Source organism: Rhinolophus sinicus, chromosome 12 (genome assembly GCF_057876585.1).
Source record: "Rhinolophus sinicus isolate RSI-liver-muscle chromosome 12, RSI-T2T, whole genome shotgun sequence".
Taxonomy (NCBI): domain Eukaryota; kingdom Metazoa; phylum Chordata; class Mammalia; order Chiroptera; family Rhinolophidae; genus Rhinolophus; species Rhinolophus sinicus.
Genome location: NC_142512.1, coordinates 3,285,639 through 3,426,002, shown reverse-complemented (window position 1 = coordinate 3,426,002; position 140,364 = coordinate 3,285,639). Strand labels below are relative to the sequence as shown.

The window sequence follows — 140,364 nt, the reverse complement described above, 5'->3', positions numbered from 1 at the left end:
GTTGTGGCTAATTACAATTTTTTGAGAGTAGGGATATTGGACCTTATTTATCTTTACGCTTACATTATTATAACATTTTTGCCTATAAGTTCTTAATTGTTGCTGGTTGAGTGAATGAATATATTATTTCCTATAAAGATACTTATGTTTAGAGTGGTTCAGTACTTACTGCTTATAAGAAGTGAGAAGGGTAGGTTTACTGGTTTCAAGTCTGAAATGTAATTCCATCTTAAAGATATCATGTAACTAACCGTGTTTAAAAGTGTGATTAATGGCAGTATGCTTGTTACCCTTTTGTAGCATCTAAAACTGTAATAGTTCTAGTTTCTGTATTTTATAACATGGGGAATGATGCACATTTTTTTGTGTGGTTTTAAAAATATAAATCATATGCCTTCTTTACCCCACCCCTCTTATTTCCTTTTCCTGCCAGAAACAAGAGTACAAATTCAAGAGTCTGTGAGGGGAAAAGATGTTTTCATCATCCAAACTGTTTCAAAGTAGGTACTTATCTAGCAGAAGTGTTACTGCTTTCTGGGTTTCAGTTGGGCGTGAGTGTTTAGAATAATAAGAGCTGGCTAGGGGGCGGACGGGTGTCCCAGTTGGTTAGAGCGTGAGCTCTGGACAACAGGGTTGCTGGTTCGATTCCCACATGGGCCAGCGGGCTGCACCCTCTGCAGCTAGAATGAAAACACAAGCTGCCGCTGAGCTGCCACTGAGGTCCAGGGGGGCCGGATGGCTCAGTTGGTTGGAGCGCGTGCTCTCGACCACAGGGTTGCTGGTTCAACTCCCGCAAGGGATGCGCCCCCTGCAACTAAGATTGAACAACGGCAACTGGACCTGGAGCTGAACTGCACCCTCCACAACTAAGATTGAAAGGACAACAACTTGACTTAGAGCTGATGGGTCCTGGGAAAAACACACTGTTCCCCAATAAAGTCCTGTTCCCCTACACCACTAAAATCTTTAAAAAAAAAAAAAGAGCTACATAAGAAGAATTAAGATCGTTTTAAAATTGGTATCTATTACTCTGCTAATTTTTCTGACTTAACTGCTTGCTGACTTTTATGTGGTCTTTCAGTAATCTTGAAGGGTGGACGTAACCAGTTGTAGTAGGCCCCCCCCATCCATGGGGGATACTTTCCAAGACTCAGTGGATGCCTAAAACTGGAGAGTAGTGAACCCTATATATACTATGTTTTTCCGTATATACACATACCTATGATAAAGTTTACTTTACAAATTAGGCACAATAAGGGAGAATGATAACCAATAATAAAATAGAAAAATTATAATGATACACTGTCATAAAAGTTATGTAAATATGGTCTTTCTCTCTCTCTCTGACAACTGATGATAACTAAGATGGCTTACTAAGTGACTAACGGACAGGTGTCATATATGGGATGATTCATGTCCCAGATGGGACACAGCAGGATGGTGAGAGATTTCATCACGCTACTCAGAATGGCGTGCAATTTAAAACTTAGGAATTGTTTATTTCTGGAGTTTTCCACTTAATATTTTCCAACCGTGGTTGACTGTGGGTAACAAACCACAGAAAGAGAAACAGAGAATGTGGGGGGGCGGGTGTTACTGTGTTGGAGTAGAGGTTCTTGGTGGTAATAGAACCCCCATTCACCCTTCCAACATCAGGGTGGGGAAATTGCAGAGCACAGAACAACTTATGCTGATTCTGGCTCTTCCGTGTTTCAGTCCTTTTATCTCCCCAGAAACAAGTGTGAGTCCATTTGGATAAATCAGAGAGGCTGTGTGTGTTACCCGAGGGGACAAGTAGGCAGAGAAGGCCAAATTGGACTTAGAATTCAGGACAGATGTGTGGCCCTGTAATCCTTCCCGTTTTCAAGTTCTTCTATTTCCTTTTGCTTATTTTTGTTTATTTCAACGCATTATTCCACCCCTGCCTTTTGTCAGTTTCTTATTCCTTGAGCCAAAACCATCTCCTTAATTCTCCTTCGTTTTGGAGTAGGAGTGGACAGCCAAGAAGTGGGGGTGAGAGGCAGGTCATGAAGGGGTTCTGGGAGCCACTATAGGGCCGTGGGCAAAATGGCAGACCGTTGCTAGATCTTGAGCAGTGGGCTGCATGATCTGACTTTCATTTTAATCTCTAGATGGATGCTGTGTGGACAGGGGACTTGGGGTGGGGGGTGGGCAGAGAGACCTGTGGTAGCAGTCTGTCACCGTCACCTGGTTGAGGGGCGAGAGTGGCAAGGCTCTAGTGCAGTGGTAGTGGAGTGAGACACAGCTTCCAGATAGGAGAGCAGCGAAGATGCCTCTGAGGTTTTTGTCGTGAATAAACGGAACAGTATTGCCATCAACACATGGCAAAGGTTTTATAATGAAGCAGGCTTTTGGGGGCAAAGAGCAGTTCAGCTGGAATATGTTAAGTTTTGAGATGTCTTAACAGACATTCAAGTGGAATGGTCAAGTAGCAGTTGAATTTGTCAGACTGGAGTTGAAAAGCTTGGACTGGAGCTATAAATTTGAGAGTCTCCAGCATTTATAAAATTAGATGAGAAGCCCAAGAGATGAGGGGAGATAGAAGAGGACAAGTGAATGAGTGTTAGGACAAGAAGTTGGGGAGAAGAGGAACCAGCAAAAGAAACCCCCTAGGGCAGGAGAACAGTTAGGGAGTCCTGGAACCAAGTGAGCCTGTGTAGCGGGTCAGCGGTGAGCAGCCATGTGTGGTGCTGCCGATGGGTCAGGAGAGAGAAGGACGGAGAATTGACGGTGTGATTCAGCCACGTGAAGGTCACTGATGACCTGGTTTGGAACATGTTGGGGAGAGAATGAGAGTCGATGAATTGGAGATAGCGCGTGTAGGCAACTCTCTTGAGGTGTATTACACAGGGGAGCAAAGAATGGGGCAGTGGGGAAAGTGGTCACCGGTTGTTGATTTTAATGGGAGAAATAACCGTGTTCATAGGCTGCTCGGTATGAGCCGTGGGAGTGTAGTGACAAGTTGATGATGGAGACAAGGGGGGAGAATTGCTAGGTCGGCAAGGGGGGGTGGGACTTAGTGTGTAATTGGAGGGCTGATTTTAGAGTAACTGTGGCGTGGGAAATCCACCTTTCACTGATGGCTGAGGGCAGGCAGGCTTGCAGGATGCAGATCGTGGGCTGGTGGGAGTCTGTGGAAACTCTGTTCCGAGTTCTCTCCATGACAAAGGAAGTAGGATCGTGGGCTGAGAGGGAATGTGGGTGAGCTGAGGGAGGCCTGAGAACAGAGGAATTGTTTCTTTTTTGCGCCTTGAGCCATAAGTCTTGTAGAGGCATGAGGAGCTCATTGCTGCCACTTTGTTGGAGCAGGGAGATTTTATCCGGTGTCTAACTTCCTCGCTGGGATTCCTGTCTCTTGGGTCGCAGGGACGTGAACACCACCATCATGGAGCTCCTGATTATGGTGTATGCGTGTAAGACCTCCTGTGCCAAAAGCATCATCGGCGTGATTCCCTATTTCCCGTACAGCAAACAGTGCAAGATGAGAAAAAGAGGCTCCATTGTTTCTAAATTGCTGGCTTCAATGATGTGCAAAGCTGGTAAGGATGGCAGACATTTGATAATTAATTGGGGCCTGGCAGTTTTATTTTCACCTTAGAAATTGTAAAGCATTGTTTTAACTAAATTAGAGCGCTGAACAGTTAAAAATAGCAATACAGCTTTTAAAGATAATGAGAAAGCAGTGCAGAGAATTCTCTCCTGTTCCCAACTCCTGAAAACACAAAGGTAACAAGAAACAACTTAGTTTTTCCTAAATCCTTTGTTTAAAAAATTATATTGAATTGACAAGTTATAATCATAGTAAGTCATTTTTAAAAGGGGAGAAGGCATCAGAACCAACTATTCTAACACAGCAACTATGTTTATTTTAGCCTCTTCCCTTTCCCAGGACAGATTGGGATATTTTGCAAACCGTATGTGTTATTTTGTGTTGTGCATTCTCACAAGTGTCTCCCACTTGTTTCTAAATTACCTTCAGAGGTGTTGTGGATATATATGAGAGCATGTGATGTGATTGTAGAAGGCATGTGTCAAGCATTGGCACAGACAAAAGGATCACAAAAGGAACACAGACACTTCCTATAGGATAAATTTTCTATTGTAGCATTTCAAAGAAGGCAAAAATAAAACAAAACTTGGTAAAACCCAACCCCAGCAACTTCACAAGCATACCCTATTGAAAACTCCATCGAACCTTCCAGAAAGGTTCTGTCTCTCTTCTAGCCTTGATCCTGGGCGGGTCATTAGGCTTACTTCCTGCTGTTTTAGGAAAGTTTTGCTTTTTAAAATTTTTCCAATTGCGTTTTCCTCATACTTTTATAGTGATCATTTCAAATATCCTTGAATGAGCCATGGATGACGGTTCTTCATTTTCTCCAATTGCAGGCCTGTGCAGTTTGTCTTAATAATTTAAGACAATGTTTGTCTTAATATGGTTTTGCTATGCCTATTCAGGAAAGTTCAAGGAGCTGTAACGTGCTGTAATATAATTATCAGAGATATTCCTTTGTTCCTATTATCTTTGCTGTTTTAAGACTTTAATTTGTCGTGAAAATCATGCATTTCTGTGTAAGAAAAACCATCCAGTCTTTCCCATCCGAGTAAGGAAAATTGCAGTTCCCTACCTCCTGCGTGTCTCATTTGCCACTCATACAGGACACTTCACTTCTGACGCTCCTGGTCACCAAATGTGTAGGAGTTTTCCCCTAAACCTAGCAATTCTCCATGACATCAGCTGGGTGTCCTATAAGGTAACTTTTTGACACTATCTACCTGGAGATAGTGTTGGATCCCACAGGTTAAGGGCTCAGCCCCACAAAACAGCGCTCTCTTTCAGATGCCAATCACAAGTTCAACTTGTCACCTGTCCTTTCTGACTCATTAGCTAGAAATTTGAGGTTCCCACCATCCCCTCCTTGGGTTAGATTAAGTTACTAGGGCAGCTCACAGAACTTAGGAAAACGGTTTACTTACCGTTTACCAGTTTATTACAAAAAGATAATAATGAAAGATACAGATGAACATCCAGATGGAAGAGATGTGTAGGGACAACATATGTGGGAAGAAGGGGCATGGAGCTCCCATGCCCTCTCGGGGAGCGCCACTCTCCCAGCACCTCCACCTGTTCACCCACCTGGAAGCTCTCTGAACCCCCCGTGCTATTGGGCTTTCACGGAGGCTTCCTCACATAGGCACGATCGACTCCATTTCCAGCCCCGCCTCACCTCTCTGGAGAAGTGGGGGGGATCATGGCTTGGTCTCCTGGTGACCAGCCCCACCCAGGAGCCACCCAGAGTCGCCTCATTAGAACAACAGATGCTCCTAGTGCTCTTATCACTTAGGAACTTAAACAAGGGTTTCAGGAGCCCTGTGCCAGGAAGTGGGGACAGATATATGTATCTATCTATATCAATATAGATATACATATTTTTTCTATTGTCTCACAATCTTGTACTAAAGTATCTGAGAAAGATGCTGAGTTTTTTTGATGAGACCAATTTTTTAATATCCTAGTTTATATTATACTTCATACAGTGCAACTGCTTGTTAAACTATTTATATGTTTGTGTCTGCTCTATTTTGAAAGGTCTAACTCATCTTATTACTATGGATTTACACCAGAAGGAAATTCAGGGCTTCTTCAATATTCCTGTTGATAATTTAAGAGCATCTCCCTTCTTACTACAGTATATTCAAGAAGAGGTGAGCTAGCTCAGACTTTCTTATTTCAACATTCTGTTTAAGGTTGAAAGACGTTTCTATTTCCTTGGGCTGTCCATAAAGGATTAAAACTTGATATACTCTGCTTAAAGTATTACTGACTTTATAAATGTAACTCAAGTGTATTTTAAAATTCTTCACTTGATCTTAGCCAAAAGGCCGAGAAGCGATTATTTTATTTTAAAATTCTTAATCTGCAATTTATTTCTTTTGCGAAGCTCTTAAGATTGCTTTTTGTTCTTTTGGACTCAGGTACCTAGAACTGGACTAGTCGTGATCATGACAACTCACTGCCATTGGTCCATGTATGGTCCTGGCCCGCTTTTATGTACCCACCTGTCCACCTTACCTCTCTGTCCATCCATCCATAGCAGTCACCATCCATGATCCTACTGCCCAGCAAGTCATCTAAGATCGTCATAGTAACTTCCATCCACTCTTGTGGTCCTTCGTTGCCCCATCCCCCTGCCTCCTCCCACCCGAGGGAACCATCATCCTGACTCTTGTTTCATCTTTCTCCCAATTTCCTTTTTATATCGTTTTATATCATTCAGATATATATGTTATTCAAAGACAAAAATAATATATGTATATATTAAAACTTTATAAAAAGGAATCAAACTGTAGTCTTTTGGGAATTTTTCACTTGACATTACATTGGTTAAGATTTGTCCATGTTGTGTGTCACAGTTCATCCATTTTGACTCCTGAGGATACTCACGGTGCAGCTGTCCTCACACACAGTTCATTCGTAAGGTTTTTGCTGTTGTCATGGTGCTCCTGTGAACATTCCTGTGTGTCTCCTGTGCTATGTAAGCAAAAGTGCATCTTGGTTGTACAAAGGTAGAATTGCCAGGTTGTATGGTGTGTGAGTGTTTAATTTGTTTCAAAGCAGTTATGCCAACTTAGGTCCCCACCAGCAATGAATTAGATATCCTGTGGATCCATCTTTGCTTCAATACTTACATTATCAAAATTAAAAATTTTTGCCAGTTGAATGGCCATGATATGAAATCTTGTCACTTGGATGGGTATCTCTCTCCGATGACTTAAGAAGTTGAACATCTCTTAAATGTTTCCTCTTTTGTGAAAAGGTGCTTAATGCTTTTTGTCTTCAGTGATTTTGTTTCTTTGTGAACTATAGGCATTCTTTTTTAAATTCTTGATTCTAGCCATATGTTAGTATTCGTTTCACATGTATCTCTCATTTTGTAACTTGTCTTTTAATGTTTTTTTTAGGGAGTCTGAATAAGCAGACATTAAAATTTTTCTCATTGAGGTGAAATTCACATACCATTTTAACACAAACAATGTAGTGGTTTTTAGTACTTTCACAATGTTGTGCACCCCTCCCCTCTATCTAGTTCTGAAACTTTTTCGTCACTCCAGAGGAATACTCATTAAGTAATCACTCCCCATTCCTCCTTTTCTCCAGCTCCTGGCAACCGCTAATCTGTGTTCTGTGTCTGTGGATTTGCCTATTCTGGATATTTCATATACACGGAATCCTACAATATGTGACCTTTTTTGTTTGGCTTCTTTCACTTAATGTAATGCTTTTGAGGTTCATCAACATTGTAGCATATATCAGGACTTCATCGGTCTGTACCAGGATTTTTAAAGGAAATTATGAAGAGGACTACATTTTCGTTGTGTATGGAGAAAGCCCATCTTATTTCATCAATGTTTAAAATAGGAACTTCTAGAGTTACCCTGTTTCTGATTAAGTTGCTTCCTCCTTCCCACCCCCCGTGTTCTTCTTAGTGTTTTTATATCAACCCACTCTCATTATCACAGAAAAGAGATATGGCAGGAAATAGAAAACCAGGGCCGAGGGTAGGGGATATAGCAAAGGCGTGTGGGGTGTAGAGCAATTTCTATGTGATTCCACAAGTGGCCCTACTGATGTCCCTTCATGGTTCAGGGGAAAGTTACCGCAGAGTGTGGAAGTCAACTTCCTTGACACATTGTGTGTTTTTCCCCTCCACTTGATAATGAGTAATCTTTTTCTAAAAAAATGAAATTCATGTTTGCAATGGTAGTGTAGGGAAATGCCTGTTTGTGTATAGTAGTTCTGACACCTGCTTTTCCTACACGAAACAGGATCAAGTAAGCCAACAGGTATGCCTTCAGATATAGACGTAATCCTCTGCAGAGGTAGCCCTTGTTACCAGCTCGCTTCGTGTCCTGTAGCCTTTCAGATCTTTCTCTTTGTATTTGCCTCCTTGTCTATATACACATAGCTGTAGATACTGATTTGTGGGTATTTTCTTTTTTGTTTTTAAATCAACATATCGTTTGCATTGTTCTGCAGCTTGTTCTTTCCTTTCCCATGCTGGTATCTGGAGTTCTTTCCATGCTAAGATACATAGGTTTACTTCTTTCGTTATAATTGCTACATAGTACGTGTTCCTGTTCCTTACTTTGGAACAGCGATGTCCAATAGACCTTTCTGTGATCTGAAAATGTTCTACCAGCCGTCCTGGCTGGTGACTGTTGAGTCTTTGAAATGTGCCTAGTGTGAGTGGAGAACTGAATCTTTCGTTTTATTTAAGTTGAATCAATTTAAATAGCTACATGTTTAGATGTTTAAAGCACAAGTTTAAAACAGCCAGTTTTTTCAACCATTTCCCTCTTGATTGGCTATTAGGTGGTTTTATTTTTTTCATTCTTTAATTTGAAATATTTTATTATATTTATTTTAAGTGATGCTGCATTGAAAATTCTTGTACTTACCTTTCTGAGTACTTCTGTGAGTATTTTTCTGAGATATATTAAGAAATAGAATTGCTTGATTGGAAAGTATACATTTTTAAGTTTTTAAATAGATACTGCAAAAATTGCAATTTTCTGAAAATTGAATATTAATAGATATCACAAAAATTGCAATTGTCTGAAGGGGCTGTATTAATTTACATTCCCAGTAGCAGTACCTATGATAGTACCTGCTTCCCCGTGCCCTTAATTTTGCCAATTTAATGAGTAAAACAATACTGCATTTATTTGAATTTTTTACTTCCCTGATTTCTAGTGTGATTGTCTTTTCATGTGGGTTTTTTGGGGGGGAGAAGGGACAGAATTTTCCCCATCTAAAATAATGTTTTACCTTTTTGCCATGGTTTTAGAATTTCAGCATGATGTGTGTGAGGTGGATCTTTTTCCCATTCATCTCAGTAGATGCTCAGTGAATCTCTTATTCTCTAGGAAGTTTTTTCCTTTAATTTGAGTATTTTATCTCTTCTATTTTTATTTTTTTCCCATTTTTTCCTTTTGGAACATATTATATGTTGAAAATTTTGAATATAGTTCCTATATTGTCTTAACTTTTTTTTCCCCCCAAATTTTGTGTTCTTATAAAGTGCATTGTGGTAAAATTTCTTGGCCTCATCTCCCATGTTCGTTCTTCAGCTGTGCGTATGACAGGTCAGCTACTGAGTATTTGGACAATAATCCCTTTCACCTCCTAGATTTCTCTTTGATTCTTTTTCATAACAACTTGTTCTTTCTATGCTTTTCTGTTTTAACTTTTGAGGAGAAAATTAGACTTGTTTTTGTTAAAAGAGTCCTTTCTTTTAAAGTCTCCTTTCATTTGCTTGATTAATTGTTTCCTGCTTTATTTCTTCTGTTGGCTGGGTTTGGTGCTGTTTGATGTTTGATGAGGCAAGAAAGTACATAAAACAGTTTAGAAAGACTTCTAGCGAAAATGCCTAAATGAAAGTATTTCTTGCTATTTTACTCACTGACAGTGTTGAATATATTAGGCTTTCATGTAAGGATATCTGATTCATGTGGTTAGCTGGATACATCTATAATAGAGCCTTGTTCAAATTAATCAGTTTTTTGTTTGTTTACTAAGTGTTCAGTGCTTCCTATGCATTAGGCATTGTACAAGGTCTAGCTGTTAAGTGCTGATATTAAAATTCTTTGATGTAGCATAATTATGAAAAAAGCATGGGGGATGTATTTGAATGAAATAATATAATTTAATGAATTGAAGTGATTGAATTTCTTTTTCTTCTTTTTTTTAAATTAAAGTTTATTGGGGTGACAATTTAGTCAAGTTACATAGATTTTAGATGTACATTTCTATAATACATCATCTGTATCTCACATTATGTGTTCACCACCCAGACAGAGTCAGTTCTCCTTCCATCGCCATATATTTGAACCCGTTTTTGATTAAATTTCAAGAACATAAAATGTTGAAAATATTGACAAGGTGAAGTCAGAAACAACAAACTATTGCTCAGCTTAAAAACAATTCTGTCTTCTAAACTTTCAGACGTTGATAATGGATATATCTTCAGTTATAATTGTCACTAGCACAGATCACTTCAAATGTTCAATTTTATTGACTCCAGAACAGACTGATATTTTAGTTATTTTTTAAGGGCTCTTAATATCTTTATAAAACAGGATTGGGTTGATTGTCCTTTAACAAATTGTTTTCCTCAGTATATAACTGAGATGTGTTAAGTCATTTGTTTGTTCTGCACTAATTTGGAATTTGACAATTGCCTTGGATTCAGATTGCATGGGTATCATTCCTGATCTATGAAATGACAACTTCCCGTTCTTTATACCACTTTGTCAGTATTTGCTGGGACGTAGATATGAGCCAATCACTGATTAGCCCTGCTTTTTCTATAAGAAGCGTGTGAGGCTCATAGCTTGATAATATTGTTTCCTAGGTAGGCATTTCTTCATTTTCCAAAGGAGAAATTTACTTTGAACGGTTCTCTTTTTGGGAAACTTTCAGTGGACCCGATGGCATTTTTTAGTCTGTTGCGATGTTCCTTTTTATGGATTGTTGAGTGTTGGTGTGAATAGCCTGTGGAGACATGGCAGTAATCCCTGATCTCTTGTCTGTCACAGATCCCGGATTACAGGAATGCTGTGATTGTGGCCAAATCTCCAGCCTCGGCCAAGAGGTAGGTGGGAGCTCACGATTGAGCTTCTTGGATTTACATCCAGCGATCACATCCCTAGTCAGAGTCCGCGTTCTGGTTCTACCTCAGCGGTTTCCACTGGTGTCTCTTACTTTTATTCTATGGGCTGATAGTTTAAAAGGTTGTCTGCCAACTCCATCTGCCAACTCCATTTATTAAGTGATGATTAATTTTCCTCTTTTTTTAAATTTGAACTCCGATCTGTGACCACCAGTCGTATTGCTTGACTAAAGCCCTGCGTGTCTTGGGAACCCCAACCTAGTGCTTTTCTCACTCCCACATTGGCGGCCGCTGATTGTCGATCTTCAAATCTGGCATTGAAAATACTAGCAAATATATTTCTTAATTGTTTACCATCTTTTATTCAAAGAACTCAGTAATTTATTAGCAGAATTGAATCCGTCTCAGAGGCCACTTATCGGTATGTGTTACAAGGTGACATTGTAGAAGCTAAAACACCCCAAGACATACAAATGCGGCAGTGCTGAGAGGCACAGGTGACCTGCAGTACCTGGTGTGTCAGTAGCACAGGACTTACAGTGGCATTTGGGTCGAGAGGGTTCCATATGCCAGTGTTTTCTGGAGAAGCCACTGCACCGAAGAGGGAAAGAACAAAATCAAATGTAGGAGTAAAGTCTTTTTCCCGGAAAAGCTCCTTTAAAATTATTTCCCACAATTGAATACCTTTGCTCACTGGATCACTTCTGAAAACAGTTTGGTTGATTTTTTAGAGCTAAATATATGCCTACCGTATGATCCAACCATTCTACTCTTAGCTATTTACCCAAGAGAAAGAAAGCATGAGTCCATATAGACATTTGTGCATGAATGTCCACAGCAGTTTTGTAATACGAGGCTGACAATTAAGTTCATGAACTTTGTTGGAACAATGTTACTAACCGTTTTTGATATCAGAGGGATTATTCATTATAAATTTGTACCAACTGGACAAACAGTTAACCAAGTTTACCATTTGGAAGTGCTGAAAAGGCTGCATGAAAATGTTAGACGACCTGAACTTTTCGCCAACAATTCATGGCTCTTGCATCACGACAATGCACCAGCTCACACGGCACTGTCTGTGCGGGAGTTTTTAGCCAGTAAACAAATAACTGTATTGGAACACCCTCCCTACTCACCTGATCTGGCCCCCAGTGACTTCTTTCTTTACCTGAAGATAAAGGAAATATTGAAAGGAAGACATTTTGATGACATTCAGGACATCAAGGGTAATACGACGACAGCTCTGATGGCCACTCCAGAAATAGTTCCAAAATTGCTTTGAAGGGTGGACTAGGTGCTGGCGTCCGTGCATAGCCTCCCAAGGGGAGTACTTTGAAGGTGACCATATTCAGCAATGACGTATGTAGCAATGTTTCTAGGATGAGTTGGTGAACTCAACTGTCTGACCTCGTATCTCAAAGCTGGAACCGCAAAAGTTCATGAACAAGCAGTGTAAAGGGACGGCCTGTCCTGTACAATACCCCGTGGGTGGCTCTCCAAAGCGTTATGCTGAGTGAGCGGAATAAGACAAAAGAGGACTGTACGCACTCTAACCCACTGATGAAACTCTAGCAAAGGCAGGACTAGGGTGACGCCAGCAGACCCCTGGCTGCCTGGTGCTAGAAGGAGCCATCACATGGGGTGCGAGGGGACGTCTGCAGTGACAAAGGCTTTCAGTGCTTTGCTTGTGCTGATGTTAGTACACATATATACATGACATCAGAGCTTATGAAATTGTATACTTTAAATATGTACATTTTACTCTATCTCAGTTATACCTTAATAAAACTTAAAAGATCGAGGCTTAACACTTAGTATTTAATGCACTTTGTCTCATGTGGTTGGTTCTCACTGTTAACACGTTGCGTACGGCCGGGTTTAAATCCCTCCTACCCCTCTGTTCCGGCAGGTTTTAAAAAGAAACTACTTTAAAATGCACTCTTCTCTTTAAAGCGTAAATGCTTCTATGTCATTTATTATTTTTCTATGGAATTTTTTAGGATTTACTCACCTATGATATTAGTAATCCCTCCTGGTGTGATACTGCAGAAAGCAGCTTCCTTTGTGCAGTGGGACACGGCAAAAATTGCATATGTACCGAGTTTCACTTCTCACTTTTTTTTTTTTTATACTGCTTTTCTTTTTTTTTTAAGATTTTATTGGGGAAGGGGAACAGGACTTTATTGGGGAACAATGGTCAAATTGTTGTCCTTTCAATCTTAGTTGTGGAGGGTTCTGTTCGGCTTCAAGTTGTTGTTCTTTCAGTCTTAGTTGTGGAGGGCGCAGCTCAGCTCCAGGTCCAGTTGCCGTTGCTAGTTGCAGGGGGCACAGCCCACCATCCCTTGAGGAAGTTGAACCGGCAACCTTGTGGTTGAGAGGACGCTCTCAAACCAACTGAGCCATCCGGGAGCTCAGCGGCAGCTCAGCTCAAGGTGCCGTGTTCAATCTTAGTTGCAGGGGGCGCTGCCCACCATCCCTTGCGGGACTCGAGGAATTGAACTGGCAACCTTGTGGTTGAGAGCCCACTGGCCCATGTGGGAATCAAACCGGCAGCCTTCGGAGTTAGGAGCACGGAGCTCTAACCGCCTGAGCCACAGGGCCGGCCCCTCACTTTTTTTGATGCACACACTTTACACACCCGTGTGTGATATTTTTTCTTTCCTCTTCCCACTATGGGCTCCAGATGATGCGTGGCCAAATCTCCTGAGAGCCTGGCTGGATTGTCTTCTTGGGGGCCCGCTGCGTAGGCACTTTCACAGCTGGTTCCCTGTCGCCACTCGTCTCACCTCCCTGTCTTGGCCTCTCATTGCTCTCTGCCCAATCTTTTGAAATTCTCGTTATCCGTCCTTAACGCATGGCTCAGATAAAACGAAGATTCTCGTGATCCGTACGCAACGTGTTAAGTAGAGAATTAGCAATTACGAAGGAGGAAACTGAGGCTTAGAGGAGGTGACCTGACTTACGCAGGCTCCCCCAGCTGGCTGAGTGCAGACCCTGCAGGGCCAGCTCTCCACCTATGGTGCCCACTGCCCGAGGGACATGTTTATCACATGGTGTCTCCACACTCTGTCCTGGAGTCTAAGACTCTGAGATTATTTTATTCTTTTTTTTGTTAATCTTCCACGAAACGACGTTTTATTTATGTTCTTTCAATGTTTCTCCCAGAGACATGAACAGAAAACAGGTGATGCGTCATTTTTGAACTGTCTTGTGTTCTCCCCAGGGCACAGTCTTTTGCTGAGCGCCTGCGACTGGGAATTGCCGTGATTCATGGAGAAGCTCAGGACGCCGAGTCTGACCTGGTAGATGGGCGGCATTCCCCTCCCATGGTCAGGAATGTGGCCGCCATCCACCCCAGCCTGGAGATCCCCAGTAAGTGTGCTGCCCCTCTTGTTGCTTTCCTCTTTGATTTTATTTTTCCCCCTTCTTTTGCCTCTCCCTCCTTCCACTCTGGTTCAAGCTGTTGTTTCTCAGTCTAGTTGAGTAGTGTTGCGGAAAAAGGGGCAAGGACCGAGAAACACAAGACGCGCTCCCAGAGGGCAAGGAGAACTCAGCTTTATTACACTACTGGGCCCAGTGGGATATTTCCCAAAGGACTGAGTACTGACGGGTCAGGGGCTTTATTTTATAGGGTCAGGCCTCCGGGTTGGGGGCGGGAATCTGGCCGGGGTGCCAGGGAGATCTGTCCCTAGCAGCTGTGATCCCTCAACTTTGTTTTGACAGGGAGGCCTCTAACTATGGTGCCTGCAGGAGACATCTCTGATAAGGTATGGGAGGAGGAGGGGGGACAGAGCTCTTAGGGGGAGCTTGCCGGAGATAGCTCCAATAAGGGGGAGCTTGAGGTCTTAGGCGGGGCCTGCAGGAAACACCGTCCCAACAGTAAGACACAGCTCCCTGGCCCCTGCTGGTATTATGAGCTTTGTGATCCCCTGCTGAGGCAGTCGGTCGCCAGTCGTTGGTCGGCCACTCACAGCAGCCCCGCGGCAGCCCACGCCAACCTCTGGCTGCTCACCGCAGCCCAGCTCCAGGGAGAGCTGTTGTTCACAGTCTTAGCTGTAGAGGGCGCAGCTCACTGACCCATGTGGGAATAAAACCCGCGACCTCTGCATTAGGAGCCTGGTGCTTCAACCACCTGAGCCACTGGGCCGGCCCACCTCTTTGATTTTAAAACTGACTTTTTTTCCCCCAAATATGAATTACCTCTTCTCTTTTTTTGTTTTTTAAGTTGGCAAAAACTGATTAATACCTTTCCTGGCGTTGTTGTAACAAGTGCACGTCTGTTGCTCTGGGGAGTGTAGAGCCTTTTCCAAGCAGTTTGTCTGATCACAGCAGAAACTATGAAAGTGCCCTGACTACTAGATTCAGTTGTGGCACATCAGGGAATTTCATTCATTAATTCAGTAATATATCCTGTAGTTTAACATAAAGAATGTTATTCACTGTAGTATTATTTTTATTGCAAAACACTAAAAAGTCTAAATGGTTTATCAGAAGGCAGGACTTAGTAAACTGTGTTGTCAGTACAACTAATTATACAGCCCTTTGAAACAAGATAATCTCTGGAATGCATGTGCAAAAGGCAGAACTGGAGAGTGTGTACCTATCTCTGTGCAAGGACCAGGAAGGGCTATGCAGGGTGAACAGCTGCTGTGCTGTGTGGTAGGAGTTATGTGGGAATTTGGTTTTGTTTTTAAGAAACTGCCCTCATGCTTTAATAACATCTTTTCAATTAAAAAAAAAAGCTGCCTTTGTTTGAGTCTGTTGGGGAGGAAACACTTTTCTTCTACCCTCTTTAATATTCAGTGCTCAGGGCCTGCAAGTGAAACCCGGCAAAAGGCAGATTAGCAAGAGAAAAGACAAATTTTAGGAGAAGGTTAGAATTTGCGGCTTATAAACCATTTTAATAGGGGAAGAAGAGAACAAATGACCTTTGGAAAGATAAGATGAGCCCTTAGGAGACTACGGAGAGTTGTTTGGGTGTGGTGCTGATTTCTGGAGTAGGTGATAAGAGTCAGTCTTCACTGGTTGTTCCTTCCTGGGAGGGGATATATGACAATTGAGTTCTGTGTGTGTGTGTGTGTGGGGGGGGGGTTCTGCTTTTAGGCAAATAAGGGGTTTCACAAACTCAAATGCCTTCAGCTCAAAATAATTTTTATGCCGCTGTGGGGTGTTTTGGACCCCTTCACATTCTTGTTTTGTCTCGGAGTTTGCTCATTTGTAAGTAGAGAAAATTTCAGAGAAAGAAATAGTGTGCTGGGTAGCCCTGAAGGAGCTGAGACTGCGGCTGGGCATGGCTGCGCATGGTGGACCTCGGTTAGCTGACGCGGAGACAGGAGGCATTGAGGCGTGGGTTAAAGCGGGTGCCAGGATGCTCTGGATGCTCTGGAGGCAGGGGCTGGGGTTTGTGCCTGGCGGTGCTGTGGTCCGGAAGGGCACCACCCGTAATACCAGGTGCTTAGAGCGAAGAGAGACGGATAAGGGAGCAATACTGTGCCGGAGCAGATGGGGGAGGACTTTGAGTGCCACTGAATATACTCACCTGGTAAAACGCTGCAGAAGCTCTGGAGCTGGGGGCAGTCAGTGAGGGGTGGGTGCGTTCAGACGTCCAGGCCCGCACCATGTTGGGATAGATTGCAGGGAACAGAGTCAAGAAATAGGGAGGCCAGATTTGGGAGGCTGACAAAGTTAAGCAAGTTCATGGTGGCAGGGCTTTGATGTCACAGGCTGGGCTGTGTTACCTGTGGCTCCTCCCCACTGGAATGGGGTGAGTGGGAAGGATGTGAAAACTATCGCGTGAAAGATCTCATTAATCTTTGTATTGATTACATGTTAAAATGGTATCCGATACATTGGATTAAGTAAAATACCTTATTAAAAATAATCTCACCAGTTTCTTTGTGCTTTTGCAGTGTGGCTATTACAATTTAAAATTACATGTGGCCTACATTTGCGGTTTAGCTACATCGCTGCTGTGGGTGGGGGTGGCGTGTCCGAGTCCAAAGCTCTTCTCTTCTAGTTCTTCCACTTGCAATGGGGTCTAAAGAGGAGGGAGAGCTGGGGATGGAGCCAGGTTCAGGATTGTTAGTCACGCTTTCCGCTCATTGGTGGGTGTGTGCTTGTGCTACCAGGCTGCTGGCACTCAGGCCTATGGCTGGCCTCCCCTTCAGGAAGCCCTATGAGGGCCCATTGGCCCCTGGGTGGCACGAGCCATTTCCCTGAGCACAGCGGCAAGGACGTTCCTGTTTGGGGGTTTTGCAGGCTGTGTTCAAAACCTGCCAGCAAGCTTTAGATGCACCAGCTCCTTTGTAACTTTCAGGCATTAGCTTTAAGTGTGGTCCTAGCTAGTCATTCCTGGACTGCAGAAACAGAACTCTTGTTTTCCCATCTGAAAACGAGGGGACAGACTGGGTGATACTAAGTTCTAACATTCCTTTATCTACTTATGCGCCCTTTATGTTTCAGCTTGCTTCATTCACGATTTTCATTTTAATTATAATGTTTTCATGTTTACATTTGACTCAAGTAGTGATAAATAGAGGACTTTTGGGAGAATATACCAGAATTTTAATTTCACAGATCGTACATATTGAACTCTTCTGCACATTTTATGGCTTGACACCCTGTATATAATGCTTGTTTAAGTTAATAGCAAATATTAAGGGAAAAGAAGGCATTAGTCGTATGGCATCTCAGATATATATTTTGAGATTTTGATTATGTCAAAGCATTTTCACATTTATCATTAGATTTTAAAAATTATTTTGTATCCTCTGGTTTCTTAAGTTGAAAAATGCCAAATAAAAAAGAAAACTAAAAATACTTTTTCAGAATATAAACACATAATTATTCAAGACATTATAATACATAAAAGTTAGCAGAAAATAATAATCTGTGCTTAATCCACTGAATCAGTACTTAGGGAGCCTCTTCAGTTTTTTCCTTTCTGTTTTCCCGGAGCTGCGATCCATACTGATGCCATAACTGCGCATGTCGCCGTCTTCTCCCAGCTTTACAACGTCTTTCAAAGTCGTTAACACTTTTGTAAACAGCATTCATAATGGCTGTCTAGTATCCCATCTTCTGGGTGTGGCTTAGTTTGCCCAACCGGTGCGTAGCTGCAGATCTGTGTTTTCTCCTAGTCTTTGCCAGTATAATGCTGCGGTGAACATACGTGGATAAAAAACTTTTTTCATACTTCGGCTTATTTCATATAAGTTTCTAAAAGTGAGATGAATGAGTCAAAGGTATGACTGTTTATATGGCTCTTTGTCACACTGATTTCCTACAGGGCTATCCCATTGTACTCTTTCACCAGCATAGAGGTCAAGAGCTTGGGAAAAGGAGTGTTGAAAATGTAAAAAATTACTTCAATGTTGGGATTTATCTTGCTTTGTTTGGCTGTACATTTCGGTCCCCTCCCCCACACACCAACCTAGGTTCACATATGGCATTTAGTTGTGTTTAGTCTCTTTAAATCTAGAGCGGTGGTTCTCAGCTAGCCAGGGGTAGTATGGCTTTTGTCCCCTAGAAGACATTTCCGACTGTCACAACTGAGGTGGTTGCTCCTGGCATCTAGTGAGTAGAGGCCAAGAATGCTGCTAAACGTCCTGCCACACAAGGGACAGCTCTCACAACAAAGACTTATGTGGCCCAGAGTGTCCGTGGTGCCAAGGTGGAGACCCAGAGCAGTCCTTGTAATTTGTTTCCCTTAGTGACATTGACTTTTTTAAAAAGTTGAAGTGAGAGACACATGGCACAGAATTAACAATTTCCGAGTGTACGGCTCACTGGCACAGTGTGCATTCACAGTGTTGCACTGTCTGCCGTTCGTTTCTAGTCTTTTTTTTCCTTTCTGACTTTTCATCACCCCAGAGCACCCCTACCCATTCAGTAATTACCCCCACACCCCCTGGCAACCACTGATCTTTCTGTCCCTATAAATTTGTCTTATTTCATATAAGTGGAATCATACAGTATGACACTGTTTGTGTCCAATTTTTTTCGCTTAACGTAATGCCTTTAAAGTTCATCGAAGTTGTTGCGTGTCCCACTACTTCATTCCTTTTGATGGTCGAATAATAGTCCATTTGTTGGACACTTGAGTTGTTTCTACCTTTTGGCTATAATGCTGCAATGTGCATTCATGTACAAGTTTCTTGCAGACATATGATTTTATTTCATCAGGGTCTATACCTAGGATTAGAATTGCTGGATCATATAGTAATTTTATGTTGAACTTTTTGAGGAACCACCAAACTGTTTTTCATAGCAGCTATGCCATTTTACATTCCTACCAGCAATGTACAAAGGTTCCAGTTTCTCCACATCCTTACCAACACTTATTTTCTGATTTGTTGGTTATAGTCATTGTCGACTGAAAAATAATATCAACTAGGTGTTCTGTCACCAAAGAGGATTCATTCAGGAACAGAAAGGATTGCAGCCCAGTGCGTGCAGACGAGGCAGCCATGTGCATACTCTCTGGCCTGTGTGCCAAGGCGGAGGGGCACTTATATGTGGGGAAACGGAACTTACGGGAAAGGGAAGTTAGAACCGTAGAGCTTTATGATAAACATGGAGTTCCTCCTGTAGGGTTCTGGTGACTGCTTAGGCGTGAGAACTCCCATAAGCCCTAGCTCCTCTTGTAGACCCACCCAACTGATTATGTTTGCTTTAAGTTCCAGTTAGTCTTTATCATCATCCTAGTGGGTGTGAAGTGGCACTTTATAGTAGCTTTGATTTCATTTCCCTAATGGCTAATGACATTGCTATGCAAATCCTTTGCCCATTTTTTAATTGGGTTGTTTGTCTTTTTATTGTTAAGTTGTAAGAGTTCTTTATATATTCTGGACACTAGACTCTTATCAGGCATATGATATGCAAATACATTTTTCCGTTCTGTAGGTTGTCCTTTCACTTTCTTGATAGTGGCCTTTGATGCACAAAAGGTTTTGATTTTGAAGTTCAGTTACTTATTTTTATATTTGTCACTTGCTTTTTGGTGTCATATCTAAGAATCCATTGCCAAATTCAAGGTCATGAAGATTTACGCCCAGGTTTTCTACTTAGAGTTTTATAGTTTTAGCTCTTATTTTTAGGTCTTTGATCCATTTTGAATTAATTTTTGTATCTGGTATAAAGTAGGATTCGAGCTTCATGCTTTTGCATGTGAATATCCAGTTTTCCCAGCACCATTTGTTGAAAAGACTATTCTTTCCCCACTGAATGGTCTTAACACCTTTGTCAAAAATCAATTCTAAGTGTCCATCGACAGATGAATGGAAAAAGAAAATATGTATATACACAGTGGAATATTACTCAGCCATAAGAAAGAAGGAAATCCTGCCATTTGTGACAACATGGGTGGACCTTGAGTGTATTCTGCTAAATGAAATAAGTCAGAGAAAGACAAATACTGTATGATCTCACTTATATGTGGAATCTTTAAAAAAAAAAAGCCAAACTCATGGAAACAGAGAGTAGAATGCTGGCTGCCAGGGGCTGGGGAAGGAGAAAATGGGGAGATGTTGGTCAGAGACTCCAAGCTTCCAGTTAGAAGATGAAGTTCCTGGGATCTAATGACCATCACGGTGATTATAATGAACAGTACTGTGTTTTCCCCCCGTCTTCTGCCGACCCCCACTCTGGTTCAAGCCGTTGTCTCTCAATCTAGTTGTGTAGGACACAGCTCCCTGGCCCACGCTGGTATTATGAGCCTTGTGGGCCCCCCCCCCCAGGCAGTCAGTCGCCAGTCATTGGTTGGCCGCTCACAGCCACTCATGGCAGCTCTCCCCGGATGCCGGCCGCTCATGGCAGCTCATAGCCGCTCATGGCAGCACACAGCAGCCCGCGGCAGCCCACGCCAACCCACACCAACCTCCGGCTGTTCACGGCAGCCTATCACCAGGGAGAGCTGCTGTTCACAATCTTAGCTGTAGAGGGCGCAGCTCACTGGCTCACTGTGGGAATCGAACCTGCGACCTCAGCGTTAGGAGCACAGCGCTCCAACCACCTGAGCCACCGGGCTGGCCTAACAATACTGTATTAATACTTGAAAATTGCTAGATATTCAGTGTTCTTACTGCACACACACAGGCAATCATGGGAGGTGACGGATGTGTTAACTAACCTTATTGTGGTGATCATTTTGCAGCATTTGTGTCTCAAAACACCAGGTTGTACACCTGAGACGCACACAGTATTATAAGTCAGTCATATCTCATAAAGCTGGGGGAAATTAGTTAACTGTAGGTGTTTGGTTTATTTCTGGGCTCTCAATTCTATTGCATGGATCTCTATCTTTATGCCAGCACCACAGTATTGTGATTAATCAAGCTTAATGTGAACTGTAATTAACAAAATAAGTAAAATAAAAGTTTGTAGTAAGTTTAAAAATAGCAAAGTGTGAGTCCCTCCACCTTTATACTTCCTTTTTTTTTTTGAGATTATTTTGGGTATTTTAGGTCCCTTGCATTTCCATATGAATTTTACTCTCAGTTCATTTCTGCAACAGATGACGTTGGGATTCTGATAGGGAATGCATTAAATCTCTCGATCCCTTTGGGGAGGGAGCATTGCCATCTTAACAATATTAAGTCTTCTGATCCAGAAACATGGGATGTCTTTCCATTTATTTGTTTTCTTTAATTTCTTTAGCAGTGTTTTGTAGTTTTCAGTGTACAAGTCTTTCACCTCATTGGTTACATTTATTTTTAGGTATTTTATTCTTTTTGATGCTTTTGTAAATGGAGTTGTTTTCTTAATTTCCTTTTCAGATTGTTCATTGCTAGTGTGTAGAAACACAACTGATTTTTGCGTGTTGATTTTGTACCTTCCATCTTTGGTGAACTCGTATATTCACTTTGGTAGTTTTCTGTAGATTTTCTATATGTACCATCATGTGATTTACTAATAGAGATAGTTTTCCTTCTTCCTATCCCTCTAGATGCTTTTGATTCCCTTCCTTGCGTAATCGCCCCGGCTAGCATAGCCAGTACAGGGTCGGCGGGTGGAGGTAGGCCTGCTTGTCTTGTTCCTGGGCTTAGGGGCAAGCGCTCAGTCTTTTACTAAGTATATGATGTTAGTTCTGAGGTTTTCCTAGTTGCCCTTTATCAGGTTGAGGAAGTTCCCTTCTATTTCTAGTTTTTTGGGTCTTTTTATCATGAGACACTGACTTTTTAAAGGCTTTGACTTACTTTTTAATATAGAAACTTGTGTGTGTGTGTGTGTGTGTGTGTGTTTTATTCTGACCAGTGCTGATTCCTAAAGAAAAGCCCCCAATCACAGTTGTTGGCGATGTGGGAGGAAGGATCGCCATCATTGTGGTACGTAAGCCTCTCTTACTATTACTTGTCATTCTGTCGACTTATTTGTTACTTGTATGGGAGCAGTAGGACGGCAAGGTAAGTCTCATTTCAGTTGGTGCCTTGTGCTAACTGGTTACTTTGGTCCAAAAATTGAAAATTGATATCATTAACTTATTAAGAAATTGCTAGCTACTTAGTTCGTTAAATATTGTGCGACTGTTTGTTATAACATGATAAATTGTTGTGTGATGAAAATAGGGTACAAAATTGATTATAAATGTTTAAAGCACACATCCTCTCACACTTCACAAAACCATTGCACAAAAGGAATACATTTAATGCCTGTGTAGCTTAGATTAGAGTAAAATGAACACGTGGGTGCTCAGCACTCATCATGGAGGACTCTCACTGCACCTGTCTTCTCTCTTCCCCCCCGAGCTGGTCACTAGCCCGGAAGTTGGCATTTGTGCCTCTACTTACCCTTACAGTCCGTCAGGAGTGCATGTGTCCCTAAACACTGTGTTGTCTTGTTTTGCATGTTTTTGATGTTTATATAATGAAGGCTTTGTGTACTTTGTGACTCTTTTGTTCTCACTCTTTTGAGATTTCTCTGTGTAGTAACATTTAATTGTACATTATTCTTTTTCACTGTGTGGTGTTCCATGGCATAACTATTACACAACTTATTTATCTGTTCTCTGGGCATTGCACACATAATTTTTCGTATTTCCAAATAATACTGCTTTGAACATTCTTACACCTATTTTCTGTGCATCCATGCAAGATTTTCTAGTGTCTGCGAGTGGAGTTGTTGAGTCTGAAGCACACACATTTCCAGCTTTACTAGGTGGTGCCGAATTGTTCCCAAAGCAGTTGTTTACCAAGCCTCCATAGGGGGCCCCACATTCTCTCCAGTGCTTGTAATTTTGTTAGCAAATCTCTGACGTCACCGTACAGGGTGATCGCTCTCCATTACTCCTTAATTAGTAAAGTCTGTAGAAACAAGATGCTATGAATTAAGTAGCACTTTTTTCCCTTTCTGCTTCAACTGCATTTAAAAAATACAAAACTTTTATTTTGAAGTAATTATAGAGTCATAGGAAGTAGCCAAAAAAACACAAAAAACTACAGGGAGGTTTTGCACATTCTTTACTCAGTTTCCTCCTTCTTGCTTAACTGTATATAGTAACACAGTCTGGAAATTCATATCACCCCATCCATAGAGCTGCTTCAGAGAGCACCAGTGTTGTGTGTGTGTAAATGTCTGCAGTCTTATCACATGTGTAGCTTTGTGTAACCGCCACTGCAATCAAGATAACAGAACTATTCCATCAAAAAGCTCCCTTTATCGCCACACCCAGCTCCTGCCCTCCTGACCCCTAACTGTGGCAGTACAAAATCTGTCCTGTCTCTATAGTCGTGGTTTCGGGAAAGTCTTATAAATAGACTATACAGTATGTAACCTTTTGAGATTGATTTTTTTTCACTTAACATGATTCCCTGGAGATCCATTCAAGTTGTTTTGTGTATTAATAGTTCATTCTTTTATTGCTATAGTATTCCATGTATGTAGGTACTGTAGTTTGTTTAACCACTTGCCTGTTAAAGTAAATTTGGGTTGTTTCCAGTTTTCTGCTGTTAGAAATAAGACTGCTATGCACATTTATATATGGGTTTTTGTCTGAATAGAGTTTTAATTTTTCTAGGATAAATGACCAGAAGTCCAGTTGTTGTGTTACATGATAATTGCAAATATAATTTCATAAGAACCTGTCAAACTATTTTTCAGAGTGGCTGTACCATTTTACCAGTAGTGGTTTTAAAGTAATATATGTATTTTTTTCTTTGATCATAGTAATATCAGTATATATTTGAAAAGAATAAAATATATGTGCATACTATATACAGAGGGTGCCAAAAAATGTATACACAGTTTAAGAAAGTAAAAAACTGTAAAAATTGTAATAATATGTACCGATAACAAAAGATGAATACAAGTCATGTCTGACTTCTGCAATGACAAGAGGTGCTCAGCGTTCAGACACTTCTGATTACAGCGAACTACTGCTTGAGCAGCATTGACCAAAGTGTCCACTTGTAGACATTTTTTTTGGCACCCCTGGTGTGTATGCGTATATATGCATGTAATAAATACATGAATATTTATTCAACCCAAGACAGTGCTTGATGCCCCAATGGGCTGAAAGTAGCTTGGGAGCCCGATTGTGATAGGAAAGACTCGGTTTCCACCTCCTGTGTTTCCCTCCTGCGTGTCTCCTTCACTGCTCAATATAAAACACTTCACTTTGGGTCACCAAATGTGTGGAGATTTTTCCCCACACCAAGCAATTCTCTGTGACACCAACTGGGTGTCCTACAATTTAACTCACAGGGTAAGGGCTTAGTCCCACTTGACTGCTGCCACCACACTTCAGATGCTGTTTGCAAGTAGTAGGTCCCCAGGTTACCCACAACTCTGTCCGACTTGGCTACAGATCACAGGTTCCCATCACCCCCTCCTAGGGTTCCCTTAATTTGCTAGAGCAGCTCCGGGAACTCAGGGAAATACTTACTATTACCAGATGGTTATAAAGGTTGTGATAAAGGACACAGATGAACAGACAGATGAAGAGATACACGGGGTGACGTCTGGGGGGAGGTCCCGAGCTCAGGGGCTTCTGCCCCGTGGAGTTGGGGTGTGTCACCCTCCTGGTTCGTGGTTGTGTTCACCAACCTGGAAGCTCTCCGAACCCCGTGCTGTTGGGATTTTACGGAGCTTCCTCACGTAGGTACAATCGATCATTAACTCCATTTCCAGGCCCTCCCCCGTCTGTGGAGAAGTGGGGGCTGGGGCTGACAATTCCAGCTTCCAGTCATGGCTTGGTTTCCTGGTGACCAGCCCCCACCCAGGAGCCACCCTGGGGCTCACCCAGAGTCACCTCATTAGAACAAAAGACACTGCTGTCACTCAGGAAATTCCAGGGGTTTCAGGAGCCCTGTGCCAGGAACTAAGGGCAGAGACCAACATATATATTTTCTATTATCGCACACTGGGAATCTGTGGTCCATAGATTGGAAACCACTGGACTGGCTTTATTGTTAAAAATAATAATTATTGTTTTTCCCATTATAAAAACATCTAAAAAGCATATTTCCCATATGCCCAATGGAGAAAATTTGGAAAATAAGGAAAAGCAGCAAGAAAATAGGAAAGAACCATCCAGAGTCAAAGCATCTTCTAACAGCTTTACTGTGTATTAAAAAAAAAGAAAAGAAAAGAAAAAGAAAACAGCATGCATTTCTGGAGCACCTGCATGGTGAGGGCACAGTTCTGGACATCGGGCCGTAGAGGGGGACCCCAGGAGCACTGAGTGTGGTGGAGAGAGTAGATGCCTGTAAATGACAGAACTGCAAGGCTTGCAGGGGATCAGTGGGGCCGTGACGGAGCCACATGACCACGCTCTCTGGACGTGGTAAAACGGAACGGCAAATGTGTCATAGAATTAGACCCTTTCTCTTCCCTGGTTGTCTAAACCCACCTTTGCAAAAGTGTTCATGTACATTTTGCTCAATCTGTAATTTGACAGGATGACATAATCGATGATGTTGACAGCTTTCTTGCTGCAGCAGAGACCTTGAAGGAAAGAGGTGCATATAAAATCTTTGTGATGGCGACGCATGGCTTGTTATCTTCAGATGCTCCCCGACTGATTGAAGAATCTGCCATTGACGAGGTAACAGCCAGGCCACGTGCGGGCGAGCCTGCCCTGCCGCCCTGAGCTCCGTGCAGGGGCTGTGTCAGAGGCCCCCAACCCCACCCCTTTTAGCAAGATGAGAAACTGCGCTTCAGAAAAGTTAGGTGACTTAAGGTCCGACAGGTACAAGGCCGTGCGTTGGGGTTTAGACCTCAGCGTGCCTGATGCCAAAGCCCGTCGCTCTCCCTGCTGCAGCCGCTGTGGGCTGAAAGTCGGAGGAAGGCCAACGGGGCAGTTTTCCTAAGCTGCCCCGGCTCCCAGTGCGGCTGAAGGAAGGCTGTCCAGCTTTATCGCCCTGCTTTGTCCTCGCTCAGTCCGCAGCCAGCCAGGTAGCCCGGGGGCTTGAGTGTGTAAATCACATTTTTATTACCTCTCGAAGAGAAGTGCTGGGTATTGAGCTTAAATGAGTCAAACTTATCCGAATCCCAATTTTCTACTCCTCACATGAGATCTCCTTGAGCCTGGCCCTATGTTTATCATCTTTGATGGGTTCAAGATGCCTTAACAGACCAAAGGCCAGACTTGCGTGCTCTGATCAATAACCCAGCCTCCTCGCTCGGCTGGCAACACGGACTGAGAACTGCAGTGACATTACAGGCGGTCCAGGAGGCAGAGTCAGTGATACAGAATTCACATGTCAAGTGGAGGGAGACACCCTCAGGCCCGGGCAGCTCTCTCTGGTCTGTCCGTGTGGCACCAGCTGGCGTTCTCCCAGCTGCTGTGTGTGGGCACCTCAGAAAGAGCAGACCAGAGGAAGGGGGACACGGGCCTGGTGGAGCCAGTTCCTTTGAGCAGAGTGGACGTTGGAGAGGAGGCGTGAAGAACAGCAGAGGCAGGTGTGAGTCTAGTAGCCAGAGCTCTTCTGTGGGGAGCCTGCGCTTGGAGGTGCTCTTGCATCCCTGAGAGGGCGCTCTCACTGACGGCCTGCCGGGGTCCCTGAGAGGGCGCTCTCACTGATGGCCTGCCGGGGTCCCTGAGAGGGCGCTCTCACTGATGGCCTGCCGGGGTCCCTGAGAGGGCGCTCTCACTGACAGGCCTGCCGGGGTCCCTGAGAGGGCGCTCTCACTGACAGGCCTGCCGGGGTCCCTGAGAGGGCGCTCTCACCAGTGGATGGGCCTGTGGGGGTGCTGAGGCAGTGACTGGCGGCTGAGCCAGGTTCCTGTTCACAAGAAGTGAGTGGTTTTCATACAGACTTACACACAAATCACAGTTGCACAGTAGATGAAAAGCTTTGAACAATGTAATAGTGATGGCAGAATTAACAAGTTAGGAGGTGTGGGGTGGGAGAACTGGAGAGAGGCGAATTTCCCCTCCTTTCAGAGTAGTAACCCGTAGATAGCGCTTAGGGTTGATAAATCAAGATTTGAAGTGTTTTTCTTTCTTTTTAAAATTAAAAGTAGTTACATGAAACGCCTCGAGTAGGCATCTGTACAGACAGTAGATTAGTGGTTGCCAGGGGTTTGGGGAAGGGTGAAACTGGGAGTGACAGCTCAGGGGGATAGGGCTTCTTTTTGGGGAGACAGTAAACACAGCTCCGAATGTTCTGAAAACCATTGAATTCTATCCTTGGGCTGTTCACAGAATAGACCATCATGGTTTTCAGTGTTTTAGAGAAAATTGATGGAAAAAGTTCTCAGTACTTGACATGTATTTGAATGCAGAACATAAAATTATTTGTCCACCTTAAAAACAAGGGTGAATTTTATGGTATGTGAATTATATCTCAATAAAGCTATTATTTTTAAAAGTAGTTAGAATAACTTTTGGAAATTTTATTTCCCAATGAGGGTGGTTCTTTATAGAGGAAAAGAGCCACAAGGTGACCACATGGTGCCTCCAGGGGTCGCCGTGCAGGCCTTGCGGGTCCAGCCCTGCCCCCAGCGCTCGGCACATTGATTCTATGTGAATGGTGCAAAGAATTCTGTGATACCCGTGGAGAGGTATTTTTTTCCTTTGGGAGCTGTTCTCCCTTTTACAGGTCATGAGATTTATATAACCCTTTATGTTTCCATTTCTGCCTTAGTCTTCAGGAAGATCAAATACCAAATGACGAGTCGCAATAATTAGTTAGAGTACGTATTTGTCCCTAGTGCTGGTTCTAAATGATTCCTGGTGGGCCACGTCTGCTTCAGCAATCTCACTGTGATGTGCTGTTTCAATAAGCTGTCTTGGGGCCGGCCCAGTGTCTCAGGCGGTTGGAGCTCCGTGCTCCTAACTCCGAGGGCTGCCGGTTTGGTTCCCACATGGGCCAGCGGGCTCTCAACCACAAGGCTGCCAGTTCAGTTCCTCGACTCCCGCAAGGGATGGTGGGCTGCGCCCCCTGCAACTAAGATTGAACACGGCACCTTGAGCTGAGCTGCCGCTGAGCTCCCGGATGGCTCAGTTGGTTGTAGTATGTTCTCTCAACCACAAGGTTGGCGGTTCAACTCCCACAAGGGATGGTGGGCTCTGCCCCCTGCAACTAAGATTGAACACGGCACCTTGAGCTGAGCTGCCTCCAGGATGGCTCAGTTGGTTGGAGCGCATCCTCTCAACCACAAGATTGCCAGTTCGATTCCTCGACTCCCGCAAGGGATGGTGGGCTCTGCCCCTTGCAACTAAAATTGAACACAGCACCTTGAGCTGAGCTGCCGCTGAGCTCCCAGATGGCTCAGTTGGTTGGAGCGTGTCCTCTCAACCACAAGGTTGCCAGTTCGACTCCTGCAAGGGGTGGTGGGCTGCGCCCCCTGCAACTAACAACGGCAACTGGACCTGGAGCCGAGCTGCGCCCTCCACAACTAAGATTGAAAGGACAACAACTTGAAGCTGAACAGAACCCCCCACAACTAAGATTGAAAGGACAACAACTTGAAGCTGAACGGCACCCTCCACAACTAAGATTGAAAGGACAGTAACTTGACTTGGAAAAAAGGCCTGGAAGTGCACACTGTTCCCCAATAAAGTCCTGTTAAAAAAATAATAAGCTGTCTTGAGGCCTATGTTGGAAGTAGGGAGTATGTATTATAAATAATAATATTATTCCCATTCTTTGTTTTTTAAGAAGGGTGAGTATTTTTTTTCCATTTGTAGCTGTTGAAAAGTGCTTATTTTCTCTCTTTTTAAAAAGATTTTATTGGGGAAGGGGAACAGGACTTTATTGGGGAACAGTGTTTACTTCCAGGACTTTTTTCCAAGTCAAGTTACTGTCCTTTCAATCTTAGTTGTGGAGGGCGCAGCTCGGCTCCAGGTCCAGTTGCCATTGCTAGTTGCAGGGGGCGCAGCCCACCATCCCTTGCGGGAGTCGAACCGCACTCCAACCAACTGAGCCATCTGGGAGCTCAGCGGGAGCTCAGCGGAAGCTCAGCTCAAGGTGCCGTGTTCAATTTTAGTTGCAGGGGGCGCTGCCCACCATCCCTTGCGGGACTCGAGGAATTGAACTGGCAGCCTTGTGGTTGAGAGCCCACTGGCCCATGTGGGAATCGAACTGGCAGTCTTCGGAATTAGGAGCATGGAGTTCTAACCGCCTGAGCCAGCAGGCTGGCCCCTCTCCTTTTTCTTTTTTTGGTTTTATGAAATCTTAACTTTTAAAAATAACAGCTGTATTGAGATATAATTCACATACTATACAGTTCACCCATTTGAAGTACATAAATACAGTGGTTTCTAGTATAGTCACAGACTTGTGCCTCCATCACCACAATTTTAGAACATTTTCATCCCCCCAGAAAGAAACCTCATCCCCATTAGCAGTCACTCCCCGTTTCTTCTCAATCCACTCAGCCCTAGGCACCACTAATCTACTTTCTGTCTCGTAAGATTTTCCTAATCTGGTATTTCATATGAACAGAACCATACAATATCCGTCTTTAATGTCTCTCATCTCTCACTCAGCATGATGTCTTCAAGGTTCATCCATGTGGTAGCTTGTGTCAGAACTTCATTTCTTTTTATTGCTGAATATTTCATTGAACGGCTAGAACACATTTTTGTTTCTTTGTAAGTTGATGGAAATTTGTGTAGTTACTACCTTCTGACTATTGTGAATAATACTGTTGGGAACATTCATGTCCAAGCTTCTATATGCCCATGTTTTCATTTCTCTTGGCTGCACACCTAGCAGTGGAATTCCTGGGTCACATGGGACCTCTGTGTTTAAACTCTTAAGGAACTGCCAGACTGTTGTCCAAAGCAGCTGAACCATTTTACATTCCCACCAGCAGTGTATGAGGATTCCGGTTAATCTACATCCTTGCCAGCGCTTGTTGCCAACACTTGGCAACACAGTCTTTTTGCCCATAGCTGCCCTCGTGGGTATAGGGTTATCAGCTCTTAATCTCTAAGAAACGCAGACAGCATTCACACCGATTGAAAACTGAAGGTATGGTAGACCCACTGTCCTCCTCAGAGAGTTGACAATATATCAGATTTTCAGGTCAAGCCAGGAGCTGCTTGGTTTTGTGATGCTCTTGGTGTTTTTCTCTTGATTCCAAGGTGGTGGTCACCAATACAGTTCCACATGAAATCCAGAAGCTCCAGTGCCCCAAAATTAAAACTGTGGACATCAGCATGATCCTTTCAGAAGCCATCCGTCGGATTCACAACGGGGAGTCCATGTCGTACCTTTTCAGAAATATAGGTTTAGATGACTGAACAGCTTCCTTGCCGTGAGACTCCCCAGGGCCCAACTGGAAATGTGAGCGTGCGCACTGTGAGGGGCCGCCTGATGGGGTGGGTTTCCCAGGGCGTTGTGTTTTGTTCCTTTCTTCTCCTTAATTCCTATGAAGACAGACCAACTTTCCAATGTCAGTTTGGATGTTTCAGAGTTTTTTTTGGCAATTTTTATAAAAGAAAAATTATATTCTCCTCTTAAATAAACTAAGTTAAGACCTGTTGTTTTTAGTTCATTTGAAATATAACTTGGAATAAGATTTTTAAGCTCACAAATAGCCTTTTTTCAAAATTGTTGGAGCCTAAGTGCTTGAAAAATTTAATAAAATAAATGATACCTGCAATTGAAAAGCCAAAAAAATTATACTGTTGAATCCAGTAGATGACATTTTTAGAAATGATTTTATAGATAAGCATATGGAATATGTGACCATTATTTATTTTCTGCAACAAAAGAAGGAATAAAAGCTTACTGTGTTTGTGTGTGTTTTTTAAAACTTTGTGTTTTGGCAATTGTTTTATAAGTAAAATAAAATAAAAGCTGAGTATACAGGCCATGGGTGGTAAACTGTTCAGCTTCATTGTGTTTTCTCTTCTGCCTTCTTTCGGGGACACAGGAGCCTCGTAGGGATGCGTGTTCCCTGGGCCACTTGTCCAGGACCCTGCACGCTCCTCATGCAAAGTCCTTTGACTGTGACAGGAGAGGAACTCGAATCCCGGGATGGGGGGTGGGGGCCTTGTTTGACAGCACAGCCATTGTGTAAACCAAATATGCCACTGCATGTCCTGGGGGCAGAGATGCTGGAGGGGGTCATCAATGAGCAGGTGATATGGCCCTTGTCAGTGTCGGCATCTAGTCTTGTCTGTCCTGGACTTGAGAACTTGAAACCTGTACCTTAGAGCATATCAGACTAGGAAACACTGGGGTCCATGACTTCTGCCAAGGTGTTCTCCCACTGAGGTCACGTGTGGGCAATCCCATCCAGTCAGGGAAGAAAACTTCAGACGTTCTCACCAAGAAAAAGATACCTTTTCTTCCAAAATTAAATCTTTGCATTCTGCCTGTCTCTGTTGGGATATGTAATAAAATCGTTAACTCAGCACAAAGTTAAGAGTAGTCACTTACTGTTAGCCACACGGGGGTTCCCTGGCCCTCCCTAGTGAGCAAGGTGACCCCTGGGGGCTTGCCCTGCCCGAGCATGTCCGGCCTCTGGCAGCTGCATGATGCCCAGGTACCAGGTGATCTCTTGCAGGTCCCTCCGTGCCCATGACAGCCAGCAGCGCCCAGGCCCCGCCACACTACTTCTGAGAAAGGTGCCCTCCCCACCTCCCTTCAAGTCTTCTAGTCCAGTTAATCCTAGAGCTGTCTCCTTTGAAAATGTGTCTGTCCTTGCCTTTTGAGGACCTGTCCCTAGAGTTGGGAAGGTAAGATCTTTCCAGACGCCTTAGGAAGTACTACACTGACAACTGCTTTGGCTGGTGCAGCTCTGGCCTCTAGCAGGTTGTCGTCTCTAACCAATTGCCCCATTTGGAAGAAGAGCTTCGGGGACAGGAATGACCTGTGAGAGGAGCCAACCTGTGCCCACCAGGACTCTGAAATTAATTCTCTGAAATGGGCTGATGTGGCTTCACAGTAAACCCCACATCTTCAGACTGCTGTGTTGTCGTTTCCCCCCCGCCCCCATCTTTTGCCCCTTTTGTCACCATATTACCATTGAGCTCATTCAGTAAGAAGTTTTCCCTTGGTGGCTGTGTCCCATGAGGTTTGACCTGCACGGTTTTCCTTGATGTGTCATGCTTCATGAACTAAAGTCAAATTTATAGAAGAGAAGTGAATGGACAAAAATGTAATGGGATGTTTTCCTCTGTGTGATGAACTTGGAAAGCTAGCTAGAGCCCTTCCGATCCAGCCATACGTGGGGGTATGCTCAGTGCTGGCTTCGGCAGGATTGGAAGATGAACACCTGAGATAACCCACCACCTGGCAGGGTTGATTCCCAGGCACCTGGCAGGTCTTAGCAGAGAGTTAAGGGGCATGAAGAAGGAACAGCTATTCCATATGAGGATCAGGAAAGATGGTAGGTGGAGAATAGAAAGAAGGAACAGAGGCACGATGGTGCATGGTGTGTGGTGTCACATCATGGCCCGTTGTGGCTGGAGCAGGAGAAAAGGGTGCTGAGGAGGGGATGGCAGGTGGAGGCTGCAGGAGAGACGCTTTTCAGACACGTGTAGGAGGTTGGGCTCTGTTGTGGGGCTCACGGGTTCTGAGGGCCAAAGAGCACAGAAGAGAAAGCCTCCCACCTGAGCCCCTCGGCCACCGAAGTCCTCTCCTGGAGAAAATCAGATGTTTGTGTATCGCAAGCTTTACCTCAGCAAGAGAAGTCCTGTTTGCCTTCTAATCTACTGTCTCCACTTAGAAATTCTGTAACAAAACAAAAAAACCCTAATAGTTTCCGATGTTGATTGTGATGTCATCGATCTGGACCAGACAAATGTGAGTTAGAGCTTTGCTCTCAGAGCATCACAACACTGGGTGATGTCACGGAGGGGTGAGAGTGAAGGAATGAATGCGTCAACACACACCCGTTCAGCCACGGCTCTGCACCAGAATGCTCTTCATCTGGTTCTCGTAATTCTTTCTCATCTCCACGGCCTCACCACTGACTAACCGTCTAGGATTCAGACTGAAGCTTCCTGCTTCCCAGCCCAGTGCTCTTTGCAACCGTCAAGCATATCCAGACTGAAGACCTCTTCTTTTACGTGGGTATATGGCAGAGCTGAGAGAACGTCTAGGCATTCCCTAAGGCCTTGGCTTGACTCACTAGTTAGCCCTTTTCTGAATCTCTCACTGTTGAGTAGCCAACCTGCCAGCCCAGTCTTTGGCTGGTCATGTTTGTGCCTAAAACTGCAGGTTGGTTGGCCACTGAAAACAGCTACTAAAGGAGGCTTCCACTGCCACAAAGCACCACATGCCAGGCGTCGTCCTGCGGTGCGCCTCCGCGTCCCAGGCGTCGTCCTGCGGTGTACCTCCGTGTCCCAGCCCACCCTGGCAGCATTCCTGTTTGCTGTGCAAGGAAACTGCTCCAGAGAGGCGAAGTGCTTTTCCCACTGGTCAGTGTCAGGATTCGAGCAAAGTAATACAGGCGTACCTTGGAGACATTGCTGGGTACGTTCCAGATCACCGCGGTAAAGTGAATATTGCTGTAAAACAAGTAGTAATCTTTCTGCTGATGGAGGATTGGGTTTTAATTTGTAAAACAAACAATAACAAAACAAAAAACCCCAGCATCTGTGAAGTGCGATAAAAGGATGTGTAATAAAACAAGGTATGCCTGTGCAGCTTGGTTAATCACATACAGCAATACCATTCCTGTTAGGGTCTAGTCAAAGTAGAAATCGGCATTGTTAACATGGCACATTCACTCTTGCTTAGAACTCCACAAGTTTAATACCGGTGTAACTCGCCTTTGTGCTTTGTCAGTGAGCATGGTTTTCTTGAGTAAACACTTGAAAGTAACTCTGGAAACTTAAGTGAAGTTGGGAGGCCAGAAGGGGGAGCTCTCACACAGTACGACGAGGTCAATTACAAGAAAAATTGTCAATTACAGACTCCAGCAGAATAATCATCCACAGGAAAGAATTGTCAACTACAGGCCCCAACCGGAAAGATGTACATTGCATCTTCCACAAGAAGCTGGCAGGCCAGCAACTCAGCCATTGAGCAACTGTCATCATCCTCAACTGCTTTTCTCCAATGAAATTTCATTAAAAACAACCCCTCACAATTTCCTACTTTTTCTCTATAAAATAATGCTTCTCTCCTTTGTTTGTTGAACTTGCCAATGGTGTTTGCTATAGCTTGATTGTCCCAAATTGCAATTCTTTCCTGTTCCCAAAGAAACCCATTTTTGCTGGTAAAATAACTTTTATTTTTAAGGTCCACATGACCAAGTTTTCCTTAAAAAAGAATGAGCTGGCAACTGTTGGCATGGTGGAGTGGGGAACTCCAAAAGTCTGTCTTTCCATAAAGCAGAGAATAAATTGGCAAAAACTGTCATGGTCGACTTTATTGGAACTCTAGAAATGAATCAAAAGTTTACAGCAACCAAGTAAATGCTCAGTCACACACACACAAAAAAACAAAAAACAAAAAAAACCCAAAAGACAAAACCTGAATCCCGATAAGAGAGCTTTGTGGCATTTCATCTCCCCTTGGTCCTATCACCTGCTCCCCAGCTCCATGACAGCCTTGAAGACAACAGCCTGTGTTAATGGTGTGGGTACCTAGTTCCAGTGGGAGCAGAATTGTGCTTGTTTGTTTAGACCTGTCTGGTGGCTTCTTGAAGGACTGGCTCAAAGAACTTGCCTTTATTTTACCCAATAAACTCTCCCAGAACAGAGAGGCACCATTGTTGAAAAAGTTCAAAAGCAAATGTATTAGCTATTGCCTCTTGGAGCAGACAATAAAACCCAAAAGCTTGGGAATAAAGGCTGGGGAATGAGATGCTTTTGGAGAAAAGTGCTTTGAAAAGCTCCCACACATTCCTGGGAATCTAGAAGGCGCCACGATTGCAGAGCGTTGAGTGTATGCTCAGAAAATACCTGAGAAAGCTGTAAGATCTCATCGCTGCACCATGCCTATTATTCGGCTCTGCACAAGAAAGAAGTGAGGGCTAAGGCAGAGTTGTGAGCTGCCTGGCTGAGTGTTGAAGGCATGCCCCAAGCCACATACAGAGCCCATCTGCATACTGGGAGATTTTTTTGGGGGGTGGGGTGGGGTTCAGGCTTTTAAAGAAGTCTGTGATGACTCACTAGCTGACCACTGAGATAACTCAAGAGAGACTTCAGGTGCCAAAACAACAAAGAATATAGACTTTATGAAATTAGTTCAGAAAAGCCACTAAACAAACACAAACAACTACAAGTAGCAATAACACTGCGGAGGGAGGAAAATCTGATTTCCAGACTTCCCACATTATAATATGCAAAATGTCCGTTTTCAACAAAATAATTATGAGGCACGTAAAGAAATAAGGTTGTGTCACCGGAGGCTTACGGGGATGGCCAAGAGGGGACTCAACCCAGAGCAGGGGTGACCAGGTACTTATCTCTGTACAAGAAAAAATTCAAGAGTGAGACAGATGCAGGAAAGAGAAAGTGGCTTACTAAAAACAAAAGTACATACTTGAGAGGAAAGTGCGGGCAAACTCAAAGAAAGAGTCACCCTGAGGAAGTCATGATCAGGGGTTCTTATCCCTCACAGGGCAGGAATTGGGGACGTGCCATTAACAGGGTTCATTCATCTCCTCCCTCTGCGTGGGACTTCACTTCCTGCTTTTTCTTCCTTATTTGGTTCCTTTAGAATTGTCAAGTCATCAGATGCATGAAGGGAGTCATAATAACAGCAATACAAATGACATTATAATGACATTAAAATTAGCTAAAGTTCAGTCCCCAGTCATAGGGATTAGCTTTGCTGGATGAAAGTGGTTCTTGTTTTTCTCCAGCTGCAGGTACTGGATACAGTCACTTGTTACTTGTATAACTAGTGAGGCACCTCACGTTGTAACCTGTAGAGGGTTTCCTAGGCTACCTATCCTGCTCAGTTGGGCCGTACAGAGGGGGAAAAAAGGAATAGAAATCATCCTTGAGGAAGTCCAGACAGACTTACTAGACAAAGACTTTAAGTCAAGTATCTAAAATACTGGGGATGCCAAAAATAATGTACACATTTTAAGAGATGTTATTTATGTATTACTTTTCGAAGTTGAGTTGAATTATGGTAGCAATGTGTAGTATGACATGCACTCAAAAGATGGTGTTAATCAAATCAATGCTAGCATCATTCATTGTATTACAATTTTAATACAGTTTTTTCCTTTCTTAAAGTGTGTGTACATTTTTTGGCACCCTGTGTATACTCAGAGATAAAGGAAACCATCAAAATGATGTCTCACCAAATAGAGAATGTCAATAGAGACAGAAATAATAAAAATGAGGCAAACAGAATTTGGTCAATGTGGTGGAGCTGGAAGCACCACCTAGACAAAAATTGTGCTGGCAAAATTTATCCAATGCAACACTTTTGGAACTCTGAAGTCTATCAGATGTTTGCAACTTCCAGGAGAGGTCCTGAATGGTAAATTGTGGTTAATTTTGGTCAATTTCAGCTCTTAGGACAGTAGCAAATACTTATTCCTCACCCCAGCCCTATGGCAGGCAGCAGTGCATATGTTCCTGGATCATTCTGCACAAGCTTATAGAAGCCAGGGTTGGTAAAAAGGACTCTGCCTTCCAAATATTGGGGATTTGTGCTCTAATAGCGGATGGCTGCTTCTGATCACAGAGGAACAGACAAGGGTGGGGTGGGGTGCAACTAGGAAAAGAATAGCAAATTAAATCCAAAGTAAGTAGCGGAAAAGAAATAATAAAAAGTAGAGCAGAAGCCAATGAAATTGAAACCCGTAAATTGATAAAGAAAATCAATGAAACCAAAAGTTGCTTCTGTAAAAAAATCGATAAGCCTCTAGCCAGGCTAACTAATAAAAAGAGAGAGAGGACACAAATGAATAATATCAGAAACCAAAGAGGGAACATCACTATAGATCCCATGGACGACAAAAGGATAAAAAAAGAGTACTAGAAACAACTCATGCCCACATATTTGATAGCTAGATTAAATGAACCAATTTCTTGAAATAAAAATCTACCAAAACTCTTATAAGAAGAAACAAACAACCTGAATGGGTCTATACCTATTAAAGAAATAATTGATAACCTTTTAAAACAGAAAACACCTGGCCCAGATGGGTTCACTGGTGAATTCTACCAAACATTTAAGGAAAAAATTACACGCGTTTTCTACAGTCTCTTTCAGAAAATAGAAGCAGAGGGAATACTTCTTAATTTATTATATAAAGCCGGCATAACCCTAATACCAAAACCAGACAAAGACATTACAAGAAAAGAAAATCAAAGACCAATATCTCTCATGAACTTGGATGCGAAAGTTCTCAACAAAATAGTAGCAAATGGAATCCAACAATGTATGAAAAGAATTATACACCATGACCAAGTGGGATTTATCCCAGGTATGCAAGGCTGTTCCAACATTGAAAAATCAATTAATATAACCCATTACATCAACAGGCTAAGAAAGGAAAAAAATACATGATTACAGATGCAGAAAAAGCATTTGACAAATCCAACACCTATTCCTTATAACTCTCAGAAAACGAGGAATAGAGAGGAACTGCATCAACTTGATAAAGAGCATCTACAGACAACTTACAGTTAATACTATACTTAATGGCAAGAAACTAGAAGCTTTTCCACTAAGATCAGGAAAAAGGCATGGATGTCCCCTCTCACAACTCCTTTTCAACATCATACCAGAAGTCCTAGACAATGCAATAAGACAAGAAGAGGATATTAAAAGTATACAAATTGGGAATGAAGTAGTAAAGCTGCCTTTTCTCAGGTGACATGATCATCTATATAGAAAATGTGAAAGAACTGACCAAAACCCTCCTGGGATCAATAAGTGAGTGTAGCAAGGTTGCAGGATACAAAAGTCAATCGCTTTCCTATATACCAGAAATAAACAAGTGGAATTTGAAATTAAAAGCACAATACCATTTACATTAGTACTACAAAATGGAATACTTAGTCATATCTAACAAAACACGAATAAGATCTATATGAGGAAAAATATAAAACTCGGATGAAAGAAGAACTAAATAAATGAGGAGATAGTCCATGTTCCTGGACAGGAAGCCTCAATATTGTTAAGGTGTCAGTTCTTCCCAACTAGATCTCAATGCAATCTCAATCAAAATTGCAGCAAGTTATTTTTGTGGCTACTGATAAACTGATTATAAAGTTTATATGGAGAGGTAAAAGACCTCCAGAATAGGCAGCTCAGTATTGAAGGAGAAGAACAAAGTTGCAGGATTGGTGCTACCTGACTTCAAGACCTACTCTAACGCCACCATAATCAAGACCCTGCGGCGCTGGTGAAAGAATAGACAAACAGATTTCAGTGGGACGGAATAGAGCCCCGAAATAGACCCATGACTGATCTTTGATAAAGGAGCCAAGGCAATACTATTGTATACTTTGTAGTTTTCTTCTTCTTGTTGAGAAGTGGATGTTTGGATTATTACAACGTGGTGGTAACTTTGGAAATCAGATCTTCCCCCCTCCTGATGAGTTTCTGGTTTTCGCTTGTTGAGGGCTGAGGCATCCATTTGTTTAGTAACTTTTCCAAACTACTTTTGCAAAGTGCGCATGACCTGTATGTGCTCGACATCATTACTCATCAGGGAAATGCAAACCAAAACCACAATGACATACCACTTTACACACAGTAGGACGGCTACGATAAAGAAAAAAACCCAGAAAATAACAAGTGTTGGCAAGAATGTGGAGACATTGAAAACCTTGTGCATTGCTGGTAGGAATGTTAAATGGGATTGCTCTGTGGAAAACAGTTTGCAGTTCCTCAAAAAGGTAAATATAGAATTATCTGTTATCTTACAATTCCACTCCTAAGCATAGACCCAAAAGAATTAAAAACAAATGTTCAAATAAAAACGTGCAAACACCATGTTCATAGCAGCATGTCTGTAATAGCCAAAATGTGGAAACAAGCCAAATGTCCATCAGCTGATGCATGGATAAACAAAACACTGTATAACCATATGATGGAATATTATTCAGCCATAGAGAGGAATGAGGTGCTAATACATGCTACAACATGGATGAACCTTAAAAACAAGCTAAATAAAGTATGCCAGACACCAATGCCGCATATTGCGTGATTCCACATATATAAAATTTCCAGAATAGGCAAACCAATAGGGACAGAAAGTTTATTAGTGGTTTCCAGGTGGTGGGGTCATGGGGTTGGGGAGTGATGGGGAGTGATTGGCTATTAGATAGAGGGTTCTATTTGAGGGGATGAAAAACTCTTAGATATTGGTGATGATTGCAGAACATTTTGAATGTACCGGAAGCCATGGGATTGCATGATAAATTATACATTTTATATTATTTATTTTATTTTATGTGATATATTTTGCAAAACAATGTTGAAAGAAATTGAAGTAGACCTAAATAAATGGAAAGACATCTCATGATCATGAATTGCAAGGCTTAATGTTCTTAAGGTGACGATACTACCCAAAGCGAGCTACAGGTTCAGTTTCACCCCTAAACCAAAATCTCCACAGAGTAGAAAAAATGCATTCTAAAATTCATATGATGGAATCTCCAGGGACTTCCAATATCCAAAACAATCTTGAAAAAGAAGAAAAAAGTTGGGGATGTGCACTTCTCCGTTTCAAAGCTTATTACAAAGCAACAGTAATCAACACTGTGGTGCTGGCATAAGGAGACATGTAAACCAATAGAATAAAGCATTCAGAAATAAACCTAGATATCTACGGACTATTCATTTTTGACAAGGGTGCCAAGAGCTTTCAACTGGAAAAGAATGTTTGGGTTTAAGATAATTTAAAACAATTTTAAATGGTGTTTTGAACAGCACCTCATTCCTTTCTATGGCTGAATAATATTCCATCATATGGTTATACAGTGTTTTGTTTATCCATGCATCAGCTGATGGACATTTGGCTTGTTTCCACATTTTGGCCATTAGAAATAGTGCTGCTATGAACACGCGTGTGCACGTTTTTATTTCAACATTTAAACAGTTTTAAATGGTGCTGGGACAACTGGATATACACGTGCAAAAGAATGAAGCTGGACCCTTACCTCACAGCATTATACAAAAATCAACTCAAAATGGATCAAAAACTTACATATAAGAGTTAACGTTATAAAACTTTAGAATAAAACATAAGGGTAAATCTTCATGAACTTGGATTTGGTCATGGTTTCTTAGATCTGACACCAAAAGTACAAACAACAAAAGAAATAACAGATATATTGGATTTCATCAAATTAATACTTTAGTGTGCTAAAGTACATTATCAAGAAAATGAAAAGACAACATAAAATGGGTGGAAATTGTGGCATTTTATATAACTGATAAGGGTCTAGTATCTAGAAAACACATACACATGCACATAGTACCCTCCTCATTTGTGATTTCACATTCTGTGGTTTGCCCACAGTCAACTGCAGTCTGAAAATATTATTAAATGGAAAATTCCAGAAATAAACAATTCATAAGTTTTAAAGTACTTGCTGTTCTGAGTAGCATGATGAAATCTCTCACCATCCTGTTCCATCCTGCCTGGGACGTGAATCATCCCTTTGTCCAGTGTATCCACGGCATAGCTACTCGCCCATTAGTCATTTAGTAGCCATCTCTGTGATCAAATCGACTGTCACAGTATCACAGCACTTGTGGTCAAGCAACCTGCAGTTTACTTAATAATGGCCCCAAAGCCATTCACATAACTTGTATGACAGTAGATTGTTATAATTAATCTATTTTATTATTAGCTATGTTAATCTCTCACTGTGCCTAATTTATAAATTAAACTTTATCATAGGTGTGTGTGTATAGGAAAAAATATAGCATATATAGGGTTCGGTGCTATTTGCTGTTTTAAGCAAATAGGGGTCTTCGAACATATCCCCTACGGATAAGGGGAGACCATTATATATACAAGGTGTGATTAAAAAATACAGTGAATGTTTACATTGAAAAATTGTATTACAGTAAAAGACGTTACCATTAATCCCCCTCAAAATACTCCCCCTCGCTTTGAACACACTTATCCCATCATTCTTGCCACTTTCTGAAGCAGTTCTGGAAGTCCTCTTTTGTGAGTGTCTTTACTTCATCCTCCATCATGACAACGCTCCGTGTCACACATCTTTTCTGGTTTGGCAATTTCTGTCAAATAAAAACATTACCATGTGTCCTCTGTGTCCTCATCCACCTTATGCACTGGATCAGGCATCGTGTGACTTTGGCTCTTCCCCAAAGTCAAAATGACCATGAAAGGTAAATGTTTTGAATCGATTCAGGATATTGAGGCAGCCACGACAGCACAACTAAAGACACTCATGAAAGAGGACTTCCAGAACTGCTTCAGAAAGTGGCAAGAATTATGGGATCAGTGTGTTTGAAGCGAGGGGGATTATTGGCAATGTGTCTTTTACTGTAATCAACATTTTTTTTTAAACATTTGCTGTATGTTTTGATCACACCTCAGATACAATACATATAAATATACATACATATACAACTTATAACTCAACAACAAAAAGACAATCCAATTTAAAAATGGGCAAAGGGGCCGGCCCGGTGGCTCGGGCGGTTGGAGCTCCGTGCTCCTGGCTCCGGGGGCTGCCGGTTCGATTCCCGCATGGGCCGGTGGGCTCTCGACCACAAGGTTGCCAGTTCAATTCCTCGGGTCCCACAAGGGATGGTGGGCTCTGCCCCCTGCAATTGTGGTTGAGCACGGCACCTTGAGCTGGGCTGCCGCTGAGCTCCCGGATGGCTCGGTTGGTTGGAGCGCGTCCTCTCAACCACAAAGTTGCCGGTTCGACTCCCGCAGGGGATGGTGGGCTGGGCCCCCTGCGGCTGGCAGTGAGTGGCGGCTGGACCTGGGGCTGAGCTGCGCCCTCCACGGCTGGGACTGAAAGGACAACAACTTGAAGCTGAACAGCACCCTCCACAACTAAGATTGAAAGGACAACGACTTGACTTGGAAAAAAGACCTGGAAGTGCACACTGTTCCCCAGTGGAGTCCTGTTCCCCTTCCCCAATTAAAAAAAAAAAAAAAACCCAAATCTTAAAAAAAAAAAAAAAAAAAATGGGCAAAGGACTTGAATAGGCATTTCTCCAAAGATACAGAAATGGACAAAAATTACATGAAAAGATATTAATGCAAATCAAAAACCACAGTAAGATACCGCTTCATATCCAATTAGATGATTATACTACAAATAAAACAAAATAAAAAATAAACCAAACAAACAAAAAGCAAACCAGGAAATAACCAGTGTTGGTGAGAATATGGAGAAGTTGGAACTGATGGCAGGAATACAAAATGGTGCCACCACTATGGAAAACTGTCTGGTAATTCCTCAAAAAGTTAAACATATCTAAGTGTTACAAAACTGACTTTCTAAAGTAATTTCAATCCTCACATATAGCTGGGAAACTGTTAGGAGATAGAACCAGTGGCTTTTTTTGTTTTAATTCCTATATCTAATTAAGCACTAACTGGTTTTACTATTTTACTGTCTTGACATTGCTTATTATTATTATTGACTGAATTCTGTCCCCTGTTCATTTTGTTTTGTTTGAAATTTAAAGTTATTTTCTTACTGTGTTTATCATACCTGTTTTAATAAACTGCTTTCTTTAAATGCAATAAATTCTATTAAAAAAAAAAAGTTAAACATAGAATTAGCATATAACCCGTCAATTCTACTGGCAGGTATATGCCCTTGGAAACAGGTGCTCAAGTTGGCAGGTGTACATACATGTTCATAGCACACTTTTGGCAACAGCCAGAACATGGAAACAGCTCAAATGTCCATGGGTGGATGGATATACAAATTTTAGTGTGTACCTAAAATGGAATATTATTCAGTGATAAAAAGGAATGGATTAGTGATACAAGTTACACTGTGGATGAATCTCCAAAACATTATGATAAGTGAAAGAAACCAGACACACAAGAACACATGTTATATGATTCCATTCCTATGAACTATCCAGAACAGGCAAATCTATAAGAAACAGAAAATAGGTTAGTGATTGCTGGGGGGGGCGGGGGGGGGGCGGGGGGGATGGTACGGCAAGAACCTTCTTGACAGGGGCAGGGTTTTACCTGAGAGCGATGAACGTGTTCTGGAACTAGACAGAGGTGGTGATTATACAGCGTTACTAATGAACTGAAAATCACTGAATTGTTCACTGAAAAATGGCTAATTTTATGGAATGTGCATTTTATCTTGATAACAAAAAAATAATAGTCTTCTGAGATTTAAAGGCTTGGAATCCTTAGCATTTGAAGATCCCTCGTCACCTGTCACCCTGCGGAGATATACTCAGGAGCAGAGCCTGCGCTGGTACTGACGGGCACAGGTGCTCACCGAGAGGTGCGATGGCACAGCCCCTGAACGGGAAAGGTGCAGGGAGGCACAGAGATGACGACAGCTCAGCACAGCCTGGAAGGGCGCCTCGCGGTCCCCAAGCAGACCCAGCAGTAGAAGGACATTGATGATCAGTCAGGACATTGATGGGAGCGGCAGAGGCGGAGCTGGACAAGTGCTGGGCCCAAGGTCTTACACTTGACCTTAGGAGTAGTGAAGGCCATTGAAAGTTCATTTTGAAACAGGTGTGTCATATCAAGGATTATGTTATTAAGTCATTCTGACACCCTGTGCATGGTGGGTGGAATAAAAAAATTGACTGGAGGCAGACAGAGCAATCAGGCTGTGAGACCCAGGTGAGATTCAAGAACATCTAGTCTACCAGCCCAGAGGAGCGGACCAAAGCATGGGGGGGTTGCTCACAGTGAATGCCTGTCACGGGCTTTAACAGGCAGACTCGAGACCTAGATGATTAGAGCTTAACCCCCTTCTCTGCCTCTTACTTACTTTGTGACCTTGAGCAAGTTACTTAATTTCTCTGTGCTTTCGTTTGTCCGTCCACGGAAGAGTTGGGAGGGTGCCTGGGTCCCTGGTGACGTCTCAGACGGTGATGATGGTTGTGCGTTGGATGCCCGCCACGCTCTGCAGAAGCATAGGTTTGGTTGGGAAGGTGCTGTCTGAGGGGAGCCAACTGGATGTGGACATCGGAGCTCAGCCACCAGATCAGAGAAGTGGCTGCAGGAGGGGGAACTGCACCCACACAAACAGGAAGTGTTTGTTGTCAGGAACTGGACTAGTAACATAATTCCGTTTCCTCTCCCTGCCCTTCACAGCAAAGTGCTCCTTCCAGCTTCTCTACTCAGTGGTGGGAAACAGCCTGAAATGGTGAATGACAGGTGCTGGGGCCGGGTGAGGGGCTCTGGGGGCCTGCAGACAGAGCCCCCCCAAGCCCTCCCGTTCACCAGCAGGTGGGTGCCCATGCACATCCTTCTGAACCCTGCCGTCACTCACACACACTCTTTTGTACATAATGAGGGGATACACGAGGTCCAACAATTAAGTTTGCGAACTTGCCACCGTGCGCCTGGTACATTGGCAGCCCTGCGCAAACAGCCCAGTAAGGTTCCATAACCTTGGTATATCAGTGTCTCACAGCTGTGTTTGTGTGGACGTGTGGAGGTGTCTTGCTGAGTGGCGTTCATTATTGTTGTTGCATGTTTTTGTGTGCCGTTGCGAGAATGTCTGAGCTTGAATTAGAGCAACGAACAAACATTAAATTTCTTGTTAAACTTGGCAAGAGTGGAAGTGAAATCAGGGACATGTTAGTCCAAGTTTATGGGGATAATGCCACACAAAAAATGGCAGTGAACAAATGGATTAAACGTTTTTCTGAGGGGAGAGAGCGTGTCACTGATAAAGAGAAGTCAGGGCAACCAGTAACGAGCAGAACTGATGAAAACATTGCAAAAATTCTTCGAATTGTGCGTCAAAATTGTTGGCTGACTGTGAGAAGCATAGCAGACCAAGTAAACATCGATAGAGAAACAGTTAGGAAAATCTTAAACAAAAACTTTGGCAAGAGAAAGGTGTGTACAGAAATGGTCCCAAAGGAGCTCACCGATGAACAAAAGCGAAGGAGAGTCGAAGTTTGCCAAGACGTTTTGGGCCGTGTTATCACTCGTGATGAAACATGGGTGTACCAATATGACCCTGAAACAGAGCATCAAAGTGCACAATGGAAGTCAGCCAATTCTCCATGACCAAAAATGTTCTGTCAGTCTAAACCAAGAATCAAAACAATGTTGCTAACCTTTGTTGATATCAGAGGGATTATTCATTATGAATTTGTACAAACTGACAAACAATTAAGTTTACTATTTGGAAGTGCTGAAAAGACTGCATGAAAAAGTTGGACGACCTGAACTTTTCACCAACAATTCATGGCTCTTGCATCATGACAATGCACCAGCTCAGAGGGCAATGTCTGTGAGGGAGTTTTCGGCCAGTAAACAAATAACTGTATTGGAACACCCTCCCTACTCACCTGATCTGGCCCCCAACGACTTCTTTCTTTACCCGATGATAAAGGAAATATTGAAAGGAAGACATTTTGATGACATTCAGGACATCAAGGGTAATACGACAACAGCTCTGATGACTATTCCAGAAAAAGAGTTCCAAAATTGCTTTGAAGAGTGGACTAGGTGCTGGCATCAGTGCATAGCTTCCCAAGGGGAGTACCTCGAAGGTGACCGTAGTGATATTCAGCAATGAGGTGTGCAGCACTTTTTCTAGGATGAGTTCGCAAATGTAATTGTCAGACCTTGTACTGTTCTGCAGTTTGCTTTTTTCACTTAAAATGTATCATCCTTTGTATCACTATATAAAACCACCTCATCTTTCTAATGTTCACAGCATTCTACAGATGCAACATGATTCACTCTACCACCCCTTCGATGGCTATTTAGGCAATTTCCAATTTTCTGCTTGTACTTCCTTACATGTGTAGCTGGGGACACTTCTGTGTTTCTATAGGGACAGACAGGCAGGTGACATTTAATATGAATAAATGATAAGTCCTGTCTGCGTTCATTGCAAAAGCAGGAGCCACAGGTAACCAGCCAGATGGAGGGTTTAGTCCACAGGCTGGTGCAGAAGAGCTGTGGGCAAACACCCCTCGTGCACGGCCTGTTTCAGTTCTTTCTGGCTCACCCACATGGTTTAGCTGAGGCAAGCCTCCTGCACAATTCTGAGGCACTAAGAAAGAAAATAAATTCTTAGATATCCCCTCTCCCTACCCCCCAAAAGAAAGAGAGGGTTCCAGTCCTCCTGTTTTGGCCCTGGCCAAACCCTCTCCCGCCCAGCCCCTAGTCCTTGTCCAGGAGATGTTTTTCATGAGTCTGGGACTGTAATAAATACAATAAAAAAATGAATCCAGTCATGTGCCACTTAATGACAGGGATACATCCTGAGAACTGCGTTATTAGATGATTTTGTCACTGTGCGAACATCATGGAGTGAGGGCACTTACACACACCTAGGTGGTGTACCCACTGCACACCTGGGCTCGATCCTATACCACCTTCGTATACGCAGTCCATCCTTGATCAAAATGTTATATGGTGCATGACTGTCTTTGGTCTTTGTCCCCAGATTCTGGCACACAGCTCCTAAAAACCTTGGAATTTCCGGAGTGACAAGAGTGTCTTTTGTATGCTAATGAGACTACTGGCAGCTGGGGCCCCTAGGTAACTTAAGAATGGGAGATAGTCACCAGAAAAACCAAGGTAGGATTAGAGGGTGGGAACTTTCAGCCCACCCCCCATCCCGAAGGAGAGAGGGGCCGGAGATTGAGTTAGCTACCAATGGCATGTGCCTTAATGAATCACGCCTGTGTGAGGAAGCCTCCATAAACCCCAACACACTGAATGGGGTTCAGAGAGCTTCCAGGTCGGTGAACACACGCACGAACCCAGAGGGTGACGCACCCCAACTCCATGAGGACAGAAGCCCCCGAGCTCGCGACTTCTCCCCACCCCAAAAAAGATAGAGATGGTTCCTGTCCTCTCTGGTCCTTTCTGGACCTCACTGTACATATCTCTTCATCTCGCTGTTCCTCTGTATCCTTTATCATATCGCTTATAATAATAAGTAAAGTGTTTTCCTGAGCTCTGTGAGCTGTTCTAGTAAATTATCAATCTGAAGAGGGGGTTTTGGGAACCCTTGATATCTAGGCAGTTGGTCAAAAGCACGGGAGGCCCAGGCCTTGCGACTGGTGTGTGAAGTGGGGTCGTCTTGTGGGAACTGAGTCCTTAAGCTGTGGATTCTGACACTGCTAACTTGAGTTGACAGTGTCAGAATGGAACTGAATTACATGACACCCAGCTGGTATTCAGAGTGGTGGAGAACTGGTTGGTGTGGGAAAACGCACCCATTAGGTGTCAGCATGGTGTTTGAAAACACCACACAGGCGCTTCCTCCTGGCATGGATGCAGCAAGCTCACAGGTGTGACATGGATGGCGCCTCGGCTGGGCAGGTGCCCGCGTTCTGTGCTGGGCTAGTTGGACCAGAAGAATTAGATCCGTGCGTGTGGTCATGTTGGGTCAGGTGGGATGGGAATGTGGAACGTAACTGGAATTTCTCCCTCAGGTCCTCCACTGGGACATGCCCGCCCATCAGCTCCTGGATCACCTTTGTCCAGGACTTTTGATCAGAAGCGGGAGAGGGTGGGGGGTTCTCGCTAAGTGAGTCATTTCCTTCTGAGACCCGGGCTGAGGCGAGGGGAACAAATACTATTTTTTTCAACTGCTTTAGCTTCGGGAGACAGGTTTAATAAATCTGTGTCCTTTGACTAGTACACAGTGACTTCTAGATTTACCGTATATTTGTAGCAATGGCTTAGGCAGTAAATGACATTTGAGAAGCTGCTTGGTTGAAGGCGAGGGTGGTTGGGGGTAGGCAGTCTGAACCTGCCTGAGTTTACTATAAGCAGTGATTTAATTTCTTTTCCTCCTTTGTCTCGTCCTCCGTGTGAGGGGATTAATCTTTAAATCCTCCACCTCGGGTTACCTAATAACAGGCACACAGCTGTTTTTGCCAGCCAGCGTGTTCCCACTGACAGCCGCTCACTCATTAACACCTCTGGAAGGGCTAAGTGTCCCGGTTAAACTCCAAATGCACTGCAAAGCCACAGACCATGTCACCGAGACACCCGCCCAGCTGTGCACACCGATTTAATTAGTGAGCGGGTATCAGGGCATCCGATGGAACCAGATCCATCACTGCCACCAGTGGGGAGGGTCCAGGGCGATCTGAGCTAAATCCCAGCTTTGCCCTCAAGAATGGCTGTGAAATGACAGGTGGCTCAGCCTCCATTCCTGACTGGGATGTGACGTCACCAGCCTGAGTGGCTTGCTGAGCACAAAATGGGGCAGTGCAGCAAGGCGAAGGCAGGCACTGGCTAGGTGCTGGGTCCTCCCTGGTCCTGGGGAGAGCATGGGGGTCTGAACAGAGGGTCAAGGTGAGGGGCTTGGGCCTGTTTCACTGGTCTGGAGACAGAGGAGACTTGGCGACAGCTCTTTATTGCCCACATGGAGACCTGGGACAGAACTGTCATGGCTGGAAGTGAACCACGTAATGAGAGAGTCACCATCCCAGGTCCTTCTCGGTCCAAACGCGGCCCAGTGGCTGCAGAAGGATGCAGCTGCTCATGAAGGCGGTGTACCCAGGGGGGAGGCATCTTCCCTAACCCCACGCTTCTTGTAGGAATTAAATATAGGTCGAGTCACCATTAGGTGACTAAACCCTTTCTGGGAATTCCTGGTTGTCTTTGGATCCATTAAACTCCCTTTCGTTTTTCCAAACCTCCTCTGAGTTTAAGGAGGCACCCCCCCTCCTCCCTCTTTCTCAGCTCTCCCCAAGGGGGCGGGTGGGGAGCAGAGGAGATGGAGACGCGCTTGGAAGCAGTTTCCTGCACGTGGCCACACCGTGGGCCAGGGATGCCTCTGTCCCGCTCTGTTTAATGATCAATTTTTCCCTGGCAGGAAGTCCGACACAGCCCGGTTTGGGCCCCATTCTCTGTGACACAGAGCAGGCACCTGCTGCAGGATGGCGGGGGACAACTCCACGAGTGACACGCACGCCCTTGGGCCGCAGCTGAGTGTGGCTGACATTGTCATCATCACAGTGTACTTTGCCCTGAACCTGGTCGTGGGCGTATGGGTGAGAGAACTGCGCCAGGGGACGGGAACCAGGGGGCATTCCCTGCTGCGTCTGTAGTGTCTCTGGGGGCGGCTGGGGCCCGCTGGGGCCCTGCTCCCAGCCCCGGGGTAGATTTGTCCGAGACCTTGACTCACCTCCCTTCTCTCTGTGGACAACGGTTTCTCAGCCCTTAAAGTGAGGAAGAAGAAGGTCTCTCTGAGGGGTAGGCAGTACAGGAAGCTCACTGGGCGTTCATACGGCTGGGGGCCCAGGCACAGCCTGTCGTCTTCCTGGCCTCCGTCTCTTGGGTGTCAGATGGACTCCCATGGAGGACATCTGCCTGAACGACAGAATCACAGAGGTTCCCGGCAATACCCCAGACTTGCTGGATCAGAATCCAGAGGGAGGGAGGGGCATGCAGGGCCTGGGTATCTTGATTTTTAAGAATCTCCCCAGGGTACCTGTCTCTGCCACTTAGTCCCATTCATAAGCCAGTTCCTCTTGGTCTTGATAAGAAAGAGCCACGATTTGAGCCCATCACAGAACCCAGTGGAGTGGGGGCCTGCTATGCAGACACTGCACACGTCACCTGTCCTCCCATAGCCCTGAGCACAGACGAACCTCGGTGCAGGTGAACTGTGGGCTCAGAGTACTGGGCTTGTTCGGTGAGCCCCAGGTCCCCACAGAGAGGGCAGGTGCTGTTGTCTATCCATGCTGCTGACCTCGGAGGCTTCCTGAAGATGAAGTGCATACAGCAGGCCGGCCAGCTTTGGGTCTACAGAGGTCAGGCTACCCTCCATGTACCAAGGGTCCCCAGGCCAGAGTCCTGGAGCCCTGACATGTTGTGGTCTTCATCTCCTAGGGAGAATGAAAATCCGTTCCTATCTTCCTGGGCCCCCAGTCTGATTCTGAGGGTTGAGGACGGGTCCCCTGCTCTGGCATCCTAGGAAGTTGCTTGACTTTCTGGGCCTCAGGGTCTTGATGTGTAAGATGGACACACCATGTATGTCCCTAATGCCACGCCCCTGAGATGGGGAGGTCTTCCCCCTGAGGGGCCCACCTGGGGCTAGACCCTGCTGCTGGTTCAATAGTAGGACTGGAAGTGGTGGTGGTGGAGGTTGTGGTGGTAAGAGCAGCAACGACAGCAGCAGTAATTCGAATTTATTCTTTTGTGGTCAAATAGTAAATCATAGTGGTGGCCATTGGGAAAGCTGGGTGGTAGTCCTGACTGGCTGTGTACTTGGAGCCCATTACTTAACCTCTCTGGGCCTCAGTTTGCTCAAACACACAACATGAATGTCTGTACAGCCCACCTCCCAGGGCTGTTCCAAGGACCTCAAGGGGCAAGTGGATGTGAGAACCTGGTGCCAACCATAGTGGGCAGTATTCCTGGGAGAGCTGGTGGCTGGGGATTCAGAGGAGGGGTGTTCACACGGCACAGAACTGGCACCAGGGGCTTTCTGGATGAGATGAGGTGAGAGCCAGGCTGGGAGGTCAATAAGATCTCGTGCAGGAAGAGGACGGGAGAGGCTTTCCCGGCCAGCACCAGTGGGGGATTTAGCTGGAAGTGCACACCTAAGAAAGGTGTTTTGAGCATCTGAGGCCAGGCCCTCTGCTTCCCAGGGACTCACCTCTCTTAGCTCAGCCTGGCTGGTGACCAGGCAGTGGGGTTGTGGGAGTTCTGACCTGTCCCTCCAAGAATGAAGCTGGGTGCAGCCAACAGAGAGCTGTGAGCACATGCAGAAAAGAACAGGGCCAGGTGAGGAGGGTGCAGGAGCCAGATCCCACAGGGATCAGATGCAGTGCTCATGGCCCAGAGGCAGAGAGAGCAAGCTCTGCAAAGCTGTTCTGATGGTGAAGTTAGGAGAGCCAGGGGAAGGCCTTCAAGGAGGTGTTAAACCTTTACATCCATCAGGGTATCTGTTAACAAGTGACAGAAAACCTATTTCAGATGTGATCAAACACTGAAGGAAATGTAATGGCATCCATACTGGAAAGTCCAGCAATAGGGAAGGCTTCAGGTACAGTGTGATCCAGGGGTTCGCAGTATCATCAAGGCTATGGCTGCACTTCCCTGTGGTTCTCTCAGCCTCCTTCCATGTGTGGCTTTGTCCTGAGCCCAGTTTCCCTCATGGAGGCAAGATGCCCAGCCTAATGGTTGAGCCTAGATTTAAATCCTGACTCTACCACTTACTTCCTGGTTGTCCTTTCACCTCTGAAAGCCTTGGTTTCCTTGTTGGTAATGTGGCAATGATCACGGTACCTACTGCATGGGGCTGTTTTGAGGACTAAACACCTCACACAGATAAAGCACTTGGAACCAACTCTGCTACAGAGGGGCTCTCAGTGGATATTAACATGGTTGCCGTCCAACTCCCAGGAGGCCAGGAGCAATCCCAGTTACACTCTGGCTACAACCTCTTAAGTCAGGGACTGTTCCTGAACCATGTGTGACAGCTAAGGAATGTGATAAGCTCAGGGCCCCTGAAGCTAGAGATTGGGTTAGGACCACTTGAGCCAATTGCTGGAAAAGACGGGCTCCTTTAGGAAGGAAAAGGGAAAGAAGAAGGCAATTTGCAACACCCACTATATCCTTGAAAGATGAGAAGGCACGTTAGGAAAAAGCATGGGTTAAGGCCAGAGCTGCTCTGGAGTTGTACAGTGCACAGACTACACAGCTGGATGCGGCCATGTTTGCTAAGGCTGTCAGAGCCCCCAGACTGCACTGTGTCAGTGTCGCTACTCACAGGGACAGAGAGGAAGTGTGGGAGTTGAGACTGGAGGGAGGCAGGGAGAAACCACACACAAGCTATGAATGGCAGGTCCAGACAATTTGGCTTAATCATCTTGAATACGGTATGTGGGGCAATTAAAGTCAGGAAGAAAGAGGCTTATCTGGTGATTGATATTTTGTCATCCAGCCTTATGTTACAATACGTACGTTGTGAAAAAAGGAATGCAAAATATACTGGGGGTGCCAAAAAAATGTAGACACGTGGACACTTTGATCAACGTTGCTCAAGCAGTGGTTCGCCATAATCAGAAGTGTCTGGACGCTGATGGTAACCACTTTGAGCACCTCTTGTAATTGCAGAAGTCAAACGTGATTTGTTTTCATCTTTTGTTATTGGTATATATTGAGTATTACAATTTTAATAGTTTTTTTCCTTTCTTAAAATGTGTATACTTTTTTTTTTGTCACCCTCTGTATATACCGTGTTTCCCTGAAAATAAGACCTAGCCGGACCATCAGCTCCAATGCATCTTTTGGAGCAAAAATATAAGACCCAGTCTTACTTTAATATAACATAAGACGAGGTCTTATTTTAATATAAGACCGGATCTTTATAATAATATAATAATAAAATATAATATAGAAATATAAATATAATACCGGGTCTTATATTAATTTTGCTCCAAAAGACACATTAGAGCTGATGGTCCGGCTGGGTCTTATTTTCGGGGAAACACAGTATCTAAATTCACCACTTGTGTCCCTCTTTTCAAATATTTTCTGTTTTCAGTTTCACATCTTTTCAGTTTCTCTTGTTCAGATGGCACTAAATGAAAAAGGCACCTAATCACTGACCCTCATTGAACACTTACCAGGTCCCGGGCGCCGTTTCAGCATGGTACGTGTATTGACTCATTAAACCTCATAAAAACCCTACGAGAAAAGGAGTCCTATTAGGCCCACATTACAGAAGAGGAAACTGAGGCACAGAGGTTAAGTCACTCGCCCACGGTCACATGGCCAGGATTTGCTCCCTGGCATTCCGATTTTAGATTTTTTATTCCATACACATGGAGCACAAAATTCTATATTCCCTCCAAAACAAAAGCATACAGGAATACTTGAGCGATAATTTATTGAAATGTGTTAGAAATATAAATATTAGAAGTAAAAGATCAAGGCCAAAGGGCTCTCAGATTCCTTGGCTCAAAGTCTTCGTTAAGAGACAAAACAGGAAAGCCCAGCTCAGCTGCTCACTGCAGAATGATCTCAGGGAGGCCAAAACCTAGACCTGACCTTCAGGGCGCAGTACCTGCCCTGAGGCTGTTTGACGAGCCAGGGATAAGAAGCACGGAAGAGCCTGATTCAGCCAGACACATAGCACCCCAGTCAACAGTGGCCAGCTGTGCTCAGGGTCACCGGCTCCCTGCTGTATCTGTTCTTGCCTCCCCCAGGCTGAGAGCGCCCTGAGGGGGAGCCTCCCAGGAGGGGTGGGTGATGGTCTGGAGTAGGCTAGAAATGAGTGAAGGCCGGGAGAAGCTGACCGCTGGACCCAGGAGCAAGGGGGGCAGGCTGGATGGGGAGCTGGCTGCCTGTTTTTTTGTTTTTGTTTTTTAAAATTTAATTGAGTAATATTCGCACAACGTAAAACTCACCATTTTAAATTAACCATTTAGAAATAAAAATATACAATTCAGTGGCATTTAGTACATTCACAATGTTGTGCAGCCATTATCTCTATCTAGTTCCAAAACATTTTTGTCTCCTCAAGAGGAAACCCCACAGCTATTAGCAGTCACTCCCCATCACCCCCTCTCTCCACCCCTGGCAACCACTAATCTGTTTTATGTCTTTATGGATTTACCTATTCTGGACATTTGTATAAACGGAAACACACCACATGTGGCCTTTTGTGTCTGACTTCTTTTACTTAGAATGTTTGCAAAGGTCTTCATTCCTTTTTATGGTTGGATACTATTCCATTGTGCAGAGAGACCACATTTTGTTACCCATTCGTCACCTGGTGGACATTTGGCTTGTCTCCACCTTTTGGCAGTTGTGAATACTGCTGCTGTGGACATTCGTGTATGAGTTTTGTCTGAACACATCAGTTCTCAGTTCTCTTAGGGAGGAACCTAGGAGTGGAATTTCTCGGCCCTAGGGTAATTATATGGTCAATTCTTTGAGAAACGGCCAGACTATTTTCGCAGCAGTGGCACCGTTTAACATTCCCCCCAGTGATGCATGAGGGTTCCAATTTCTGCCTCTGTTCCGTAGTCCTCCTGTCGAGCCAGCAGGAACACAGTGCGCGGCTACTTCCTGGCAGGCCGGGACATGACGTGGTGGCCGGTGAGTGTACCTGGACACCTCCGCCCCTCCTTCCAGGGGGACCACATCTGACCTCTAGTCAGCCAGCATCTGCATCCCGAAGGTCACCGCCCAGCCCAGCTCAAGCAGGTGGTGATGGGGCAGGCTGAGGTGGCAGGAGGTCCCCAAGCTGGGTGTGTAGGGGTGAGGTGGCTGGGTATTGTGGAACGGCGGGGATTTGGAGTCTGGGGGGCCTGCAGCTGATTCCTTTCGCTCTCTGCCTTCCAGATCGGAGCCTCCCTCTTTGCCAGTAGCGAGGGCTCAGGCCTCTTCATTGGACTGGCGGGCTCGGGCGCGGCTGGCGGCCTGGCTGTGGCGGGCTTCGAATGGCATGTGAGCTCCTAGAGAGTGGGTGCAGGCTGTGGGAGGGACGGCACAGCCACCTTGAAAGGCACTGGATGGGGGCTACATTGGAGTCCACCCCTCCATGGCCAGAGGGGCACCTCCCAGCAACTTGGGCCAGCCAATGTCCAGATGGTGGTATTCCTGTGGAAGTCTGGTCCTCAGAACACCGAAGTGCTGGACAGACCAGCAGGAAAAGAGCTGTGAGCCTGGGCCCAGGCCTCCTATTTACAGAGGTGCAAGGAGGGGAAGGGGCTGCTCCAGGTTCTCGTGGCAAGTCAAGCCCCCAGACCGCTGGTGCCAGCTTCATCTCTATAGCAGGGCGTGTGGGTGCTGTGCCCACTGTGCTCAGCCAGCCTCTGTCTTCCTCAGGCTACATACGTGCTGCTGGCCCTGGCGTGGGTGTTTGTGCCCATCTATGTCTCCTCGGAGGTGAGTCTGCTCCTGGGGACTCAGGGCAGCCTCACCCGGGTCTGGGCCGTGGTCTGAGTTGGTGGAGGTGATGGGGACCCGCTGGCTTCACTCACAAGTTGGGGAACTCTGAGAGCTGGATTTGTTACTAGTTCAATTAACATTCCTATCAACCCACAAAGGCAGGTCCGCTGGGACATCAGCCCAGGTACCTTCTCTGCTGGTTGCCACTGTCCTTGCATGCTCCATCTACCTAGGCACACAGGCTGCACGCCTGGGTGGCATACCTGGGCTGCACATGTTGGTGGCACACCTGAGCAACACTTGACTCTTCCCACTCCTTTGGTCCCAGCCGAGCTGTCACTAGTGCAGTGGATCCACTTCCTGGATCTCTCCATCTGTCCCCTGCTCTGGCCCTCACAGCGACCTTCCACATCCAGCCTCAACATGGCTCACCTGGATTTGCCACAACAGCTTCCAAACTTGTTCCTCTGTCCCCAGCCACAGCCCCTCCAATCCATTCCTCATATCAGCCCTGAAGAGCCAATGTAAGCTGCCACTCCCCTGCCTAAAACCTTCAGGATATGGTCAGAACCCTTAACCTGAAATTCACGGTCCAGTGTGGGGCTGGGCCTTGCCTGTGAGGAGCTCCGTGCCCTGCATGCACGGTGTAGTCTTGGAGGGTGCTTAGCCCCTGCCCCGTGTCTGCCTCAGATCGTCACCATGCCTGAATACATCCAGAAGCGCTTTGGAGGCCAGCGGATACGCATGTACCTGTCTGTCCTGTCCCTGCTGCTGTCTGTCTTCACCAAGATATCGGTAAGCTCCCCACCCCCACCTTCCGGCCAGCATTGCCTGGAAACGTCCTGCTCTGGGAGGCCCCTGAAACAGACTTGATATTCTCTCATCCATCTCTGCTGTGGAAACTGAGGCCCAGAGAGGGACAATGTCTTGCTCAGGGTCACACAGTGAGTTTGTGAGAGCTGGTCCGGGGGGCCCCCAGAATGTAAGTTCAGCACTTGCATAGTTGGGGGCAGATCATAAGTCCTGTGACTGCTGTTTCACCTCAGGTGCTAGATATGGGAGCATCAGGGGGTTTCTCTGTATCAGGGGTTGGTGGTGGGGGTCCCAGGTCCATCTCCCATCTTCCCTCGGCCCCGCTCCGAGGTGAGCCAGGACTGCCCACTAGGCGGTGTTGAGAGCCTGCAGTCTGGGCGGTCCAGAGGCTGCATGGAGCCCACCTCCTGCCTCTCACCAGTGACTGGTCACTGCAGGATAAACTGGAGACAACAGGAGAGCAGCACTGTCTTGGCATTGGGGCTCCCCTGCAGTGGGCATCTCCAGGCCTGTACCCCTTGGGGCTGAACCTGTTCCCGCTGGAAGGTTAAGAGCAGAAAGCACACCAGAATGTCAGCCAGGACTCGCTGATGGCTTGTCTTGCCCAAGCCCCTGATTTTAGAGATAGGGAAACCGAGGCCCAGGGAAGGGACTTCTCCCAAGGAAACTGGTGCCAAGCTTACCGGTGACTTCATGGCAATGCCAGGCCTTCTGGTTCTTACTCCCAAGCCTGTGGGCACTGAGCTTTCGGCCCCTGGGGCCATCCAGCCTCCTGCTCCAGCTTCTGACAGGGCTCTGGATGCAGGGGAACCTGGGCCTGAGTCCTGGGCTGGCTGGCTTCTGGCTGAGTGACCCTGGACTGGACCCTGAGCCTCGTTACTGAGTGTGGAGGACGAGTGCTGTGCCTGCCTTTCATGGCTTCTGTGGCGGGTGAGGAGGGCTGGTATACCTTGTCGGGCGGGACGTGCTCAGCGAGGCCCGGCTTTCTCCTCACGTCAGCTCCGGGACTAGGAAAACCCAGAGATGCCATCAATTCCACGGAGGGCGTGGAGGCTTAGAGGCAGGGCTCTCTGGAAACGAGGCCCTGGGAGAGTGACTGCTCCGCAGTGGCCTGGCGTCCACCCCAAGCCCTCACTGAGCCCCGACTGGGGGTCTGACCCGGCATCTGACCTGCCCCTCTCCCCACCTTGGGCGTGGGAACAGTGGCTGGCGGCTCCTCTGCAGACCCTGGGAGCTTTGACTGGGCCTCCACATGTGCTGTGCGCCCACAGGACGACTCCAGGGGGCCCCAGAGCATCTTGTTCCTCTGAGCAGGTTTCTGGGGGGACTTAGCAAGGAAGCATCACACCACCTTCCATTCTAGATGCTCTCAGAGTATCATCAGAGGTTTTCTTTCTTGGGGTTTCCCCTCAGAGACCACAGGGACCTGGCTGCGTGCTGCTCTTGAGTCCAGTTCAGAATTCCCCACTCGTGCTCTTCCTCCCTCGCGTACACTTCCTAGCCCCCCTGTACCAGCCACCCCCTGACACCACAGACACAGAAGTAAATAAGACTCGGTCTCTGCCCTCCAGGGGGTGGCACTACACAGGGAGGACACGTGTGGACCTCAGAAGCGGAGGTGGCATTTAAGGTTGGGCTTTAATGGAGAAGGGGACACAGACATGGGAGTGGGGAACAAATGCCAAGGAGAGAGGTGGGGCAGTGCAGGATGTGTGGGGGGGTGGTCGGCTCAGGAGGCCTAGACTGCAGGCGTCTCTAAGTCAGACACTTTTGGGCACCAGATAGGAAGCTGTGAGGAGGAGCTGGGAGCGAGGTGAGAGGGAGCGGGGAGGCCTGAGGCAAACCGGGGACTGTGCCCTGGCATTCATGCAGAACAGACCTGTGTGCCACGCTGGTTCTCACTCGGGCTGCAGTGAGGGACGAGGCTACCCAATGGCACTGGGGCTGTAAGCAGGGCAGTGACACCGGCAGGTTTCTCTTAGTGCCTCAGGCACTTCCCAGAGAATGGACTGGGAGGGAGAGAGGGGAGGGGAAGGAAGGCCCCCCTGGGGTCTGGTGAGGCCAAGCCTGGGCCTGGGGGTTCTCGTATCCCCAGGTTTGCTGTGTTGATACTCTGTGGTAGGGTTTATGTCTCACACTCAGAGCAAGCTAAAGTGGGTGGCTTGGCTGGCCCTTCCAGAATGGTGGAGGGTGACGCGGGAGGGCCTTTGGAGACTACCGTGTCCTGCAACCCCAGTTTGTACATGAGACTATTGAGACCTAGAGAGCGGGCATCACTTGCTCAAAGTCACGATGAATCAGGCAGAAATCAGTTAGAACCTGGGCCTCTGCCTCCCAGGTCAGGGGCCCGACCCTTGCCCTGCTGTGCTGAAGCAGCTGGGATGTGACAATTCCACCTCCCTTGTGTGGTGGGGGCGACTCCGTTTACCCACCTATAAAATGGGGAGCAACCCACCAATGTCAGGGCTGGGGCTTCCACACCAATGCTGGGCTGCCTGGATGAAGAGAGAGAGAGAGAGAGAGTACTAATTGCTGGGCTGGGTTTGGGAGGGACTAGGGCGTCCTGGCAGATGACCCCGGGCTGAAGCTGTTTGCAGTGCATATACCCAGCCAGCCCCACAGGCCCTGACCTCACTGGGCTGAGCCCCAGGAATACCTCATGTGTCTGCACTTCCAAGACCCAGCCCAGCTGCAGCCTGTCTGGACACAGACCACAGGGCCCACCTGCTGCCATCCCTCAGGTGGGGACACTGGTCCGCAGAGAGAACATGTGTTGGCAGGGTACAGACATCACCACACTGACCCTCACATGGGGTGGGAGGAAACCAAGGTCCAGCTCCGTCATTGTGTGGCTCTGGGCTAGTCCAACCTCTGGAAAACAGAGAGACCTGGCATGACAATCCAGGCCACTCGGAGTAAAGGCCAGTTGTGGTGCACTTGCTGTGGCCTCTGCCTGGAACCTTCTTCCCTTGGACATCCACACACTTCACTCCCTGACCTCTCTCAGGTCCTTCAAATCTCACCTGTTCAACGGGGCTGGCCCCCGCGCCAGCAGGCCCAGGCCCCTTACCTGCTCCCTCTTTCTCATACAGGTGCTATCTCGCAGGAAGCTAATAGTTACTTAGAGTGTCTATTGTCTGTCTCCCCCATTTTGTCTCTTGTTCACTGAGGTATCTCCAGTCCTATCTCATGGGACTGAACGAGATAATATATACCAGCTAATTTTTCGTAAAGGGCCAGATAGTAAATATCTGTACGTTTGCAGGGCACGTGCAAACTACAGTTCACCCTTGAACAACATGGGTTTGAACTGCACAGCTCCACTTATATGTGGATGTTTTTCAACATATATACAGCCGGCCTCTGTATCCCTGGGTGTTGCATCCACAGTTGGAGGTCCAGGGATGTAGAGGCCGACTGTACACATTGTTCTTGTGCCATTTTATACAGGGGACTTGAGCGTCAGTGGATTTTGGTGTCCACAGGGGTCCTGAAATGAGTCCCCTGCAGATACAGAGGGACTGTAGTTAAATCTTTGGGGAATCAGAAGTTACACTTGGATCGCTGACTGTGGGGGGTCAGAACCCTTAACCCCCATGTTGTTCAAGGGTCAGCTTTATTCAAGTTTGCCGCTGGAGTGTGGAAGAATATAGCAGTGCACGTTACTGGATTTGGTCTGGGGGTCTAGTGTGCCAGGGCCTGATATATAATGTGCCTGTGTACTGAGCGCGTGCAGTGTGCCAGGCCCTGATATACAACGTGCCTGTGTACTGAGCGCGTGCAGTGTGCCAGGCCCTGATATATAACGTGGCTGTGTACGGAGCGCGTGTAGTGTGCCAGGGCCTGAGAGAACGCAGATGAGGAACATATTTCTTGCTCACAAGGAGCTTATGTTCCAGTCAGATAAGTAAACAGCCCAGTGCAATCACAAATTATAGAAGTGTGATGAAGGCAGCAAACGCAGGGCTGTAATCTCGAGACAGCAGGCATGCGGACCAGGCCTGCATTGGAGAGAGAGGTCTGGAATGAAAGTGCAGGGCTTGCTGTGGTGGGAGGAAACTGGTGGGGCTGCAGCAAGTGGAGCCAGGAGCTCCCGGAGAGGGTGAGGGATGACAGGAGGGCCGCCAGAGGGCACAGGGCCTCTGGGCTGGCAGGTGGATTTTATTGTGCGTGCAGTGGAGGTGCAGAGACCTCTGACTTTCCTTGGAACAAGCCAGTGCTGGAGGGCAGGTGAGGGGCTTCCAAAGGGATGGGCCCAGGGTGGGGACAGCGGGGGTGGGGGGAGGAGTATTTTGAAAAGAGAATCAACAGCAGTGGCTGGTGGGTCTGGTGCCGAGAGTGTGACAAAGGCAAGAATTTTCTGGAACCCCAAAGGGACAGTGATGGCCTTATGGAGAGGGACAAAGTTTGGGAGCAGGGGACACTAGGATGATTTATAGGGGAAATCACATGGTTAACTTGTGGTAAATTTCAGTGCAGGGACCACCCCACCCACAAAGGGAGGGGAAAGGGGGTTTGTGTCAGAAGGTGGCCAGTGCAGGGGCAGGGCGAGCACCGGGGAAGGTGTGGCACATGCTGCCGGGGAACCTGCGACTCAGCAGGTCAGCCCGGCCTTCAAGCGAGCTCAGCGAGGCAGCCCCTCTCACGCGTTCTCAGCCTCGCTGCCTCCCGGTGCTGGGCCTACGGTTTTTGCAAGCTCCATGAGATACTGGCAGGATGGGGTCTGCTCTCTCTGGGGACCTGGTGGCTCAGGCCCCAGCGTTAACCCAGCGGGAAGCCTGTGGCCTTGGGCCCCACGTGCTGACTGCAGGGCTTTGGGCTGTTTCACTTTGCAGTGGTGCCTCTCTGTGGGGGGGACTAGATCATGACACCCACCTCTAGGACGTCCACGCAGTGATGAGACACTGCGAATAGAGCTCAGGGCAGCATGTGTGGGTTACCAAGCACCCCAGTGGGGAGCTTCCTAGGGGAAGGGGACTTGGAGGTGGCAGGGTTTCCGAGTATGAGATGGACAGAAGTCAGAGCATGGGGACAGCCTGGGCCTCACGTACGGAGAAGAAGGCACCGGAGGTGGTAGGACAGTTGGTGAGGAATGGGTTCAGGGTCTGACCCTGCACATCAGCCTGCAAGCAGTGGGGAGCCACAGCAGGTGTCTGAGTGAGGGTGGGTCAGTGGCTCCAGCCCAACAAGGCCCCAGCTCGCCTGGTACCCTTGAGACTCGGTTCCCTGCTACGGTCCTTTTGATTTTCTTCGTAGGGTTTGGCCACCATGGACAAGTTCTTCCAGCGTGGCCTCTCCATCTGTGCCCCAGGGGAGTTAGATTAGACTCTGCAGCTACTCCTGGGCCACCAGGGAGACACAGAGGAAAGTTGGCTCCCTCAGAGGTGTCATGTCCCCTCTCCTGCTGGCAAGGTGTCTGCAGAGGCCAGCAGGGATGGAGAGGGCTGAGTGCTCCTGCCACGGGCACATGTGCCTGCGTTCTTTCCACAGCCACTCCCCCATTTTACAGATCAGGGCCACTGAGGCTCAGGGGGTGAAGTGACCCGCTCAAAGCCACCTGGCTGGGACACAGTCCACCAGGGACACAGGTCCAGGTCCTGGAGGCTCTGGATTTAGGGCTCTTAGCTTCTGCCAGGCTACAGCTTTCCTGGGCCCACAGGAGACAGAGCTCAGTCTGCAGAAGGAGAGGTCAGATCAGACCTGGTGATGGACCAGGTACCCCAAATTGCTTATCCGGGGACTCCCTTGTACCTGCAGGCAACTGCACACTTGCCGCTGCACCTCTAGCGGCAGCAGTGAGCCTTCACTGGGCGCTGTGTAGGATCCCAGAGCGAACATGGCCACTAGCGCCCCACCTCCACACCTTTGCCTGTGCTGTTCCTGCCGGCTGGCAGACTCCTCAGCACTCTTTGGTGCCTACTACCATGGAAGAGGGAAGGAAAACTGTCCGAGGAGTCGAGGGGTGAGGGGGCAGGGCACCTGGGGAGACTGAGTCTGGAAGATGAGGTACCGAGACTGGCTGAGCCGAGGCGGGAGGCAGCAAAGTGCTGGGTGTGGAATGGAGGCCAATCTGGTGGGACCAATCAATTGTGCTCACAGGGAGGTGTGGCCAGAGCCTGAAGGTCAGGCACACAGACCAAGGCTGTGCCTGTTTCTGCTCTGTCTCATGGGGGCTGGAGGCAGACGTTTCCCCCCGCCCCCCCACCACCACACACGGTGCAGGAGCCAGGGACCAAAGTGAGGGGCCACTGTTCTCCTGAAAGCACCTTGTCAGTCTCCACACTGGCTGGGCTCCTCTCCAGAAGGTGAAGAAGGGTCCTGGAGGGAGGGGTGCAGGAACATGGGCTCTGGGGGGCTCAGTTTCTGCCTGGGCTTTGCGTCCCTGAAGCCTGGGGAGCAGGGGGTCCACAGCCTCGTTCCGAGCAGTGCTGGGTGGCTCCCGATTGGGCCATGTCCTGGGGTAGCTGGAAGGGGCTGGTGCCTCCTGGCAGACTGGCCCCATAGCATGCCCAGCCTTCTCAGGAACCTCTTGGCCCCAGAGGCTGTATTTTGGGTTATCTTTCCTCTACTGAACCAGCACAAATGGCAGGCTTGGAAACTTGGGGGGTGGCGCTCCGGGCTCAGCGCCCAGATCCTGCAGGGTGGGGTCCTACCCTCCTGCTCGCTGGGTATCCACTTTGCAGTGAGGGAGGGCCTGGTCCAACACTCATCCTGGGGCTGATTGTTGCCCGTCATGCGTCCTGGGACAGCAGGGGCTGTGTCTAGTCCAGCCCGAGGACCAGCCTCAGCTTAACACAAGGTCCTGGCTTCAGTTCCAACCTCATGGGTGGGGTGGGGGGGCAGTAAGCAAGACTGACCCTCTGTTCCCCCAGCTCGCCCCTGGCACATGCCTGGTCTCTTCTCTGAGACCACCTGCCCAAAGGGGAGCAGAGTACAGGAGGTGGAACCAGGCAGACTGGACCTGGAGACCGAGATGGGTGCACCTGTTTTCTGAGTCCCCTTAGTCTTTGTGGGCCTCCTCCAGGAAGCCATCCTGGACTCCTCCTCATCAAGGACCCCCTGGGAGCCGAGGGGACAGGGCTCTGCCTATCACATCCCAGGCAGAGACCAGATTTAATAACAGCGCTGCTCCCTGGTGGGCATTGGCCTTAGGACTTTATTAACAATAGCCACATCCCCTGCACACAGCCCATCCATAGCCAGGACGTCCTCCCACCCTCATCCAGTCCCTGGTGTGTGTGTGTGGAGGGGGTCTCCCCATCTTCATCCACTCAGTGAGTGGTGGAGTCGGGGGCTCACTCATGCTCTGGTCCTGCGGTACCGGGGGCCTCAGCTGGACTCCTTTCCCCTCCCAGATTGACCTGTATGCAGGGGCTCTCTTTGTGCACATCTGTCTGGGCTGGAACTTCTACCTCTCCACCATCCTCATGCTCGTCATCACAGCCCTGTACACCATCGCAGGTACGGCGCCTGGGCAGGGTTGGCTGGGGGTCCCGGGGAGAGCGGGCCTGACCACTGGACTGGGCATTGGTGCAGCTGGGTGGTCATGTGCTGCCATCTGACCGTCGAGGGGTGTGAGCAGGAGGCAGAGGGCCACCTCCTCCCACAGCCTGGGACATCGCCAGTGTAGTCAGGGATCGGCAGTTTGGCTCTGCGGGCCCAGCGGCATCATCCCACAGCTCACCCCCCTGTGAAAGGGCAGGGACCCGGATGTGAACAGCCGGCCCTCCCTGGAGCTCTGGTGTTGCTTCGCTGGCCCTCCTCCCTCCAGCTTCTTGACTTCCTCCCACAGGAGGCCTGGCCGCCGTGATCTACACAGATGCCTTGCAAACGCTCATCATGGTGGTGGGGGCTGTCATCTTGACTGTCAAAGGTGAGGGCTGGGGCTGCAGCGGGGGCAGGGGAGGGCTGGAGGTCACGCCAGGAGGCAATCAGCCCCTGCTGGCCTTCCCTGGGTGATGGATGGAGGCTGCCTGCCCCTCTCCTGCCCACATTGCTCAGCTGTGTTTCTGTCACCAGCTCCTGGCCGGCTGGGTCTGGTTGGGAGCTGACTCAGGAACACAGGGCTGGCTGCACCCACCTGGCTCAGGGCTTGAGGGTGAGGTGAGGCCCAAGGCGGGTGTTCAGACACACAATTAGGAGACTACAAAACTGCCTGCGTGTCTGCACCAGTTTAGAATAATGTACAAGATCCCAAGAAGTGCTGCTACGGCTGCTGCACAAAGCAAGGGAGGAGCGCAGGGGATTTAGATCTGTGAGGCTGGTCTGGGAACAGGCAGGAAGCTCAGAGGTCTGTCTCAAGAGGTGGTGAACTCCCTGTCCCTGGAGGTATGCAAGCAGAGCCAGGAGGATCCTACAGAGGGTGCACAGAGGCTTTAAAGTTTCTTCCAGACTCAGACTGTAGGATCCTGGGGCCCAGCCATTTCTGACCCTTGTGTGGTGTCTGTACTTTGCTCTGAGCACTTGCCCCAGCCTGGCCTGCAATGATGCTGGAGGCCCAGAGTCTGCGCAGCAGGCGTTCTGCTTGGGAAAGGCAGGAGAGCAGGGCCTGGGCTGAGACTAGGGTTTTCCTGTGTCCAGGTTTCTGTGTATCTGCCCCCTCTCAGATCAGGAGCCTGTGTCCCTGGAACCACTGCAAGGAAGGGACTCAGGCAGCCAGGCCCACTCTGGATGGTGGGGAGTGACTGCAGACCCAGCAAAAGCCACAGATGGGCCAGGGCTTGGCCACACAGGGCCACCCCAAAGTGGACAGGAACAGTAAGGGGGTGAACAAGGTCCAGGCTTGAGAGGAACAACCCCTGGCTTGAGCCCCAGCTGGCTGGCCGGGTAGCAGTGGTGGTGCCTCTGCCCCTCCTGGGACCTGTTTCCCTTCTCAGGTGGCATCACCCCCAGCCATTCTCAGCTCTGCCTAAATCACGTCCTTTAGAAACCCCTGGGTCAGGATGTTAACACTTTAGACTCCTTGGCAGGTCCTCAAATGCCAAAACAATGTATACTTCTGCTTCCTTAAACCGACAGTTTGGAGCGTGGCAGAGAACCCCTTGCCTGAGGCCAACCAGCATCCAGAGGCCAACAGGACACGGGGCTTCCCACGTGCAAAATGCTCATTTAATAGTATTATTTTAAATACAAATAAAATAGTCATTTGAATTCACCTTTTAAAAATACCCTCTACCCTCCATACCTTTCCAGACACTGGGAAAGCAGAAGTGGGAAAAAGTCAAGTTTGATGCATCAGGTAGTTCCTTGTGAGATAAGGGCAGTTGGGGCCGGGGGTCAGGGCCACCAGCCACAAACCAGTCCCTGTCCTGCCCCAACCCTACAGCTTTCAACCAGATCGGCGGGTATGAGCAGCTGGCGGCAGCCTATGCAAGGGCCATCCCATCCAGGACTGTCCCCAACACAAGCTGCCACCTGCCACGTGCAGACGCCATGCACATGTTCCGAGACCCCTACACAGGGGATCTCCCATGGACTGGAATGACCTTTGGTCTGACCATCATGGCCACCTGGTACTGGTGCACCGACCAGGTGAGTGTCCGCATCGTTGCCCACACCACCTGCCTGCCTTCCAGGGTGGGCTCTGGAGGGTCTTGGTGGCCCATCTGCCAATCCCTGGCGTGGCCCCACGAACACCTGCACGGTGAGTCTGGGCGAGGGCAGAGGCCGCAGACGGGCTGGCTCCAGGCCCGGGGACACGGTGCTAGGGATCCTTGCGGTCCCGGGGGGCCTGGACCCTCCGTTTAGAATCAGATGAGGCCCACTGGCCGTCGCCCGTCTTGTCCTGCAGGAGCTTTGACTGGGACAGTTTGGAGAACGGTATTCCAAAAGGAGATAGATGTGCCTCGGTGGCTTTGCCGTCGGTCTGGGGTCTGGTGTTTTGGGCCAGCCTTGGACTCCCAGGATCTGGCAGCGGGCGGGGCACAAGGCCACCCTTGGCCTGCCAGTGATGGGGGCCCGCTTTCCTGGTAGAACTCTGGGCGCCCTCGGCAATGGGGCAGCACTGCGGGGGTCTTGGGGTCTTCACCAGCTGAGCGAAGCCATCTTTACCCTTGGTTCCCGAGGGCCGGACTCCATGATGGTGGAACTGCTGGTCCTGGGAGAGAGAGAGCAGACAGAGTGAGATCCCGAGGAGCGTTTCCCTCCCTTTCCACAGGATTCTCACCGGGACGTTTCAGCCACCGCTCCTGGGTTTGCTCCCTGTCCCTGCCACTCACTAGCTGGTGGTCTTAGACGAGTTTGTTTTGCTACTCGTGTGGCATATGGAAATAATCCTGCCTTTGGTGGTTGCGATAAGGCAAGTTCCCGCTCTTCCTCAATGCCCCCGTTTCAGCCTCCTCCATCTGGAAACGGGGCTGGACAGGGCTGTCAGAGGCAGAGCCTCAATCTGGGCCCCGAGTTCTGGTGAGTGCAGGGGGTGAGTCTTCCTCTGGAGTCTGACTCCAGTCCTGTCTGAGCTGTGAATGTACCAGGTAACGTCAGACAGCCACTTCCCCTCTCTGGGCAGAAGCAGATTAATGCCCCCCGTCCTGCTCGCTGTGGAAGGCTGTGGGCAATTCCAGGTAGCACTCAGGTGGGAAAAGCCCTCGTGAAGCAGCAGAGCCTCAGTGGACACAGGTCTGACAAGCGTCCTTGCCTCTGGACCCGTGCCCCTGATGGCCCCACCGAGGAAGTGAGGCAGCCAGGCACTAGGGCCAGCCCAGCCCAGCAAGTCACTGTGGGGTGAATGGGGACAGCCTCCCCTGTGTGTGGGGCAGGCTCCGCACCTCCATTCACACCGAGCGAGGCCCATGGGCAGGACTGGGCTCTGCACCCAGTGACCTCCCAACGGGGCCACGGCTGCCTACCCAGCGAGGGGAGTGCTCAGAGGGCTCCCCTTCTCCTGAGCAGTAGGTGCTCGGTGTGCATTTGACGAAAGACCCTCCCTGGGCTTTGACAGTGGGAAGTGATCCAAGTTGGGAGGCTTCAGAAAGCCTGAGAGGTTGGGCCTCAGTTTCCCCATTTGTAACACGGTGCCCCGAGATTCCCACATGGGCCGCGCCTCACACGTGGGCCTCCAGAGAACATGTGATTTCATAGCCCAGCTCCCCCCGGGAAGGCTGAGGGCAAGCCTGGGTGGGCAAAGGGCTGGTTGAATGGCTGGCTGTGGAAAGTGTGCTGGGAGTCCCGGAACTGCCCTGCTGGCCCAGCCCACACACCTTCAGCCTGGGCACCGCTGTTTCCTCCCCACTCAGCACAGGCCTGGCCTGGCACTGGCATCTATGGGTGGGATATCATTCAGGAGATTTTCCCATGAAGACCAAGTGAGTCAGCACACTGGGCGTGGCCTCAAGGTCAGGGCTGAATGGCTAGCAGGGCCGCACACGATGCGTGTGGAGGGGAGGCAGCACACTGTTGATCCCGAGGTGGTCCAGAGGACCACCGGCATTGGTGGCCTACAGCCTGGCCTCGGCCATGCATCCCCGTCCTCCCCTCACCCAGGCAGGGGGAATGGGGCCTTGATCCACAGCACCCACAGGCAGGGCCGCTGCACTGGCTCCCGCCTGCCTGGTCCTTCTGGGCCTGCTCTGCTGTGACCCTCACTGGCAACTGGGGGCTCTGGAGGGGACTCGACTGAGCCCCAGGCCAGGGCGCCTCTCCAAGATGCCCAGTCTGGTCAGCACCGGGGCAGCTGTGTGTGCTGGGACCATGGGTGCTTCTCCTTTTCTCCTTTAGATTTGACTGTTTCCTAGCTCGTGCATAGGTGACACCTGTGATCAGAAACAAACAAAAGCAATGAAACAGGAGGCCTGATGGGTCCCGAGCCTCACTGCACCTGTAGAACAGGGCGGCAGCACTGGTCCTGCCTGCCTCCCCGGGCTGGCCACTGAGCACAGGATGAGATAATAGAATACAATGTGCAGGGTTTTAGGGAAATGCTTCTCTTCTGTCATGAAGAGTGGCCCCGGATCTTGTAATCACAGGACATCAGAGGGGAAGGTTCTAGAGAACCATGTCTAACCCCTCATTGTCCAGATAGGGAAACTGAGGCCCAAAGCGAGGCAAGGACTTGTCCCGAGTCATCAGAAGCTGGACTGAACTCAGCTTGTCCCACATACCCAGCGCTACCACCCCCGGCACCCTGTAATGCATGTGTCACCAAGGGCCAAGCCTTAGAGGGAAATGCTGGGGGCTATCCATGAAGCTAGCATGTTTGGGACATAGTTACGATCACAGATAATTCCTACTTCTGAATTGCTGGTAGTGATTTAAACTGCAGAACAGCAAAGGGAAAACACTTATATTTAAAAGTTATAGATCACACAACGCTGTGAACATACTAAAAGCCACTGAGACGTGCACCTCGTGTGGTTGAATCATAGGTGGATTATACCTTGGTAAAGCTGTTTTTAAAAAAATTTGTTGTTAAAAAAAAAAAAAGTTTGTTGTTAAAGTAGCATCATAATGTCGGAGTTTGGAGGGTTCCCAGATGCCACCAGCTCCCACTCCCCCTCCCTACCCCTCCCATTCTGCAGACCTGGAAACAGAGGTCCAGGTAGGATCTGCCTAAGGCCGCCAGAGGGTCCCTCAGGCAATTCTAGCACCCCTCCACTACTGAACTGTACGCGTCCCCAAACCCCAGGTCTGAAAGCGCCCGACCTCTGCCAGTGACAAAACACAGCTGGTGCTAGTGTCTCCTCCTGGCACATGGACGAGCATGCCAGCCATCCACCCTTGTGAGGGCGCACAAGATGGGAGGGGTCCTCCTGATATTGTCCCACCCAGGGTCTCCTTCCAGTTGCCTGATGCCGGGCTGGGCAGCACACTTTCCCTATTCAACAGATGGGGAGACCAAGTCCCCAGAACGAGATACCTTGGCGCCAGTTGCTTGGCCAATCGGGGTGAACTCTGCTTCTTGGGGAACCATTAGGTGTCACGCTCAGGCCATGGTTGTCTTGGTGGGTCTGGCACTAGTGGGACAGCATCGCGTCTCCTGCCGCACCCTAAGGCGCACAGGGAGCCATCCTGCCACAGGTGCCCCTGAGGAGGTGGGACTCACTCCCTTCTCGTGCCCCCAGGTCATCGTGCAGCGGTCGCTGTCTGCGAGGGACCTGAACCACGCCAAGGCGGGCTCCGTCCTGGCCAGTTACCTCAAGATGCTGCCCATGGGCCTGATCGTCATGCCGGGCATGATCAGCCGCGCACTGTTTCCAGGTAGGACAGGGGCGGGCTGGGCCGGGGCTGCAAAGGTCACCGGGAGGCGCCAAGGAGGAATGGGAGCCATTTCTTGGCTTGGTGGAGAGGGAAGGACAGTGGTCCCCAGGACCAAGTCAAAGTGACTGACATGGAGGTGACTTGGCAGAAGGCCCAGACAAGGACCAGTTACTGCTGTGTGGCCTTGGGAGTGTAAACGAACATCTCTGTGCCACTGCTGTTTCCTCGTCTGAAAACTAGGCGTCAGCTTCCCACAGCACCATGTGTCTGAAACCTCTGGGTGTGTTACGTGCATTTTCATTCAGCTCCCAGTAGCTGGCACAGGTTGCCTTTAGGGCACACTGGGGCCGACAGCCTCTAGCACGGTCAGCGACCACCTGCCACATGTGTGGGTAGCCCTGGGTGCTCCCCACCCACGTCCCACTCCCCAGTCATCAGTTTCCCTATCTGTAACAGGAGAGGAAAGACCCCAGCAGAGGGCCGCTCTGGGCTCACAGGCCCTTGGTGCCCAGGGCCCCCGACCCACCTGTGCCTCCGTGTCCGTGGAGCGCAAGGCCTGCGTCCTCCTCAGAGTGCCCGCCTTTTCTCTGTCCCGACCCTGAGCCCACGGTGAGCCACAGAGGGGTCCACCAAAGGTCCCGCGGGTCGTGTGTGGGGCACTCAGCCTTCGGCGGGGGGGCCGAGTCTGCCCGTTGGCCGCCTGTTCTGAGTGGCGCCTCCGGGGGTCTGAGCGCTCCCTCACCTCGAAATACTCATCTGACACGGAAGAGGAGGCCACTGATGGCTGCCGGGGACCAGGGCCGAGGCCAGAGCTGCCCGAGAGGCTGTCCTGGTCACTGAGGGTCACATAGTCGTCGTCGTCTTCCTCCTCGTCCCCATCTAGCCCGTTGGGGGTCACCGACCGCCTGCCATCAGGGTCATCCTGGGTCATAGACCTCTGTCGCGGGGGTGAGGCGTGGCCTGCCTCGGGGGTCCTGGGCACCTCGTGGTCTGCCCCGTTCTGGGGCACCGCCTCTTTTGGGCTTTCCGGGGCCCAGCCAACACCACTGCCATCCTGGGCAAGCACGTCTGCCACGGGGACTGTCCGGGGCTTGGGCACAGGAGGCTGTGACTCACGGTCCTCCTGGGGGAGGCCATTCCTGGCGGGGACCCCGTCCTGGGGGGCGCTGGGCTCTGGGTTGCGGATGCCATCCTGGCTAGGCTTCCAGAGCTGGGCGCCATTCTGGGATGTGTCTCGGATCTTGATGCGGTTTATCTGGCTGGGCTGGGGGTTCCAGATATTGGGGTCGATGATGTTGATGTAGCCCAGGATGTCACTGCCCGGCTCTGGGTCTGGCTCCACCCACGTGGGCAGGTATTCGAACATGTTGGCCCGCTCCAGGTTCAGCAGCCCCGGGTGAATGGGCAGGGCTGGCTCAGGGCCGTCTACTGGTTGCTCGGCCAGAGCCGGGCTCCGCAGCCCCGGGGGCTTCCCCACCTCCTGCTTCTCAGAGGAGATCTTAGCAATCTCCTCAGCGCTCTTAGCCTTGACCAGCGCATACTTGGGGTTGACGAGCTTCTTGGCCACGGTGCCCGAGGGCACCAGCGGGACCACAGAGGGCAGCACGATGGGCTCTGGCTCAGGCTCCTTCTCCATGGAGATGCCTTTGAGGCTGACGCCATGTGACATGAGGTACAGCTCCTGGAACTGCCGGTCAAATGTCTCCACCACCTGGCCGGACAGCACTGAGATCACGTTCCGATCCGTCCTCGCAGCCGACCATGTGAAGCTGCAACAAAGGGGAAGGGGCTGCCTGGTGAGGCCTGCAGGGCCTGCCTTCTCCCTCAGGCCCGGGTCCCCCTGCAGTGGGCATCCGAGCGAGCCACTGTATACCCCACAGGCTGCTGTTCCTCAGACTATGGCTAACGGACCCTGCATGGGATTGAGAAGGGAGCGGGGACAGAGGACAGGGCATAAGCCTCGGGCCAGACCTGAGTCTGGGACCTCAGGCACGTCACTGACACCAAGCCCTGTCCCACCTGTGTGAGACAGCACAGTGCCGCGTCCCTATGGGGTAACAGCACCCCATGAGGCCACTCAGAAGGCCCAGAGCAGCCCTGGACACCTGGTGTCTTTGTCACCACCAACATCCCACATGGCCGTGGGCAGCACCCCCCCACCCCCGGCTGCCCCTGCATGGTGGGGGGCTCACAGAGATGGGCCACAGCTGTCCTTATCCTGCCCTTATCCCTGAGGGTGGCATTCAGAGTGACCACCTTGGGAGCCTGGGAAGACACAGCCTGGATGGTCCACACCCCATGTCTAGGCTGGAACAACAGTCTCACAGACAAAAGCCCTCCTCTGCCTGCTTTTGGAGAAAGGTGGGTGGCGTGCGGGCGTGCCCCAGCCCCGCTCACACCTCAGCAGTTTTGGGACCAATGAACCGGAATAACCAGGGTGTCATAAGACAGTATTAAGTGCAGAAACCAGCTGGGAACTGGAGCCGCCTCTTCCCCCTGCTCCCAGAAAGCTGGGGAGTCACCTGTAGGAGCCACAGATGGCCCGGTCTCCATCCACGAACATGAACTTCTGGGCCAGGGTGCCCTTGAACTTGGTGGACGACCTCGTGAAGAACTCTGTTCCCCCGCTGCTCCGCACCCTGAGATTCTGTGTTGGGGGACAGGAGAGAGAATTACAGGACCATAGCACTGAGCAATAGGGCAGAGTGGGTCTGGGTGAGCGTTCCAGACGCAGGAACACGAAGGCCTACTGACAAGAGAAGCCATGTGTTGAAGACATACGAAGACCTGGAAGGAGGACAGAGCCTGCAGAGCCTGCAGAGCGGCCCGGCTGGATGCTGACGGCACAGTCTTATCTGCTTAAGGGCCTAACTGGGCCCTAGGGGCCGCGAGAGCCACAGGAGGATTCAGAGCAGGGAGTCGTGGAGTTGGAGGTGAATCTCAAGAGGCTGGCATCCAAAGGGAGGACGCACGAAATGAATGAGGAGCTGGAGGCAGGGGACAGGGAGGAGGCTGTTGTGGGGGGGGGGGCTGAGCCAGGGCAGGGGCAACAGGGAGAAGGGGCTAGGCCTGCAAGAGCCGGAGCCTGCGCTGTACTCCTGCCCATGCCCCCCCGGGCCCCTCTACTCAGCGGGCCCAGGACAATATCCTCAGAGGTTGAGGGGTGGGCCCCCATGGATCCCCCCGTGGCTGTGGGGTGAACAAGTGTGTTATTGTTGGGCCTAGCCCAGAAGGCAGATAAGCCTCTGCTCCCAGGACCAGCTCCCCCTGGCCCCCAGGCGCCTGTCTGCACACAGCCAGCTCAGCAGGAAGCTGGCCACAGCCCAGGACAATTAGTGCTCGTGACTTTGTACCCAACACAAAGCACGCTCAGGGACCAGAAGTCAGAGCAAAGATCCTGGAGGCGGTACAAGGCCCTCCCTTGTCACCTGTGCCCAACCATAGCCGAGCTCTGCGGCTCATGTGGGCTCCTGGCCCAGCCCTGTGTGCTGGGTCCATGGGCGCCCCCTCGGCCTGGAAGAATAGCCACCAGTCTTAATCCCCTCAGCAGTGTCTGCTCCCACCCACCTCAAACCTTGTCCTGAGACGAGGGGCTCCTATGTGTCAGTGACTTAGCACCAAATTTGCTGTGTGACTCGAAGCAAGTCTCTGGCCCTCTCTGGGCCTTAGTTTCCCTGTCTGCACGCTGGAGCTGGCCTCGAAACTAAGGTCCATTACCCCTAGGGCTCAACAGCAGGCGGGGCCTTGTGGCAACTGCCACGCCCCCCACCCTCCCACCTCATGTGAGCTCCAGGCCTGTTTTCCTGGGTGGGCCCCACCCCATGGGGCCTGGCCCCGATGAGGTAATGTCTCAGGAGTCAGGGCTCGGGTAAGCAGTGGAGGCTTCCACAAAGCCACATTGTCTCTGAGTCCCACGCCACCCCTGGCAGAGGGCACAGCAGATAGGGGAAGGACTCCTAGGCTGGCCCAAATGGGGTGCCCTGGCGAATCCTTGGACCCTGTGGAACCCCCGTTTCTTCACACCTGAGAGGGGACTGTGATGAGAGGATGTCGGGAGGATGGCAGGCAGCATGTCACCAGCTCCGAAGGTGGCTTCTGCCCCAAGCGTGTATGGGGCAGGGTGGGGTGGACTAAGGGCTGGGGTAAAACTAGCATTCTGCCCCCCGCCCAAGCCTCCTGGGCTCATGCAGACATGCCTTGACCGTGTGCTAAGCCCACTGGCGCCCAGGCCTGGGCTGGGGGGAGGCAGAGAGGACAAGCCCAGGCTTCCCTGGGGCAGGGTGGGTCCGGGGCATTGTCGAGCGCCGGATAAACATGGCTCCAGTCCTGGCGCCAAATGACGCCGGCTTGGCCTCCACACCTCAGTTTTCTCATCTGTGAAATGAGCCTCCCTCTCCTGATGCTTCAGGGCTGCTGTGAGGACTGAATGAAGCCATGGTGCACACAGGTGGGGCCGGAAGTTGCCTGGCGCTTAGTAGGTGCTCCATAAATGCAAAGCGACAAAGTGGGCTGTGACTGCGCGTACTAGGAGTGATCCCTTCTGTGGGGGCGGGGACAGGTGAGGGACCAGAAAATATCTGGCACGCTGTGGACTCAGGCTCAGGGAGGCCAGGACTGTCAGCGTACGTGACGGCCAAGTGGGCTTAGAGGGGAGGAGTGACTTGCTCACAGTCCCCCAGTGGGTGAGGTCCAGCCCCTGTGACCGAGGACAACCTTTCAGCTGTACTATGGAGGCTCTTTTGGGGCCTGCTGGCATCTCCTGGGCCCAAGGAAGCGTGGGGAGGCCCAGAGATGCATGCTGACCAGGCCAGGCCGGTGACAGCAAGATCAGGCCTTTATGCAGAGCACATGGGGGGTGCCTGGGAGCCCATGTAAAGGACCTATTTCACTCTGTAATGGGGAGGGGAGCCAACGCTCACCCTGGCCTCCACACCAAGCTGTTGTGAAGCTTTGTGAACACACCTTTGTGAACCACTTTTGGGGACAGCAGACGGGGTAGAGCTGAGCCAGCCCAGCTCCAAGACCTTGACGGAGGGACTCCTGGCTCTTCCCCTAGGCTGGCCTTGGCAATGCTGACATCCTGGGCAAGGTGATTCTCTGCTGTGGGGCTCTCCTGTGCACTGTAGGAAGTTCAACAACATCCCTGGCCTCTAACCACCAGATGCCAGTCGGGACCCTTAAAAACGTCTCTGGACACCACCAAATGTCCCAAGCCAGGCAACCTTCCCTGGCTGAGAAGCACTGCTCCAAGGCTTGATCCATTACTGACTCAGGCCGGGGTCAGAGAAGCAAGGAGGGGAGGGGAGGAAGCCCCGCGCACCAGAAAGGGCTGCTGGGACCCGAGCTGCAGGCCAAGTCCTCCCATCCCCACCAAGCACCTTCCCATGGCTACCCTGGCCGGGATTCCTTTGTTCATCAGAAATGGGTCCGGCCTTTGCCCAGGTGGCTGCTGGTTTTTCCAGTTTGGCTGCACAAAGCCGATTACCTTTTCAGATCAGCCAAGCATCCCACAGCTTCCATCCTGACCTAAGCTATGAGCTTCAGGCCCAGCCTGGCTTCCACTGGCTCTGGGGCATCCCCTTGGCACCCAGTCTCACCCCCAAATGTGGCCTGGTCACATGGCCTGGCCCTGGGTCCTGGTGGGGGAAGAGCCTCTTGGGTGAGATAGGTGAGTCTTCTTCTTAAAGCCTATTCCCCATCTGTAATATGAGGCCATCATTCCCACATTCTCCGTCTGATGGGCCGTCAGGAGCCAGCTGAGCCGGCAGACCAGGGTGCTCAAGGGCAGGTGGGAACCTCACACCTGGGGAGGTGCTGGTATATGTTCTTCTACCTCAGCTGGAAACCAGGAGAGGGGTTGGCCCAAGCAATAGAGCAGCTGTTTCCAGAATGTGTTGGTAAGAGCACAAAGCTTGGGAGGCTGGGGAGGTGCTGCCTGGAGCGGGGGGGGGGCATGAAGGTGGGTCCCAGCCAGACCACAGCTCAAAGGGAAAGGGAAGCCCCTTGGCACTCAGAGCAGAGCTGGGGTCTCATGGGAGGAGCCATACCTGTCCCCAGCCAAAGACAGGATAGGAAGGGAGTGTCCTGCCCCCACATGGCCTCCTTTACTCATCACAGCAGCCCTGTCAAATAAATGATATTCCCATTTTTCAGACAGGAAGACTGAGGCCCAGAAAGATTCAGTGTCTGTGTCCAAAGTTACAGTGCAGGTGGCACAGCTGGAGATCAGGCCTGGTTCCTAGCACTGCACCCAGACTGGCACCCGACACTGCCATGGTCACCATGTGCAACCTGTACCCTGGGCCCGTGGGATAAGAAGGCAGGTCGTAGCAGAGCTGGGCAGGGGCGGCAGAGGGCAAGCCCAGGATTACTGGCAAAGGAAGTGCTCCCGAGACAGGTTCGGGCCTAGCCGGCTCTCGGGCAGGGAAGTGGGCTGTGTGGGCAGGCCCTTGACAAGGTGACACTTGGCCAGGGCTGGGCCCACAGGAGCCCCTGGCCAGCTGCCCAGGCTGTAGAGGGGACGGGCTCAGGTGAGAATGAGGAGACCAGCATCACACATTCTTTCCCATGAAGGGAAAGAGGCTGGCTCTTGGGCACATCCCCCTGCAGACCCTGCCACCTTCCCCAGTGCAGGGAGGTGGGTAGTGGAGCAGGCTGGGCCAGGGACGCCCAGTGCAAGCTGCCTGTGCCCTCAGCTATAGCGTAATTTTCAAGCTGAAGGCAGGGGGTGGGGGGAGGAAGCCTCACACCCACACCCCGGCCCTAGCCCAGGGCCTGGGGATTATAATTTCTTGTTATTGGCAGCACCTGTGTAACTCCCCTTAGCTCATGGAGCACTTTTACAACCACTGTCTCCTCTAATTTCATCCTCAAACAACTCTATGAGGCACCATTATGGGCATGAGGCACTGGAGGCTAGAGAGGCAGGGCCACGCGCCCAAGTCCCCTCGCAGCTGCATGGTGGGTGCCGCCTCAGCCAGGGACACTGGGCACCAAGGGTCTGTGCCCTCCTTGTCCATGCTGATTGGCTTTTAGGTTCAGCCCCTGCTTGGTGGAATGGCTCTGGGCACGTCACAGCCTCGGCCAGGCCTCAGTTTCCCCGTCTGTCCTGTGGGAGCCTAGTCTCGATGGCCTCAAGGCCCCTTCTGGCTCAGGCATCCCAGGCTCCCACAAAGCTGTGGGCTGCAGCGGGTCCCAAGGCCCCACCTGCACTGGGGAGCAGAGGGCAGGGTGGGTGGGTGGGAGGCGCAGGGCCAACCTCACCGGGAGGGATCGCGCAGCCTCTGGGCTGCGTTCCCAGCCCAACTCCGCCTGCCTCTGACTTCTGGGAGCTCCAAACACTCCAAGGAGACTTGCGTTTGGGGTTTCCCTACTGAGAAGAGGCCTGGGGCAGCGACCCCAGGTTCAGGTCCCCACTCAGCAGACATACGTCCTCCTGCCTGAGCATTCCACACACTGGGAATGGCAGGGGCCTGAGGGAGGTGACATGTGTAAAGCCCCCACTGGGCGTGTGGCAGGGGCACATGGGAGTGGGCCTACAGGGCCTCTTCCCAAACATGGGGAAGGGGCTGGACAGAGAGCCCTGAGCTTCTCTGATCTGCTGCCCACAGCCCGAGGCCTCTCAGCCACCTTTACCGCGCTCTGGACCTCTCTGGTATGAGCTGTCTGCCCCGGGAGTCGATCCTCAGTGCTAATTACACAGTGGGCAGTACAGTGGGGAGCGTGGGGCTTGGGGGTCAGGCCACCAAGGAGACCACATTAAAATGTCCCAACAGCCAGAGACTCGCTGCCTGGAGAGCTCACAACCACTTGAAAGGGCTCAGTTGAGATGGGGTCACTCTTGACAAATGCTGATAAATTACAGGCGTGGGAGCCCAGCCATTTGTTAACCAGCCTGGCATCTCCCTTTCTCTTGGGACTGTGCTCAGATGACAGGCCTAAAGCCCAAGGAATTCTGACCTCTCATGGGCTGTGCTCAGCCAGACGGCTTTGGTGCTGGCTCCTACTCCCCTTCTCTTTAACTTTCTAGCCATGAGTGACACCTGGGCAAGTGCCTCTATTTCCTCATCTGTAAAATGGGAACAATTGGGCTGTCCCGAGTAAATAAGTTAACCATGTAAAGTGCCTAGGACAGGCCTGGCACATGTCCAACGTTGTAAAAGTATTAGCTGCCATGATGCATACTGATCTGTATTCTCTGGGGAACTGCTGCACACAGTGGGTGCTAAGCAACGGCAGGGGGGAAGGAGGCTAACCTCTACTGCCAAGCAAGGTATGAAACGCCAGCGTCTGTGCAGAAGAGGCCAGCCACACTGGCCCACATGCCCATCTCTCAGACCAGTGAGATCCTGGAGCCCAGAGAGGGGAGGTGATGTGCTCAAGGACACACAGCAAGCAGTGTGCTGAGAACCCAGGCCCATCATGATCCCCTCTCCTCTGCTCCACAGTGTCCCCGCTGGAAGGCTCTTTCTACTCTGCTCTCATTCCTCAAATCCATTTCAACTCTGCAGCCATCACCGAAGCCCTCCCTGGGAGCTTCCTCTGTCAGAGCCAGATACTAAAACCTGGGGGTGGATGCATAAAGACAGATTTTGGCTTAAACCTAAGAAAGAACTTCCTGGGAGTCAGAGTTCTCCAGATAAGACATAAGCGGCTGGAGTCAGGACAGTGAGCATGCTGTCACTGGAGGTGTGCAAGCAAAGACAGGTAACCAGTGCGGCATGTGACGTAGCACCGTGTGTAGGCTAACACCTAGACAGCAGGCCCTTAATCAATGTTTATCGTATCTCTGACTGTTGGAGGTAGTTACTGTCCTGTCCCTCAGGTCATTTAAGCAGAGGCCAGGTGACTACCTGGCAGAGGCTCCAGGATTATTGAACTCTGTGTGCCTGGCACAGGGCTCCATCCCTAGAAGGCAGGTGCGGACGTGTTTGTGGACCTTAGAGAGGACGAGTTGGTCATTCATGAGCAGCTGGCTCACCTTCAGGTGTCCTGGGTGCATGCGGGCCCGCTCACACATGTGCAGGAAGTACTTGACGTTACTCTCGTCCACAATGATATACACGGCCACCTTCCTCTTGAAGCCGGCGTCTAGCAGGTCCTTGAAGATGTCCACATCGGTGAACATGTCCATGACCACGGCTATCACCTGGGAGCAGAAGAGAGACCGGGGCTGTCAGGCAGCGCGGCAGTGGGGCCGGGTGCCTCGCAGGACGCCCAGGCCTCCCACACCCCCCATCCTCCATGGGTGCCACTCCAGCCCTGCTCCCCGCAGCCTCAAGACTGGCGGCCTCTCTGGCTCCGAAGTTCTAGGCTCCGTATTCCACATTCAGGACATGAGAGTCTCACTCGGTGGCAGACTGGACTCTGGCCGCAGGGAGCGGAGGGGAAGCACATCCAACGTGCCTGCTGTTTCCCTAACACAAGAAAACCCAGGCCAGTAACCTGGCAGGTGAGGAGTGTAGAGGGAAGAGTGAGAAAGCTGCACCAGGAGTCTGGGAGGAGCTGGCTCGCAAAGGTCTTGGAGTCAGGAAGGGTCTAGGTCCTGAGAGTCTCCTTCCCTGCAGGTGTCAGAGTCAGCTCAAGGGTCCTGTTCTAGTTTGTTCCTGGTTTGCATTCCTGAGCCAGGGCAGGTCCCCGCCCTCCGTGTGCTACCCCAGGGTGCTGAGATGAACCAGATGTGTCAACAGCCGGGGGCAGGGCAGCAGCTGGCGTGGTCACTTGCTAGGGTCGCGGTGTGGACTTCGACAGCCTCCCTCACCGACCAAACCAGCACATGTGCTCTTCCTGTCACCTGAAGACCTCTGCCCACAATAGCTGACCTCTACCCAACAGGACCTGGCTCAGGGCAGGGCCCCAGAAGTCAAGGTGCACCTACCCCAGTGCCACGCCTGACCTGAGGAGGGGAGAGGCGCAGAAAAAGGACAAGGCAGCGTGGACGAGCCCGCCGGTCTTGGGAGAGGTCAGCAGGCGCTTGGGCCTTAGTGGGGCCCACCAGGCGCTGGCCTTCAGTCCCTCTCATCCCTGCCCTCTAGGCAGCAAAGGAGAGCACATCAGACCAGGGCCCAACAGTGCAGCTCAGACAGATGTCCAGCCCCTCCCCCCCCCCAAGGCCGGCAACACGGCTCCCTCCCGGGTCTGAGAACCTCCTGGAGAAGCCTTACAGAGAGGCGGGGAATGTGCTCTGGGCCACCCAGTGAGCGGGTGACACTCAGGCTAGAGCCTACCCAGGCCCATCAGGCAGCTGAGCTCACCCCCGGCCCCGGCATGAGGGTGGCCTGGCCGGCTCCTCTCCCTGGGATCCGTGGACACAGGGCAACAGGGGGGCAGCCTGGTGCCTGCTGGCGATGAGTCTGCACATTCCAGTGAGCGCACCCGGCTGGCGGCCCCTGCAGCCATCTAAGCTCCTCTGGGGCCTCAGGCCCCTGCCCTGCCACTGACATGACCTTTGTGTGACCCTGAGCAAGATACCGAGCTTCTCTCAATATGAGAAAGGGCCCAGCTTTCTCATTGGCACAACGGGTGCAGTGGAGCCGTGGGACCCAGACCGGGCTCCCTGACGGTTGAGGCCTAGGGTTCTCTCCATCTCTGGGAGACAACCGCTCTGTCTTTGAGTCTGCAGGGCTGTTCCAGGTGCGGCAGAGGGAGCGGTACAGCCCATGCAGGGGCTGGGACCAGCAAGGGGATGCAGGTATCAGCATCAGATGAGGCAGTCCTTTCTGACCCAATGTTAGGGAGGGGTCTGCAGAGGGAGTGAACGCCCCATCCCAGGAGATGTTTAAGGAAAGGCCAGATTACTTGGCAAGGGGGTGGTGAGAGGACAGATGACACACAATGTCAGAGCTGAGTGGATTCATACGGCCTCGACTAGACCAGTCGAGGATGACTTGACCCTGGGGTGGGTGGGGTGGCAGCAGGGACTTCCTCGCCTGGGACCCCACAGCCCCAAAGCCACTCCAGCCCTAGAATCCCCTTGGATAAGCGGCTCCTGCAGGCTAAGAGCCTCACGTGCCACCCTGGGAAGGGTGCAGGCAACACGCTTCTCCTTGGGGCAGCCACCACCCCTCATCCTTTTGCTCCCCTGCCGTACTGGTCAGGCCTGGTTCCAGGTTCTGCCTCCTGTGGCAGATGGGAACTTGCCCCGGGCCTGGGGGATGTGTCCCAGCAAGACCCACTCCACATGCATCCTTCCCCACGTCACCCTCAGGCAGGCAGGATGCCTGGTCCAGGGACCATCTGCTGTCGGGCGGGATCTGTTGGGGCCTGCTCCCCATGGGGGATCCCTCATGGGGTCCGGGGCTGACCACTGGCTCTATCCAGGCATTGACGTGCTGGAGCTGGTCAAATGAGGACTTGTAACAGGTACCAGCTAAAGCTAGGGAAGGGAAGGGAAGGGGATGCGTGGCACCCCAGGGCGGCCCTCCACAGCTTGTTCACAGTTACAGCCCCAAAGGCTTCCTAGAGGCCCCTGAGTCCTGCAAACCCTTCCCCATTTTGTACATGGGAAAGCTGGGGCCAGAAACTCAAGAACCCTGGGTCCCACACCCCCACCTGGAGCACCTTCTGCCCAAGATAGTACAAGCCAGCTTTAGTACAAGATAGTACAGCCTTACACTGCATGAGGGTTTGTAACAACCCCAACAACCTCTATCTGTTCAGTTTTCACTGAACAGGTGGCAGTTATTCCCATGTTACAGGTGAGGAAACTGAGGCACAGAGGGGTTCACTCCCTTGCGGCCCAGCTCACCTGTGACACTGTGAGCTCATCAAGGGCAGAGCCTCGGCCTGGGCCCAGCATGAGGCCTGGCCTGAGGAGGGCCTCAGGGAGCTGTTGCCAGCCGAGAATGGGACCAAATGGCTTGGACTACAGGAATGAGGGCAGCGGGTCCTCAACCCTCGATTTGCCATCTGCCAGTGGGGTGTCAGCCTGGCTCACTCCTGTGGTCTGTGCAGCTCACACATTCATGGCTTGAGTGCAAAGCTGCTGGCTCCGCCTAGAGGAAAACACCAGCCACTTCCTGTGGGCCCAGTCTACACGTACCCCACAGGGGTCTTAGGCAAGGCCAAGCCCAAGGCTGTGGAAAAGACAGAGGGGAGGCTGGACTCTGGAGACTGCCCCTGCCCTGATGTGTGTTAGGAGACCACACGGGACACGAGGCAGGTGCCATGGGTCCCAGCTCTGAAGCTCTGTCCTTGTGACCACAGGAACTGGCTGTGTCCATATGAGCACTGGACCAGCTCCTGGTTCCTATGGGGTGGGGACGGCAGGCAAGTGTGTGTCCCGTACTCTAGGCCTGGCACTGCCAGGGAGCTGATGAGGCAGCACCGGCCCCACAGCCCAGAGCCTGCACAGATGGCACAGGACAGTTCCAAGGGAAGGAGGGAGCCTGGTGCTCCCCACATCTTACTGACAGGAAAGCTCCCTCAAAGATGCAGCCACAGGAGTGGGAGGGGCCAAACACCATGACAACCGTCCTGGTTCCCAGCCCCAAAGAGCAGCAGGGTGGGGTCTGGATGATGCCTGGGGGTGTGTGGGAAGATGGCCATGCCAGGGCTGGAGTGGAGGGGGACACCGGCAGGGACTGGCATTGGCACTGGGCTTAAGTACACCTCGCTGTACCCACGTTTCTCGGGTGTGCTACAGGCGCAAGCTCCCAAAGCGCGCCCCTATGGGAGCTCCCACACCTCCCTTTCCCTGGCTGTACTCTTCCCCCTCCAACAGATCTGCATCCTGCCTCCTACTGGGTCCCCATGCCCCGCCTCTCTCCATGTGGCTAGCACTGCTCTCAGGCCTCCTTTAATCCCCCCACCAATCTCATGGAGGTTTCAGAATCCCTGCAATATCCTTGGGATGGGTGAACATCCACCCCCTCATGAGAGATGCAGAAACTGGCCCAGAGAGGGGAGGGGACTGAGTCCAGGTCCCACCTCGAGCCAGTAGCATGGTGGACAGGGGTATCTGGCCCAGGCCCCTGATGCCTCGCCACCAGCACCTCCATCTCCCCGGTTACTGGGGTGGGGGTGTTCAAGCGAGGGGGGCAGTATCGGAGCCAGGGATACTGGAGCAGCAACACCTTACCTGTGGCCACCACCCCCAACAGACACGGCCTGAGGCCTGTAAACCTACTGCTGGTGCTGGTGGCGTGGGCCAGGGACACTGTAGTGAGTGTTCTCCCATCCTCCCTGGGCCCAGCAGCAGTCTGAGTCCCTGGGCAAGGACAGAGTGGGACCAGAGTTGGAGCTCTGGGCTCCAAGCCACAGACTGGCTTTGGGTGAGCTGTGTCCCTTTCTGGGTCTCAGTTTCCCTCATCTGTAAAATGGGCAAACTGTTGATGTGACTCCCAAGGTTGTCCCTGCTGAAGGATCCCCAACATCCTGTGCCCTGTCCGGGTGGCATTGTGGGTTCTAAACTGTCCTGTGGGAAGTTGTGTGACCTCGGGCAAGTGCCTTAGTTCCCTCCTGGGGTAATAGCAGTGGCCACTCCATAGGGCTATTGGAGGGTAAAGGGAATAAATGCAGGCACACAGCCAGTGCAGGACCTAAGAGTCCATGCTCAGCAGACAGCAGCTGCCACTTTCCTGCCACATCCTCATCACACCAACCTGAGAACTGTTCCACCAGACCCACAGCACCCTCCAGGTGGACAGGCCGGGAATTATCACCTGCCCATCTCCTGCTTCCCTCTGTGCCAGCTGCACGGTGGTGGAAGGCAACACCTCACCTTGCGGGAATGATGCAGACTGTCCTAAGGGTTGGGACAATGGCCATCAAGACCTTGGATTCAACTTCCTCTTCCTGCCATGACAGAATAACAGAGCCTGCACTTACCCTCCTGCCTTAGCAATAAAAAACCCAGGCAAAATCTATGAAATCATGGCCAACAGGCAGCACAGCAAGCATGCGATCCCTGAGAGAGAGAAGGGAAACAAGTGAGGCAAGCTGTAGGGTTGTCCCAACCCCCTCCAGGCTGTGGCACAGGGAGCAGGCCCTGGTGGAGGCCGGGAGTCTCCCTGGGTTGAGGAGACAGGGCTTGCTCAGAATTTGCAGGGCAGAGTACTAGAGGAGAGAGGGCCGCACAGAGCAAGTACCAGAGACCTGCAGAGGGCTCCCCCTTGAGCTTTCAGTAGGTGACCGGGCAGCACGTGCATGGGAGGAAACCAGAGAGGGGGAGAAACCTGCCAGAAAGGAGCGGCTAGAACAAACCCCAGTGCTCACACAGGACCAGAGAGTGCTTACGTCCCCACAGCCAGGGTGCAGACTCCGCTAACACTCAGGGTTTGCAGGAGAGTCCTCAGAGGTTATTACGTAAGTAGTAAGTCCTAAACAGGAGTCACTATACTTTTTCTGTAAAGGCCAGGTAGTAAATATTTCAGGCTTCGCAGGTCCTATGGTTTCTGACACAACTACTTAGCTCGGCTGTTATAGCAGAACACAGCCGTAGACACCACATAAACAAATGTGTATGTCTGTGTTCCATTATTTACAAAAGCAGGCAGTAAGCGAGACTTGGTCCATAGTCTGCCAACTCCTACCCTGGATTAAATCTGCTCTGGTCCCACCTAATACAATTTAACAGCAAGCCTTTAAAGTGTTACATTGTTTTCAAGCAACTTTACTGTATCCCAGAACAAAGCTCAAAAATAGTTAAAGGAAAAAAATCAAACTCCAGCACCGCACAACATAAAATTGTCTGCCATCCAATAAAAAATCACCAGATACACAAACAGGAAAAAAAATGACCCACATGAGAGAAAAAAAAACTATCAAAACTAACCCAGAATGGATATAAATGTTACAATTGGCAGATGAAAACAGTTATAACTGTGTTTTATACATTCAAAAAGTTAAAGACATGGAAGATATTTTTAAAATAACACCATATTGAACCTCAAGAGGTGAAACAATTCAGTATTTACGATGAAAAATACATAGGATGGGATTAATGGCAGATTAGACGCTACGAGAAAAGATTTGTGACCTTGAAGATAATCAATAGAAATGATCCAAAATGACACACAGAGAGAAAGAAAAAACAGGACCAGAGCATCAGTGAGCTGTGGGTCAACTGCGAAGATCTAATATATGTGCAATTGGAGTCTTAGAAGGTGCTGAAGTGGGGAGGGAGACAAAAACATTGAAAAAAGAATGGCCATAACATTTCCACATTTGATGAGAACTATACATCCACAAGTTCAGGAAGTTCAATGAATTCTGAGCAGAAGAGACAAAGAAAACTACATCAATGCACATCCTAATCATGTTACTTAAAACCAATGATAAAGAGAAAATCTTAAAAGCAGCCAGAGGGGAAAAGACCATTACCTACTGAGGAACAAAGGTAAGCAGGTTTCTCCTCAGAATCGATGCAAGCCAGAGGACACAGAGCAAACATCTTTAAGGTAGTAAGTGGAAAAACTGTTAACCTAGATCCCATACCCTGTGAAAACAGCGAAAATTCACCAAAACTGAAATCAACATTACAAATGCTGAGGAATTTGTTTCCAGCAGAACTGCGCTGCAGTTATTGCCACCTCCTGTACAGATGGCGTGGCTGAGACCCCAGGGAACTGCAGCTGTCTCCGTGGTGGAGGCACAGCCCCCACCCTCTCACTGGGGATCTGAAACAGACACAGGAAGTGCTGCTCTCCTGTCCTCAACCCCTCCTCCAGCTGGAGGGCTGGGGCAGACCTGGCTGCAGTGCCTGTTTCCCATGTTCTCGACATGGCTCCTCCTCCGGTGCTGGCTGGATTACTGAGATGCCATCTGAAAGGCCTGGAAGGTTCTCCAGGCATTGAGGGATGCCTCCTGGGAGCCCCTGGCCCTACTGTGGGCAGTGTCCCCCCGCCGACTCCCGGTGCTCCAAACCAGTTTGCCCATCCTCTGGCTCTGAAGGTCTGTCACCAAGTGTAGTCCTGCCTCCCTGGTAGACAGGGAGGGAGTCTGGTGACAGTAACAAAGCCTGACCCAAGCCAAGGCCAGCTCGCTGACACTTGTACGGGTGTCCCTTTTCCTGGAGCCAAAGAGGGGTAATGATGACCACTCAGATTTTCCAGAGGGAGAGTCACTGCCAGCTGGTGTCATCCTGTTTCCAGGCTCCTCTCCTGGGGTGGGAGGGGTCCTACCCATCTTCTAGCTGTGACTCTACTCTCCACCTGCCAGAGCCACTCTGGGTCCTGAAGCAAACCCCTGGCCATCAGCACTGCCCAGAGGGTAGATGCCCAGGGCTTCCTGGTTCTGCCACTCTTCCCCTGGGTGGCCTATGGCTGGGCACTTCCCCACTTGAAGCCTCAGTTTCTCTTCTGGGGAACATTGGGAGTTGGATTGAATGATCTGAGGTCTCTCCCCCCCCACACATTCATCAGCTCTGGCACGTTCCCCGCCCTCCACAATATTAAGCCAGAAGCCTCTTTAAAGCCAGTTAAAGAAAGCTCAGGCATCCTGATACCAAATGGCTGCAGCGGGATGGGGTCAGAAGTGGACCCTGGTGCTGCCCTGAGCCGGCTGCCTAGGAGGCTCGGCCCGCCCAGCACTGCGTCCCTGCCCTGAGTCTCCAGCCCTCCCCAGATAGACATCAGTCTCCTCAGCATGGTCAGGAATGCTGCAGAGACAGGGGCTGGCAGAGCATGGGGAAAGGCTCCCAGGTGACCAGGGCTGTGCCCTGCGGATGACACAAGAGGACAAGCTGCTCTCTTTACCCGCCAGCCTCAAGGGGCCTTAGAGTCCTCCGAGCTACCAGGCCTGCAGGTGCGGGGTCCAGCCAGCCAGACCACCCCACAGCTGTCAACAAATGGCACAAACTGAGGATTTGCAAATTGGAAAACCTCAGACAAATAAAATCGAAAGCCTTTACAACCTTAGCTCCTCCAGGGCCCAAGAGCGACAGACACCATGGAGTCACTGAGCATCTCAATCCCCCAGGAAGACCGGCCTGGAAAAGACTTGCCCGAGATCACACAGGCGAGCCAGGGCCGGGCTGAGCGCCAGCCCTGCGACCACCTGCTGCCCACGTCCTCTCTACTGCATCCCACCAAGCCCCTGCTTCAACTCCTCCAGGATGGGGAGCTCACCACCCCTCAAACCGGACTTGTCTCAGAGAGAGGCTGTCGAGAGAGGGGTGAGGGAAGAGAAGTGGCACTTCCTGAGGGCCAGCGACATGCCAGACACCACGCCACGCGCTTTACCCCTCTTCTTGCCATTTGCTCTCACCACGACTTTGAGGCAGGTGCTGCCATCACCAAGAGGATGGACAGGAGAGTCAGAGGCGAAGCAGCTGTCTCCGGGCAGATGGCCACATACCAGCAGAGTTGGGGCTCAGGCCTGGGTCTGCATAATTGCAAAGCCTGTCTTCCCACTGCCCCACACAGCATTTCACCTGGGGATCATGCGGACCCCACGAAGGAGGCTGGTGCAGCCCGCCCAGGCCAGGGCCGCCAGGACGTAGGGCGTGGTCCTGGGGCATCAGTGTCTTGTGGGCACTCACGACTGTTACTGCCTGAAGACAAGTGTCACATCCCCATTTTACAGATGAGGAAACTGAAGCCCGAGATCCCGCAGCAAGGAGGTGGCTGAGCCAGGCACGGGTGCTGGGGCTCTGAGAGGACCAGACCCCCCTGCTGGCCCAGGGGAGGACCCTTGGCTTCAGGATGAGCCTGTCACACCAGGGAGACTGGGGCTCCGGGGAGCCCGGTGCAGGCTGGCCATGCCAGAGAGCCTGGTGTGACCTTCGGCAGGCCCTGGCCTGCTCTGGGCCTCGGTATCCTCATCAGTGACATAAGTGTGACAATAGGCCCCACCTCACAGTGACAGGGGAGGGCACTGCCTGCAGGTCTGAGGCTGTCTGCCTGAGTGCTCCTGGAGCCAGGCGTGTACCCAGCCCAGAGGAGCTGGTCCCCCTTCCTGGCAAAGGTGCTCCTGGCTCTCCCCAAATGCTCGGTGAAGATGCAAATGGCGATGGGTAGGAAGGCTTTGCCGAAGACGGGAGCCAATAGCTGCGATTATGTTATCAGATGGTTCCCCATCTGGCAGGTGAGGGCTCTGGGCCCTGTGCTGGCAGTTGCCAGAGCAGGCAGGAGGCAGCTGCCCAGACCCACTGTGTGCCCCTGGGAACAGCTGACTGGGCCACGCTGGGGCCTCTCGAGGCACTGAAGCTGTCCTGGTGCTGCCCAGCTCAGGGACAGTGACAGCCTTCCCTCCTGGTCCGCTGGGACCCGCAGTGGCCTCAGCCCCGTCCCCTGTTGTCACCAATCCTGTGGTCAGGCTGCTGCGCCCTCCTGGAGAGCCCAGTGTTTGGGAGCCTGATGGGGACAAGGAGCCTCGTGAAAACGCTTTTACTGCTGAGTCAAGCTGGGGGCTGGCAGCGAGTCTCCATTGCTCAGGAGGGGCCGGGCTCAGAAAGAACAGCCAAGACGCTGCTTTTCCTGGGAAAAGGGGGCTTAGAGCCTGCACACTGGGTTCTGGGCCCAGCTCCTCCAGTTATCAGCTCTGTAACCTTGGGCAAGTCATTTGCCCTCTCTGAGCCCTATCAGGCCTCAGTGTCCTTATCTGGACAGTGGAGACAACACCTACTTTATTCCAGTGTAGGTAAAGTGCGCACTCAGCACTTGGCGTGTAGCTGGTGTTTAATAAATGCCTCATTAAGTTGCTTTTGTTCTCCTGGAGCTGAGCCATGAGCCAGGACTTCAGTGTATGAAGAAGGTGGGGACCTGACAGAAAAGATGTGGGCTTAATCGGGCATCATGATGTCTGGTTCCTGTCCCTTCCTGCTGTGTGGCCCTAGGCAAGAAACTTAACTTCTCTGGGTCTCTGTTCCCAAGCCCTGGCCTGGCCGGCATGAGATCTGGGTCCTAGTCCAGCCTTCATCACTCATTTTCCCTCAGTTTCCTCATCTGTACATGACTCGTTCCTGCCCTTGGGCCGTCCGCCCCCCAAGCTGTGAGGCTGGTGAAGGGATTGTACTAGGAGCCGGGTCGCATGTCGTGTATGTGTGCGCGCGCGCTCACGCCCTCCCCCGCCTCCTCCCCACCCAGCCCAGCCTCACCCCTGTCTCTCAGAGGCTGCAGCTGAGTGGGGCCGGGGCTCATCCCTCCTAGGCGTGATGCTACAGGCCCGGCCTCTGGTATGCAGCTGGAACCCCACAGCAGGTTTTTTCCCCAGATAAATCACTGGCTCCTGGGGGCTGCGGGCGGGGCAGGCAACTTGGTAAGTTGGAGCCCACTGGAACTGGAAGATATCTCTGAGAGCCCAAACTGCCTGCTCAGAGCCCCACAGCCAGTGGAGTCCTCTGAGACCCAGGACCCACCCATCTCTTGTCCTAGAGGCGTCTAGAATCACAGGGCAGCAAAGTGTCGGAGCTGAAGGGACCCTAACAGTCTTCAATGCCTGTACCCATTTTACAGATGGGATGCCTGGGGCTCAGAGAGGAGCTGGGGCTTGTGCCAGGTCACACAGTGGTGGAGGCAGAGCTGGGACCTGACCCCAGCACTCTTGGCTCCGTATACTGTGGCCCTTTAGTTCCATTCTAGTCTTTTGGGAAAGAGGGGACCTGGTGGTAGCCCTGACAGGAACACAGCTTCCCAGGTGGCCGAGTGTGTGCTATGTCACTTCCCTGCCCCAGGAGCTGCCTGCGCTGATGACAACAGGCCAGGCTGAGGAGGTGGTAGGCTGGACCACTCTGACTCGGCGACAGGAGCCCTGGTGGGAAGAGGTCCAGGGGTCGGGCCGGGCGAATGGACACTGGGATCTCCGTTCTAGAGCTGGGAAGGGGGCGTTTCCCCTGCATTGCTACCAGGGGTGAGAGGAGGATGCGGGGGCCAGGGGAAAAGAGGTGATTCATGAGGAGAGAGAAGGCAAGGAGAGCTCCCGGGTAGGCGGATCAGGCAAAAGGCTTCGTCAGCATTTGTCAGCATCCGTCAGCGTCACGGCCCAGCCCCTGCGAGCCTGGGAAGCAGCCAGAGCAGGGGAGATGGAAGGATTGCAGGAGCTTGGATGACCGGCCCCTCCCTGCCCGCCAAGGCCAGGCAGGATGGGCAGGGGACCACACAGGTCTGGTCCCCACCCCTCCACCCAAGAACTAGCTAGGTGACCTTGGTAGGGACTAACCAGTCAGGCCTCAGTTTCTACATCAGAGAAACGGGGCAGATAACGCTACCTGAGATTATAAAGTGCCTCACGCTCAATAAACAGTAGTCAATGTTATTGTAGATGGCCCACGAACACACCTCGGATCCCAGGATGGATGTGACAGGGAGGCAGGTGGGCTGGAAAGCAGGGCCTTAGTGTACCATGGTGCGTGGGGTGTGACTAAAGCCCTGTCTCCTCTGTGTCTCAGTATCCCCATCTGCAGGATGAGGTGCGTGGCCCCTATTGGCTCCGAGACCCCTCCTGTTGGGCCGGTGAGGCTCCCTGCCTGCTCTCTGAGAGGGCAGTCAGTCTCAGCAATGAGCCCCCATTCTTAGAGGGATGAAAGCAGGGGACAGTGCGTACCTGTTCGGGGACCTGCAGCAAAGCACCGACTGTGCTATCAAACAGATCGGGGTTCAAACCTGAGATGGACTTCTTCCTGGCTATGTCACCTTAGGCAGGTGATGCTGATACCCTTATGGGGCTTTTGTGGGGAACAAATGAAATCATGGGGTGGGGGTCCATGAGACTACATGGAGTGGCTGGGTCTCAGCCCCAGCCGTAGAGATATGGGGAGGCTGCCCTGAGTGCCCAGTCTGGCCCTGGACACCCCTATCTGGCCCCATCACTGGGCCAAACTGTTTGTCTTTCTGTCTGGGGGAGATTAGACTCCGGCTATTCCCATGCCACGCTGGGATCTGATGTCTGCCTCCTTCCTACTCCTGGTGGGGAGGACAAGAGCAGATGAAGGGGAACCCTGGCTTAGCAGGTCATTTCCTTGGGGCTTAGTTTCCCCACTTTCAAAAAGGGAGTGGAGGCTGGGTAATGGGATCCGAACAGGCCCTCCCATGGGACTGGGTTCCATGATCTCAAGTCAGGCACCCACGTCAGCAGCACCTTCCTACCCCACAGCAAGTGTAAGGAGGGTTCTTTAGCCTGAAGGCTATGACGGCCCCTTCCTCCTCCCCCTTCTCCTCCTCTTCCTCTGTCTCTTCCACATTCCCTCACCCAATTCCGTCTTCACAACAGCCAAACACGCAGCTTTTATCCGCAGCACCTCCATGTTACCAACCAGAAACCTGAAGCCCCAAAGCTTCCTGGGACAGGCCAGGCTCCTTGACACAGGCTCTCTGACTCGCCTGGCCCCTCAGGGGACAGAGACTCAACATCTCTGGAAACCTAAGCTGTGGCCACCTCCTCAGCTCCTGACCCACTTCTGGCTTCTTTGCCCAAGAGCTCCCCCAGGCCCTGTCTGTCAGCCAGGATGGTCCCCAAAGCCAGCATCCAAGTCTTGTGTGATTTGCTACCCTGCTCTGGGCCTGGAAAAATGAAGGAGTTAGATTCCACTAGAATCTAACCCAAGGCCAGGGCAGAGATTGCTAATCACTCACTGCTCTCTACTGAGCCCAGACCTGGCCTCAGAATCCTTCTCATCAGTTATGTCAGGATGTGCTCTGAAACCATGAAAGGGCACTTCCTCTAAGCAGGAAGAAGCACCCACTCAAGGTCATGGCTGTCTCTACAAGCAGTGAGCTCCTCTTAGAATATGTGTCAGTGTGTCAGCCGAGAATGTCTATCCACATTGGGGACACTGCACAGCTTGGCTGGGGTTGGGAAGGGGAGTTCCAGACAATGCTTGAGGTCCCTTATAATGGTGAAATTCAACCCAGGTGGACAACCTTTGGCTGAACTCACGTGGCTTCCACCCTTGAAGAATAAGCCATCCCCAACCCCATCCCAGCCTGAAAAAGTTTTGCCATTGCAAAGCTCATGAAGAGGCTCAGAAAGGGAGAGCAACTGGCTCTCAGTTGGCCAGCACACCCCGGCAACAGGCACATTTGAACTCAGGCCTCCAGGCCAGCATCAGATGGACTCAGGTGAATTCTCAATCTCCATGTCTACTCCCCGACCCAACAAAAGCAACACCAGAGAGCTCATGGTGTGTGTGAGAGCCTGCACTTGTCAGGGGTGAATCACAGCCATCCCCAGGGACAGTGAGAGAAAGCCCCGCAATTCCTTCCTGCCCCACCCCATTGCAGAGCCTTCTCCTGGGTAATCTGCTCACCAAGCCTGGGGAAATCAGAAACACCCCCCAACAATGCACAAAGGCCCTTTGAGATGAGGCAGCCCACTGTTACCTGCCAGAGGACCCAGGCACCCTATCCCTTTGCAAAGAATGAGGGCCCTCACGAAGGCAGGAAGGCAGCCAGGAGACCCACAGGGGACTGCGGTGGACTCTCCGTGTTGGTCTCCGAGTGCACACGCACTGAGGTGGGGCGATGCTGGGGCGGGCCAGCATCCTCTCCAGGGACACCCACCAACGCTGGCTTACCTTCTGGGCCTGGCTGATCATCTTGCGCACCACCTCTTTGATGTGGGCCTGCCCGTCGATTGGGGGCTGCATGTAGACACTGGCCCGGGTCACACCACGGTAGGCAATGGTGTCAGGCCAGCCCAGGTCCAGCTGTGGGATGGAGCGGTCTGACTTCTGGGGCCAGTACTCCAGCGAGGGTGGCGGCTCGGCCTCTGTGAGGGCCCCGCCTGCCCCACTGGCCTCCTCACCGTTCCCGACTCCATTGTCCTCCGGGCCCTGGGGGCAGCTTGCGTCCCGAGGGTCCTGGGAGCCCGGATCATACACCTCGATGGTCTCCAGGATGCGCTGGAGCTCCAGCTCGGAGAGGAAGTCGCGGATGTTCTCCCTCTTCAGCACCTCGTAGAAGGCCTCGGGGCCCTGGGCCACCAGCGCCTCCAGCGCCAAGCGCTGCTCTTCGCTGTAGAAGAACTCGGGCTTGGACTCGCTGGAGCGCCAGTTGACATGACTGTTGTCCAGACACTGCACCTGGGAGAAGGCCATGATACCACCTGCCCAGTGCTTCTGCAGAGGTGGGCAGGAGAGGAAACACTCACAGCGCGCTCTGGGGCCTCAGGGCTGCCGCTGCTCCTCAGCTTCTCCTCTGGCCGTAAGGAACCTGAAGGAGAGACAAGGTGAATCCAGGCGTCAGGTCAGAGTGCAGGTGGGCTGGGGAGGGGCGAGACAGGGCAGGGGTGAAAGAGATGGGCGGGACACGTCCCAGGGCCCAGTGTCCTGTATCTGTAGGGGACAGGGGACCCACATCCCAGAAGATTTCTGCAGCTGCCTGAAGTCCTAGGGAACTTCTGGGGGGTGAAGAGGGCTTGCAGGGAACTTCCCATAAGTTTCCAGTAGTGGGAAGCAGGAAACAGAACCGCCGGCCTCTGGCCCTGCTCAGTGGCGTCCCAGGGCTTCCGGGAACAAGGAGGGAGGGGAGCGGGGGAGGGGGTCTTAAAAAATCCCTGGGCACCTGGGGCGGCAACCCGAGGAGCCTGCGGGAGGAGGGTAAGGGACGCGCGGCAGGTGGGCACTGAGCGCGGGCCGGGACTCGCTTACCCGGCGATCGCGGGCGCGGCGCAGAACAGGCGAACAAGCCGCGCGGGCGGAGCGCTGAATACAGGCAGCGGCAGACCGGTGACTAAGTGCCACCCCGCCCACCCCGCCGCCGCCACCGCCGCCACCGCCTCCACCTGCGGTCACGTGCGGCCCCGGGGGCGGGGCCGGAAACTGATTCACACCGCCGTCGGACACAGACGTCCGGCGGGTGTGCGCCCGCCTCCTCTTCTGCCCCCGGTTCCGCGTAGAGCAATTCTGACAAGCTCAGGGACTAAAGTCCAAGAGCTGATGGAACATTGCTGCCCAGAGAGGGACAGTATTCTTCCTGAAGACACACAGCGAGTCCACAGCCTTGGCACTCCTCTACCCCCAGGGCCTGGGGTAACCTGGTCAAATACTCACTACCTGTGCCCAGTTTCCTCGGGTGGGATGGGAAGTACATGCAGATGCCCGGTTGTCTAGTTGTGGAAGTAGAGTTGGGCTACTAGGTTGGGAGTCCCCAAGGCAGGGATAGGGCACCATCTGACTCAACCTGAGGAGCCTTCACAGAGCTTGGTGTGGACAGAGCAGGTACCAAGTTCTCAGGAATCTGTTCCCTGCTGGGAGAGTCCCCCTCCCCCAGGACTGGTCCTATGTGGTGAGCAGGGCCCCACCTGAACGCTGGGGTGAGGAGAGCCAGAAAGGGCTGCTGTGGGCTGGGGTCAGGCCCAGCTCTCTGCTCGGCGTCCCTGGAGCTTGGGACCCCAGTTATGGGAGGTGTGGGGACCACATCTGAAAGCAGGCTGCCAGGGCGGGGACAGCAAAGCCCATTAAACTGGCTGGACAAACAGCCCCCACCCCATCGCGTGCCACAGCCAGTCAGCCATGCACCTGGCCCAGCCCTTCCTGTCCCCCACCCCCTGCCACTTGCCCTGGATGGGCCTGCTCTGTGCTCTGGCGGGGATTGGGTCGCCGAGGACAGTGTTCTGTGCTGCTGAGGGCTACAACCCTGCCCCCCCAGGACTCTCACGGCCATCTGTCCGCCTGTCAGTGGCTTCCATCTGAGCAGGGACTGTGCTCTCCCAACCCCAGCACCTCTGTCCTGCACTCCACCCTGGCCCTGGGGCACCACACTTTGTCTGAACATGGGCCCAGAGCCCAGGCCCCTGCACTCCGCTGAGTACAGTCCGACAAGTGCCCCCAGCCCTTCCCAGGTCGTGCATACGTACCTGCATCCTCCCCACCACGGGTCGTTCCAGGCGGCGGCCACTGCCCTGGGAGGCTTGAACCTAGATTTATTAGCCTCTGCCACTGGGGACCCAGAGCATGACCCTCTCTGGGCCTCAGCTTCTCTTCTCCTTTGTCGTTATCACAGCACAGAGGCCCTGGGGCTCATAAGGGAGTCCTGACTCTCAGGGCTTCAACCCCTAATTATACTTTCACAGGAATTTGTTTTTAAAAAAACCAACAGAGAGCTTGTATGCAGCCTTCACCCACTGCCCCCCATGGTATCATCTTGCTAACTACAGCACAAGACCATCACAGCCAGAAAGTTGATGTTGGTTCGATCCAGAGCTTGTTCAGTTTACACGAGCTCGTGTGTGTGTGTGTGTGTGTGTGTGTGTGTAGACATATGCAACCTTATCACAGCCTTATTACAGATTTGTGTAACCACCACCACAATCAAGATGCAGAACTATTCCATCCCCACCAAGCTCCCCCTCTTTCTAGCCACACCACACCCCTACCCTCGCCCCTGGTAGCCACTGGCCTGCCTGTTCTCCATCTCTGGAACTCGCCCAGGTGGCTGTGTGAAGCAACGGCTTGCTCCTTGCTGTGGCTGGCTGGCATTCCATGGTGTGGATGGACCACAGTCTGTTTAACCATTTCACCTGCTGAAGGACAGTTAGGTTGTTTCCAGTTTGGGGCTATTATGAGTACAGCTGCTATGAACATTCATATACATATACATATGAAATTATGTATATTCTCCATTCCCACCAACAATGTATGAGTGATCCAATTTCTCCACATCCTTGCCCACATGTTATGTTGCCACTATTGTTTTGTGTTAGCCATCTCAATAGGCGTGTAACAGTCTCTGATTGTGGTGTTAATTTACGTTTTCTTAATGACTACTGACATTGAACATGTTTTTATATGCTTATTTGCCACTTGTATATACTTTTTGGTGAAATGTCTGTTCATGTGTTCGGCCATTTTCTAATTGGATTGTTTGGTGTTTACTGTTGAGTTTTGAAAGCTCTGTATAGAATCTAGATACAACGTCTTTGTCAGGTGTGTGATCTGCAGATATTTTCTCCTAGTCTGTAGCTTTCCTTTTCTTTTCTTTTCTTTACTTTTTTCCCCCAAGTATATAATACAGTTGACTCTTGAACAATGAGAGAGTTAGGGGCACTGACCCCACCCCCAACCCCAACCCCCACCCCACTCCCTACACAGTGGAAAATCCACATATAACTTTTGATTCCCCCAAAACTTAACTACTAATAGCTTACTGTTGACTGGAAGCCTTACTGATAACATAAACAGTCGATTAACACATATTTTGTATGTTATATGTATTACTGTGTTTCCCCGAAAATAAGACCTATCCTGAAAATAAGCCCCAGTTAAGATCGTCAGCCAGATGGATGCATTTACTACATTATGATGATGTTCCAGAAGAAGATGACATGACTGTATCTGAATAAATGTAGATTGTTGTACATGAAAAAATAAGACATCCCCTGAACATATGCCTTAATGCATCTTTTGGAGCAAACTTAATATAAGACCTGGTCTTATGTTTGGGGAAACACGGTATATACTGTATTCTTACAATAAAGTAAGCTAGAGAAAAGAAAATGTTATCAAGAACATCATAAGAAAGAGAAAATACATTTATAGTATTTATTGAAAATAATCCACCTATAAGTTCAAAGCCATGTTGTTCAAGGGTCAACTGTACAATATTATTAAGTGTAATCACTATGCTGTACATTAGATTCCCCAGAACTGACTCATCTTATAGCTGGAAGTTTGTACCCTTTGACCAACATCTCTTTCCTTCCACTCCCCAGCCCCAGGTAACCATCATTCTAGTCTCTGTTTCTACCTTTGAATTCTGCATATAAGTGATATCATGCAGTATCTGTCTTTCTCTGTCTGACTTATTTCACTTAGCATAATGCCTTCTAGGTCCATCCATGTTGGTTGCAAATGGCAGGATGTCTGTCTTTCTCATGGCCAGATACTATTCTTTTTTATATATATAGTATATATATATATATATATGTTTATCTGTTGATGGACACTTACGTTGTTTCCATATCTTGGCTATTGTGAATAACGCTGCAATGAATATAGGAGTACGGATATCCCTTAGAGGTAGTGATTTTGTTCCTTAAAGATATATAACCTAGAGATGAGATTGCTGGATCATATGGTAGTTCTATTTATCATTTTTTTGAGGAACCTCCCTATTTTCCAGAGTGGTTGCACCAATTTACATTCTCACCAGCAGGGCACAAGGGTTCCCTTTTCTCCACATCCTCACAACATGCTGTCTCTTGTCCGTTTTGATAATAGCCATTCTAAGAGCTGTGAGGTTTAGATTTGCATTTTTCTGATGATGAGTGATGTTGAGCACCTTTTCATTACCTATTGGTCATCAGTGTGTCTCCTTTAGAAAAATGTCTATTCAGTTCCTCTGCTAATTTTTAAATCAAATTGTTTGTGGTTTTTTGCTATTGAGTTATATGAGTTCTTCACATATTTTTTTGATATTAACCCTTTATCAGATATATGGTTTGCAAATATTTTTTCTCAGTTTGTAGGTTGCTGTTTCATTTTGTTGATGGTTTACTTTGCTGTGCAGAAGCTTTTTAATTTGATGTAGTATCACTTGTTTCTTTTTGGTTTCTTTGCTTTTGCTTTTGGTGTCAAATCCAAAAAATCCTCTCCCAGACTGATGTCGAAGAGCTTACTCCTGTGTTTTCTTCTAGGAGTTTTACAGTTTCAGGCAGGTCTTACTTGTATGTTCAAATCTTTGCTCCATTTTGAGTTGATTATTGTGTATTGTATAAGATAGGGGTCCAGTTTCATTCTTTTGCATGTGTCTATCCAGTTTTCCCAACACCATTTATTGAAGAGCCTGTCCTTTCCCCATTGTATATTCTTGGCTCCTTTGTCATAAAGTAATTGACCATATATGCATGGGTTTATTTCTGGGCTCTCTATTCTCTTCCATTGAGCTATGTATCTGCTTTTGTGCCACTACCAGACTGTTTTGATTACTATAGCTTTGTAATACAGTTTGAAATCAGGAAGAGTAATGCGTCCAGCTTTGTCTTTCTTTCTTTCTTTCTTTGTTTCTTTCTTTGTTTCTTTCTTTGTTTCTTTCCTTTCCTTTCCTTTCCTTTCCTTTCCTTTCCTTTCCTTTCCTTTCCTTTCCTTTCCTTTCCTTTCCTTTCCTTTCCTTTCCTTTCCTTTCCTTTCCTTTCCTTTCCTTTCCTTTCCTTTCCTTTCCTTTCCTTTCCTTTCCTTCCCTTTTCTTTTCTTTTCAGGTTTGTGCACTTATTACTGCTTTATTTCCTAAGCTGGGCAGGCGGTGATCCTGGAGCAGGAGGTCCCTGAACAAAGGTGTTTGGAGGATGGCATGTCACTTAGTAGGGGTAAAGGAGTTGGAGGATGAGGAGCGATTCTTACGGGCAGAGGTGGTGCTGGTAGAGCTGGTGGTAGGGGGATGGCCCTCCACCTGCCTGTGGATGTGGTGAGGAGGTCCTGGGATTTATAAACAACCTGCAAGTCCATGCTCCTTGGTTTGATGTTGCTGGAATTCTGTCCCAATGGCTTTGAATTTTATTCCTGTTTTTGCAGCTCATCTTAGTTTCTGAATTCTTCATTTTTCATGTAGTGACCATGACGAGCAGCGGTGTGAGGTCAGTATCAGATCTTCGTCTGTGCTTGAACTATGGGTCCACCCACTGCAGCATTGCACCCACTCCAGATCATGCTCTTTGGTTTGCTTACAAAACTGCGACCTGGCTGAGGCCGTGCCAGAGAGAAAGACCCGGTCCTCTCTGCTTCTCCTGCGGGGGCCTGCGGACACCACTGCTTTTCTTTCTTAAGACTGCTTTGGCTATTCAGAGTCCTTTATGGTTCCATACAAATATTTTGGGATTGTTTTTTCTATTTCTATAAAAAATACCATTGGAATTTTGCTAGGGATTACAGTGAACCTGTAGATGGCTCAGGGTAGTATTGCTGTTTTAACAATATGAGTTCTTCCAATCCATGAGGATGGAATATATTTCCATTTATTTATATCTTTTTCAATTTCTTTCATCAATGTCTTAAAAGTTTTCAGTGTACAAATATTTCAACTCCTTGGTTAAATTTATTGCTAGGTATTTTATTCTTTTTGATGCAATTATAAACAGGATTGTTTTCTTAATTTCTTTTTCTGATAGTTCATTGTCAGTGTATAGACACAAAACTGATCTTTGTATATTAATTTTCCTGCATCTTTACTGAAGTCATTTCTGTAGCTTTTCATTCCTTTCACAGATATCTTACACAGAGCACAAGTTTTTGATGAGATCTAATTTATCAATTTTTCCTTTTATGGATCATGCTTTTGATGTCAAGTCTAAAAACTCTTCAGCTTGCCCTAGGTCTCAAAGATTTTCACCTATTTATTTCCCTAAAAGTTTGATAGTTTTACATTTAAGTCTGTGACCTGTTTTGAGTTAATTTTTGTGTAAGGTGTGAAGTTTAGGTTGAAGTTAGCTTTGGCCTGTGGATGTCCCCAGGAGGGTTTTACAGTGGAGGAATAATTTCCTAGGATCCCAGAGTGAGGGGTTGGGAGAGCTGAACCCAGGTCTCTGTACTTTTCTTCTGCTCCCGACTGCAACATCAGCATCTGGACTGGCTCCCAGGCATGAGTCAGGCCTAGTCAGGGATCGGGAACATCTTGATTAGCCCTCAAGGTGGTATTTCAGTGGCCAGTTGGGAAAGGATCATTCAGTCAATCAACAAACATAGGCAGAGCCTACCATTCATTGGCTTGTGCTGGGTACTGCTGGGGCCTGGCTCCTCCCTGGGCCCCACGGTCACAGACTATAGGGAAGCAGGACAGACACAGGTCACAGAATTGCTGGTGCCATGGAGGAAGTCGTCCTGGAGCCTCAGGAACCCAGACATCCACAGAGTTGAGAGGAATGAATATGAGTTCCCTGGGTTTAGGCAGCAGGAGAGGGTGTTCCAGGGAGAGGGAACAGCAAGCACAGGGGCCCAGAGGTGTGTGTGAAATTGGTGGGAGTGAGGGTAGCTTGGTGGGTGGGGGCTGTGAATGGCGGTTAGAGCCTCATGATTCCTCCTGCAGGCGTGGAGGGCCGCGGAAGGGTGTGCGCAGGGAGGAGCATGAGCAGACGGATGGTTTTACAAGTTCCTTCTGCTGCTCACAGGGAGGGTGGCTTAGAGGGGCCAGGGTGGTGCAGTCAGGAGGTGGTGCAGTTTCCCTGGTCACGATGCCCAGTGGCTGGACTTGGCATTGGCCGCAGGGAGGGAGGGCTTGGGAGAAAGGAGAGGAGCAACTCCCAGGCTTCGAGTGTGGGCCCTTGGCTGGATGCGGGTGGTGACGCCAATGTGCAGCCCACAGAAGGCGGTGCTCTGGCAAATCCAGAAGCCCCTGCCCAGTTCCCTGGCCCTCACTGTCCCGCGGCTGCTCACTCCTGAGTTGACACATTTGGGGACTCTGTTCAAGTGGCAACACCTTTGCTGTTGTCATAAAGGAGAGGTTGTTTTTTCTTGCTGTTCCACACAAATACTTGGGTGGGCAAACTGAGCTCGCAGTGCCCAGAGGTGAGGGATGCTCCAGGCGGGAGCCTGGAATAGGCTGAATAAACTTAGTCAGAATCTCCTGACTCGGGCTTTCTGAGCCGTGATGTAGCTGTGACTCTTCGTTTGTCCCTCCCAAGATGGCAGGGTCCTCATGCCGCCAGAGCAGCTGGTCCAAGCCCAGAACCTGTCAGGAAGGGCCCATCACCTAGCCTCTGAATGCTGGACCCCAGTGGCCACAGAGTCCTGCCGTGGGCTGTCCTGGGTCTGACTCTGAGATCCAGGCAACCTATGCCCTTTCTGTTCCTGAGTTCTCGCATCTGCACAACAGGTGGGGTGGAGGTGGTCGGGTAGAACAGCTGGATCAAAGGGTGCCTGAGCTTCTTTAGGGTTCTTTCCGGGATCCGTTCTCCCTCTCTTTCCCTTTCTCTCCTCTGGTGCCTTTCTTTCCTCCTTCCTCCCAACTTTCCCCCTCTGGGCCCAGCCCTGGACGACTTGATACCTGGGATTGGGAGATGATTCAAACCCATTGTCCGCCCTCAGGGAGCTCCCAGTCTGGTAGGGGAGGTGAAATGCACAAGCACACAATTGTGACCCAACCCTCCGCCTAGAAGCCTTATGAGGAAGCTACTTTGCCCTGGGAGAGAATGGGGAGAGAGTCAGGGAAGGCCTTTGGGGACAAGCCCTTTGCAATGGGCCATGAAGCAGGAGGTAAACAGGGGGGGCCGGAGCCCTGGGAGGAGGAGGCCTGGGTGTGTATGAGAAAATACAAACAGGTCAGGTTTGTATTGGCTGGCGGATGGGCGCCAGACGGGAGGACCTGGGATCCCTTGTCAAAGGCCATGGAAGGGATTTTTCTTCCCAGGAAGTTATGGGCTCCAGGGATGTGGGGCGTGCTGGGGGTTCCTGAGAAGTAAGTGGTATGAACAAAGCTGTGATTTGGAAAGGGTGGGGAGGACGGACGGGAGGAAGGCAGTGAGGAGCTGGTGCCCAGGCTGCATGCAGAGGAGATGGAGCCAGGGCAGGAGCCGAGTGAGGCAGGCAGAGCGATGGCAGGAGAAACCGTAGGACTGGGGGCGTGGGGGAGGTTGGGGGAGGGAGGGGGAAGGACAGGCGACCATCCCTGGGGCTCGTCCTGGAAACCTGGATGTCGAGAGGCTGGACCAGGCTGGAATGTGGGGTCCTGGGAGGAGGGTGACCTGCTCTAGCCTCCTCGCCTAGAGGAAGGGATCCAAGACACACAGCCCACCCCCATGGGCTGGCCATTGAAGGAACTGCCTTTCAGAAGAGGCGTTTGGAAGGGACAGTGCTTCACTCAGGAAAGCCCTGTCTCAACAGGGAGCAACGTGGCGTGGAAACATTGATGTCTGCCATGTGGGAACTTTACACCCCTCACCCAGACCCTCGAATAGGCCCCCGTGGCCCAGCAGCTCCATTCCCGTCCTCTCTGGGCACCATCGGGAAGGTTCTGCTTCTGAGCTTTCCCATAACTGCCATCTCCTCCTTTGCTCTGTGCTCCGTGGGCCTCTGCTGAAAATCCCAGAAGGACAGGAGCCAAAGGTGTTTAGAAAGTGTTTCCTGGAGGAACAAGTGAACATGGGATTGGCTCTGCCCATCACTAGAGTGTGCGGGTGAGCCAGGCAGAGGTGGGCCCCCAGCTGCCACGGCGGGTAGAGGAGCAGCCCCTGCAGGAGCCGGAGCCGGACTGAAGCTCTCAGGGGGGCTTCCCGCAGGGCGGCCCCCTGCACAGCGCTGACAGGGTTTCGGTCCAGCGGTTCCATAGGGAGGCCTGGACTTAGGGCACAGTCCTGACTGGGCTGAGGTCCAGGACATTCATTAATTCCTCCATTACTCACCAAATGAGCAGTGCGGCTGCTCCTGCCACTGGGGGGATGGCCACGGCAAGACCAAGTCTCCGTCTTTGCCGGTCCCATGGGGAAGAGGCAAGAAACAAAGAAAGTGCCCAAGGCATCCAGGGGAGGAAAAGGGGTGTGAGGGAGGGGACAGGCAGGAGTGCAAAGGGGTGATTTCAGCTGGAGGAGGTGACCTCTGAGCCAGTTCCCTGAGAAGGCCTGAGCAGAGGGGCCACAGAGACCAGATGGGAGGGAGGCTGGTTGGAGGAAGGGCTGGAAGGCCAGCTGGCTGGCACCTGGGGGGAGGGAACCAAGGAAGGAGATGAGCCCTTCGGCCCTGGGCATGGGTCTGGGTGACAGAGGGGCCTGTGAACTGCTGAGAGCCTGAGCCACCGGAGAGCTCTGGGGAGGGGGTGATGGGCTCCCCTGTTGTTTTAAGAGTCATCTGGAAGTTCCTGAAGGCAGCTCAGGGTGGGGGCCAGGGAAATGCCTCTGCCCTGAAGCTACCTCCCCCAAGGGTGGGAGAAGGTTCCCCTCTCTAGCCTCCATCTGCCCCTTTGGGGCCGGGGGCAGGACGAGGGAGGGAGACTGGTCAGGCCTTAGGGGACAGAATAGTTTGCAGAGGCTAGCTCCTTTCTTATGACCCAGACTGGGACACTGAGGCCCAGGGCCCAGCAGCAGCTGGTCAGAGGCAGTAAGACAGCCAGGGCAGGCTCCTACCCCAGCCCCGGTCTTGCCCAGCCCAGGTATTCACATCTGTCTGGAGGGGCACTGTGGGGCAGGTGTGGGACTCTGGGCCTCTCTCTCATGCAGATGACGTGGGTTGCGTGGTGCCATCCGAATGCCTGCGGGCCTGTGGGGCCGAGATCGGCTGCTCCAACATTGCCTACCCCAAGCTAGTCATGGAACTGATGCCCATTGGTGAGGCTCTGGTGGGGTCCGGGTGGGTAAGGGGGACCAACTAGGGTAAAGGGCCCTGAGGGCTGGGGTTGGGGCACTCTGGATGCAATGCAATGCTGTGTGGCATCCAGGGGGGGTGTTCTGCTCATCAGGGAAGAGAGGAAAGTAGTAATAATAGAAAACACTCACATGGCGCTCACCACATGCCAGACACGATTCCAACGGCTTCACGTGTGAGTGACTTGCATCTTCCTCTCAGGAACCCTATGTGCTGTTATTGTCATCCCCATTTTAGAGACGGGGAAACTGAGACCCAGAGAGGTTAAGTGACTTGGCCAAGGTCACATGGCAAGTGAGCTGCAAAGCTGGGGTCTAAACCTGGAGAATCTGCCTCCAGAGCTTGTCTTCTTAACCTGTGCGGTCCCATCCCTTGAGAAAGGGCACAACTTTCTCTTCTTCCAGGCCTACTGGGTGCCAGGCCCTTTTGTACACTGCTTCTCCTTTTAGCTGTGAGGGAATTATTAGCTGCGTCTTACAGACAGGGAAAGTGATGCACAGAGAGGGGGAAGTGCTTCTCCAAGGCTACAGAGTGGCTGAGACACAAACTCCAGTCTGTCCAGCCCCCAGCCCACTGCTTACTCTGCTGGGATCAGGAGCTCAAGCCCCCTTGTGAACCTGCACCTTCCGCCTTCCCCTGTGACACTGTGGGCCAACAGATAAACTACGGGGCAGGTTTTGACCTTTTCCATGTTTCCCGTGGCAGTGGATATGGGTGGTGAGGTCCCAGTCCCAGAAGGTGTGCAAGCAGAACTAATATGGAAAGGGGAGTGGGAGTTCCCACCAGTGTGATATGCGGTGGTGAGGTCCCAGTTACAGGAGGTGTGCAAACAAATGAACGGCAAGGGCATGGGAGGTCCCACGTAAGCAAAAAGAGCAGACAGCTTTCTGAGACCCTCTGCAGCCTGGTTTCACCTCCAGATTCTCAGACGCTTGAGTGTCCACCTCCCTTCCTCTGGCCTCCCAGGTGGAAGCTGTCTGGCCTCACCCTGCTCTCCCTCCCTCCCAGGGAGCTGAGGCCCTGGGGACATGAGTGCACAGACTGGGATCAGAACTCGGCTCTGCTACTGGTTGGCTGAGATATTTGGGGCATGTCACTCTCCACTCAGAACTTCAGTGTTCTCATTTGTAAGTTGGAGACAATGACGCCTAACCACCCCTCAGCGTTGCTGCTGGGATTAAGCATCATAATTTAGGGAAATTGCCTGGCATAAGGCTTGGCTGCAGGTGTGGAGTCCCACCGCTGGGCCTTGCCTTCCCTTTCTGTTTTAGAGGGGCTTGCTAAGCTCCCAGGGCTGACGCCCAGCCGTCACTGGGCCACACCCTCTCTCTAGGCCTTGAGCTCCCTGTCTGAAAAATGGGTGGAACATAAACCCTGAGTTAATCCACCTCCCCAAGCAAGATTAGGAGGGTGGAAAAATGTTTTGGGGAAAACACTTTTTGAACTCACTTCCCTTTGGGCCACATCCCAGTCAGACTGATCCATGAACAGAGAGGACCTGACTCCTACCACTCACACCGCTGGTCAGATGCAGAACCTGGGCCAGGCCACCGAGCCAGACAACAAATGGCACCCGTAAGGCTGAGTCCTCAGGAGGTGGCCCGGTCAGACCCACCTGAGGGTAGAGGTTGGAGGACAGACAGGCAGGGAATCTGTGGAAGTGGGTGGGTGGGGAGGTGCTTAGATGCTTGAAGAAAAATCGTAGGAGGCCTTGGAGAGAGACTAAGACCCAGAGAGGGGAGGTGATCAGCCTGAAGCCACACAGCACCGAGTCCTCCCCACCCTCACTCCCTTTCCAGCCCAGGACTCCTGGAAGCCATTGCACAGCAGTGCCTCACCCACCTCGATGTGGACCCCTCACTCTTTTTCAGCCAATCAGAGGGAGGGTGGATTTTTCTATCTCCTCTTCCACAGAGCCAACACGAAAGGGGATTCCCTGTGCCTGCTGGGGCTTGCCATGAACAAGAAGGCCCCAGATGCTGGGCCACTGAGCCCTGCCCAGGGTGAGACCACCAAAGCCAGGGTCCTGCCCCAGGCCTTCTTGACTCCCCCACACCACCCCTGAGTCCTACCTCTGGCCTGCTGTGGGACCCTGGGCACCTCCCTTTCCCTCTGAGCTTCTACTTTCTCATCTGCCAAATGGGTCAATAATTCTTCTGTCAAATGAAGTTACGGGTGTGAAGGGGCCCTGCCAACTGCAGAAACGAGCAGGCTGAGAACGGCCCCCACGACAGAAGCAGCTGCAGGTGTGACAATGACTGCCAGCACGCCACAAGGCACGCAGCAGCTGTCCCTCACCCACAGGTCTGCGGGGGCTGATGGTCGCAGTCATGATGGCCGCACTCATGTCCTCGCTGACCTCCATCTTCAACAGCAGCAGCACACTCTTCACCATGGACATCTGGAGGCGGCTGAGGCCACGCGCTGGCGAGTGGGAGCTGCTGCTGGTGGGACGGTATGGTGGGTGGGTGCTGGCCCCAGGGAGGGGCTGAGAAGTCCCCAGCCACATGACCAGCCCGTGAGGCCCCACCAGAGGTGGGCTTTGAGGGATGAATAGGAGTTTGCCAGTTGGAGAGAGGAGGATGCCAGGAAGGAGAGGAGCGGAGAGGTCAGAATATCCTGTCCATCCCTCCTCCACGTCACTCTGTTGGCCACCCCTTCGTAGTCCCAGCCTTCATCTTGGATGCAGCTCTTACCCTGAGTGGCATCTCTGAGTGAGTCTGTCGGGGACAGCGTCCTCCCCTAGCCATCCCAGAAATCTCTCTGTCTTTCAAAATCTGAGCCCCTAACCCTCCGGATGGTTCCCAGCTGCCCCAAAGAGGGCCCTGAGCCAGAACTCAGGACTGGCCACAACTATCCCTCCAGCCCCCATACCCCTGCCCCCACTGAGCTTCTGTCCATTTTCCCCTAGCCCTTCTTGTCCCCTACTTATTACCTCGATGACTCACCCCAAGTACCCCCTCTTCCATGCAGCCCTCCTTGATACCCCTGACCTAGGAATGAGCGCCTTGTCCCTCAACACCTCCCACAGGGGACTATCACCAGATTCCTCCACAGCACAGGTGGCCCTTATAAGTCCAACTTGTCTCCGCAGTGCTTTTCCCCAGGAGGGGGGGCAGGGGCTGTGTCTGGCCCATTCCTCAATCCTCTTGTTTGGCTGGGTACCTGGAGTCCTTGGGGGTGAACTCAGCAGTGGATGATGAGCTGGTCCCCAAGTGTGTGCATGTGTCTGTCTGTCTGGGCCCTCTCCCAGGTCCCGCCCCTCCTGACTCCCTCTGAGAACATATGGCCCCTACTCTGCTGGTCGAGGGGCCCAGCCCTCTGGTGCTTAGCTTGGCTAACAGTGCTCTGCCCGGGAGCCCATGGCACTCATTGGCAGGGTGGGGTCTCCCCCAGAGCTCCAGGCAGTTGTCCCGGCGATGCAAAGCAGCCAGCTTCTGTCAGAAGGGCCCTGTTGGGACACGCCAGACAGTAGGCAGGTGTGAGCTCATCTGCAGGCTCATAGCTTCCTCCAAAACAAGGCGCCTCTCCCTCCCGCCTTGCAGGACACTTCAGTGTCAGCAGTCCTCCCCCGGACCACCTCTCCTCCTGCATGTGTCCCCGCCCTCCTCTGCCCTGGCCTAGAGCCTATCCCCTCTGACAGACTCCTCCCTAAATCCATCCACGCTTGGCCATCCTGGAAACTGGGACGCGCACGCCCTCCTGTACCCAATGTTTGCCTCAGCCCTCTGGCCTAGGACACTAGTAGCCTCAGTGCCCACCTAGTAGCCCTATGTCCCCTGCCTTCTACTTCCCCAGCTCTTCAGAAGCAGGCTTCTTTCCTGCTGCCACCTGAAGCAAAGTCCTGAATGGGTCTCCCCTCTATGCCAGCTCACCCCCGCCACTTCCTCCAAGTGAAGCCCCGCCCCGCCCCTCCTCAGGCCCTGCCAGCCTCCTTCAGGCACATGGCTGTGTGCTGTGGGGCACATTGCTCCCCTTCTCCGGGTCCCAGTTCTCTCAGCTGCCAATCTGGTGGAATGCAAAGGCCCAATGCTGGGTGCTGGGCCGGGATTCAGCAATACCGCACCCCCTCCAGAAGCACTGGGGCCCCCGCTAACACCTCCTGCCTAAAATAACACCGCTCGAGCTGTGTCTCCTAGGCCATGTTAGGGCTTACATTTCTGCAGCCTCGATCTAAAGAGATATAGGATTAATAGAGAGGAGGGCAGCAGAAGGCACCCAGAAGCCTAGGGAGGAGGCCATCGTGGGGCAGAGACGAGCAGGGACATGCTGGGGATGCCAAGGTCTCATCAGGGTGGGGGTGGCCAGAGGAGCTGTCACAGGCCTGAAGGCAGGGACAACCCCAACTCTGGGGCCCTTTGCTAGCCCCAGGCCCACTCCCAGTCCTCCTCTTCCTTCATTTCCTTCCCCTGCACCCCCTTCTATCTACCCTTCTCCAGTGTTTGCAAATAGTTCCCTAGGCCTCCCTGGTATCCTGTGTCAAACTGAGCAATACGGGAATCCAGAGAGATCAGAACGCCCCCGACCCCCACCACCCCCACCACCTGAGGGTCTCCCATCTGACCACAGCTGCAGCCCAGGAGCAGTGGAGGGGGCCAGTCATCCTGTGGGCTGTGTGTGTGTGTGTATGAGGGGGAGTCAGGAAGGCTTCCTGGAAGAGGAGGAGGAGGAGGAGGGCCTTGATCTGGGCCTTGGCAGATGAGGGGCTTTGCTAGGGGAGGAGTTGAAAAAGGCATTCCGGGCAGAAGGAACGGCCTCTGGTTTTGCGGTCCCTCTGGCAGCCAGGTGGTGTCAGAGTCAGAAGAGGAAACCCTAGAGGGCAGCAAGAAGGCCAGGGCCCCACTCCAGGCTGGTGTTGGACTATGGGAGCCTATGTGAGGGGGGCAGGGTGGGACAGGTGTTAGTGGAGTCTGCCTGAGCCTTTGAAGAGGGCAGCGCCTGCACCTACCAGGCTAAGGGTTAATTAGCCTTAATCAAGGTGGCACCTCCTTCCTCCCCCCCCCCACCTCAGGCCTGGAAGGGAAGAAAGGGAGGTGGGCAGGCAGGCAGGTAGGCAGGAAGTAGGACCAACCCCAGCTGCACACGTAACCTTTGTTGCCCCTGCTGTCCTGTGCAGGATTCCAGGGGGTCTCACCCACCACCCACCTCGGGAATGAGGGGCACCCAACTGACACAGGGCCACGGGGTGCTCAGCTAGGGAGGAGCAGATGGAACACCTCGCCCAGGCTCTGTCCCCTTAGCTGAGTCGCACACCCTTCAAGGCTCCAGGGCCCTCTCCTTCTGGAAGCCTTCCTGGATTAATGCCTCCTCTGGGCTGGCCCAAGACTCTTCAGTCCCTTAGCCCAGCGCTGAGCTCAGGGTGACAGGCTCGTCGGCTTTCTTTGCTCAACACTGAGTGCTGGGCAGGGACCAGGGCCCGCTCATCGCCGAGTCTGGGCTCCTAGCACAGTGCCCGATGCTCAGGTGGGTTCTTAGTGAATAGTTTGTTGGATGAACAAGTGAAACATGTTGGTGCTGTGGACGGGCCCGCACCAAGAAGGGAGGCAGGCGGGAGCTGAAAGGCGTCCTTACAGGGTAGGGAGGGGCAGGGGGCTCACTCTCGCTGGTTGAGGTCTCAGGCTTTGCGGCTGAGGGGTCCAGGTCCTAATCCAAAGCCAGATTGCCTGGCTCCAAACCTTGCATTCTTAGGACAGAGTTCGCCCTGTGATGGGTGAGCCAACATTCAAGGGCTGCAGCAGGCGGAGAATGTGCCAGCTGGAGGTCACAGCTCCTGCCAAGACCCACAACTATGAGAGAGCGTGATGTGTTAGACGACCCGCCAGGAGGTCGGTCTGGCCTGAATGTGAGGGCAGCAGCTCATTCACATAGTCGCCAAATGTTTACTGAGTACCTACTGTGCGCCAGGAGAGGCAGCAGTGAAGTAAAGACCGAGACTTCTGCCCTTTTGGTGCTTTCAGCTGGGAGGGGGAGACAGACGGTAAGGAAGTAAGCATCCAAATATATGTGCACATAGAAGGTGGGACAAGTGCCTTGAACACAAGTGGGAGACCCTGGGGGTCACGGGGGGTCTCTCTGAAGAGCAGACAGGCTGAGTCGGAGCTGTCCCTGCAGGTGGCCGGGAGCCATGGAAGGGTTTGGATCGGGCAGGACTGGCCACGTCCCTGGAGGAGTGGCCCAGGAGCCAAGGAGGAGACTGGAGCTGAGGCAGAGCAGGGCACAGACGGAGAGCAAGACTTAGTGAGCAGGGGACGTGGGGGAGGGTAGTGGAATGGCCTTGAGTGACGAGCACCCACTGCCGGCCCGCAGGCTGGTCATCGTGGTGCTGATCGGCGTGAGCGTGGCCTGGATCCCCGTCCTGCAGGGCTCCAACAGTGGGCAGCTCTTCATCTACATGCAGTCGGTGACCAGCTCCCTGGCTCCCCCGGTGACTGCCGTCTTCGTCCTGGGCATCTTCTGGCAGCGTGCCAATGAGCAGGTGGGTGGGGACAGGATGTGAGGTCCCCCCTGGGGTGGGCTGCAGCTTGTCTGAATCTTCTCCTGCCACCTGTGTGCGCCTGGGGGAACCTTGACCTTCCTGAAGCAGCCCCCGCTGCCTCACCTCCTCCTCCTCAGGGAGCCTTCTGGGGCCTGATGGCAGGGCTGGCGGTGGGAGCCACGAGGCTGGTCCTGGAATTCTTGCACCCGGCCCTGCCCTGCGGCCACGCAGACACGCGGCCTGCCATCCTGAGCAGCTTCCACTACCTGCACTTTGCTGTCGCCCTCTTCACACTCAGTGGCGCCGTGGTGGTGGCCGGAAGCCTGCTGACACCAGCGCCCCAGAGGGCTCAGGTGAGCCCGCCCTGAGCCCTGACACCAGACCCGTAGCAACTTCTGAGTTGGGTCCCATGCTGACCCCTTACCCTCTCTTACTCAAGAATTTTCTAGTTCTTGACCCCTAACCTGGCCTGCCCCAGCCCCTGGCCCTTTTTGAACCCAGCTACCCTCTTTCATCACTGACCCCTGATCCTGTATGGGTCCGCCCCCATCCGGTAACACCCCATCCCTCCCCATTCCCTGCAGATCCAGAACCTTACCTGGTGGACGCTGGCTCGGGACCTGCCTCCGGGAGCCAAAACAGGTGCACACGTGACCCTCAGCACCCCCTCTCCCTCCCATCCTCAAGGGCAAGGGCTTGGAGGGTTGGGAGCTGGCTGTGGCCTTGGGACCCTCATCCATCTCTCTCCTTCTCCACCTCCTCCAGGTGACGTCCAAGCAGCCCAGAAACATGCTTTCTGGGCCCGTGTCTGTGGCTTCAATGCCATTCTCCTCATGTGCGTCAACATCTTCTTCTATGCCTACTTCGCCTGACGCTGCCCCCGGGCAGGAAGGTGGGAGCCCTCAGGTCCAATCTTTTCCCCAATGAGGACACCAGGTCCAGAGAAGGGTGACACTCCCCTCCCCCCCGGCTACATGGCGGGTCAGTGCCCAGGGACTGGCTGAGCCAGCAAAGCAGGAACCCTGAAGAATTAGGGAGGAAATTAGAGAAAAAAGTGTGATACTTAAAAAATGGTAGTCATAATTGGAAAGAAAATTAGATTTCTGATGGACATCCTTGTATTTTATTACTGTTTTTATTTTGAGTATATGGGTCCAGGTAAGGAGCAGTACAACCTGCCAGAGCTCGGGGCTGAGGGGCCTCAGGCCAGCCCTGGGCAGAGGGAGAGCCCTCCCCAACTTGAGGCCGCTCTCTGGGCTCCTTCTCCCGTCCTACCTGCTCCCAGTGTCACAGGAGCCTCCTCTCCCTCCGTCCCTCCCCCTCTCACACACACACCACCACCAGGCGGGCACTCAAAGCCCTTTCGGAGTTCCCCCCACTCTTCCTGCTCACAGAGGTGCCCAGCCTCTGCGCAGGTGTTGCTGAGAACCCCCGTGCAAGGTGCAGCCTCCACGTGGACACCCTGTCTTCTCTCAAGCTGGGGCCCTCCCCAAACCGCCCACCCCATTCTAAATGCTGCTGGGCCTCAGATTCCAGCTGTGGCCCCAACTTCCCACTTGGCCTGTAGCTGCCACCAATTCCCCAGGGTCTGGGCAGAACCTAGGCCTGAACAGACAAGAGCCAGCGCGGCCGATCCCCCCAGGTGGCTGCACCCAGGGCCCCCCAGAGCTTGTCTAGTGCATGGGGAGCAGCTGCCTCCATCCGTTTCGTTCAACACTGCAGCCCCTTCCTCAGGGCCTCAGGGCCTCCAGTCCTTCCCCAGTGTCTGTAGTGGGGTGGGGGGTGTTGGATACCCAAGTGGAGGCTGAAGTCATTGTGGGGCTGCCAAGAAGTCGGTCTCCACCTGGAGTCTGTCCAGTGAGTCCAGGTCAGCAGGCGTGCAGTGTTCTTGCGGGTCCCTTACACCTAAGCCACCTCCCTAACAGCCAGAACACCTCACAAGTCCCTTTGAGGGAAGGTCAAGCAGCTCAGTGAGTGGTCACCCAAGGTGAGCCCACCCATCAAGCGCGAGCTGCCTTGGGTTGGGCCCCCAGTGGGTGGAACTTGGGCCTCAACCCTTGTGGAGGAGGGGCCGCTCAGGTTGGAGTGGGCGGGGCCTTTGTCAGCCCACCTATGACATCACAAAGCTGGTGACCAATGGAAAGAGGCTGGTGTGAAGCCCTGGGAGCTCGCCTTGCCTGGCAGGCACTGAGCGTCATGGTGGTTTTGGGCGCTGGGGTTGTCCCAGTTCACGGGGAGCAGCAGTGAGGAGGCCCACGGTCCCGTCCAAGGCCCTCGGCTGAGCCCCGTGGACCCAGAGAAGGGGGACGGCAATGACTTCTCCCTGGACCTCAGTATCGGGTAGACAGAGGGCTTGCCGACTCTGCCCCCTGGGCCCCACTCTGGTCAGAGGTGCACCGGCTGGACGTAGCTCCGTGGGAAGAAGCCAATGCGCCCACAGAACCGGCCCCGCCACCAGTGGGGGTCCAGGCACTCCAGTACTTCGATGATGTCACCCCGGCGGAAGCTGAGCTGTGAGGGGTCCTGGGCTGAGAAGTCAAACTGGGCCTGGGCAAAGCAGGCCCGGGGCGACTGCAAGGGAAGGAAATGGTTAGTGGGGTCCCTTCAGGAGGTCCCAACAAGAGACGCGATTTTCCACAGTTTGGGGAAGGCAGAATGTTCGAGGCAGAGCTGAGGTTGCACTTGCTTCTGCCTCCAAGGCCAGATGGGTGAGCACCACCCCAGGGGCCTCCTGCTGCCCACCCCATTGCACGTCTGCCGCCCGACATCGCATGTACACAGGACACCGTGACTGTCCTGCTGGCCCAGCTGGGACCCCACCTGGGTCCTGGTCCTCACGGAGGGACTTTGGTTAAGTCCCTGTCCCTCGTGGGGTCTCATTTCCCTGGTTCTGCAGCAGCCATGATAACTTTTGACTCAAAGCCCTGGAGCCACAGGAACCACAGGGCCTTACAAACTAAAGTGCTGTGTAGCTAAAAGCACAGCTTACTGCTGTTGCCCTTGGCCAGGCTTTGAGAGAGAGGATGTCACTTTGAGCTGCTCCCAGCTCTTAGGCCTGGCTTCCAGTCCTACCTGTGCCCCAAAGTGACCATGGGTAAGTCCCTGCCCTTTGTGGGACTCAGTTTCCCCACCTGGGAATGGCAGCTGGACAAGAGCTCTCTGCAGACACGTCAGCCTGGCGCCATGACAATTACGCTCAGCACTCTGGCCCTGCTTGCCCCACCAGGATCTCTGCTCTGAGCCTTCGGAATCTCATCCAGGATGGTGATAGGATCAGTGGACAGGCTGTAATTAGCGGTTCTCTGCCCATGAAGGAGGAGGTGGCATGCGTCCCAGGAGACTAAGCCAGCTCTGGAGTCACCCCACAGGGTGGGTGACCCCAGGGCTGGGCCAGAGTGAGAGGCAGTGGGTGTGGGGGAGCCCTCAGGCAGCCCCCTCAGCTCCATCCTGCCTCCCCTGCCTCACACTCTTCAGTGTCGGAGCTGGAGGTCTGGGACACAGAGCTCCCAGCCGACCTGGCCAAGCACCTGGCGGGACACAGCCGCACTAGTGGGGTCTCCTGAGGCACTGCTCCACTTTCCTGGCACATCAGATCTCAGAGCTCATCCGATTAGACGGAGAGGAAACTGAGGCCCAGCTGAAGGATGAACTGGCCCTAAGGTCACCCATGCTGAGGCAGCGGGGGTCTAGGAACATGGCAGGACTGGAGCTTCTCTGCAGCAGCCCCTCAGCCCCTCCCCAGGCCTTGGCCATGGCCGTGCTCCCTATACCCTCTGCAGAGCCCAAGTTCAACTGGGCTCACCTCCAGCCCCAGGCCTTGCCAACACCCCGCTTCCAAGGAAAATAGCATGTTGGGGCTAATAACCCCATTGGCTGTGTCATCATCCTAATGAGAATGAGAGCTGGTCCTCAGGGGCCCTTTGATGAAAGGGCTGGCTGGTAAATTGCTGTTATTGTGAAGACGAGGGGGGGCCAGACCTCCCCCTTCCCCCACACACCCTGTGTCCAGTTCGAATGCTCACACTGCCCCACACCCCACCCAAGCCAGCTCCTCAGGAGCAGAAACCAGGACTGAGCCTCTCTCCTAGGTGGCCTTGGATGAGTCACATCACTCTCTGGGCCTCAGTTTCCTCACCTGTGCAATGAGGACGATGAGCTCCCAGTGCACAGAGTGCCGCTCAGTGCACGGCACACAATAGGCTCAGTAGGTGGCAGTACCTTCATTCAACAAACATTTATTGAGCACCTACTGTGTGCCATGCACTGCTGAGGACAAGCCAGACGTGGTTTGTCCCATGGAATTTCCGGTCTGTTCCTTTTCTTTCCCTCTTCTCCTTTCCCACCCTTGCTTATCTCACTGCAATGCCGTCAGAATAGAACTTTACAACCTGGGCTGGACCCCTCCTCCTCCGACACGGGGCTGCTGGGGAAGGAAAGGAGGCCAGACCTGTGCCTGGCCCCCCCAGGGCTCATTGCCCCTGCAGATGGCAGCGGGCACAGGGAGGCTGCACTGGGCCAGGCTGCCGTCCCGGCCTCCGCTCCCCTACCTTGAGCAGGGGCTCCTCATCCCGCAGGAAGATCTGCCGCTTCTTGGCGATCGTGGTGGTGCGGTAGAAGTCGACCAGCTCGTTGAGAGAGTTGAACTTCTCCTCCCACAGGAAGTACTTCCCCGAGGCCTCACGCAGCACCTTGAAGTGCTGCACCTGGTCCCCATAGCTATGGGAGAGGACACACGGCCACCTCAGACCAGCCCGCAATGGCCAGGGGCCGCTCCCAGCCCAGCACAGCCCTGGGGCCTCCCTTCTCACAACCACCTGGAATGGGCCTTGCTCTTTCCTGGTGACACCTGCTTGCAGGAGAAGGTGCAAGTGGGGGACTGGAGTCCCAGGCCTCACCGACCGGGCTTCATGTAAGACCTGGGTAGTACCCCCTGGCAGAGGAGTATGGAATTTAAGGGTGTGGACCCTGGACCAGGCCACTTTCTTACTGTGTAACCTTAGGGAAATCACTTAACTTCTCTGAACTTCCGTTTCCTCATAATACCCCTCCCCCTTCTAGGTAAGTGCTCAGAAAATGCTGGCTATTGTTTACTGGTAACATTAAATGGGTTTCTCTGAGAGGTGATCAGACAGCATCTCCTCTCTCCAACGTCCCCTCAGCCTGGACATTCTTCTCTCTCTCCTGGCCCCTCCCAGCCCTTGCAGGCCCTTGAGGAGTGAGTCCTAAGAGCGTCCTTACTCAGACCAAAGCCTGTGGTGTGAAAGGAGCTTAGGCATGCTGAATGCTCCACGTCCTTCCCACTCACATGCACACCCTTCCCCCTCCCTCAAGAACCGTCTATGGCTCCCATTGCCTTCAGGATAAAAATCTTAACACCTCAGACTCAAGACCTGACTCAGTACAAGCCCAGCCTCGTGTTCTTCGTATGCTGTCTGATGCAACCAGTGAGCCCCTTTCTCATCTTCCAGCCTTTGCCTCGCTTTCCAACCCACAAATCCTCTCACATGCCTGCTAGCCCAGCTGAGGAGACAGCCTGCCTCTCCAAACTAGCCAGCAGCAGCAGGGTGGAGCCTGCTCTGGCTGGGACGGAGCAGAAGGACCTGCCTGGTGCCTTCCCACATGGGGCATATCCCACGCCAGGACAGGCCATGCAGGATTGAGGCCAGAGGTGGTGCCAGTGTGGGTCAGGGCACTGGGCAGCCCAAACCACCGTGACTATCAACTCTGCTGCAGGGGTGGCCGGGCCCACGACGCAGACAGGAGGAGCAAGTCAGGCCCTTTGTACAGTGGGGAAACAGAGGCCCTGAGTGCAGCCATGAACTGCCCAGAGTCACACAGACACAAAGGCCAGAGCTGGGGTCACATCTGAGCTGCTACATGTCAAATGCTCTGTGACTGGTTATCATTGTATAACAATACTACTGATTCAATTGTGATATTGATAGTGTCCCAGATCTTGTCATTCCAAGTCCAGTCCTACTCTGCCGTGTTGTTACCTAGGCTGTGACCCCCAGGAGGCCCTCCCCCTCTGTCCTCTCTGTCTGGCCAAATCACAACCACCCTTCCCAGCTCTGCAGTCAACCCACCTGGACTTACACCCCAGCCCACCATTCCAGGCCTCCGTGTCCTCACTGGCCCAATGGGGGGCGCTGATGCATTCCCCACAAGTGAGGTGAGGGAGGCCTGGGACTCTGGACGTTCAGATGCCACCAACAGGGCCACCCAGCACCCACCTGGCCAGGCTGGCAGCCTCGGGAGAACATAAGCCAGCAAGAAGCCAGTTTAGGAATCTGTCCGTGGGAGGGCGTCCTGACCAGGTGGCTGCTGGGGCTGACAGCAGGGAAAGCCTGGAGCCCCGTGGGCATGGCCAGGTGTGTGTGTTGGGGGCAGAGGATAGCCGCTGGGAGGGAGGGAGCCACAGGCTGTGTTCTCATTTTGTTTGGGACTAAATGAAACCAAACACTGGTCTGGAAACTTGATAGTAAAAAAAAACCCATCTCCTGGATTCTAACTTTAAATTTTGTTAAACAATTCTGACACGGTGTGTTTACAAGCCAGGGTTTGCCCATAGTCTGAGCTCCTGCAGGCAGGCCCACAGCCCGAGTTCTCCTAGGACCTGAACAGGAGTGCGGGGCCTTGCCCCCTGCTGCCCAGGCCTGCTGCTCACTGCCTCCACCCGTCAGCCTTGGGTGCTACTTTGTTACAAGTTTAAAATTAAAGATAAAGAGTGGTTTAAGGTAAACTCCCTCTAGTTTGGGGGGCAGAGGGGAAAGTGGAGTTCCCCCACCCTGCCCAAGTCAAGGGGTCCAAACCACACAGAACCTCTCTCTCCACTTTCAAAGACACCTCCAGGCCTTTTCATATACGATTTCTTCCAAAGTCTCCTAGAGTTTAACTCCTACTCATACTTCAAGGCCCAGGCAAAATGGCCCAACCTCTGAGAGCTGCTTCAGAGCCCCTCAGTCAGAGTCAGGGCTCTGTGGGCTCCGTGGGCTCCTTAGCCCTTGTACGACCTTCTTAGAACCTGCTGCTCATAATGGCTTGCACACCAGGCACGGAAAAGCCAGGGAGGCAGGACTAGGCCGAGAGGGTCCAGCCCAGTTGGGAGGGCTATACCGAGGAAATGGCTTAAGTGCTCATGGGGGTGCTTTGTTCTTGAAACCCTCTTCTGTCGGCTCTAAGGCTCTAAGCTGTGATTCCAGCCCTCCAGGGGTCCAGGCCCTGACAGACCTGTCTTGCTCTCAGTTCACTCCACAAGAACTGAGGCTAGAAAGTGCCTGAGGCTCTGTGACCAGGTGGACCAAGGATCCCCTACTCTCATGTGCCGTCAGCAAGCACTGTTCCCAGGTGACTAAGCCATTGATGATGCTGGCTGTGGGACACACGTGTGCATGTTGCTGGGATGGAAAAGAGGGTGGGCAAGCAGATGGCGCCTCCTGCCCTGTCTGACCTGCAGCTCCCAGAGGCCATGACTCCCCTTGAGGCAGCCTCTGAGCCCAGTGACTTCCCAGTGCCCTGGCCCTGGGAGCACAGGGTTTCCTAGCTCCTGGATTTGGTGGTGGTGCACAGGAGGAGTGTGACACCGAGAGCAGAATGAGGAGACCAATGGCCAGGCAGGTGAGAAGCCAGGAATTAGGGACGCCGCTGACTCCACCCCGGGGCCACCTGGCGCAGAGGCAGAAGGCTCTGACTTGGTGCTGGCCCCAAGGAGGAGCCTGGGGTATGGTGGCCCCTCTCCTCTGGGTAAGGGGGCAGACGGTGTGGCAGTTTGAGAAAGATCTCAATCCCAAATGACCACAACGTTTTGGTGTTTCAAGGTTATCCTCAGTCACCTAGAAAGTTATCCAGAGCAAAGCATTCCCTGATCTTATAAGAGGGTCAGGGAGTAGAGAACAGGAGATGAGAAAGGGGCAAGAGACCCAGGAATTTAGAACCTTCCAACCAGAGAATTCCAGAATTTTCCAATCTGGGAAGCCTGCCTGTCCCAGCCCCTAGCCTATGCACGGTACTCAGTAAATGGCAGGACTAGTTCCTGCTCCCCCTGGTCCGAACTTCCTGTTCAACAGTGAAAAGAGCAGGGCTGGGAGAGGAGAGGGGCCTGAGCTTAGCCAGGGGTGTGAGTCCTGGGTGTGGCCCCTGCCGCTGGGACAGCCCCTGGCCTAATCCGTAACAACACCTGTCAGGCCAGGCAGGGCCATGTCCAACTGAGGACCCCAAGGACTCAGCACCTGGAGCAGTCTCTCTCTCTCCCAGCCAGCCTGTCTCCCAGATGCCCCCGACCCTCACCCGGTACTTGCATCAGGAACGCTTTTTCCCTTTTGTTTGTGTGGTCTTGGCCTTAGCCATCCTTCAAGTCCTGGGGGAGCTTTGAGGTGTCTGAGAACCCCTTAGTCCAGGGGTTGCCCTCTGGGGACTCTCCAGACCTTGACCCCCACCTCCAGACCTGGGGAGCTGCAGAGTACATAGGGAGAACTGAGTCTGAGTCCAGATGACCCCTGAACTGGGAGGGACGGTTTGAGTGCAGACGGCCCTGCTGGGTGAGCCCTGGAGGAGGAAAGGTGTCTGAGCCTGGGCGTGGCCAGAAGAGGGGAGACCTGGAGCTGGTCCATGACAGTGGGCAGCGCCTGGGCATGTGTCCTGGCCTGCGTGTGCCAGCTGTCTGTCTTCATTGTGTCTGGGCATATGCGTGTGTCCCACGCTGCTCTGTGTGAGTGACTGTGTGTGCGTCTCTTTCTGAGCAGCCATGGCTGCATTTCTCTCTGTGTGTGACCCCCACACCCACCTACCCCGGGGGATGAGGGGCTGGGCTTGTCCCTTGGGCTGTCACAAGTTCCAAGGACCAGGTCAGGCCTGATGCTAGCAGCAGTCAGTCCTGCCCAGCAGGTTTTTCTGGCCTGGTGGCGGCAGCAGCAAAGGTCATAGTGGCAGCCCAGGGAGGATAAACAAGGCTGGGGTAAGGTCAGAGCCCCATGACAGCCCAGCGCAGGGGCCCGGGTGCTGACTTCCCACTGGGCGATCTTCATTAGGCATGGTCCTTCTCTCTAGCCTCAGTTTCCCTTTTGTGAAAAGGGATGGGGTGGTATCCCTATTGCAGCAGATGTGAAAGAGAATCAAACTGACCTTGGGTGGGGGCCAGTAGAGACAGACTCCTGCTGGGTCTTTGGGTCTCAGGAAAGGTGGATGGAAGAGTAGACCAGGTCTGTCAGGGTACAGAGGGTCAGTGAACACCAGCTCTATTCCTTGCTGTGTGACCTTGGGCAAGTTACTGCACTTCTCTGAGCTTCAGTTTTCTAACCAGCAAACCGGGTTTCTTGGGATCACTTCTTCCTGTCTTTGCGTGCATAAAATTGTGCGCTTCCCCATTTCTTTCTTGCTTTATTTTCCCACGAGCCTTTATCATCTTCCAAGATTTTACGTAATTTACTAACCGTTTATTGTCTGTCACACCAGTAGAACGTGAGAACCTGAAGGACAGGGAGCTTTGTCCCATTTTGTTCATGGCTGAATCCCAAGCACCTGGTACAGGGCCGGGCACATAGTAGGTACCCAGTGACCAAAGAAGCAGAGCAAACACATGCACATTGATTCCAGGGCACCTCTAGCGTGAACGCATGCAGAATGCCTCACTTGGGAACAAACTGTCCTTTGCAACAGGGGAGTCCACACAGTTTGGATTGACGTGTGGGGCAAAAGTTACACAGCCCAAGCATTGCACCTCAGCCTTGGCCCCTGGCCTGCTGGCCGCCAGCTCAGACGTGCTCCTGGAGGCGGAGGGAGACAGCCCTTTGTAAACTCATAAAAGGCAGCCGGCCATAGCCACTGTTGCTCCATGAGGCCCATAAACCCCGCTTCTGACAGCTTTATGGGGCTTGGCATGAGCATGCCAGAGATGCCACGCGTAGTAGTGGGGTGAGAGTCCCCAAGAGCCAAGCCAGTGAGGGTGGAAATGCTCTCACTCATGAGTCTGCGCAGCCATCACTTTTCTGGGTGGCCACAGGTCACTGTCACCATGGTATAGATGAGGACATTGCAGCCAAGAGGGAGCGGGGTCCGCCAGAGGTTACACAGCAGGCCCAGAGCAAAGCCAGGAGGAGAACTCGTTCCCGCCTCCCCATGCCTCTGCCCCTTCTCTAACAGCCCTGGATTCATGAGGCACGGCCAGGAGGGTTAATATAATGACAATTGCTATAACTGGCACTTATTAATACTTACTGTCTGCTAGGCATCCTACTAAGCACTTTACATAGATGTTCACTTCACAGATGAGGAAAGTGCGGCTCAGAGGGTAACTTGCCCAGGGTTGTATATCTAGTAGGTATCAGAGCTGAGATTACTGCTCAAAAGCCCATGCTCCTAGTCACATGTGTCCTCTGAGTCTCAGTTTCCTACACTCATCCCTGCCTGGTGGTTCTCCAAGGGCCACTGAAAGGCCCCAATGAGAGCCAATGGACCCAGAGTGAGAGCAGGAGCTGGGAGCCCTGACCCAGCTGGAAAGAAACCAAAGGTGGAGGACACCACCTGGTGGGGCTGTGCACAGACCACAGCCAGTGGGCCCAGGAAGCTCCTGCTGGTCTTGGCCTTGGGGGTCTTGGCCAGGATGTCTCTGAGGGACGCTCCCAGACCCCTTCCCAGGACATCGGTGCCGCTCACGAATGGCTCCCTCATACTGCCCATCTCCCTCCTGGTCACACTTGTTGCTGCTCTCACTGGCCCACCACTGGGTCTTTGCACATGCTGTTCCCTGTGCCTGGCATACCCTCTTCCCTCTTGGTTCACCCAACTCCAATTCACGCTTCAGGGCCCAGCCCAGCTGTCACCTCCTTCACCGTCTGGAATATGTCTGCTGTCACTGACTTTCCCTTAGTCATTCATTTATCATGGACACCCCACCACACTCCTTAGGTTGGACTCCTGTTGCTGTCCTGCCTTGGTTCCCACACACAAAGTAGATTGAGATGATGGGGTCTGAACCTGTACACATGTACGGACCGGGCTGCATTTACAGAGAGCTGCCAGAAGAGGGCAGTGCAGGAGGCACTGATGGCGGAAGCTCAGGCGCTGTGGTTTATTAGCAGAGGCGGGTAAGTCAGGTGGGGGTTGGGAGGACCACGACCTCCCCTCCGCTCAGGCTCCAGAAGCCATCCCAGTGACTCCCTTGTGCCCCTGTTTTGCTGGGTGGCCTTGGCCTTTGGAGTTGATTCCAGGAGTCATTTAAAGCCAGACCAGCCCGCCTGGCGGGCGCCATTCCCAGGAGATGACGGGGTCCCTGGAAAGCCAGCACATGGGAAAACCGCCATTTCCTGCTTTTGCAGGGAACCGGGTGGGAAGTGGGGGCTGGGCTGCGGAGGTGGGGAGGTGAGCCAGGGGCACTCCAGATACCCAGACCATCCTGGGAGGGGGTTAGGGCCAAGAACTCACCATATCTCTACCTTCCCCACACATTCACTGACAGTGCTCCCATTTTTAAGATGGGGAAATAGAGGCTCAAAGAGGGTAAGAACCATTCTGTTCTTACCCTCTTACCCAGGCTAACCAGGCTGTTCCCAGGGGAACAGAGAAGTGAAGAAAGCTGATGGCTGGCCACAGAGCTTGGAGGGGAACGAGGTGGGCAGGCTTCCTGACTGCAGTGACCCCCCTCACGTGGGTGCCTCCAGGCCCGGATGGGGAACTCAGCACCTTGCAGGGCTCCAGTGTGCTGATCACACAGCACCATGGGCTCTTTATGGAAATGGACAGCGAGCACAGCAGATGTCAGAGCTCACCGCAGGGCCCTAGGGAGTCTGGAAGGCATCACCCTGAGCTGCGCTGCTGCGAACAGGAGACTCGCGTGGGTCATTATGGTCTAGCCTGTTTGGAACTGCCGAGGGCACCATGAACCCTCCTTGTCTGAGTCTCTTTCTCTGCTTCACTGGAATTCTTGTGACATCTGCGCCCCTCACACTCAGCGCCTGCATTAACCATCAAAGTGGTCCCGTGTTCATTTATCCCTTGGAAGCTCATTGAACCATTGGCATGAACCAGCCCAGTCCCAGGCAAATGGACATCCTGGTGGAGCCACAGAACACAGTGAGCAGCTACCGCTTCCCAGAGGCCACGCTGCTAAGCTCCAGGGTCCACCGCGCGTCCCTCCCTTCCAGCAGGCCGCTTTGCCGCCACTGTACTGCTCTTCAGGATAGTAAAAGCTGGCAGAGTGAGCACCTCATCCATGTAGGGGTGTCCTCAGCACCCCTGTCAGTCGGTATTGCTGCTGGTGTCCACTTCACAGAGCCGTGCCACTTCCCTGACCCAGCTGCTTTTCATCCCCTCCGCCCCCACCGTAGTCCCGGCCGCCATCACCCCCACCTGGCTGCTCACTGGTCTCCCAGAGCGCCCGCTTACTCCCAACTATGCTTCCTCCACACAGCAGCCAGAAGGATTGGCTGAAAAACGGAAGCTAATCTCACCTCTTTCTGCCCAAGGCCCTCCATGGCTCCCTACTGTACTGAGATAAACCCGACCTTGTCAGGATCTGTCAGGCCCTTCTTTGACTATACCACTCACCTCTCTCCCTCGCTTCCTCTGCTCCAGTCACGCCACCTCCTGTGGGCTCCAGAGCACTCCGAGCACATTCCCACCTCAGGGCTTTGGCCTCGGCTGTTCCCTCTGCCTGGAAGTCTCTCTTCCCAGGTCCTCCTTCCTGGGGACCTGGGCAGTCTCCACCGCCAGGTTCCGGTCTTTGCCCCAATGCTACCTTCTCAGACCGGCTGTTCCTGACCGCCTTGGCTCCTGCTGTATTCATTCCTTTTCTGTCTACTGTCTGTCTCCCCTACTAAGACAGAAACCCAAAGGGGTTTAGCTTTCTCATTGTCATCTCCCAATCCCTAGAATAGCTGGGCACTTGGCATGAAGCTCAATGAATAACCCTTGAATTTATGCATCTAGATCCTACTGGTCCAGGTGAAGGGGAGCAAAGATTGCCACCCCAAAATTTGCTTCTTTGGGATATTGATTATTTTAAGCTGGTTATTTTTAAGAAACAAAAGACTCAGAGAGAACCTTGGGAGCACCCCCACCCAAACCCAGTCCCCCCAAAAAAACTGCCTAAAATAGAATTAAGATAGAGAATCTGCTCCAGGAGTCATCATCGTAGATAACTATATGCATTTAATATGAACTGGGTGTGGTAGGGAGGAAACTAGCAGGGCCCTTTGACCAAAGCCCTCTCTGTGTCCCCTTGTTAAAGATGGCCCAGCAAACATTTATGTTTCCTCTCCACGTGAATGGCCTTCCTCCCCTTTAAGTCCCAAACCTTCCTTTCTCTTTAGCTCAAGATGGCATATAAGCCTTAACTGCCCAACCTCTCCTTGGGTCCCATATTCTTATGGAACCCCTGTATGTACATATGGAATTAAATTAGATTATTTTCTCCTGTTAATCGGGCTCATGTCACCTTAATTATTTGACCAGCCAGAAGAGCTAGGAGGGGAAAGGAGATTTTCCCCCTCCCCACACAGGCACTGGGAGTAGGAAGGAAAGACCTGCCAGAGGCCTGATCCCTTCACCCCCACTTCTGTTTCTACCCCTACCTTCAAGCCTGGATTCCTTCATTGCCCCCGTGGGGGCTTTGGGACTAGATTCTGTACTGCCCAGAGGCTGCCACACCGTGCCTGAGGAGCTGCTTTGTTACATCACAGCCATCCTACCTCAATGCCAGGCACTATTCTACTTGTTCTAAACGTATTGACTCATTCATTCCTTGCAATAACCTATGTTACATGTAAGGAAACAGGCATAGAGAGGTTAAATGACTTGCCCAAGGTCACACAGCCAGGAAGTGGCAGAGCCAGAATCTGAACCCAAGCAGCCTAACCGCAGCATCCATCCTCCCAACTATGTCGCCATATAGTGGGACCCTGTCCAGAGAGCAGCCTAGGCACCTGCCCTAGAGCCTCGGGGCTCTCCCACCCCAGTCGCTCCCATCACATCAACTGCCAGTATCCTTCTTCCTCCCCTGAGGACGAACCTTTGATAGCTCCTTACTGGTCCTAGGCTAATGTCCAGACCTGCCCTCCGCCCCACAGCCTAGAGCTTGAGGTCTTACAGTCAGCCCGAGCCTGCTTTCTGAGCACATCCTCATCGATCTGGGCCACACCCTGGTGTGCACGTCCTTCCCCAACCCCCACAGGGTCTGCTGCTTCCAGGCGTTTGCTCGGGATGCTGCTCTCCAGGGATCTCTTCCTGCCACCTCAGCCTGTTAGTCTGTCCCATACTTAGAGACCCAGCTCAGATGCCACCTCCCTGTCCACCCACCCCACATCCTTCCACTGGTCAAAACTCACTTCACAGAGATGGAGAACTCCCCTGGGGAGCTCTCGCTCTCCCGGATCAGGAAGGCTCCCAGGTGGTTCCGCTTCATCAGAATCTCTTCAGCCAGCTGCCGGGAAATCCTGCCCGAGTACCATCTGCAGAGAGAGGCAGCAGGTGAAGGCAGCAGGGAGGCCAGACTACCCCCTTTCCCATGCCCAGGCGCTCAACATTGCTGATCCTCACAGCAGTCCTGACTCAAGAGATATGATTGCACCCATTTTACAGATGAGGAATCTGAGGCACAGACAGGTGAAGCAATGGGCCCAAGGTTACACGCTGTGGCAGGCAAGAGCTGGGACCCAACTCCAGCACTTTGTCACCCGAACCCAATGCCAGGCAAACACATGCCATTAGGAAAATAGAAATATCAAACCTCAGTGAACTTCCACCCAGCCAACCTCAGCAGAAGTTTTCCGTTTTAGATGGCAGGTTCTTAAAAGTTAAAAAATATAAAAATGGATAACAAAAACAATAACAGCTTTGACCTGGTGAGGAAGGATCTCTTCCTGTACCCATTTCACAGATGCACAGACTGAGGCCACCTAGACTTTTTCTCACAGGTATAAGTCTCTTTTCCTGTTGACCAAACAGAACTGGATATACAGAAGGTGCCTGGTAAATGCTTAGAAACTTGCAAGATCCCCACTACCCCTAGGGCCTTGGAGTGAAAAGCTGGGATCCAGCTTCTCTTCCAGGCTTGCCCACCTTGCTGTGTGATTCCAGGCAGCCCCCGCCCCCCACGTATGTAGGCGTTGTCCACCCTCAGAGGGTCCAGGTGGTCTCTGACTGGCTCCCAGCTGTCTAAAACACTGGGTCATTGTTCAGATGGAGAAACTAGGCCCAGAGCAGCCGATGCCTCACGATGGGACCATGGCCAACCAAAGGCAGGGCCTGCAGCCTCCGTTCCCTGTAACGTTACCTCTGTCAGTAAACGCTTCCTGAGTCTGAGCTTGGCCCAGGGGGAGGATGTGAGGTGGGACTTTTCCTGTTCACTCAGGATGTTGATGAGCCCTCAGGCTGAGGGCATCAGTTGCATGGCAGACGCTGGTGTTGTCCCATCTCCCCACTTACCACTCATGCCCCACACGGCCCTCTGTGATTGCAAACACTGGGGATTCTGCCCAAGGGCTTTTCCTGGTGACTAATATGGTCGGCCTGTGTGCTGAGTCCATGGATCATTCTCAGGCGATGACTGAGGCAGCAGGTGGATAAACAGCCAGCTCCCTGCCCCCCATGGGACATTCTGGAGTGCGTGTGTCTCCCTGGCTTCACTAGCGGTGTCACCAACATTCCCCGTTGGCTCCTCCCTGCCACTTCCCAGTCTGAAGCAGTGCCAAGTGTCTCAGGCACTGCTTCTGGAGAGCCCGTACCCCTAGAAGTGGGGTTCCAGCCAACTGCTGCCCCCAAACTGATGGGAGCCCTGGACCCGCCTCAGGTGGGTGTCCCTGGGAGGGAACGGGTCAAGGCAACCATCTGGAGAGCTTGGCCTGGGTCTCTGGAGTGTGGGAGTCCTGAGCGGAGGCCCCCAGGCCAGAGGCTGAGCTGGGACGGGAGGGCCGGGGCTCCGGGGAGCCTGGAATCCCCAGGAGGACACAGGTGCAGGGCTGTGCTGAAGGAGCAGGGGCCCAGTGAGGCCCCAAGTGGGCGTTTCCTGAGGGCCTGGGTGTCTCTAAAGAACCCACAAAACCCCACAGGAGGAGGCAGTGTGTGGGTGCCTGTCACCCTCAAAGGGTGTTGCAACCGCACCCTCCGAGAAAGCCAGCCCTGCCCCCACCGGGGGAGGCAGGGCTGGTCCTCCAGTGGCTCGAAGGACAGGATTCTGGAGAAACAAACATTTCCTGCTGCCCCAGAACCCAGCTCTCTCCACTGCTGGAGCCATTCCACTGGAGGCCGCCTCACCCAGTCCCCCATTTTACTCGTATGGAAACTGAGGCACAGAGAAGGTCAAGGATCCCCTGAAAGGTTGCACAAGTCCTTGGCCTCAGACTCTCCCCTACCCCCAGCTGCTCTTATGGGGTCCCTGCCGCGCCTCCTGGCAGGCCCAGCCAGTGCCCACAGCACCCAGCTACAAATCCCACTCTGTCTCTTGCCAGACGTGTGACACTGGACAAGCCACTGACCCTCTCAGTGTCTGTGTCCTTGTCGGGGAGATGGTGACGACAGTCCCAGCTCGCAAGGCCCTCAGGACCATGAGAGCAGTGTTGCACGCAGTGTCTCCTGCTACTGCTGCAGTGAGGCGGGACAGTCCCCTCCACACCTCTCGGTGAGGCCTGCCGGCTGCCCTCCCTGACAAACTTCTCCTCTAACTTCCAGGCCCAGTGGACCATGCCCTTCTTCTGGGCAGTCCTCCTTGACCCCTACTGGACACACAACTGGTCAGGCGCCTCCATGAACCCTGTTCTGAGAGCACGTGGTCTGCCTCATGCCTCCCCCAGGGGCGCCCTGGGCAGGCGGGGGTGAAAGCGGGTGCTCAGGGAGAGAGTGGGTCTGGTGTAGGTACAAGGCCTTCTGGGACCCTAGCCCTCCCCCCGCCCCACACCCTGGGGCCTGATGGGCTGAGTCAGGCACTGAGCTGGAGTTTCCCCACTGCTGTTTTGGGGCTCGGGCAAGTGTTGAGGTTAGCCAAGCATGCACCTGGGCAAGGCTCTGGGCGGGTTGGTGGGGGGCCTAACCCCCATTCCTGCTCTGCCCCAGACATAAGTGTCTAGAGCTGATCCCAGGAACCCCGGGGGCATGGGCGACTGGAACCCTCCATGATCCCCAACTGCTGTGATGGAGACTTGCCTCAAGCAACGGCACTGCCCTGACAGGCCTGGCCCAGCACCACCAATTTTGTCTGTTTTTCTCCCCTCTGCTCAGGGCTTCTCAGCATCTGCGGGCCTTCCAGGTGTCTAGCCTCTGCTGAGCCATTGCCTGCACCGGGAGTCCTCTCATTGACCGGCCAGCCTGCAGGGATGGCTCTGTTGTCCTGTAGATGCCTGTGGCACCTGGCCCCATCTTGTGGCCCTGGGCTGGGTTCTTACAATCTGTTCCCCTCATTCTGTCCCTTTACTGATAGAAAGACTGTAAGACCAGAGGGGCAGACACCAGCCCAATGTCACATAGCCCAAGGGAATAAGATGTCAGCTAGAGGCTGCAACGTCTGTGGGGGAGGGTGGGGTTGCCTGGAGCCCAGGCAAAGTGGCTGGGGACCTGGGTGGGATGGAGCTTTGCCCAGCACAAGAAGCTGGAGGTGGTGGCAGCTTTGGAAATAACTCGAAGATGGATAAAGAGGAAATGCCCTCAGACCCCACCTTGGCTCTGTACCTCCCTCCCCTTCAACCTCATAGCCACACATACATCGTGGCTCCCAGACTGCCCCTTCAGCCTGCCTGGCCCTGTCCCCTGCCTCCATATTTGATTGAGTCCCTCCCCTGCTCAAATACCTCCATGGCTCCCCTCCACCCTGGGCCTGGCATTTGAGGCCCTCCTGGCATGGGTTCTCGCTCATTGCTTTCCCTGTCCCTGCTCCCAGGAGTGTTTTTCTCTTTTTCTACTTAGCTAACTCCTACACATCCTTCAAAACCTCACTCGTGGTCACCTCTTCTGAGAAGCCTTCCTTGGTTAGTTACCTCAGTGTTGATTACCTTCCTGCGTTGCACTTTCTTTATGTCCTATCTCTCCCATAGGGCAGGACGGGGCTGCTCTGACCCCAGCATCTCATCATGTATCTCCAGTGCCACCCAGGCCAGGCCCCTGGGACTGTGGCTGGTGTTTTGTCAATGACCGAGTAGGTTGGGGTACCTCAGCCATCATTTCAAGAATATGCAGTTGACTTTCCATAGATTCTTGGCCATGTATGCCTGTTCTGGGGCCGGACTCTGCCCCAGCCATTCTCAAGTCAGCAGCATTGGATACCACATTCTGAGAGCCTGACTGGGGGCTTCCCTGGGCTAGCAGATTCCAGGCCCCAGGGTACTTGCACCCACACATAACTCCCACTCTACCCTGGTCCCAGATTCTGCTTGGCCTATGTCTAGCTCCTCCTCATACCCCAAAGGCAGGTCCTACAGAGTCTGCTTCCTGCCTGCCTCTCTACCCCTCCATTTGCACCCATCACCCCCACCCTCATACAGGGCTGAGCTGGTCTCTTAGAGCTCCACAATCCTCCCAGCTTGGAGCCGCAGCCCTCCTGCTACAGATAAGGAAACTGAGGAAGAGAGAGCAGGGACCTGTCCAAGGCCATGAAGTAGTCAGTGGCCCAGCCAGCTGAGAGCTGGGGTCTCTTCTCCAGGGCTCTCCAGGACATTCTCTCTTGTTCCAGGTCCTCGGTATTGTGGCCTGGGCTGGCCCTGACTCTGCCACCACTATCTCTGTCCCTTGTCCCTGCTTAGGGTAGAAACTAGGGCCCCCAGACAGATGGACGGAGGCTGGGAATGAGTGGGCCCCAGGCCCAAGGGATACACCGTGCAGCACAGCTCAGCTTGGGCCAGGCTGGCTGGGGACATTTGGCTGCAGGGGTGGGGTGGGGTGGGGGGCTTGAGGTCACACGGCTGGGGTGATGGCCACTCACGGGTGGGGCTTGACACGGATGTAGTTCTTGGGAATAAACCCCTCGGCGCCCCGGAGCTCGGCCTTGTACCAGTTCTGGTCGTCTTCCATGTTCAGGATCTGTGGGTAGGAGAGACATGGCCCCTTGGTCACCGAGGAGAGACAGCTGTCAACTGCTGAGGGCCCACTGCTCAAGTGCTCTACAGGCTTCACCCAAGCCAGCCCTGGGGCCCAGTACACAGAAGAGGGGGTGGGGACCCGCCAAGGTCACAAGGGCCATGTCTGATTCCACAGTCCTGCTCGTTCCCTGGCCCCAGACAGCCTGTCCCCAGAAGGGTCACTGCTTCCCCGGGTAGGACAGTTGGGGACCCAGAGGAGGTTTAGGTCCATGGTTTGAGCTTTGGTGGGTCTGGAGCTGGACTCTCAGGTTCTGCCACCCAGACCCCCACCTAACCGGGGGTCTTGGGCGGCAGATCTGGGATGCGTCAGTTCCTGAGCTGTGCCCCCGAGCATGGGGGTGCCACAGCATTCGCACACCAGGCAGTGAGCCATGGGCACAGGTCAGAAATCCCCAGGGACGTCAGGGAGCCTGAGCCTGAGCCTGAGTTCAGCACCTAGTGATGGTCACCTTGGGTCACTTGCATTTAAATATCTCTTACAGCCTGAGTTCAGGGTAATGATTCAGTGAGTGTGTGTGTGTGTGTGTGTGAGAGGGGGGGGCTGATGTTCAGACACCAGGGTGCAGATAAGGGAGAATTTGGGCTGGGCTGAGGTGGAGGCCTGCCTGTTCAGGCCACAGAGCTCCTCATCCATGGCATGACACTCTTGCAGCCCCCAGGTGGGCCAAGAGGAACTGAAACAGCCAGAGTGGGAAGGCAGCTGCTGCGCGTGAGCAACCAAGCGGCCACAGCGGGTAGGCCAGGCCGGCAGAGAGGCTACAGCATGAAGCTTGAGGCTCCTTCCTCTCTTTTCTGGACAGGGTTTCCATGCATCACCCCGATTCTCAGACAGCCCTCTGGTCACAGCTGAGGGAACGGAGGCTCAGAGAGGGGAAGTCAGCCAGGCCCACAGCAGGGGCGAGGCAGAGCCTACGCAGCAAGCCAGGACTCTGGGGCTGGGTGTCTTTGGCTCAGCTGCTCTAAGGGGGACCCTGACCCACCCATCTTCCCACTTTGCTGGACCCATGCCCAGGGGAGCATCTCTCCTGTCAGTCTGGCAGCAGGTCCCAACATTGGCTCAATCCTAGCAGGGATATTTGTTGAGAGAAACTGTTGGATGTAGAACAGCATCCCAAGTTGGGGTACTGCAGGACAAAGCCTTGGGGGCAGGCCGACACAAAGTTCAATTTTCTGGAGTAGCTGGCATTGACGCCCTTGGGCCCAAGCCTGAGCCCCCACCCGTACAGGCAGGCACCCTGTTGTCTATCCACCAGGCCCCATTGAGTCCCTTCCTTCCTGCCCCTGTAGCCTGGGCAAGGTCAGCAGCCCTGGGGACAGACGGAAGCAGGTGGCTGACTTAGGAAAACTTTTGCTGAAAACAAAAACTAATTCTCCCAACTTAATGAGAAATTAAAGCCTGTGGGCTACTTTCCATGGCCACAGATTCAAGGAAGATGCTCTGGAGTCTAGGGCTTTAGATCACTCTTCCCCTAACTCTCCCTAGCCTTGACTTCAGTTTTCTCATCTGCGAAATGGGCACATTTATGGCCTACTCTGAAGGTGGCAGTGTCTTGTGAACAACAAACTCCTGTGCAGACATGTGAATGTAATGTATCTAATCCCTGTTTTTTCCTACTGTCTTTACTCCAAGGACCCATAAATGTTCTCATTGTTTATATTAGCTGAATTGTTACTGTTAATGTTGTTCAAAAGCCCCAGCCTGTCTGAGACCTGGGAATTCCCACACACACAAAAAGAGAGCTGCTCCTCCTGGTGAAACTCACGCTCTGGCTGCCCCCAAGCCTTTGCCGCCACAGTGCTGTCTACTCCTCTGTGCCTTGGTCAATGTACTCACTCATCAGCTATTTACTGAGCACCTACTGTGTGCCAGGCACTATGCTAAGCCCTAGCAATACAGCAGGGAACAAGTAGCTTGCATTCTAGTGGGCAAAGGTAGCAACAAACGACGAAGGAAACAAGGAAACAAGGTAACTTAATGTAGTGGTAAGTGGTCTAAAAATTGCGTATGCATTCTGTTTTTTGCCACTTAACATTGCAGCATTTTTACGTCACTAAGCGCCTTCTCCAAATAGCACTTTTAGGGCTATATATTATTTTGTATGCTACTGAACTAGGTTGATTCTACATTGCAAACTCTCACCAATATTCCCCATCCCCCACCTGCTTCATTTTTCTCCATGTACTACCTCCACCTGACAAACTGCGTTTTACTTATTTATCTGGTTTGCAGCCTATGTCCGCCACCAGAATATCAGCTGCATGAGCAGCAACTGTGTCTGTTTTCTCCCTGCTGATTCTCCAAGGCCAGGATCAGGACGCACTGCACGTTCCCAAGTCCTTCACAGCTGAATGCACAGACATCTCTGATTATGTCTCAGTTAACCAGCAGCAGAATTTCTGGGTCAAAGGGCGTGGAGATTTTTAAGGCTTTTTATATGTTTCCCAAGTGCTCTTCAAAATAACTGTCACTTCACCTGTCCATATAAAAGTGCATATTGCCTCACACCTTCAACAACCTTGAAGATTCTTTTTAAAATAAAATTTTGCTAATCTGGCAAATAGAAAATATACTTGCTTTAAGTTTCACGTCTTTTGTTACTGGTGAAATTGGGCACATGCTTGCATTGCTTCTTTGGCAGTCTTCCTGTTGGTATCCTTTGCCCATTTTTCTATTATGCTATTTTTTATTTTCTTGTTGATTTGTAAGGCACTCTTTACATATTAAGGACATTAATATTTTGACATTTTTATCATGTATTTTTTCTTAGTTTAAGCCACCTTCATTTCTTACCCAGTAGATTTCAACAGTCCCTCCCTGCTTCCATTCCTGTCACCTATGTTATCTTTTTAAAACATAAATCTGAGCAAGCCTTTTCCCTGATGAAAATCCTTCAGTGAGTGCACCTCACATTTAGAATGAAATCAAAATCCTTCACTGCTGCCTACCTACCAGCCTCATCCTTACCTCCTCCTTCTCACTCACTGCTCTTCAAGCAGGCTTTTCTCTCAACTCTTCAAGCATATTAATATGACCCTGCCTCAGGGCTTTTGCACCAGCTGTTTCCCCAGCCGGGTACTCTTGGCTCTTTGCATGGTAGTTTCCTGTTCATCCTCCGGCCTCAGCTCAGGGGTCACCTCTTTCGAGAGACTGCCCTGACCGCCCGCTGGTCACTGTGCTCCGTCTCCCTGTGTTGATTTCTTCCATTCACCTCGCATCTCCTGATGCCACTTGCCCTCTGGAATGTCAGCTCCAGGACTTTGCTTTGTTCTTTGCTCAGCACTTAGAACAATGCCTGGTACAGAGTAGGTGCTCCATAGCTCAACAGAGAACAGATTGGTGGTCACCAGAGGCAGGGGGTGGGGGAAATGGGTGAAGGCAGTCAAAAGGCACCAACTGCCAGTTATAAGATAAGGAAGCTCTGGGGATGTAATGTACAGCATGGTGACTACAGTTCATCATACTGTATTGTGTATTTGAAAGTTGCTTGGAGAGTAGATCTTAAAAGTTATCATCAAAAGGGAATAAATATAACTATGTGAGGTGATGCATGTTAAATAAACTAATCGTGGCAATCATTTTGTAATATAGACATATATCAAATCATTATGTTGCATACGTTAAACCAATACAATCTCATATGTCAATTATATCTCAATAAAACTGGAAAAAGTAGCTCAACAAGTGTTGAATGAAGAAAAAGACAGCCCCTCCACTGCCTTCATTCCTCCCTCATGTTTTGAGCTTTAAAGGTCCCCTCCTCGGTCTCCACGAACATGAGGTACAAGTCCCACTGGGAGGGTACCCCAGTTTCAGCTAACATTTTAATTCTTTCCTTCCTTCCTCCCTTCATCCCTTCATGCTTCCCTCCCTCCCTCTCCCCTCCCTCCCCGTCTCCCTCTCCCCTCCCTCCCTCTCCCCTCCCTCCCTCTCCCCTTTCTCCCTCCCTCCCTCCCTTCTCCCTTCCCCCCTTCCTTCCTTCTCCATGTCTTATTGAAAGCCTCCTATATGCCAGGCACTGTTTCATGTCTTGGGGCTCCGGCGAGGTCCCTGCCCTCATGAGTTCACTCCTTCCTTAACACACCTGGAGTTCGCTGACACTTCAGCAAAGGTTAGTGGAAAACCTGACTAATCTAGGGGTAGGGATGGTGGGCGCAGGAGCCCGGGAGGGAAGTGGTGATGTGACGTCTTTGAAATTGCCTTGGAGAATCCCCACTGATCCATTCCGTCCACTACGAGCTGATCACTCTGAGCCCATCCCATTCCTATTCCCTCACTGTTCCCCTCCCTCCCAAGCCTCAGGTCTGGCTTCAGAGACCCCAAACTGCTCTCAGACAGTAAGTGAGGCCTCTGGCTGGCTCTCAGTGTCGTGCCCTGCCTGGACAGTCCCGGTGCTAAGCCCGCCCCATGCCCAGCTGGGCACATGTTCATGGGGCCCCAACCAGCAGCTCCAGTGCACACAGGTACCAGCATCTGGCATAGAGAAAGGGGGTGGTGGTTTCTCAAGGGGACATGGTTCCTCTTGGGGGACATCAGCCTCCCCAAACCCCCAGCTCAGCCCATTCGGCCTCACAGAGGACAGAACACAGTTTTCAGAGTCAAAGGACATAGGTTCAAATTTGACCCCATACCAAGCAAGTCATGGCATTTTCCTGTGCCTCAGTTTAGTCAGCTGTGAAATGGGGATGCCAATCTTCCCCACCTCAACAGCTTAAATGAGACACAGATACATCATTGCTGAGCTTGGGACTGGATAGCGCAGGATGCCAGCAAATGGGAGTTCCTATCCCTTCTTGTGCTTGAAACTTCAGGCCAAGAACAGGGCCCAGGGCTCAGAGTGGAGGGACGTCCATGCTAATGCCCGCAGCTACAGTGCAGGGACTGAGGCCCAGGGACAGAGGGACTTTCTCAGCATGAGTTAGTGGCAGTTTCCGTGCCTAAGTCTTGCCATGGTCACTCCTGAATCCAGCCCCTGAGCTCTGCTTTCATATGCAAACTTGTAAGCAAGGACATTTCCAGAGAGAGACCTCATGGATCCATCTGTCTGGAACGCCCCTGGAAAGCTGCAATGTTCATTTAAAGGGCCCCAGACAAGGAGAAATGAGCTGTGGCAGGACTCTATTTTCTTTTTTCTCCATGGGGCCGGGAAGCTCGTTCCTGACACTTAAATCACAGCTATTTGTATCTTAATAGGTTAGTGTGTGTACTTATTTCTTTTCTAAGAACTTCCTCCTTTCCGCCTTCTCCTTCTCTGTCTCTCTCCCTTCCCCCACTCTCTCTTTCTCTGTCTCTCTCATTTCAACAACTGTCTTCTCAAATTCTCTGGAAAACTGGGTGTTGAACCAGCTCCTGCCAGGCACTGTGCTAATGTTTCCTTGAATCCTCACAATGGCCCCCAAACAACGGGTCACTAATTATCTCCCTGTTTCCTAGATGGGGAAACTGAGGCTCAGAAGGGAGAAGTGGCTTGTCCTGAACCACATAGCTGATGACTGGAGAAGCTGGGCCTGTCCTCCAGAGACTGGACTCTGTTCGGGGGGCTCTCCTGGGCCCCTGGTTCTTAAAGCCCCCACCCCAAGTGGGGCCCACTCAGCCTACCCCGGCCACCCTACCTTGAGTGTGTCCCCCTTGCTGAAGGCCAGCTCGTCGCTCTCCGTGGCCTGGAAGCTGTACAGGGCCACAGACTCCATCCCGCTGTCCCGGAGCCCCAGCACTGGGCTCAGAGCAGGGCTGGCAGCTTCCTGCTTCCTCCGCAGTGGAGGACCGTCTTCCTTTGTTTTGAGAGCTTGTTTGTTCTTTTGAAGCTGAGACTGAAACTGCCCCTGACAGGGGAAACAGGAAGCAAAGATATGTCACAGAGCAGGGAGCGTGTGGGAGCAGGCCTGGCCCCACCTCAGACCCCAGACTCCCCTTGGGGAGTATCCAGGCAGCCCTGGGAATGGGTCTCCCTCCTTGCACCCATGTTACAGATGATAACACTGAGGTCTCCTGAGGATAATGCTGCAAAGCCATCCTGCCAGCTCAAGCATTGTATCTTGTGGTCCCAGCCACCCCCACCGCTTTGCCAATCTGTCCATCACATTTCCTAGACTTTGATACCTCCTATGACTCCCAATGTCCACAACATCAACCCCAATCTCTTTTCCTGGCATTCAAGGCCCTTCCAAGCCACTGCCTCCACACATCACCACACACTTCTCCAGACTCGACTCATCCTTTGTTATTCCCCTTCCTTCTAAACAAATCTTGGGCTCAGCCCCAGCTGGGGACACACCACACTTTCATTTCATTCCCTGGGCTTTTGCCATGCATGTCCCTCTGCCTGGTGTTCTCTCCCTCTTTCTCCTCCCAGAGAAAGACTCCTATTCATCCATCAATGCCCAGCTCAGAAGGTGTTTCTTCTGGTTTAAACACAGGGCATCTTCAGTGGGATGGAGACCCTACAGTGAAAAAGAACTGCAAATAAATCTTGACCTTTCCTCAGTAGGTTTGTTATGGACAGTGGTATTGGTATAGCAATTCTGATTACGTGAGTATTGTGGCAAAGAGCATACACAGATAAATACGGTGATGTTGTTCTCTCCAGGAAAGAAAGGAGACACAAAACTGGAAGTGGAAAGTGAGGAAGAAGCCTGTGGTGTTAGATGGGAAGGGAATGAGATGGGCCAGTGTGAAGCAAGATTAATTTTTTCTGTAAAATAGAATTTTTCCTCTTTCATTATATCAGTATGGTTATATTATACTTTCATATTTTAGTCAATGGATAATAATCCGTTACTATCATTATTTATTTTTGATGCTTAAATTGTCCCTGATTTGGGCTGTGGAACCCCCTTCAAGCTGCCTCCTTGTCCTTTTGACAAGACCCCATCGTTCCCTGAGCACGTCCTCACTTTCTGACAACATGTTTCAGGCTCACCCAGGACCTTTTTTGCCCCAGCCCTGAAATCAGCCATCTCTCCAAGGAGATGGAAGATGTTTGGAGGAGGATGGTGTTTAGAAATGAGGATTGAGCTGGAGTTAGGTGTGCTTATTACTACGGTGGTGTCATTGCGTGTGGGCCCTCTCTGCAGACAGAGCTAGAGAAAAAATAAATATGTATATATTTTTATACATATAAAATAAAAAATTTATAAAAATATAAAAGTATATATATATACTCATTTATATAAACATACTCATTTTTTCATATAAATTCATTATATATGTGCTTTATATAAACATATATATATTTATATATATATACACACAAACTCACTATATATACAAACTACAAGTATGTATACATATGTATATGATGAGTTTTTAGAAGAACTGTATTTCCTAGAGGACAGAGTGTGCCCGTATTTCTATACTTATTTCTATGAGTGTGTCTGCGGTTATGGATAATAGACTGAAAACCATGAACTCAGTCAGACATGAAGTAGCGGACCTCGGTGAGGGTGCATGGACGTCTGTGCCCCGTTCCTACAGACTTTCTGAGGATCTGAAAATTTTCTCTATAAAAAGTTGAGAAGATATATGTGAATCTCAAAATAAAAGGTTTAGGTTGTTGTTGTTGTTGTGTTTTGGTTTTCAGTTGCAAGGAAAGAAGAGGAAGACGGCAGAAACTCATCGCCTGGAGCCCCCAGGTGGCCAGGCAAGAGCCGCCCAGGCCTGGCTGAGCCCATCCCAGAGCCTCACAGGTCTCAGCTCCCAGCCCCTTCCTGTCTTCTGCCGGCCCCAGACCCCAGCGGGACAGGATGTAATATGGCTTCTCTTTCCGGCTCAGTTTCGGCTGAGGTTTCAAAGCCTCAGAATGGTGCTGGGGGGCGGGGGGGGGGGGGGGGTTGAGATGTACTCCACCCTAAATCTGAGGCACCGGGAGGCGAGCAAGCAGGGGCTCCCTTTATGAAGCTGAGCATGTGTCCTCTGGGGCTTGTGAACCAGGTGGGTGTTTTATTCTATGTAGGTTTTTTTTATTTTTTCATTCTATGTTTTTCAAAGTACTTATTCTGTGCAAGTCATGCATAAAAAGATCGTAAAGCTAGTGAGTGGCAGGGCTGGGGTTCAAATCCAGGCTGATCTGAGCCCAGGCCCATGACATAGCCCTGTGCCACGCGGCCTTTGCCTGGAGCCTGGGCTGTCTGTCACACAGTGACAGTGAGTCAAGATAGCCGTGCGGGACTGAGCAGCAAGTCCTCATTGGCGGGCCAATGGGCCCAACTCCAAGACCACACAGGACCCCACAAATCAGAGGGTGGGTGCTGGGGCCTAGAAGGAGGGTGCCTCAGAGCTGGCATCTGGGGGAGCATCAAGCCCCATGACAGAGCTGCAGCTGGGGTCACCATGGGAGGTCCCTCAAAAGCTGCCACAGGAGGAAAAAATCAGCGTTGGCCATTGGTCACTGGCCACAGCAAACCTGCCATGCCCTTAGTCCCTAACCCCTGTGCAGGCTGATGAATGGTCCAAAGACATCCAAGTCCTAATCCCTGGAACCTGTGAACGTTCCCTTAGATGATGTGGGGGTTCAGAACAAACCACCCCAAGATGTGCCTCAGTGGTATGCAGATTATTTTGAACTAAAGGCAATTTTAGCTTTGGGTTCAAGAGAAACTTCTGCCCTTCCCTTTAACTACCTAGAAGAACTTTTATTAGGGGTCTTGCCCATAATAAAAGATTGTCAGGGAATATCTTTTTGACCCACTTCTATGGCAGAGAAAACTTTTATTTACTAAACACCTGCTCTTATTATAATCCTGCAATGACCCTTTGCAGCCCCCAAGGTGCATTGCCTCATCCCAGGCTCAGAATGTCTTACATACCTAGATCCCCCTTCCTGTCTGTGAACCTCTCCTGTCACTGACTCTCATATATGCGGGGTTCCCATACATAGGTTTATATTCAACTTGGTATTTTTCTCTTGATAATCTCTAGACCAGCCCAAAGAACCATGAGGGTAGAGGAAAGTTTGTTCTTCACCTACGATGACAAGGTCAGGGTCTTGAGATGGGGAGATGATCCTGGATGATCCAGGTGGGCCCTAAATGTCATTTCAAGTGTCCTCACGAGAGGAAGCGTGGACACAGAAGAAGCAGGTGATGTGACTGAAGCACAACGCTACACTGCTGGCTTTGAAGATGAAGGAAGGGGCCACGAGCCAAGGGACGCAAGGAACACAGTTGTAGAAGCTGAGAGAGGCATGATGGGCCTCCCCTGCAGGCTCCCGAACGGCCAGCCCTGCGACGCCCCGACTTTAGCCCAGTGAGAGTGGTTGTGGACTTCAGAACTTCAAAGTAGATAATCATTTTTGTTGTTAAAACCACTTACACTTGTGGTGACTTGTTGCAGCAGCCACAGGAAAGAAAAACACCCCCTCTCCTTTGGGCTGAGCCTAAGGGGGTGACTCTCAGAAATGGCAGCTTGAGACTAGGAAATGGAGACAGAAAAGAAATTGACCATGACTTCCCATTCCAGGACCAGAGCTGAGGCGGAAGGGTGGGTGTCAGGGACTGTAATTTCAATGAAGGTTGGAGTTCTGTAATTGTTAGATGAAACTAGACCTTTGAACACTCCGAAGAGGCTGGTGGGTGGGTATTTTTTATCACCTAGATTGACTGAAAATCTTAGGGACCTCCCTAAGTTTTCATCCTGGGGCAAGGAAATTCAATAAGAGAGTGGAGAGAGAATCTAAAGAACAGAATAAATGAACAAACAAATCACAAACAGGCACATAGATACAGAGAACAAACTGATGGTTGCTAGATGAGCAGGGGTTGGGGGATGGGTGAGAAAGGTGAAGGGATTAGGAAGTACAAATTGGCAGTCACAAAACAGCCATGGGCATGTGAAATCCAGTATGGGGAATACAGTCAATAACATTGTAATAGCGTGGTACAGTGTCAGGTGGTTGCTGGACTTATCATGGTGATCACTTCTTTAGGTATATAAATGTTGAATAACTGTGGTGTACCCCTGAAGCTAATATAATATGGTATGTTAGTTATATTTTTAATAAAAAATTAAAAAAATAAAGTTCTCCCTAAGTTCCTTGACCATCCTTATAACCATTGTTTTGAATTCGGTATCTGGTAGGTTTCTTGCCTCTATTTCATTTAATTCGTTTTCTGGAGTTTTGTCCTGTTCTTTCATTTGAGACATATTTCTTTGTTTCCTCATTTTGGCTGCCTCTCTATGTTTGTTTCTATGTATTAGGTAGGTCTGCTATGTTTCCCAGTCTTGCCCAGGTGTTCTTATGTAGTAGGTGCCCTGTGGGGCCCTGGTGCAGTCTCCCTGGTCATCTGCTCCAGGTGCTCCAAGAGTGTCCCTTGTGTGGGTTGTGTGTGACCTCCTGTTATAGTTCAACTTTGATTGCTTTTGGCACATCAGTAGGTGGGATTGACCCTCGGGCTGATTGGCTGTGGGGTTTGGCCACGTCCACAGCTTACGGGCTGCTGTGTGTGGGGGTGGGGCTTAACCCACTCAGTTGGATTCATCCCATAGGGCTCTGGTGCCTGTTGAGACCACCTTTTGTGTGTGCCACTTGTGCGGCTAATTGAGTGGTGCTCTGCTGTGGTCTGAAACCAACCTCCAAGTATGTTGGTTCTGGTGCCTCTTGGGAGGAGCTCCAGTGAAGGCGCAGGTCACCCACTGCCTGTGACTGGTGGGAGTACATGGTAGGAGCTACATAGCAATCTGTGGTTATTCTCTGCCTGTGCTACAGCTGGAGGCACTGGGGAGAGGATGAGAACCACGCTGCGAACTGAGGATGCCTGCCACCAGTACCAGGCCTGGGGTAGTTCTGCAAAAAGCCAGGACAACCCAGACCTGCTGCCACCTGCTGTCTCCCTTAAGGTTCAACGACTGATAAAGCCTCAAGTGGTATGCAAGTTGGGTGAGGCAGGGCCTCAAGTAGTCACTATAGTGGGAAGAGTTGTGGCCATCAGGTTAATGTAGATTCTTGTTTGGTGCCAGTGCTGAGTCAGAAGCTACTCAGCAAAAGTTGCATGGCACACTGAGGCCAGTCGCTGTCTGCCTGGGGCCCCTGGACACCAATAGCTTCCCAAGAAAAAGTGCAATGTGGGTGGGGCTGGCTGCTCTCTGAGAAAGTGCCTGCAGCAGTGGAGGAGTTGTGTGAATCGGGTCTCATCTGAGCTCATCAGATCAATTCAGATTCAGATATGGCCATGGGCATGGAGGAAGGGCTCAACTCAGGAAAGATGTCACCTGTCTGCCAGCTGCATGGGAGAAGGACTCCATGTGACTGTCTTTCAGCCCTCACCCCAAAGCCACACACCTCAGTTTGCCTCACATATGCCTTCGATGCCCCCTGAGTCACCATCCCTCTGCCATAGACCAGGATGAGTGCCTGCAAGTGAGTGAGTCTGTGCATGGGCCCTTTTAGAGGACATCTTGTTTTCCCACAGCCTTCCAGGCCAACCGGAAGGTCAGAATCCCCACTGTTTTTCACAGGCTGATGTGGGGACTCCTCTTCCCAGCACCATTACTCCAGGCTGGGGAGCCTGGTGTGGGGCTGGGATCCCTCACTTCTCTGGGAGGAACCTCCACAGCCAAAAACCCCTCCTGATTCTCAACCCACACACGGAAGTTTGGGGCCAGCCTGTTTTGTGTCTCCACCCCTCCTTCCAATCTCCACGTGGCTTCTTCTTTATATCCTTAGTTACAAAACTTCTGCTCAGCTACACTTCAGATAGTTCTCCAGGTTGATTGTTCTATAACTTACTTGTAATTTTAATGTGTTCATGGAATGAAGCAGGCACAGTGTTTATCTACTCTGCCATCTTGGATCTCCCCTCTGCCTTTCAAGACCAACATTCGGCATGTCCAGGATGAGAAGCCCTGCTGACAAATTCCCCATAAAACTCATGAAAATTAACAAACAGCAAATATTTAATGCTCGTGGAAATGGTCCTAAGATGGGACAGAAAATGGAAAAACATCTATTGAAGAACACTTATGAAACTTTTGTAAGAAAGGCAAGTTTATGGTATTTGAACCAAAATTTTTCCCTCCCTTGACCCGCCTCCTTGCTCAGTGAGGCGGACTCTATTCCAGATTGCTGTGGCCAAGAACACAGGGCTCTCCTCCGAGACCAGGAACGTAGGGCACTCCAACCAGAGAAGAACACAAGGTCCCTCCACCCAGACCAAGAACATAGGTCTCTGTACCCCGAACCAATAACATGGCCCCTCCCCCCATGCCAAGAACACAGGGCTCCTCTCCTTAGACCAAGAACACAGGGCCCCTCCTCCAAGACCAGGAACGTAGGGCACTCCATTCAGATGAAAAATAAGGAGCCCCTTCCCCCAGACCAAGAACACAGGCCCCCCTTCCTAGACCAAGAACACAGGGCTCCCTCTCAAATCCCCTGACTAAAGCACAGGACTTCTTTGCCACCTACACCATCTACCTTTTGATGAGACTAAGTCCAGTTGAGTGTAGTCGAGAGGTGGGGCCTCACCTCTTCTGCCAAGCCCCGACTCATGGGCTAGAGGCTCTGCCTTGGGTGCAGTGTGTTGAGAAAACTGTGGCCCTGATCACCATACCCTGGCTCTGAGGCAGTGATTTCACACTAGGAGAGGCAAGCCAAGATCTCAGGCTGATAC

At 51.3% G+C, this 140,364-nt stretch overlaps 4 protein-coding genes and 1 pseudogene across 10 annotated transcripts in view; 2 read left to right on the top strand and 3 right to left on the bottom strand.

Annotated features, from left to right (window-relative positions):
- PRPSAP2 (phosphoribosyl pyrophosphate synthetase associated protein 2) overlaps positions 1–30,957 on the top strand; it is a 45,597-nt gene extending 14,640 nt beyond the window's left edge. For all 4 annotated transcript variants that reach the window (XM_074320756.2, XM_074320755.2, XM_019753769.3 and 1 more), the window contains 8 exons: positions 434–500; positions 3,388–3,560; positions 5,609–5,724; positions 10,618–10,673; positions 13,918–14,066; positions 21,948–22,018; positions 25,588–25,734; positions 30,226–30,957. In XM_074320756.2, coding sequence (XP_074176857.2) covers positions 3,407–3,560; positions 5,609–5,724; positions 10,618–10,673; positions 13,918–14,066; positions 21,948–22,018; positions 25,588–25,734; positions 30,226–30,384 — 852 coding nt within the window. In that variant the 5' untranslated portion in view covers positions 434–500; positions 3,388–3,406 and the 3' untranslated portion in view covers positions 30,385–30,957. The remainder of the gene's footprint in view (positions 1–433; positions 501–3,387; positions 3,561–5,608; positions 5,725–10,617; positions 10,674–13,917; positions 14,067–21,947; positions 22,019–25,587; positions 25,735–30,225) is intronic.
- Positions 5,771–5,913, bottom strand: LOC141569106 (U2 spliceosomal RNA; annotated as a pseudogene).
- An 18,091-nt stretch (positions 30,958–49,048) lies between the features above and the next one.
- Positions 49,049–109,819, top strand: SLC5A10 (solute carrier family 5 member 10). Of its 2 annotated transcripts, XM_019753759.3 has the most exons (15): positions 49,052–49,210; positions 54,201–54,272; positions 54,519–54,623; positions 55,005–55,064; positions 55,758–55,862; positions 63,236–63,341; positions 63,673–63,753; positions 65,206–65,411; positions 68,939–69,074; positions 102,087–102,194; positions 104,536–104,686; positions 108,538–108,706; positions 108,844–109,059; positions 109,291–109,348; positions 109,472–109,819. In XM_019753759.3, the coding sequence occupies exons 1-15, from the start codon at positions 49,097–49,099 to the stop codon at positions 109,576–109,578; spliced, it is 1,794 nt and encodes a 597-aa protein (XP_019609318.1). In that variant the 5' UTR covers positions 49,052–49,096; the 3' UTR covers positions 109,579–109,819. The 2 variants fall into 2 exon arrangements, with proteins under 2 accessions (XP_074176983.1, XP_019609318.1); XM_074320882.2 differs by lacking the exon at positions 102,087–102,194 and having other exon boundaries at positions 49,049–49,210.
- On the bottom strand, positions 64,967–94,945 carry SACK1G (scaffolding CK1 anchoring protein G). Of its 3 annotated transcripts, none has more exons than XM_074320880.2 (6): positions 92,599–94,945; positions 91,525–92,161; positions 78,055–78,222; positions 71,597–71,721; positions 69,817–70,843; positions 64,967–65,976 (listed from the first exon to the last, which is right to left on the bottom strand). In XM_074320880.2, the coding sequence occupies exons 2-6, from the start codon at positions 92,044–92,046 to the stop codon at positions 65,584–65,586; spliced, it is 2,235 nt and encodes a 744-aa protein (XP_074176981.2). In that variant the 5' UTR covers positions 92,047–92,161; positions 92,599–94,945; the 3' UTR covers positions 64,967–65,583. The 3 variants fall into 3 exon arrangements, with proteins under 3 accessions (XP_074176981.2, XP_074176980.2, XP_088657988.1); XM_074320879.2 differs by having other exon boundaries at positions 69,601–70,843; positions 92,599–94,943; XM_088801862.1 differs by lacking the exon at positions 92,599–94,945 and having other exon boundaries at positions 69,601–70,843; positions 91,525–92,482.
- A 3-nt stretch (positions 109,820–109,822) lies between the features above and the next one.
- On the bottom strand, positions 109,823–133,575 carry GRAP (GRB2 related adaptor protein). Its single transcript, XM_019753760.3, has 5 exons — positions 133,372–133,575; positions 127,605–127,702; positions 123,025–123,147; positions 113,254–113,422; positions 109,823–111,277 (listed from the first exon to the last, which is right to left on the bottom strand). The coding sequence occupies exons 1-5, from the start codon at positions 133,447–133,449 to the stop codon at positions 111,092–111,094; spliced, it is 654 nt and encodes a 217-aa protein (XP_019609319.1). The 5' UTR covers positions 133,450–133,575; the 3' UTR covers positions 109,823–111,091.
- Between the last annotated feature and the right edge of the window lie 6,789 nt (positions 133,576–140,364).

What these genes read in the sequence shown, in the direction of transcription:
- SACK1G (XM_074320879.2), bottom strand. Translation starts at nt 92,046, where the DNA reads ATGGCCTTCTCCCAGGTGCAGTGTCTGGACAACAGTCATGTCAACTGG. An exon ending in TGCACCCAGGACACCTGAAG is followed by an intron (nt 71,722 to 78,054) that starts GTGAGCCAGCTG and finishes CCCCCAACACAG; the next exon opens with AATCTCAGGGTGCGGAGCAG. An exon ending in CCACGGACACGGAGGCACAG is followed by an intron (nt 65,977 to 69,600) that starts GTGGGTCGGGGG and finishes TCTCTCTCCCAG; the next exon opens with GACCAGCAGTTCCACCATCA.
- GRAP (XM_019753760.3), bottom strand. Translation starts at nt 133,449, where the DNA reads ATGGAGTCTGTGGCCCTGTACAGCTTCCAGGCCACGGAGAGCGACGAG. An exon ending in GCAAGGGGGACACACTCAAG is followed by an intron (nt 127,703 to 133,371) that starts GTAGGGTGGCCG and finishes TCCTACCCACAG; the next exon opens with ATCCTGAACATGGAAGACGA. An exon ending in ATCCGTGTCAAGCCCCACCC is followed by an intron (nt 123,148 to 127,604) that starts GTGAGTGGCCAT and finishes CTCTCTCTGCAG; the next exon opens with ATGGTACTCGGGCAGGATTT.
- SLC5A10 (XM_019753759.3), top strand. Translation starts at nt 49,097, where the DNA reads ATGGCGGGGGACAACTCCACGAGTGACACGCACGCCCTTGGGCCGCAG. An exon ending in GGTACTGGTGCACCGACCAG is followed by an intron (nt 65,412 to 68,938) that starts GTGAGTGTCCGC and finishes TCGTGCCCCCAG; the next exon opens with GTCATCGTGCAGCGGTCGCT. An exon ending in CAGCCGCGCACTGTTTCCAG is followed by an intron (nt 69,075 to 102,086) that starts GTAGGACAGGGG and finishes TCTCTCATGCAG; the next exon opens with ATGACGTGGGTTGCGTGGTG.